This window comes from Oryzias latipes, chromosome 14, assembly GCF_002234675.1.
Source record: "Oryzias latipes chromosome 14, ASM223467v1".
Taxonomy (NCBI): Eukaryota; Metazoa; Chordata; class Actinopteri; order Beloniformes; family Adrianichthyidae; genus Oryzias; species Oryzias latipes.
The window spans coordinates 16,440,818-16,554,343 of NC_019872.2; the positions used below are offsets into that span (position 1 = coordinate 16,440,818).

The 113,526-nt window shown below is 39.1% G+C and overlaps 10 protein-coding genes across 17 annotated transcripts; 5 read left to right on the forward strand and 5 right to left on the reverse strand.

Moving 5' to 3' along the window:
* Positions 1-729: 729 nt before the first annotated feature.
* Positions 730-31,725, forward strand: LOC101170697 (nectin-3-like protein). 2 transcript variants are annotated; one of them, XM_011483629.3, is made up of 8 exons: positions 733-940; positions 10,395-10,742; positions 10,944-11,243; positions 11,821-11,938; positions 12,501-12,652; positions 26,316-26,460; positions 29,173-29,275; positions 29,980-31,725. In XM_011483629.3, exons 1-8 carry the CDS (start codon positions 754-756, stop codon positions 30,151-30,153), a joined length of 1,527 nt encoding a protein of 508 aa, XP_011481931.2. In that variant the 5' UTR covers positions 733-753; the 3' UTR covers positions 30,154-31,725. The 2 variants fall into 2 exon arrangements, with proteins under 2 accessions (XP_020564629.1, XP_011481931.2); XM_020708970.2 differs by lacking the exons at positions 26,316-26,460; positions 29,173-29,275; positions 29,980-31,725 and adding an exon at positions 16,957-20,886 and having other exon boundaries at positions 730-940.
* Positions 31,726-32,138: 413 nt separating this feature from the next.
* On the reverse strand, positions 32,139-37,025 carry LOC101161432 (reticulon-2). Its single transcript, XM_004076499.4, has 7 exons — positions 36,920-37,025; positions 35,871-36,078; positions 35,624-35,762; positions 33,941-34,010; positions 33,756-33,802; positions 33,606-33,664; positions 32,139-33,504 (listed from the first exon to the last, which is right to left on the reverse strand). The coding sequence occupies exons 1-7, from the start codon at positions 36,930-36,932 to the stop codon at positions 33,390-33,392; spliced, it is 651 nt and encodes a 216-aa protein (XP_004076547.1). The 5' UTR covers positions 36,933-37,025; the 3' UTR covers positions 32,139-33,389.
* A 1,331-nt stretch (positions 37,026-38,356) lies between these two features.
* Positions 38,357-42,974, forward strand: LOC101170947 (protein phosphatase 1B). The gene is made up of 6 exons (XM_004076539.4): positions 38,357-39,128; positions 39,198-39,769; positions 40,971-41,088; positions 41,180-41,294; positions 41,379-41,442; positions 41,511-42,974. The coding sequence occupies exons 1-6, from the start codon at positions 38,723-38,725 to the stop codon at positions 41,526-41,528; spliced, it is 1,293 nt and encodes a 430-aa protein (XP_004076587.1). The 5' UTR covers positions 38,357-38,722; the 3' UTR covers positions 41,529-42,974.
* A 17-nt stretch (positions 42,975-42,991) lies between these two features.
* Positions 42,992-45,905, reverse strand: LOC101171186 (potassium channel subfamily K member 13-like). Its single transcript, XM_020708971.1, has 2 exons — positions 45,483-45,905; positions 42,992-45,045 (listed from the first exon to the last, which is right to left on the reverse strand). Exons 1-2 carry the CDS (start codon positions 45,865-45,867, stop codon positions 44,066-44,068), a joined length of 1,365 nt encoding a protein of 454 aa, XP_020564630.1. The 5' UTR covers positions 45,868-45,905; the 3' UTR covers positions 42,992-44,065.
* Positions 45,906-49,391: 3,486 nt separating this feature from the next.
* ccdc61 (coiled-coil domain containing 61) lies at positions 49,392-54,949 on the forward strand. 3 transcript variants are annotated; one of them, XM_011483631.3, is made up of 13 exons: positions 49,392-49,630; positions 50,694-50,851; positions 50,936-51,018; positions 51,775-51,935; positions 52,019-52,171; positions 52,256-52,463; positions 52,543-52,643; positions 52,756-52,967; positions 53,043-53,121; positions 53,200-53,397; positions 53,471-53,507; positions 53,939-54,005; positions 54,083-54,949. In XM_011483631.3, exons 2-13 carry the CDS (start codon positions 50,704-50,706, stop codon positions 54,175-54,177), a joined length of 1,542 nt encoding a protein of 513 aa, XP_011481933.1. In that variant the 5' UTR covers positions 49,392-49,630; positions 50,694-50,703; the 3' UTR covers positions 54,178-54,949. The 3 variants fall into 3 exon arrangements, with proteins under 3 accessions (XP_011481933.1, XP_011481935.1, XP_011481936.1); XM_011483633.3 differs by having other exon boundaries at positions 52,543-52,625; XM_011483634.3 differs by having other exon boundaries at positions 52,543-52,625; positions 52,759-52,967.
* Positions 54,950-55,570: 621 nt separating this feature from the next.
* On the reverse strand, positions 55,571-77,281 carry LOC101171430 (transcriptional regulator ATRX). The gene is made up of 35 exons (XM_011483630.3): positions 77,087-77,281; positions 75,787-75,887; positions 75,653-75,705; positions 75,313-75,341; positions 74,395-74,516; positions 73,982-74,098; positions 73,558-73,664; positions 73,227-73,294; positions 71,431-73,124; positions 70,695-70,767; positions 64,669-64,814; positions 64,358-64,522; positions 64,163-64,262; positions 63,553-63,643; positions 63,241-63,426; positions 62,925-63,069; positions 62,192-62,301; positions 61,901-62,044; positions 61,636-61,813; positions 61,407-61,544; positions 60,993-61,168; positions 60,784-60,901; positions 60,435-60,565; positions 60,066-60,139; positions 59,478-59,563; positions 59,256-59,397; positions 59,067-59,155; positions 58,866-58,971; positions 58,607-58,784; positions 57,471-57,662; positions 57,243-57,392; positions 57,051-57,116; positions 56,876-56,971; positions 56,541-56,669; positions 55,571-56,467 (listed from the first exon to the last, which is right to left on the reverse strand). The coding sequence occupies exons 1-35, from the start codon at positions 77,098-77,100 to the stop codon at positions 56,366-56,368; spliced, it is 5,616 nt and encodes a 1,871-aa protein (XP_011481932.1). The 5' UTR covers positions 77,101-77,281; the 3' UTR covers positions 55,571-56,365.
* Positions 77,282-78,098: 817 nt separating this feature from the next.
* LOC101161915 (plastin-3) lies at positions 78,099-90,575 on the forward strand. Of its 2 annotated transcripts, none has more exons than XM_004076501.4 (16): positions 78,099-78,203; positions 82,372-82,476; positions 82,606-82,757; positions 85,028-85,157; positions 85,392-85,524; positions 86,025-86,106; positions 86,184-86,349; positions 86,437-86,579; positions 87,953-88,048; positions 88,144-88,339; positions 88,446-88,524; positions 88,611-88,728; positions 88,813-88,943; positions 89,093-89,216; positions 89,303-89,427; positions 89,509-90,575. In XM_004076501.4, exons 2-16 carry the CDS (start codon positions 82,416-82,418, stop codon positions 89,639-89,641), a joined length of 1,869 nt encoding a protein of 622 aa, XP_004076549.1. In that variant the 5' UTR covers positions 78,099-78,203; positions 82,372-82,415; the 3' UTR covers positions 89,642-90,575. The 2 variants fall into 2 exon arrangements, with proteins under 2 accessions (XP_004076549.1, XP_011481938.1); XM_011483636.3 differs by lacking the exon at positions 78,099-78,203 and adding an exon at positions 78,236-78,323.
* Positions 90,576-95,163: 4,588 nt separating this feature from the next.
* cnga2 (cyclic nucleotide gated channel alpha 2) lies at positions 95,164-100,720 on the forward strand. Its single transcript, XM_004076541.3, has 6 exons — positions 95,164-95,423; positions 95,514-95,618; positions 95,786-95,962; positions 96,287-96,394; positions 96,484-96,590; positions 98,482-100,720. Exons 1-6 carry the CDS (start codon positions 95,323-95,325, stop codon positions 99,870-99,872), a joined length of 1,989 nt encoding a protein of 662 aa, XP_004076589.1. The 5' UTR covers positions 95,164-95,322; the 3' UTR covers positions 99,873-100,720.
* Positions 100,721-102,313: 1,593 nt separating this feature from the next.
* Positions 102,314-106,638, reverse strand: LOC101162152 (ras-related GTP-binding protein A). 4 transcript variants are annotated; one of them, XM_023962396.1, is made up of 10 exons: positions 106,491-106,638; positions 106,097-106,193; positions 105,840-105,939; positions 104,801-104,867; positions 104,486-104,708; positions 103,359-103,454; positions 103,157-103,279; positions 102,978-103,069; positions 102,778-102,893; positions 102,314-102,701 (listed from the first exon to the last, which is right to left on the reverse strand). In XM_023962396.1, exons 2-10 carry the CDS (start codon positions 106,121-106,123, stop codon positions 102,598-102,600), a joined length of 948 nt encoding a protein of 315 aa, XP_023818164.1. In that variant the 5' UTR covers positions 106,124-106,193; positions 106,491-106,638; the 3' UTR covers positions 102,314-102,597. The 4 variants fall into 4 exon arrangements, with proteins under 4 accessions (XP_023818164.1, XP_023818163.1, XP_023818166.1 ...); XM_023962395.1 differs by having other exon boundaries at positions 106,097-106,197; XM_023962398.1 differs by having other exon boundaries at positions 106,097-106,207.
* A 1,163-nt stretch (positions 106,639-107,801) lies between these two features.
* Positions 107,802-111,191, reverse strand: chmp1b (charged multivesicular body protein 1B). The gene is made up of 8 exons (XM_004076503.4): positions 111,002-111,191; positions 110,005-110,102; positions 109,786-109,932; positions 109,621-109,689; positions 109,416-109,523; positions 109,293-109,336; positions 109,080-109,152; positions 107,802-108,925 (listed from the first exon to the last, which is right to left on the reverse strand). The coding sequence occupies exons 1-8, from the start codon at positions 111,018-111,020 to the stop codon at positions 108,881-108,883; spliced, it is 603 nt and encodes a 200-aa protein (XP_004076551.1). The 5' UTR covers positions 111,021-111,191; the 3' UTR covers positions 107,802-108,880.
* Between the last annotated feature and the right edge of the window lie 2,335 nt (positions 111,192-113,526).

The following is a 113,526-nucleotide window of genomic DNA, read 5'->3' on the forward strand; positions in this document are numbered from 1 at the left end:
AATACTCTGCACATTAAAGTGAGGCCAACTGCTTGATATCTCACTAATAAAAGCAATATGTAATTTATTGGAAGTAGAGCTATAAAGAAGTGTAAAATAACTAAATACAAAAAATCTATTTTTTTTTTCACTGTTTAAAGTTACACTAATGTAGATCACATATCAACTGCAATGAAAAATTTAAAAAAATACCAATTACATAATGCAAACTATTTTATTTCATCTTTAATTTAGTAATTTTGCAAATTTGGTTAATTGTAAAAGTTTATGTATCCTGCATGTCACATCAACCTAAAAAAAAATAGATAATTACATTTTCTAGTCATTTTAAGCAGCACAAAATGACTGTGCCAAGCAGTAAAGGGTAATAAATCTTTATATACGTTGGTTTCGTCTACCTAAAACTTTACTAAATTAATGAATGATTGATTCCATTTTCAACAAATTGCATTAAATTGTACTTTCCTTAATATCAAAAAATGCTGGTAGAAATAAAAAAAGATAAAATAGTCAAACATTTTTCAGTTGTTAAATGTGGAATTTCACGGAGAAAACGGTGATGCCACACAATAAAAAAGAGGAGTGATTTGATAAATCAATACATGTCGAGTTATCAACAAAGATGACGTAATGTGCATTCAAATGGATCCTTCCTATCTGTGGGGGGGGGTTTACGTGGAACCGTGACTGGAGTCCCTTGCTTCCGTTGTCAGGTGTGCTCCCCTGCTCCCCGCTCTGGGATGGGGTGATGGTATGGTCCACTTGCAGTTCGGAGTTGTTGCTGAGGAGGTTCCACTGTTCGGCGGCACTGTTCAGAGTCGCGTGCGGTTGGGAGAGCATGAAACTGTACCAATTTTGAAAATGGTACCGACTTCATTTCAGAGTTACCTTGGGCAGCGCTGGAGGGTTGCGATTTGTCTCATTTTCTACGTTGCTTCAGGTGAGTATAAATGGATGAACGTTTCTTTTTATTTCTTAAATTATAATTTGTTTTCCATAATGAACGTTTCACAGAAGTTTGTGAGGAAAGCCGACGTTTTTTTTTCGCCCCTTAGAAAGCTCTGCTCTCACGATAAGCTGGCTTTGAGATACGTCAAGTGTTTTTTTTTCTTCTTCTTTAGGTTATAGTTTTGTAAATATTTCAAACTTTGAAACAAGTTCGATTCTGCAGCCTTGAAGAAGCGGTCGGCCCGTGCCACCTCCACGGCTGTTGATATGACCCCAGGCAGTGGATAAAACCCCAATCTCAGTCAATGATCCCTCATCACCCGAGCTAACTCTGTCTCGTGCTGCCGTTCGTGTGGCAGACGGAAAAGCTTCAGATATATTTATCAGAGAAACGTGACTGCTCGTGAAGGAATGCGCTGCTGTTGTGTGTCACGCCACCTGCTTTTGGGGGGAAAAGTGTTGAGGAACCCCCAGAATCGTGTCACCATAGATGATCATTGTAAGGCAGCTTCCTCCTCATTGATTGAGAGAAGGGTCTCACATGTCTGGTGTGCAGCCTGAGCTCATAATGGTTGAATTAGAGTTGACCAACACTTGCCAAAAATTTGCCAACTTTCCCCCAGTGGAGTGGTGCCCCTATGAAGACCTCCAAAATAAAAGCTTCTCTGATTGTCCAAACTTTGCCATCAGCTGTACAATTCTCCTTCCTGGTGTCCTACGGAATTTCTGTGCAATCTGATTGACAAACAAACAAGATCTTTTAAAATTGTATGCCACTGTGGGTTCTTATCAAAGGTAAAATAAAATCTCACCAGGAGCATACATTTTGAAGTACAGATGTCTGCAGCCTTCAACATTTTAAGAGCCATGTGGCTCAGCTTCTCACTGACCACAACCCAATAGGAGCGACAAATTCTCAGGGTGTATTCAGACTGGACACATTTGGTTCGCTTTAAATGAACCAGAGTTTGTTTTTCCCGATATTTTGTAACAAATTTTTCCGTCTGAAGACACCCAAGTAGACCCTGGTTTGGGACCAGGAACCGCTCTTGGACTTATGTTTGGAGGTGGTCTTGGTTCGTTTCCAATTGGACTGAGCTTTGGTTCTTTCTTAGATTCCTCCGTCCGCAACATGGAACCACTGAACCAAACGGTCTTACATGCTTTTTTTGTGTTTTGTTATGCGGTGTGTGCTGCGATGACGTAATCCTAAAAGCAGCCTATACTTTCATACCCGATGTCTCCTAATCACTGCAGTTGCTAGCATCCTCTGAGTTAAAGAACAGATGGCAGATCTATCTCCTTGCCAGTAACCGCTTGCAGCATGCCTCCGCCGTACCAAAGTAACATGTAAAAAGTTTGTTCCCGACTTTCAAAGCTGGTAATTGAAATATAAAGTTTTAATAAGTTAACGGCCCGATAAGGATTGTAAAGCCCCGCACGTCTGTCCTTCTCTTATTGTTTTGACCCATCCTTGTAGTTCGTGCCCAACGACTGAAGAGATCTTTAGTCACGTGGTTTTGTTTACTAGCTTTGGTTGGTAACAGAATGGGCCGCTTGATGGCAGTCTAAATACAGACCAATCGCAAGGACTCGATTCTGAACAAATAAGCAAACTCTATCCAGAACAAAGGATTTGTCCATTCTCAATAGACCCGTACTTTATAAAATTACGACACTGCTTTGTTGGTATTGTTACTAATTTTATAAATATAAAAAAACTACAGTTTTTTGGTAATGATTATGAACATAAATAGAAAATAGCATATTTTTTGAAATATTAAATTGGTCATATTTTTTTAACAGAGCTTTGCGTGACTTTATTTTGAAATGGAAGACACTGTAGGAGGAGGTAATGTATTGTCGGCATCCATTCATTTGTAAATCTAACTAAACACAATTAAACCAGAGTCAATTTTTGTCAGAACTGGACAGAAGCGATCCGTACTGTGCTCCAACTGTGAATTATTATTATTATTATTATTATTATTATTATTATTATTATTATTATTATTATTATTATTATTATTATTATTATTTAGAAAGCCAATATAGAGAGCCACATGCAGCTCCAGAGCCTCAGGTTGCAGACCTTAGTTTAAGTAGAACATCTAAATCGCATCAAATTAAAACTTCCTATTGGCTATTTGGCTCTTTATATCCAAAAGTCTTTATACTGTTTGCTCTTTTATTACAAGATTGACTTAAGTGTGAAGCAGTTTGTTGCCATAATAGTTGTGTCATTATGTATTAGTGCAAGTACGAGTGGTAAGTGTCTTCTACATCCCTGCATGTGTGTAGACTTTTTATCCCAACTGTGATGCTGCAATAAACATTTTTGCCTTCACACAGGATGCCATTCTAAAATGCTTTTGTTGTCTGCTACATTTTAACCCAAATTATTGCAGATTTCGTAACTATTGGGTAAAACTTTATCATCATGAGGTAGGTTGAAATGTTCTTTTTCTCTAAAAAAAAATGAACACATTTTTTTTTCTGTTTTTTGAAAGGGTCTGACAGGTGAATTTTATGAGTTAATACTTATTTGTGGTGTTCAACTCTTTAAGAAACCCACCTTTAAGAAAGAAAAAAGTTCTGCAAACTCATTTGAATATTTTTGTTTTTGTATACTTATAATAGAACGTTTTATTTCATTTTAAATCACTGCATTCAAAATGGATTCTTACAATATGAATAGAACACATCAATTACACCTTACTAAGTTCCTAAATTGTGCAGATATTTGAGGAAAATAAGCAAGACTATTGTACTTGAAGAGCAAATGGAACACTGGGTGATTTCAGCATATTCTAACCAAAAGTAACTTGCGGCATTGATTGTTACCCTGTAATTGCTCAAGGCAAAGCTGCATTAATCCTCCTCCTATTCCACAATCATGTTCTTTAGACTTTGGTTCATGGTGTTCCCAGGGTAAATGATGGCTGTTCTGGAACTCAAATCTTTAATTTTAGCTTATTTTGAGAAAGAAGACTGTGATCTGCAAAGATGCATGCCTTAAAATGAAGAAGAGCTGCAGAATGAATGTGAGTGTTGGAAATCCAAGTTGATGAGTTTTACAGAGTCAACAGTCGGGAAAAGACGGCCCACATTCATGGTTTGGCTCTAAAGCGTTGTGTTGCTCGTTAGTTTGCTGCATTTAGACATCATTCAGTCAGCTGTTAATAAGGGTTGGTGGACTACTTTGTAAACAAGGACTACATTGACAAGTGGGTTTTTGCTTGCATCCACAAAAGGCCTGCACAACATTTGGAAAACATGGGAGATTGAAGTCATTAAACTACTGAAAGGTTAGAGTGAAAGCCAGTAATTTGTTTCTAATTTTCTCCACTTTAAGTATGCTGCTTGCTCCAAATTACAGACTAAGCTTAACCTATATCAAGACCAAATATTTTAGTAGGTAATATGCAAAAGTGATGCAAAAGTGTATTTTCACTTTGGTTATCACTTCTTTATGGCTTCTGTTTAAACTTTGTGGAAAGAGAATCAGAAGAATAACCTTGATATCCAGTTAGCATTCTCTTTTATTCAGAAGTTTGAAGTCTCAACAAGAATGACCACAATATTATTCCATTTTTTTCATGACAAAGCACACCATTGTGGTGAAAGACTGAACGTTTGGATTTCTACTTCAGCTACGCACAGACTAAACAACACAGATCTTTTACCATCATAGATGAACAAATTCTAATAGCCTGCAGCATTTTCAGGGATTTATTAGAATGTTTTTCTCGGCGGACAGTTTTTATCTAGTTTCATTTTATTATTTTTTTGTTCTTTCTGAAGATCCACTCCGATTAAAATCATGATTTTGGTGTTTTTAACATTTTCTTGCGGCATATTTCTCATGTTGGAGTACATGTATAAAGAAGATTCAAATTGCATTTCTGAGTATTTCTTAATTCAAATCGCTGTGAATCGGGAGCAGATGAAAAAATGTCATTGCAAAAGCTTGTAGCTGCAACATAAGCTGCCATGGCAAGCCACAAGCTCCCTACTCCGCTCCATTCTGATGCATCTACTTGTAGACGATTAGATGCATGTACGTCTTGATTTTTCTCATTTAAGCTGGTATCTGACTCAAAAATGTACAGCTGGATAGCTCCAATATTGCTCACCATTTTTGTTGCAGCAGTAATGTTAGGTTGAGGGTGTTATGGGCTGTAAACTAGAGGGAGAGCGTGTAAACCGAGGGATGATGGGAAATGAGGAAGGCTCAACAGTCGGTTACCTTGGAGGCAAATTTTTAATGAACTACTTTTTGGTAAGGATGACTAGGTGGGCATCCAAACTATATTCTTGGGTAAAATGTAGCTGAAAGCTTTTTTATTTATATATGAATACAAACAAATTTTTATAGATGTGTATAAATTTAGCGAATGTTTAATATAAATTATATTTGGCCTACCCTTGAAGTTTGAACTTGATAGTAAAAAAATTAAAAAAGACTTGTAACTAGCCTTGACCTTTTGACATAGCTTTTTAATAGTAATATTGTAAAAAGGTTTATGTTGTCCAACTTTTTTGCTAAATTACATCTAATATGGTCTTTTTACCTTCTTTCTTTAACCAGTTAACATCTGAATCCTGCTAGTTCGCATCCTCACTCGTGATAGACTGCTTTTTGTAATGTATTTCTAACTTTTCCCACAAACATTCTTCTGGAAATCAGCTGCCATTTGTTTTTTAGGGGCTCTGTAAACCTATTCATGTTGTTTTGTTCATTTCTAACATGGAAAACATCCACTTATAATGCTTCGTCTTAACAGCAGTGTCACTCAAACTGTAAGGTTTTATTGTTGGGGAATTCTCTTTCTACACCTTTTCAGACTGATGGACTTTGAGCAACTTAAATATGTAAACAAAAAACATATACAATCCTAATTGGATAAACACTGTTTACTAAACAGTTGGCGCTGTGTTAAACTATTCAATCTCGGATTAATTTTCTCTTTGAAACTTCAGTCCCATTGCAAATTTCCAAGCAGAACAGATGCAGCTCCTGGTCCAGGAACTGCTGCTGCCCTGACTGCCCCATCCCACGATGGAACATGTTCTGACCATGTTCTTTTTTAATGGGATCTGCAACATCACTCACCTTCCTTTCAGTTTCAGTTGACTGCACAGACTTGTGTGACAGCTGCTTTTCGTCTCCCTCATTCCAACACCATAACTGTTCATAACTTGGATTTCCACCTTTAGCAGACGCAAACAATCCCCCTGCAAAACTCATGTACTGACACACTTCCTGCCTCATAAATGGTGCAGGTTATGGTAATATTGAGAAAGTGCTTTGTGTTCTATGTGTCCTTGATGCGAGAATACATATAATCTGCTTTCCAATGTGTCTGTGAAACAAAAAACTAAGATGACAATTGCTATTGAAGTTTTTTGTCTAACATTATTCAAAAATACTGTATTGATTTTGGACTTTCTGGGATAAAAAAAAAAAAGAATTACTTCTACATCAAGAGAAGCAGCATCTAACATCTGATGCAGTAGATGTTGCCCTTCTTCTCATCAGTCTTTTTTACTTCCAGCTGGAGAAAATTAGGCCAAAGTTATGTAAGGCTGCTGTCATGTCACCAATAAAAAATTCAGTTGCTTTACCTCTTCCATTGCACAGTCAGTGCAGGAGTTGCTACTGTCCTCTTGCCCTTATGCGGCTCCAATCCCATCCATTCAAAAAAAGCTGTTAGGAAAAAAAAGACTTTTTTTTTTCATATGTGGGTCACATATGACCGTTTCGGCAAAGTATGATCAATTCACGCAAATGTGACGCCAAAACACACACTTTTACTGATTAATGTGTTCAGCACAATATATTTATGCAATATACATTTAAATCCATGTCAACATCCCTGCTCTGGCAAAATTGACTTGATGGAGGCTCTTCAACATGATAACGTCATAACTTGTTCCGTTTAGGCCCCTTATTGTATTACTGCTTGCTTCGAGTCTTTTGTGTGGAGAAACCTTGCTCCGTGTGTGTGTGTTTTGTGTTTTTTCTTTTTGGTTCACACTATTGGCCCCTAAAATAACCTTTTTCTGCTTCTCATGACAAAATCTTAAACATATTTGCACTGCAGATGGACAAAAATGATTGCTCTTTTCATTTAAATTTTAGTATTTTGTGACACCAGAGGATCAGGTTGTGGCACAATTGTGGCTTGTTTGATGTTTTTTTGCCAAGTAGCACGTTTTCCCAAGTAAGACTATTATAATCTGCTTTCTCTTTTACATTCTGCCCATATTTGACCATTTAGAACCTTTTTGCTTTTTTTTAAACCTCTATTCCAATTAGTTAGAATATCAATTATTGTTGTGTTATTAACAGACTGTTTATAAGAACTGGACTGAGTATGATGGAATCCACAGAAAGTGACTTGCTTCCAGCTCCAATGAAATGAAGTCAATTCAATCGCCATTATATGGACCCCGCCATGTCGGAGCAAGTTTGTTTAGTTTCTTGGCATACTAACCAAGATCAATCATTAGTTGCCTCAAAAAGAGGTTGAAGATGGCTTTCTTTGCAAGTTAGTGATTGACTAATGTTCAGCTTTAGGCTTGGAAACTAAAATCCAAACTGGTGGAGGACTCCTCTGACTCCTCATAACAGAACATGAACTTGTTTATGAAGTTTTACCACGTCTTCAACTCCGTCACTTTATTTAAAAAGCTGTCTTTTCCTTTGCAGAGCGTTTATTGTCAAGAGTGTGCATGAATAATGTATGCAACATTAAAACTGATTGAATACAAAGGCATTAGGCGGACGGTACCATATTGTTGGATAATTCTAAGCCACTTTGACATGTTCTTCATCCAGCAGAATAGTCATTTATTATCTTTACCATGTCCCTGTCTATCTCAGGCCCTGGTTTTTAATTTAGTTGATCTTTCAAATTTTGATTTGAATAAATAAATAAAGTTCCTTTGACTATACCACATTATCTTAATTTGAAATAATTTATGGTTTGTGATGAACCACGCATCTTTGCTGCTGACTTTTTACGTGTTAGAAAATGATATTTAATGATATTTAACTCTGGATATTTATGTATTTTGAAGCCTTTTCTATGATGGCTGAAATGATCAAGTAAACGTTTTAAGTTTTAGTTTATTTGTATTTTTACATTCTGAAATGTGCATTTACTCCCAAATTTGGTAAAAGCCAAGTTTTATTGTTTTAATTCTGCTTAGTAGCAGCCTCCTGCATAGTGGACTGCTTTTTATTTAACATGGATAATGTTCAGAAAAAGTATATTTTGCACCAATTTAGACCATTCAGCGGGTTATGGTTATGATCAGCTGCCATTTGCTCTTGTTTGTCTGTCTGTAGGCCCAGCTTTGGTGTTTACTCAGTCTTAACATGGAGAAAATAGTCATAAATTCCAATCATAATGCAAAATAACGGTCTTATGATCTGATCATTTGCTTCATGAGAATTAAATTGAGTGAAACCAAACAAACTCGAGCATTTTCACCAAAGCTGTCTATATTTCAGCCAAAATGGCAAAAAAAAAAAAGGATGATATTAGTGTCTCATAATTTTTGGGACAGAGAAATTTCCACTCTCTGAGCCAATTCTTTAAGGACATGGCCTTTTTAAAGGGAGACAAAGCTGTTTTTGGCAAAACAACAATAGAATATTTGGAATTGTTTGGCAAGCAGTGCTGCAAATTTTGTCGTGTTCTTCTGTCCTCCTGGCAGCTTGTTCTAATTAGTGATTTAGTCAAAAGCTTTGACTATTTTTTTTTCTACTTACACCACATATTTTGTGCTTTCTCTGCACTGCAATCCAGCATTTTCTCTTGCTGTCTTTTTTTTCCAGACTCTTCCCTCTCCTCATCCTCAGCCTTCTTTTCTTCTCCCAGCAATGATGTCATCTTCTTCCCATTAGCATATCACTTTCTTTTTTTCTTCCTCTTCTTCTGATTCCAGCCTGTTCCCTTCATATCACTTCAACTTTTTTCGGCAAATCACTGAGCGCTCGCTTTTTAGACATGCCACATTTCTGACAGTGCAAGTTACAGAGAGCATCAGTCAGTTATATTTGGACAGAAGTCTGCTCATAATTTCTAAATTCAGATCAGTGGGATTCAACTTTATTCCTTCATGGAGAACACCAAGTCCCTCAGTAAAGCATTTATTCCATGGCCTCATTTAGCAGGATAGGAGTTTGATTTCAGACATCAGATGAAGCTGAACTTTATAGTAATGAAACAGATTTTCAGCTAACATTAGATGGCCCATTTTTCACCAAAAAATTGGATCATATGCTTTAGATTTTAGGAGCCATAGTAGATTTTGGAATAAGTTGACAAACAGTTTTTAGTGTTTTGCCTTCATAGCACATTAAGATGTATTAAAACATGTATTTCATCTTAATGATAAATGCAGGAAAGATCCAGGTCCTGAGGGACAGCCTGTTCACGCTCCAGCAGGATCACATTTCTACAGAGGAACTGCTCAGAACAACCACAGTGGAACAACAGAACACTGGTGGACGTCTGCTCCACTCTGCTTTAATCCTGCCAGTAAAAGGACTTGAACCAGCATCCATGTCACTCCTCATTAAGAGTATTTTTTTGTGGCTGATTTTTCTCTAATGAATTATGATGCTCTATTATTTTAAATGAAGTTATTTTCAAGTTGCTTGCTGAGTTTTACAAAAGTAGGGATTATGTGAGAACCTTTTAATGCATCTTTGTTAATTAAACCTGCTATTTTCATCTAGTGAACAACCTAAAAAAGTTGAATTTATACAGTAGTCTTGCGTTTATCGTGAAAATTGCGTTCTAAAAAAACTCACAATAGGTGAAATCTGCAAAGTAGATTCACAAATGTTTTAAGGCTGGAAAACTCCTCACTGCACACATTACACACTTTTCTCTGACAGAGATGAACGTTTTCATCCTTTTCTCTCTTTTAAACTCCTAAAGTTCAAACCTTGGTAGAAAAATAAATCTAGTAATATAGAATGAAAACAAAGATTTAAACGATAAAAGATTTATCTAAATTTGGTGAGCATTCTGTACAGGAGACGAAGCACAGAGGACATTGATTGATGAGGTCAAGAGCCAATTAGGATGCAGAACACAATGCGCTGTAAAAAAAAAAAGTATGCAAAATTGCACTGAGAAAAAAAACAGATTTAGCGAGACCATGAAAAGTTAACTGCGATGTTGTGAGGGACTATAGTACATTGTCAAATTATTACTTTATTATCACTTTCACTGATAAAAAGTCTGGTGTTGCTTCCTTCATGAACCTGGACTACACATTATTGTATTAATTTTGCAAACTGCTAATTACTGTTTTCAGCCTAATCAGCAGGTTGTCAGAGTGGTTGTTAAACTTTTTAAACTTGATTGCACTATCATTGTCGGCGAAGGCAAACATATTTTTCTATGTGTGTGTCTTAACAGGTGCTTGGTGCAGTCAGGTGGTGGTTCCTCCGCGGGTGAGCGCTGTTCTGGGAAAGAACGTCACGTTAGAGTGCCGGGTGGAGGTTGGCAAAAACCTGACTCTTACTCAGAGTTCCTGGGAGCGCCGTCTGCCTTCAGGCTCCGCCACAGTGGCTGTGTACAACCCAGAGTTTGGCACCTCCATCCCCCCAGAATATATTAACCGCCTGTATTTTCGCTCACCTACCTCTCACGATGCCACCATTGTCCTGAAAAACGTAGGCTTTTCTGATGTCGGAATCTATACCTGTAAGGTCGCTACATTTCCTCTGGGGAACACTCAAGCTTCTACTACGGTCAATGTACTTGGTAAGTATGTGCCTACCTAAATAAACTTTTAACTATTGAAATCATCTCAGGAAATTCCAGCTACAAACAAATGAGGTGTTTTTTTTTTTTTTAAACTAATCAACTATGAGAAAAAAGTTACACTTTTTGACTTCATTAAATTACTTCAGAAGATGAAAAGTGTTTTAGCAATGATTCTTTTTCCTGATCTGTCAATAACAGTGGAGCCAAAGGTCTATGTGTCTGCTGGTTCATCCGCCCTGATTGATGGCGGCAATGAGACGGTGGTGGCCACCTGCATCGCAGAGCGAGCTCGACCCCCCGCCGAGGTGTCTTGGGAGTCTAACCTGTTCGGCCAATCAGAAGTACAGTTGTTTGATGACGTCAATGGCACAACCAGCACACAAGTACGCTACATCTGGCAGCCCACACGCCACGTCCGGGGCAACACACTGACTTGTGTGGTCCGTCACCCAGCCTTGCAGAATGACTTCAGGATACCTTACCAGCTCAATGTTCAGTGTAGGTGCCTCCTTACTGCACAGACTTTTGATTCAAAATTGGGTTTCTTTTATTATTATTTCACAGTTTCAGCTAGAACTTCTCATAGAAGCATTTTGAATTAATAAAACAATAAGTGTTTTATATTCAAAGGTTGTTTCAGGTTTTCTTTGATTGAAATCCACAGTGTCTCACAAACAGCAACATTTTTTTTGAAGATTTATAAGCTATTGCTGATTTTAAATGCAAAAAATGAGTTTCTCCTAGTGTGCACTCTCTAATAACCTCACCTTAAGGTTTTGCCTAATTTCATTTGCTTTTCCACATACTTTAAAACCCAAATGTTCTCAGTTGAGAAACTGTTCATATTTGGAGTTTACAGATTTATACAAACATTAATCTCAACTGTAATCCCATTTTATGGGTAGTTTAGATGCATTTAGTTCAAAGATTTGTTATAAACTGAACTAAGACATTGAGTATTAAAAAAATCTACAAACATATTCCATCAACTAAACACTCTTAGTATTGTTCAAAATATCCTCCATCACCTAAATAATTAGATTTTCTCACTTGGTGGTTGTTGTCTGTGTTGCAGTTGCTCCTGATATATCAGTTGTGGGGTACGATGGAGACTGGTACGTGGGCCGTGAAAAGGTACAGATGGCTTGCAAAGCCAACGCAAACCCGCCGGTGCATCACTTCAGATGGATCAGGTTTGTGTCTGTTTAATGCAGCTTTCATTTATCTGTGAAAATGTCTCAAATTAAAGAACATTGGTTGAATGTCTGATGGCATCCAGAATCAATAAGAGAAATTTTTACAAAAAAAGTGTTCAAACTTGGCATGGAAGTTCTCATTAAGTTTTTGCTCCTAAATATGACATTATTTTAAAGGAAAACAAAGAGAAAAAGCAGATTTAAAGCTAAACTAAGTTTGACAATTTATGTTACGGCCCAACTAAAGGTCACAGTCTTGTATTTTCTTTGATGGTTCTATTTTTGTCTGCCACCTATTCTAGATGAATTGTTTAATTTATGCTTTGGGATTTTTTACCGTCTAATAATGCAGAACTAACAAGAAACAAAGAAGCTTTTAATTGCAGAAATCACATAATAAATGCACAATTTCTAGAGCAAAAACAGAAGAAAATTAACGCATTTGTTGTATAAATTAGTTGATTATTATCAGAAGTCGTGGATGTTTTTTTTAAAAATGGCAAAACATGTGTTGCCTGCATGCCTCTGGTTATTAAACGCTGTCTTTTGTGTGCCCCAGACTGGACGGTGAAATGCCACAGGGTGTGGAAATAATGAACAGCACTCTGCTCTTCCTGCGGCCCCTCCAGCGAAATGACTCCGGAGTCTACAGATGTGAGGTTGCCAATGACATCAGCCTCCGCAGTCGAGATGTTCGCATTCTCATTCAAGGTGAGCGGGGTGTATTCATGTCGGCACACCGCTGATCCCGGTTCCTCCCTTAGGATGCACTCTGTCTGCATGCGCGTCACAAAGGGCACCAGCCTGTGGCATTGTTCGTCATGCTGAAATGTGACACTGTATCACTCTCATCCACTGTGGACACGCTGACCCATGGTACAATGTTGTGGTGCTGATGTTGGAGTTGGTCTCAACCGCATGCTTTTGTTAGCTTTGATGAACACGAGGCATCCAGATGTTTTAACAAGGAGTTCCTGGTCTGAACAGCGGCCAAAACTGAAGGAATCTCGACAGCACAATGCACTGCCTCTGCTCTCCTGCCAGCTTGGTGTCTTTATGTGTCTGCTGTCTTTGATCTAAACTATGAGCATGCTCCTCTGGTTACACACAATCTTTTTTATTTTATTTTTTAGCCTGTGGAAACTTGTTCTCCAGTGAAGTTTGGATGATTATGGGATACATTTTTCTTGCCTTCTTTTTGCTTTTCTTTTATTCTTGCACGTGTCATGCAGTAAGAGGCAAAAGCCTGCAGCCTCACTCTGAGATGATGTCTCAGATTCATAAAACATTAACTAGTCCTTTTCAACTCCTATTTATTATTTATCATCCCCATTTCATTTTCCTTTGAGAGGAGCTGTATGTGTGTGCATGAGCTTACATACATTTGCGTGCTCTTCATTGTATTGTGTTGTGGATACGTCCGTTTCCTGCCTTTCCCTGCCTTAGTGTTGTGCAGTTAAGACTTGTGGGCTACAAAGCTCTGTGTTTGTTTCTGATCTCTAAGTGGTGAATCTTTGCCCTCTATGTGGCCCAGCTCTCAAGTCAAAGTAGCGGTGTACTTTTGCTGCTCCATTAACGGGTTTTTGATGCAGAAATTTTCCACAACAATAATGATGATCATTGTCCCCGGCCTGTCTGCATGTGGGAATAAACCACTAAACTCTTTCCCATTTCACAGTTCGTGTTTTCTTTGTGATGCTGCAGGAAGCAAACGGTGATGGCTCCTGAAAAGACATACCGGTACTTGCATTTGTTAGAGTGGAAATCAGTGCGTTAGGAAGAATATGAAAGGATTACAGCAGAGCCATTTAAAGTCTTAAAGATTTTATCAAAACCTGCTTGTCAGGTCCCAGTGGTTATTGTTGTTTCTAAGTTGAGTTTCAGAAATCCTGTTCATAAATCTTTGATTTTCCCTGAAGCCTTTGGTTGGTTCTCATTCTGCCCTAAATTCTGACAGGCATTTGTGTTTAAAGTCTGCTGATGACAGCAATAAAACCAAAAATTCTTAAGTCAGTCTGTAAACAATGATGTTTATAAGCTTGGAACCAGTCCAGAATAATGGATTTTTTTACCACTTATTTCATTAAAAATATATATACCGGTATATATTAATAACAGAAAATAAACCAATTCCTAAGTATTTTATACAAAAAAAAAATAGATAAATTGAATAAAACTGTCAACTGTTTCTCGTCCTAGTCGGTCAGAATTACATGGAAAAGTAAAGTCCATTTTAAATAATATAGAAGGGAAACTTAACAGCATTGGTTTGTTTTTAATTTTTCTATTTGTTTTTCTCCAAAAATGCAAAATAATAACTTAGGACTGACGGGGGGACAGGGAAGCAAGATTTAAATAATTGAACAAAGACAAAACAAATAAAATAAACAAAATATTGCTAAAAACTGATAAAACTGCACACGAAACTATTAATACAATTATTTCCCTATATAGTCAAATACCAATGCTCACCATTTAATCAAAATCTCATTGAGTTAATACAGAAGGGTTCTATTTTTTTTACATTTAGGGCCCTCCATCTAAAATAAAACAATAATTTAACAACTGACTAGCTAAACTGCTTAACTTAAACACACCTACCCCCACTAGTTGATTGATTGACTGATTGATTGATTGAAAAATTAAGATAGATCTTTATATCTGACGGCTAGGAAATAATTTGACATGAATTCCTCTTCTACACTGCACAAATGCTTTCCAAATGTTTTCAGAAGTGCTACTTTCAGTTTCTTCTTAATTATTCTGATCATGGGAAAAATACACTGCATTTCCAAATGAATTATACGTCTGCAAAACCCAATTTTAACTGAGTAAATGTATCAAAACAAAACTTTGTCTGGAAACAGGTTGAGTACCTGAGTCAATAACCAGGCTGTTCTGACAGCAAGATTTAATTTGCATATTCACTAATACAGTAATCCTTATAATTCCAGGATTTCTTGCACTCAAAAACATGGACTGTATGAAACAAAGGGCCAATTTTTATCCCTCTAAGAATATTTAGGATTTGTTGAAAAAGAAATTCCCTAAGCTGCACTGCTTGACTTTAGACAAAAAAGTACAACATTATGTGCGCAAAGTAAGTCAGAGGTGTTCGTTTAACTAAGTCAACGCAAGGATTTTTTGTCAATGAACATAGAATGTAATGGTATACATTTATAACAAATGTCAATGTTTTTTATCTTAATTTATGCTGTTTTGTCTGCTCTACATACCTGACTAAAACCACAACCACTCTCTGCAGCGCCTAATAAACACTTCATGAACAGGAGCAGAAATGGATTTAAAATGTCCAGCATAGATCTTCAAGGAAATGAAATGGTATTAACTAACGTAAAGTTCACAGCTATCCCTCCTCTGTGCTTTATTTATTTATTTTCTTAACATATAAGATCACAAAAAATGCCGAATTCAGAAATATTCTAGGATTGTTTAGGCATAAATTGCATCTGTTGGCATGTGGTTAAACAGGCTTGTCGTCATATTTTAATAACATTAGAGATTCAAATGACATATATAAACATAGCTCAAGCATGGACATATTGTTGCACACAGCTCAGGGAAGGGTTTCTTAAAAAGCAAGTCCATATGTATTAGTTAAGTGTTGATGCAGCTTAACAAAAAAATAAATAAAATAAAACGATGGCATGAGAAAACTTGGCTTTGGATCATAGATCTAATTTTTTATGCCTACTTCAGTTTTAATTCAACAAAGACTCCAAAGGACATGTTTTTTTATACTTAGTTTTTACTTGAACTCGTTAAACAAACTTGCGTATTCTGATCACACCAGAGTATAGATGAATCAGCTTCTGCATTAGTAGCATTAAAGTCCTTTTTAGATGTGTGCAGGTGTTTCCCTGTACACCTGTGGTTATGGCCTTTATCTGCTCTGCATGCCTTTGCTTGCAACTGGGCAGGGTGCAAGAGTTACCATTGTGAGATGACATCCTCCACATATCCCAAAATTTGAGAGCTTGGAGGATTTTACATCTCTCCATGTAAAATCCTAGTCCTAGTAAGTCATCCCAAATTAACCAGAATCCTCAGAAACCCTGGGGCTAATGTGGTTCTGCAGTTAACTCGTTGTGTGTTTCATGTCTCACCCAGCTGGTTCTTCACCCTCTTTAGAGCAGTTTGGTCTGGAACTCTCAGTTGTTGTTTTTTTTAAAACTTTATCAAATTTAAATTTCCTAATAACTCAACAATTTTTCAGATATTTCTGAAAAGCTCAGTGTTAAGCTCTCAATGCTCTAAACAAAAACATAAACACCAGCCTTGTTTCGGCTGCCATCTTTTTATGATTCCAACTTGAAGATCTTACAACCACTGTCTTCATGTGACAATTCTGTGTGATGGGTTTGATTACCTCAAAAGAATATGCTCTTTAACATATTTAGGCAAATGTCTGAACAATATTTAAGAGAAATTGGCTCTTTTATTCCATCTTCATTTACGTGTTCCCGTTTATTTAGAAGGTACAGCAAATGCAGCATAGCATGGAGGTGAGTGACAGTTAAATGTTCTGATCAGGTTCTGTGACTTCACAGTACCCAGAAAGTCTGAATATCTCACAACAAATGACAAACACAAAAAAATCCTCTTCAAATGTTTTAAGCCCAATAATTGTTCATCACAATCCAGTCGGAAAGTTTCACAGATAATAAATTAAACTCTGTCAATTGGAGCCATGCTATGCTGAGGAAACTGGGTCAGCCTTACTGAGGCTTGGCTCAGAAATAAATGATGGCTCATATTTATGGATTGTGGAGAATTTCAAAAACATCTGTGTTTAACCACTAAGTTGTAAACTTCCTTTTTTAATCTGAATGTATGGCCTGCTGCTTTGAGCGTTTGCACCATGGTTTAGAGGTTTTGTTGGCTGCTCCCTTCTTAGTAAAATGCTGATGTAGCTGCATTGACATTCTTTGCTTCTGTCTATTCATCTCTCCCTTCCACTCTCCATCCCCTCCCACCCTCCTTCCCTTCATTAGATCCTCCCACCATGCCTTCCACCATTACCGCTCCTGTCCTCACTGGCTATTCCTCCTCCACCTTTGTGGTTGATAAAGGCCATGTTCTTCTGAGCTCCCCCACACTTGAAGCCCTGCCCGAAAGTAACCTTGGTTCCATAGTGGGTGGGGCCGTGGGAGGGGCCTTGTTCCTGCTACTGCTGTTGTGTCTGGTTGGCGTTTGTTACCTGCGGAAACACCAGAGTTTTCACGGCAACTACTACACCAAGCAGCATGCGGGCAACAGTGATCTTCAGAAAGCTCCTGCACAGCACGAACTCCGCCCCACCAGCTCCTGCAAACAGGACCAAGACCGGGAGGAGTGGGGGGACCGCAAGCTCAAACATGACCGGGACCGCCGCCTCCACTCCAGCTACAACGGAGAAGAGTACCCTGTCAACGGCTACACCAGGGCTATGAGGGAGAGCAGTCACCAGAGTCCACAGCAGAATTACCATCACGAACACGCCCAGTATCCAAGTCCACAGCACGCCAGGAGTGCCAGATACCCTCAGTCACCTAAACCACTAGGAAACGGCTCCGCCTACCTGTCAGACCACTGCCGGGACAGAGTCGCTGAGGGTGATTACGTGTCGCACACGGATGGCTCGGTCATCTCACGTAGGGAGTGGTACGTTTGACAGTCCACCTGGTTCTGCAGGAGCAGAGACGCAAAGTAAAAGGAAAAAATTAGTAAAACACTCTAATTGTCATCTGTGTGCACACAGGTCTACTTGAATATTCAGTTGTTGGCTTGTTTTGTTCAAGCATCCAGATTTACACTTGAGACAAGATGTTTGTGTTTCTGAGGACTGCTCAAAGCACTTTGACGGTCTGCATCATGGAGCTTGATAGTACTTTGTGTTTAGAGAGAAGTGTCAAATACTCTGCTGTAGCTGCCTTACTGTGGACTGCCATTTCTAATCTGTCTTCTGTTCATTTCTACATAATCCACTAACATTTGATTTTTATTTGACTCCATACAAGCTCACAAAAAACCTCCCTTAAAGAAACTAATTTACTTTGATTAAAAGCGGAATGCAGTCTTTCAAAAACCTACAACTGGTTAAAGTATATTTCTTTAATTTTTTTGCAATTTACAACAACTATTACTTCAAAAAAATCTTTTGTTTTTTATCATTTGCTGTTAACATTTGGTTATTCTGAAGATTACTGCTAATTGTGCAGAATGGATGTAAAATGCTTTCCTTCCCTTTTAAATTACTTTTACTTTTATTATAATTCATATAATTTTTTATAAATGTGATTTTTATAATCATTACTTTTTCTTTATTTATAAAGCACTAAAACACTTATTTTGAAAACATAAATAGATTATCTTCAATTATAAGAAGCAAACATCTGAAGCTTTCTATTGAGTTTTGGTGGAATGTCTGAGTTTTTTATGTAGGTTATCCGCTTTTTTTTTTGTTTTTTCTTAAGTAAGCCTTTATAGCCTTTTATATGATCAGGTATAACATCAATCCCAATATCAAATCTGAAAAACCGATGTCCTGCAGCTCATAAAATGCATTGCACTGCCTCCTTTAGAACTTTATCCCACAAATAGTCCTGTTCATTCCTCTCTGCTGCAGTCTTTGCTTCTTAACGTTAGACATTTCTACTAAAATAGCTCAACTGCTAAACGTCCTGCTTGTGAACTCAAAGATTGAGCCTTAATATGCACAGACGCTTCAGAATGGTCCCAGTTAATTTGTTTTACTACAAACCTTTGCACATGTTTTCTGGGACAAGTTTCAGGGAAACTTTGGTTTTTGAGATGCACACCCGTCATCCGGCTGTAGGTCAACCAAACGTTGGTCTGTTTGGGAATTTAAACACTTACCAGTGTACAATCAGCAGGGAATTGTTTGAAAAAGGCTCTCCTGTACAGCAGCAACTGTACACCGGCCTGCAGGTCATAAAGTCAGAAAAAGAAAAAAAATGTGCCATCACTTTACCATGGTGTCCTCCTTCCACACTTAAACCTTTTAACTTCTGCAGCCTGACAAACCTGCAGAAACTAAACCTGAGACTATTTCTTTTGGGCGGTGTTGCATGCATGACATTCTTTATTTAAACCTTTGGATATTGTTAAGACAGACCCATATTTATATGTATATTTAGGTAATTTTCCATAATTATCAACACTTTTGAGTCGGTTTCATCAACAGCACAGGAAGTGTTTACTTAAAGTCTTAAGGTAAAAGGAGAAAGAAACAATTATTAGCTGAATTCATAATTAGATATGTATTTTTTTATTGTCAGGTTCACAGTCAAACATTGTAGCATGTTAAAAAAAAAAAACGTTCATTTTATTGTCTCATTGGGCTCTCTTGCCTTCGTAGATCAGGTGTTTAACATTGACAAAGCTAATCTCCATGTAAATAATAATTTCAGTGTTTGTATACAAATCAGAACTATAGTGTTTTGGCACTTGTTCCTGCCTACCGACCTGTTGGGAGGACACACGTTTTCTTCAATGTACACTTTGTGAAAATAGACTAGTCACTTATAAAATATGTCCTTCCAGTTGCTGAATATTTGAGTTGTATTTAGAAATAGGACGACAGTGTTTAACTTAAGTATTACTAACTGATTAAAAAAAAAAAACAACATTAGGCTATTTAAATGACTGATGTGTCAATGATTTGTACAGGGTAGCTCAAAAGAGAAACATGCTTGAATTTACAGCTTAAAACAAATTGTATCGTAACTCTTTTGTCAAATTGTTCGTTTTTTTGTTTTGTTCAGTGAACATAGGCTGCAGTTCAAACCACAGGATTTGATGCTTTATTGCAACCTGTAGCGGAGAATCGGACTCCTGTCTGCAAAAATGTATGTTCAAAATGCTGTGCAGAATGGTGAAAGAAATCCGGCTTCATGGAGAGGACCGTCACATTTTAGAACTTTCTTGATGAATGACAAGTTCCTGTTCATCCCCTTTACTTTAGTATTGAGCATCAGTTCATGCTGCCGTCTTTGTACCTCAGAGGTGTTGGACTTGTCATTTGTGGTGCTGAAATCGTCAAAAAAAAAACATCTTTCTGCTTTAATAAATTGTAGCTGACATTTAAAAAAAAAACAAAAAACTGCTTTATTGGTTTTTCTAAAGATTGTTCTTGGTTTGTGAGCTCCACAAAGGATATCACATCCACCTCTGCTTAGGTGGGAGGGAACAGTGAAGGCAAACCTGATATATTTTCTTTTTGCACTTTCCAGGGAAGTGAAATGCACAGCCTTACAACCTAATTTAGGCCGTTTTAATGAAAACGATCGTTTTGGAGGGTTTAGCCTGTTGCTCATTATTGCACAAAACAGGAAGCACGGCAGCCCGAACCCTTGTTTTGCTTTTATGCACTGTGACAGAAAATTCCTCCAATCAATATGCTATATTTATGTGGCTCGTCACTCTGGAGCCTTGCACTTAGATTTACGAAGTTCTTTTGTATGAATATTTTGTATAGAAAGCAGTCATATCTTTGAGAAAATGCACCTAGTGCCTTAGATGCTTAGTTTTTTTTTCTTTTTGTGATTATGGCATGTTTCGTTGCTCTGAGATTTATCCGTGGCGTGAGGACGTTTTCTTGGTGCCATATTAACTTTGTTTTTGGACAGCTGACATCAGTATATTTGCAGACCTAAAGGCATTACACAAAGGTGAAGCTTGAATGAGTGCGGAAATGAGTAACTAATATCTGTCAGGGTTTTTTTTTTCTGCCTTTTGTCTCACGTTGTCGATGAACAGCACCTTTGGATCTTGTTAGGGTTTGTTTTTTGTGTATAAACATATATATATTGAATAAAATGTAAATTTGTAGTTGAAAACAAATGTGAGTCACAACAGTGGAGCATTATTTTGCCAATCCCTTTGAGATACTTTTGTTCAATAAAGCACCTTAGCACCTGTGAGTTCATTTTTCTCTGGAGCTTCTTTCAACTTTGCGCTGCTCAGACTCAGCCTCTTTGTTCCTCTAGAAATGACATCATCCCTAGCTCCCCATACTGCTGCATAACACCCCCCCACCAAGACGCACACACATATCCAGCGTGCATATTGGAGACGCCACCCATGATGTAATCCCAAATCATTTTCTACTCACTTCATCCCTTGTTGCTCTCCTGGAACAAAGACTGCTAAAGTGTTGCTGGTGTCATTTGGATGGATCTTATAGTTGTGAACTGTTCCTCCCCACTCTTTGGTCAGAGATGTGGGGGCTCGCTGTGCCCTCCTCATCAGGCCCAGTTGCTTTGTTTCGGACAGAGAGGCCCCCCTGTCCCCTACGGTGCCTCCTCTTTGTGAATCCACTGCACCCCCACCCCCACGTCGTCCTCCCGGTGTCTACCAGCTGGTAAAATTAAACGCCGAGTGTTTCCAACCGGCCCAAAGTCCCCACTCTCCAGCCCATTGACTGTCCCCATGGCAACAAGCTCATCTGGAGCTGCTGATGGAAGCTGTCTTCCTACAAATTCTACCTGGTCGCGGAAAGCGGAGGGAGACAGATGCATCGGCGGGCAGGGGGGTGGCAGGAAGCTGAGAGGTTAACTGCACTGCTGTGAGGAAACCACAAATACAAAAAAAAAACTGTCCACTAAAGGTGAAAACGGCCCATTTCATCCTGCAGGTTTCCAGCCCCTCCGGTCATGAAGACATAATCCAGCCATTTGACCTTGACACTGGTCAGCCCGTTCCACAGGTCTTTAAGACACAAAGTCCCCACTTTCAGGCTGACCGCTTTTCAGCAGCAGATCTGGACTGTGGGGGAAATAAAGGTTGGAGCAGCTCAGTTGCTGCAAGGATGTCGCCCAGCGAGTGCTTGGGTTTGTTTGAGACACTAGTTAGTGTACAGGATTATCAGACTTGCTTTTTGCTTTTGTTTCCAAGGATACTTTTCACTGTGCACAAAGGAGTAAGCAAACGGCTCGGAGGGATGCAACACTGACGAGTGTTTGATGGAGAGACTTTGATATAAACTCCAAAGAAGAGGAGGAAGCAAACTGACATCTTAAATTTGACAGTACTGAAACACTCTTACAGGCTTCCACTTTTCACTTTACTTTTTGCATCTTTGGCCAAATTATTTAGTGTTTATTTCACTGATGTTTTGCCAAACTCTGCAGACACATTATGCATTTTTTTTTTTGAAGTGCTTAAGTGGGAACGACTTTCAAGGGACAGAAGGGGGCCAAATCTGGAGCGAAATCCTTGTGTGGGGAGTAGCTGATCCATCCTCTAACACCACTAATCTTAGCCTCTTCAGAGTAGATGCCATATGAAACAAAAAAAAGTAAATATCAAAACACGACATTTGTTCAAATCAGCAATATAACGGATATTTCAGTGCATAAAAAAATGTTAACTTTTCCTCACAATGGCTTTTTTTAAATTAACATTTACAGTTAAAACCAGGCATGGCTCAGCTTTTATGCATTGTGCGTTGCAGCACCTTTCAAATTCCTTTTTTTGATAAAAAAAAAAAAATCTTGTTCCACCAATTTTTGTCATGCTGTGAGATTAGAAAATGGTGATTTGTAAAGTTCAAGGGCTGACAAAGGTGACGGTAATCAAGTATTAGTCTACAAAAGGGGGAGGGCGGCACAGACGGACGGCAGTGGTGGCTAAGATACCTTGCACCGGTCGCCTGCATCATAATTCCACCTTTATTTAGAATTCTCATCTCAGTCAATCATTGATTTTTCTTCTTTTTACCCCCTATCCACCTCAGCAGTTTAAATTGAGTCAAATTGACCATTCCACAGTATTCCTTCCCCCTTTTGTCCTCCACCTCCCTCAGTGTCCCACATTCAAAGTTTTAAACGTTGCTGCTTATTGACCAAAGCCTGCCGTTCTGTTCCAGTGTAATACATCTTAACTAAGATTAATCCTAATCCCCTCAGCATGCAGCATATACAGGCATATGGTCCTAACGAAGCTAATTCAAGACATGCTGTAAAAAACACAACAAAGCAGACTCCTTGGCTGGTGGAGATGGATATGACCTAGAAGGGAGCAATTTAGAAAAAGGTAAATGTGCAGAGCCTGCAGTAGTTCTGCCATACCACACAGCTGCATAAGGCCATGTCACACAACCACTACATACATTTTGTGCATACACGTATTCCATTTCAGTCTTATACGGGATATATGCGGGATATTCGTGATTCCTAAGCGTTTCTTGCACTCGTCATTTGTGGATGTGCATAGATGTCCGTCAAGGGGTTTGGTCGAATGGTCTTTTTGTGAATTCGGTTTTAAGCTGTTCAAAATTTCAGATCTGTTGCGAATTACGCAGTTTACGCATATTTGATGTAGTTTATACGCAAATATTACGTAAATCTTATGCAATGGGATTTTGGGGAGATGCATACTCAAATTTGTGGCTTTCTATGACCGTTCATATACGTCGGACGGACCTTTCACACACGTTCCACCGATATATAACTTTCATACCATGAACACAGCACACATATCTCGTTAAAATTATGTAACTGACTCATGAGTCACAAATGAATTGCATATAAACAGCACAAAATCACGCACGGTTCATTTTCTCCGTTGATTTACGTGTTCTTTGCGTGGTTTGTTCGTACTTCTTGCATGTTTTTTTTCTTCTTAACTTGTCCTGTCCAACAGCTGGGCAAACAGATGAGAGTTGAAAGCCTCTTGTGTTGGACATATTTTATTTTAACAACAGGGGTTATGAATCTTCTGACAAACCAGAAGTATGACTGAATAAACCTCTTTTGTGATCGAGTCCAAACTTTATTCATTTTAATCAATCTTTTGTGTTGGACCGGACGGAAAAGGAAAGGAGGGAAGAAGAGAGGGGGGGGGATAAGAGGGCGATATAGAATATAGAAGGGGGGGGTTAAAACCATGAAGCTGCATAAAGCAAAAAGTTGCTGGATGGTTATAATCATTACAGTGAGGTTCAGGTGTAATACAGGTCTATAAGGGCGGGGCCTGTCCACACACACTCAAATGTTACAAACATACAGTACAGACCAAGAACTTGGAGCCCCCCCCCCCCCCCCCCCCCCCCCCAAAAAATGAATGGGAAGGTGTGTCCAAACTTCCAGACTGCACTGCACCTGTTGGCTCCAAAAATGTTCACGTGTCAACATGTACTCAATACAAATAATGGTCACACACCCATGGATTCAGTAGTGTGAAATATTTCATTCAATTATGAAAAGTATTCATGCAAAGGGGAGAGAACACTTGTGCTCGAGTGAGTGTTTATGTTCTTCTAAAATGGATGATGGAATGTAAAAAGAAGGAGGGAAAGTGCCCAGTCATCCCCTCACCAAGACCCCCGCCTCAGCGGCAGCTAGAACCCCCCCCAAAACCCACACTTTAGCAGATAGAGAACAACCACCCTCCGCTGCCAGGGCCAGTAGGACCACCACAGGAGCCCCCAAAGCCAGAGAACAGGGAGGCATGGGGGGACAAAGAGTGCAGCTCCAGCCCAACCAGGAGAGCAGCCCCCTCCGCACCAGAAGGACCCAACGCGGGGCCCGCCCGCCCCAGAAAAGCGGCCACAGCCCCAGACGAGCACCTCACCAGCACCCAGGAGTTCTGGGCATCCTCCCACCCCAACCTCAGGTATGAGCCAGGACCCCCCGAGGGAGACCCGCCCCATGCTCCAGGCAGCCACCCATCCGGCTATCCCCACCCAGGAGGAGGACACCCAGGGGAGGAGGGGGTCACAAGAAGTGTTGTAAACATAGCCCGACCAGGCTCGCCCACAGTGTAAAATTTGGCAAAGCCCAACGCTCAGGGGCAAGGACCAGAACCCACACCACAGGGACACGGACACCCCAGGCTCAGATGTGATGTGATCCCCGGCTTTCTGTCTTGCCAGAGAACTCAGGGATCCCTCTCCCTGGGTAGAGAGAGGTGCTGCCGGGCCCAGGAAGCCAGCAACCAAGGGACACGGGCGCCGTCGCCGAGGGGCCTGTTACCCCCTTCCAGGGATGGGGTAGAGGACATTTCCTTGTGAAATGCATGTGTATGTGTTTGTGAGGGTGTGTGTGTGCATGTATGTTGGTGTTGGAGTGTATATTTTGAGGGGTAAAGGGTGTGTGTACTAAGGGGATGCAATTAAAATTGGCGGGTAGGGTACTGAGAGGACATCTCCTGAATACTTACAGGGATGTCCCCTCACCCACCCTACCAAGGGGCCCTAAATGTCTACGGTGCAGTTAAAATTGGCGGCTAGGGAGCTGAAAGGACATCTGCTGCTTACTGGCAGTGATGTCCAAGCACCCCCCCACCACCACCACCAAGGGTCCTACAAGTCTAAAACCGAGAGGGGGGGGGGGGGGGGCTATTCCATACGGCAACCATGGGAGGGGACCACTGCCAAGTAGCTCCTGATTAGACAAAGTTCTGACCTTCTGTGGTTTTAACGTGGTTCATTCGTGATACAACTGTGAAAATTTCACGTAAAGACAACTTTTCTCACTTTTTCCACGCATATTCACGTCTGACCAATTTTCATCCGTGCAAAATGCACAAAATGTACGTAGTGGCTGTGTGACACGGTCTATACACACAACAGTGTGGATAAAAAGCAAGAGCAGTAATAAGCAGCCGTGTGTCTCTAGACGGGATAGAAGTGAACTCCTTTGAGAGCTCTCAGGATTTATTTGCTTTACTGCCAAAAATTTGATGAAAAGATATTATCGCTTTTCCTCCTTTTCTTGTTTTTGTTTTTTAAAGCTCCAACAAGCTAGAATTCCTCCAGCAAGTTGGCTGGAATAATTAGCTGCACATAAAAGACAAAGTCTACTAAACAGTACTTCTAATGTCAAAAAGCGGAGCCGTGTATGTGTGTGTGCTGGGTCAGACTTTATTTCAGGATAAAATTTCATTCATCTCAATTAATTTGAATGCTTCTGAATGTTAAATGTTTTGGGTTTTAAGCACAAATGAAAAAAGATAGAATATTCTATCAGCCATGAATTTCAGCCCTCTCCCCCCTAAAACTAAAGGGAAAAGAATTAAAATCTTATCATTCACTTACCAATCACTTCAATAGAAATAACTGAAAAGCATTTAGCACAACTACCTATGCATTATTTATGTAAATGTAGCAAATCAGTGTAAAAAGTGTTTTATGAATCTACTTTCTTTGCTATGTTGTGAATACTGAATAATTCAAATGTGCAAGCGCCTGTTTTTGTACTTTTAAGACAAAATTGCTTTTGTTCACTCCCATAGGGGATTAAAACTTAAGTGCAAACCACAAATATGAGAGTTTTCTGTCTCTGTGTGGTCCGTTGTGCTTTATTTTTTTGTACTGGATTTTTTTTTTCTTCTCTTTCCTCAACTTCAGACCAGTCCCTGGCGGAGAGGTCCAATTCCATAACTGTGGCTGGAGCTGTGATGGGCGCCGTGCTTGCTCTCTTCCTCATTTCCGTCTTCACTTTTGTGATCGTCACCGCCCGCAAAACCTCGCCATCACCCTTCACCGACAAAGTGTAAGTCTGACAAATAATTCATGCTGTTGAGCATGCTCGGCTGGTTTGATAATGCTGTGATACCTCCAGAGGTGGCAGAAGCCCACTGCTACAATTGGGGGGTTGCTCCTCGCTCCTGTGGAGAGAGCTGAAGGTGGGGAGTCCTCTGCAGGACAAGGAGAGAGGCTGGAAGATGGTTTCTGCCATTTCAGGCGGCTTCTACTGTGCACACTCACATTCATACATGAGAAAAAGAAAAAGAACTTTGTGGTTAAATTATTCACATGCTCTGCCAGAGTTCTGTGGCTGACATAAAACGCCTTGAGTGAGTGTCACCATGTTTTGTCTGCCTCTGCTGTGTCTGTCCTAAATTCATGACAAATGCAAAACAGAGCTGAACAGAAATGCTTGTGTTTGTGTGCTCAAAGGTGGAACCCTCCAGGCAATACCGCCTCCACGAGGCATTAAAGTTCACAGAAACAGAGGAGCTGTACCATTAGGGGAAGAGTGTTCTTTAAATAACAACCTTTGTGATAAAGCGGCATATCCTGGCAGAAAGTGTGGAATCAGCACATTTTGAGGATGTTCATTCAGTTTTTTATCTTGTTAAGAAAGAAGGAAAGAACTGACACCAAACTGCTTTTATAACTTTTTGACTTGAATAATATTCCAAATAAGGAGTGCGAGATTTAAATGAGCAACAACATGTAAGGGATAATAGCGTTGGACGGTTCAGGCTTCCGCATTGACTGTTAATTTCTGATAACACACACTTCGAAGGCCATTATCCCGCTTATACCATGGTCACTTACAAAATAAATAAACATTCTGTCAATTTTTAGTACTTTATTCTTGTTATATATTTTCGGTTTAAATAGCTTTTTCAAAAAAAATGCCACGTTGTCATGGTAATGCTGGCTGAGCCATCTCCGACCTCGACTGCAGTGGCAAAGCATCGTCACAAAAGATTAAATAAAGCATCAGTTCAGAGAGAAAGTTCACCTCTTACCGCTTGTTTTATTTGTCCAGATGATCAAGCAAAAGTTTATTGTAAAGCAGCCAGTGCAGTGATATACAACGTTTGGGCTATGTGACCGGAACTTCTTTTTTTAGGTCGTCCATTATCACCTTTTAATCCACATCCACCAGCCAATCAGAATCGAGTGTTCACCTGGACCATAGTATAAAGAAAAGTGTTTTCTTATGGGTTTTTTGATTTCTCACTTTAACCAATACAGTTGGATCAGTTGGCGTAATGCTTTTTATAAAGAAATATTATATAGAATTACTACAGTCAAAGCTCAAAAGAAAGCTACTAATTGATGTATTAAATTAAAGGTATAGAAACCTGCTAAATGTGTAAACATTTCTAAAAAAAAAAAGAATTATTTAAAACAGAAAGGAAAGCTGTAAAAAACTCACATTCTTTACATACATGAAAGTTGTTATTTTTCTTATCTGTTTAATTCATTGAACGGAAGTCTTAATCTGAGCTTTTGGGCTAATGTGATTCAGCAGACAGAAGTGAACCAGCTTTATGAGGATAGAAAAACCTTTGCATTTACCCATCAGGCCTCAGCACCTGCAACCATTCCACAGAGACCAAACAAAGACAGAAATAATTCAAAATCAAATGTCATTGATGTTTGACAATGTGTTGATATCTGTTAGAAATCACTTCACAACAACAGGAAGTCTACCAGAATGCCCTGTTCGTTTAACGGAACCTCACAAATGTACATCTACTGTGGATTGTCAGTGACAGCTCAGTCTTGGGGGGTGATGACAGACTATACTGCAAATGGTTGAGGCTGACAGGCTGAACGCCGGCAGTGAGGGTTAACTTGAATTACAGCTCAACATCCGTGCTGGGGTGTGGGCACTGCATCACTGTGCTGACACTACAGGACGCTCTGTCCAGCCATGTGCCGGGGTGGTCAATGCCACGAACAAACTTCGCATCTTAAGTGTGACCGTGGCTGGGAGTCCCGGAGGAACGGCGCTGTGGGGGTGGAGGTTCGGAGGCAGGGCTCGTCCCTCCGCTCCATCAGGCGCAGCCGTGAGCATAGGACATGGGGTCACTGAGAGCACCAACTGTAATCTACGTAGAAAGATAAGCACGCCGTTCAGTGACACCCAGAGGTGGAAAATCAATGCCTGTCATGACATCTTTTTATGAACTGCCAAGGTCAGTGTCTAGGTTTTCATTTAGTGCTGGATGGGGACTCCAGTAAATGACAGAATGCTCTGACTTTGGCGATTTGTGCACATTTAGCAGAACAAGCATCTCAAATCGTTCAGTTTGTTGTGTTAAGGTTCCTGTTGTCCTGGATCAGAAACTCATTTTTGGCCAGAGCTGAGCAGTATATTGGAGCAACACAGTGGTTAAAAATGCAAAAATGCTGACTCCTCTATTTCTAACGGAGCATCTTTTTTCATCACCCCCTGCCTGAAAGTGCTCATGTCTCACACTTCTCGCCATGTGCAGCTTTTTATTAATTTATAACCCTCAAAAGCCAAAAAGAGATGGCCTGAATAACATTGTGTTGACACAACGTGTTCCTTTCGAGCAGCCGTCCTTCACATACGACCCAGTAATTGATTTCTCAGCGACCACATCACTGTGCTGACTGTTGGATTCATCTCTCCTCTTATCACTGTACCACTGCTGTCATGAGAAATAGAAATATCTCCTCACTGCCATGTGTGTTTTTTGTCTTCTCCCCGCTGAAGGATTGACCTTCCCCCGACTCACAAGCCGCCCCCTCCTTACTCGGAGAGAGCACCCGCTGTTCCTCTGGGAGTCCACGCATCACAAGTGGCCTGGCTGTGTCAGGTGAACCCCACTCTCTTGTTGCATCACTTTAGAAGCATCTGTGGGGATCGGAGGATCTCTGCAATGCTAACTCTCATATGCATTTAAACACGTAAAGCCCATAATGTCTAAGAATTTTCGGGAAATTCAATGTTTTTTTATTTAGATGTTTTTTAAACCCTTTAGTGAAATCCATAAAAAAACTGCAATATTTTGTAATGAGATATAGATATTATTGATTATGATCCATTGGGTAAATTTTTACTCACAGCAATGTAAGTATAAGTTGTTAAAATATACACATGAGTCCTCAGGGAAAAATCACCTTATTTACCAACTGTCTTGAATATACATGGTGTAAGAATTAATTATCAACAAATATTGCTTTATTTAAATACAACAAGTAGTCATTCAAACTATATAATAACAAAGATGAGTTATTCTCACGTTAAAGTTTTAAAAATTAGCAAAAGTTCTATTTTTTTTTAGATTTCATTGAAGCAGCCGTGTTGAAATAACCAGAAAAAGCCCTTATACTGTCCCTAGTTAAATAATTATGCACTGCAGGGCATGGAAACATGGACCAAGCTATATATAATGGGGTTTTAAGGAAAAAATCAGAAATGTGCTAATCAAATATGATACTGATGATGGTAATATAGGTTAAAGACATATAAGCACAACTTAGGTTGGGAGAACGCGATAAAAGTGCTTCTTATCTGCAGACTCGTAGAGCTGGTCCCGGGTTTGAACAGCCACCTGCATCCAGGGCAGCACCACCGGCAACGCAACGGTCCACCCAACAGCGGTCCAACCAGCAACACTCCCGTCTTGAATGGGTGTGTCATCAGAGCGGGTCAGACAGAGTCTACATCAACCACCACGAGCACTACGTGTGACCTGTTTCCCAAACGCTCTCCACCAATCACCTGGCAGCTCTCGGTGCAAGAGGCAAAAAAGAGGAGGGACGTGCCTGTCTGCAGGCCAGTCTTTGCATTTCCATCACATGGGACACTTTGAGAAACAACCTCCTGTCAGAGTGAGCTTATAGTAACCATGTATAGAAGAAAAACTATGAAGCCCTGGACATTACATAAAAAAAAAAAGAAAACAAAAAAACCTAATTGTTTCTGCAAATTCCAAATTTGTGCCCATAAATTGCACAAATTAGAATTTTGTCACAACAAGTAAGCATTTTGTTAGCCTTTAGTGGCTACAAATTAGTAGTAGATGTTGAAGATGCGTAAATATTAATATGTGCTCACAAAAGACTAGTTTGTGCTCACACAATGTTAATCTGTGACCACAAAATTCTAATTTGGGCACATAAAATGCTAATTTGTGCATACAAAATGCTAAAATGTGCCCTAAAAATACTAATCTGTGACCACAACATGCTCATTTGTGCCCAAAAAAATCCTAATTTGACAGAATAATAATTTTTTCATGTCATGCCCAGGGCTCCGTAAAAAACAACTGGGGAAAATGGGGAATTCCTCAAAAGTCGAGCTATTACATTGTATTTAAATTTCATAAATTCAAACAGTGTTTTTACACATCAACAACTGAGCCAAAGCTCAGAACATAAAGGAATTATAAAAGTATCTATGTCGCAGTTCTGTTGTAAAACAATGTATTAGCAAACAGAACCTGTAGATTTTGAAATGTAACTTTAGAATCAGTTTTACTGCTGTGTTCTTCATCTTATCAGGGAAACAAATACATATGACTGCAGCTTTTTAGAAAAAAGGAAACTGAAGTTTATATATACTACTGTGGACTTTTATCGTTTTGTTCCTGAAACTAACCCTTTCTAAGTGCCATTTTGGGAGTATTCTCCTGCGAGTGTGTAGCATGCTGTAGAATTCTCAGTCCTCCAGTAACAAGATGGTTGCTTTTTTGTTTGACGTATTACTTTTATTAAACACACATTATAGCCAATCGTGTTTCTTGAGTGACATTAAAGAAAAATACACGTGGGAAAAGCCTACACGGCTGTTTCTAAACTGCTGGGGAAAGTCACGCATCTGTAAGTGTGGGCGTTCAATGACCTTTTTTAAGGTAAGCACACAGTGGCAAAAGCTGTGAGTCATAGTTGTGAAGCAAAAAAAGTCCTTGAAGATTGAAGAGAGTTTAAACTGATGGTTGAAGTTTTTCTTTTCAGGATTAACAGCTTAGATCTAGTTGTCTCTTCTGCTGATGCCACACTGAAGAGCAGAGAGCTGTTTCATTTTCACTGTATGTATCTACAGGACATGCTAGTGTTTTTGCACAAATTCGGATTTGGTTGGGATCACACACTTTGTAAGAGTGACACCAAGTGGTGAAGTGCCCTCTTTGCTGCATTCCTTCTGAGGTTCTGTAAAGCGGCTCATGCTGGGGCAGCAAAGACTTTGTCGGATCTGGATAAGTCGCAGAGCAAAAAGACTTTTTGTTTGGGAGCAACATGGAACGATAAAAGTAAAAATACAGCAAGAAAAAAGGTATAAGAAATGGTGTAAACCCAAAGGTAAAGATGATCGGGATCATTTCTCTGTGAAGTTGCACCTTTTAAGCGGTTTTGCCATGCATGTAAAAAACAAAAAAATATTTACCATACAAACTAAAGTGGTTTCAGTCTGAACAATTTCATTTGAGAAGGGTTAGAGCATTCTTAATGTTATAAATATAATATTTTCTAATAGTTTACCTGCCACGAGTATTGCATGTGAACATCTCATCAAACAAAGAGCCAATGTCAAAGGTCACTTGTTCATGTGATTCAGAAAACACATGTGCATGCAGTTAAATGTCCCTTAGGCACATTAAGACATTAGTATGTGTTCAGCTTTATTGTGTTGGTCTAAACAAACACTGATCTGACTCAAAAACCTTCAGAAACTGCTCTAAAGTCACTGTTTACTGTTTCAGATTTGGCGACTAGTTAACACAAACAGGAAAAGCTTGCTCGTCATTTACTTCAGCATCATGTTTCTGAAAGGACACTCATTTTATGTACTGTATGTGCTAATATGTTGTAGCACCAAGAGCATCTGCTCATTGGAAATACTAAATGCATTTAAAGAACAAAAAAATACTCAAACAAAATTAATTGAGATTAAATTGATTTGACCAAATATTTGTACGTTTGACATAAAGTGAAGGTAGAATCCTAAATAATTATTTACCTGTTTTTATTTCATGTGTTTTTACCTCTGTTACATCACCAAAGGTTTTTAGTCCCCAACAGCTGTAAATTATGACGTTAATTTGCTTCTTTTTTTTTCTTGTAATCCAAACATTTCTTTGTAAATTTCTATAGTAGACCAATGAGTGTCTTTTTACTCTGATATTTGCCGATAACATGTATTCATTTGCGAAAAGCAACAGTTAGACAGAGCATGGTAAAATCTGCTGAAAAGTCCCCTGAGATTGCCTGAGAGTGTTTTACAGGACGAGTGGGGGTCACTCTGAAATCCTGCTGACTGGGGGGGGGGGGGGTGCTCCGAATTAATTTACTACATTTCTACAGAACCATCAGTTTCATTGAAGACGTTACTTTACATTTTTTGTGCAAATCTTATTCAAAGAAATGTGCATTTTGTTGTTGCATTCCAGATAAAGTAGCTTCCAATTGCATGAAACCAAGAGGAAAACAAAGTAACTGTTAGGGCCTGAATAAATAGCAGTACAGCTGGCTGCAGCAAAACAATGCTGGCATTATTATTTCAGATTTGCTGCTTAAAAGTGCACCAGGTCAACGCTTTTAATGCTGATTGTTGGCAATTTATGGCCCATTCCATAATTTGCCAACAATCAGAAAGAGGGAGCAATGTCAGTTATCTATCTTGAATGTATGCAGTCCAGAATGAAAAATGGACAAGTATACTCAATGATTGTTCTCCCAGTTAAAACAGGACAACTGTGTGAATGTTAAAGGCAGCCCGCGGAGAGCATGTCAGTGAATGAAACTCCCCTCCTCCTCCTTGCGTGAATGGCAGCTTTGTTTCTGCTGTCAGACTCAGTTAAGTGTTGCTCCCTTTAAACAATCATGGTGGAGTTATGGAAATGAGCTGCCCCCATCAGCAGCCCCACAGACGATGAACCATTCCAACATTTTCCAAATATTCCTGAATCTTCTCACTGTGCAGTCAAGTTACTTTGACTTGGCTTTCTGTTTGGGGGCAGCGGCAGCAGCAGGCGGCAGGGCAGGTTTTGATGGAGGGGCAGAGGGAGCGGAGGATGTCACTGACCCATACAGACTGTCCAACCTGCAAAAAAACAAATCAAAATGCGAATGAAAAAAAAAGATGTTTCTTATCTGTTAAAATGTTTGTAAAAGTACTGACAAAACAAAGAACTAGCAGCTTACTGGTTTCTGACTTTCTTCACCAAACTTCTGAAGGTTCTCGCCATCCTTCTTATCCGCACCTGCCGCAAAAATGATCGAAATTTGAATATTTTTACTGTTAACATAGATCACCTTTAAACCTGCAAAGATCAATGAATAGATAAATCTCACCTGCTGCTTTTTGTACAACAGAGGAAGGGAGAAAACACCTATCACAGCTGTGAAACAAGGACATATATGTTTTTCTATATGATTTAATGCAAAAACACTAAATTTACATAAAATAATGACAGATTTCTGCGCTCAAATTGAACAAAATTAAGACTAAAAGATTGTTGCTTCACTCTTGAGCTCACCTGCAATCATAAGGGTCAGTCCGTTGGTCACTGTGCCAACATAGGTTAGCAGGTAAAGGAGCAAAACGAACTAGAAAAAAGAACAAATGGTAAACAAATTAAGTGATCGGCTTGTCCCTTTCTGCACCTTTTTTAGATCGATTGCAACACAACAATCCTACTAATGAAATGCAACTGGTGGCAGCTGACATGCAACATTTTAGACTGAATGTAAAAGAAATCCCCTATAAAGTGGAGTTTTAGGAGGAAACAGTTATTATGCAAATAATCTGAAAATGTTTTTTTTTTAAAACGGAGTCTTTAATTAAAGCCAATCAATCACTGTACCCACTAGATGGCGCCAAACATTTACAAAACCTGTCGTGAAGCTTTTTATTTAAATGCAATTTCTAAGCTTTCTTATGAGAAAGTAAAATAATTCTTTAATCAGTTTATCACCATTTTATAACCAGTAATATTGCAATAAGAAAAATACAAGGTGTATGATTCTGAAATCTATCCTTGTGTTCTGTGACACACCAAACCACACTAGATGAACTATATGTCCTAATTACAGAGATGCTAAACAAATTAAATATAAATTCCACTTGGACTACCTACAGCTGTCTCTGAACATTTCCAACGTCTAAACAGAATCGCCCCTCCAGGAGTGACCTCTAACAGCTGGAGCGGCTGAAAGAGACTCTTTTCTGCAACAGTTACAGAATATGACGTGACATTGGGAGCAATCATTAGAGGCAATTGCAAGATTCCAGTGGAAACGTGGGAGCAAAAACCCCAGAGAGAGTAGAAAAGAGATGCCCGCTAAAAAAAAGTTGAATAGGCCTGTGTACACGTGAAATGTCAAGTGCAATATGCTTAAAATCCACAGCCGAGTCACCTGACTTATGGTCTGTGAGGTGCAGAAAGAAGGAAGCATAAAGTGTAAAAAGGACCAGTCCTGCAGTAAAACACGCTCTGGGGCTCCTTTGTTTACTCACTGGAAACCTGCCGTCTGAGGAGTGAGTTTCATTCAACCAAAGTACAAGGCTATCTCAGAGGAAACTAGTCCCACCATCTGTGAGGAAACTGAGCTCGATTGGAGCCTTTTACGTGACAAAACACACTCCAAAGTGCAAGAGACGCCTGAGAAGATTCTTGAGTTGTCACTACAGTTTATTTTCTGTACTTCATAAAAAAAAATACTTGCTGGTATTTAGAGAAGATGGCTGCTGCCAAAGATCTGGTAATACTTTCAAATGAGGGCAGAGCTGAGCACAACCAAAGCTGGTGTGGCCACAAGCAGCTCAAAGCAGCGTGGGATTTCTCTGATAAGCCTTATGGGGAGGGATTTGAGGACTTTGAGATCTCTTTGTAAAAAAAAAAAAAAAAAAAAAAAAACTGCACTATTTGCTATATATTAAATGTACCATGTACAATATTTGCTAAACTAAACAATTTAAGTTGTTTGGGGTTTGGTTTGTTTTCAAAGACACTTTTTAAAGACCCACTCCAATGAAAATTGTGTTTTTATCACGTTCTTGTGGCGTTTTTCTCATGATGGAGAACATATATACATAAAGAAAATTAAGCTTAATATTGTGTTTATGAGTATTTGTTTTTGGGTTTTTTTAAAGTTTAGGAAAATATATAAATGAAAAAAACCTTAGGATGATTAGATCATAAAATTAGTTTGATCATCACCTTGATGGAATCGATCAGGTTATCGATAAAAAGAAGCCGCTTGATTTCTGTGACAGCAAAGGCGACCAGCAGCACCACCTCCTCCACCAGCATCACTGTGTCCTTATCTGTCAGGGAGACATCGTAGTCCAGATATGACCTGCTCATGAAGAAACACACAGGACATGAGAAACAAGCAGAGCACACACACCACGCTGAGTCCTATGATCAGAACCACACAGGTGGAGAGCCAAACGGATGGACTCACTGAAAAGGGTGGATGCCAGGGTTCCAGCGCAGCAGCTCCAGCAGCTTATAATAAAGACGGAGAGGGAAGGTGATGCACAAGATACCCAGGCAGACATGAGAAAGCACTGTGATGGCGCTCAGCTGGAAGATGCTGGCCAGACCAATCACCAGCCCCGTGAATACCACACCTGTCCGCCTCATGCTCCTCCAGTACACCAGGTCCACCACTGTAAAACACGGTTCAACACAAGAAGGAGGTCATGCTGGGTTTTAGATAAAACACGAGCGTGGAGGATCTGACACTCTTCTCTGACACTCAAGCTGTTGCTGTGTTTTTTACTGAAGCTAAAGGGGACTTGAGACAATTTCTTGAGCAGCAACACATTTCAGTCTGTCGGCTCCTCAGCTTCTCCATCTGTGCCTCTAAGTCAACTTTAAAATAAAAGAAATGCATCCTAAACAGTCCGAAGAAGAACAGGAAGACAGATCCACACTTTATTAGAGGTAAGCATCAAAGCAGACATACTTATTGAGTCTAAATGAGAACATCTCACATCCATTTTGTTGGACGTTTTGGTGGAATTTTGGTTCAACTTGACATCAAAGTTGGTTATCTGAGCTAAACATTATGCTGTAAACACTTAAAAAATGTTTGCTAAACCTGCAGAAAAATCAATCTGTACTACAATACTAAATTCATTATGTTTTTCAAAGAAGATTTATGTTTTCTCATTAAAGTTAACCCAAAAAAACACTAAAAAAGCAAGACATGGTCAAAGCTAAACTCACAATCCTCATGCACCATGTGAATACATTATTCCCTACTGAATAACGGTAAATTCCCTCCCTTGAGACAGTTTGGGAACAAGATAAACGACAGCATTCACTCAACAATTCAAATGAGTCCCGTTCTGTCCACACTGGACTCAGCGCTTGATTTTTTCATTGGGTCTGTGTTCCCAGCTGTACTACAAGAGGGGGCCATTGAAAATCGGGGCCCATCCATCTGACAGCTGTCCAGCTGCTCTGTTTCTTTTTCGCTCAAACTCACACTCCTGGTTTCCTTACGTTTGGTGGCCATTTCGACAGCGATCCTGCTCGCTCCTCTTCCCTCCTTCTGCTGCCTTGCACTCCAGGCTTTTTTTGGCGACCCCAGCTCCGTCAGCAGTATAAGGCCTGCTGGCCTAATTTTATCCCGTATTGGATCCACCCTTGGTGGATTCACACACACACACTCTCACACTTAAACTGGGAACCTGAGACTTCAGCATGTGGATGTCCCCAGCCTTCACACAGTTTTCCTCATCCAGTGGGTCAACAACCAGACATAAGGAGGCCTCTGCATGCATCTGTGAAGGCAAGTACTTCATGTAAAACATGTCACTTCATTTGAGGTTAATAAAAGTTGTACTTTCTGATTAAAACTTGCAGTGGTTCTAAAATTTAAAAAAACAAATTTCCAATAAAACCTGACCTGGACTGAAAGCAGCTCATGCACTTTACTAGTTGCATCAATACCACAGAGCATCAAGGCAGTTATTAGGGCAAAGATGGACATATCATTTAGAAAATGCTTTATTTGATTTATCTAATGTGACCATAATGTCTTTCTTTATGTTTTTGCAAAAACTGAGAAGCAAACGGTTGAAATCCCGTTTTTTCCAGTTTATATGAACTGGAAACCCAATGTTTGTAAAAAATAAACAATTAAATACTTAAAATCAACTAAACAATAGGCCCTGAATATATATTCTCTGACATTTTTTTTCTTAATGTAATTACCTAAATAAACAAACTTCTACCATGATATTTGGAATATGTCCAAATATTTTTTGTAGTCACAGAATACAAAACAGTGTATAATTTTATATTTAATATGCTCTTTATTCTAGATCATACATATGTTCATTCATTCATTCATTCATTCATTCATTCATTCATTCATTCATTCATTTTTGTTCCTTTAAAGAAAAATGTCTAATGCCAAATATGTTTGCATGCTTTTTGTACAATTGAACATTTTTTGGCTTTTTCTTGTAAAGCACAATCAAAAAAAAACCACCAAAATCCAATAAATATACGAGTTTCACTATTTCTGTCTCTAAGATTTAAGGTTTTTTTTTATTGCATTCCTATAAAATCCTCTATTTTTTGATAGAATTAGCAGATAAACACAGGTTTATAGTTTCCTCCTACAACTACAACTGTCCAACAAAAGAGAGATTTGTTGTAAAAGTAGATTACATTTACTCATAGCATGTTTATCATAAATAAAAGATCACATAAAGAATTCATTACAAAGCAGCATCCAACCATCACTCTGTTACTAAACGGCTAACAGCCCTTTAATCCTCAAACCCATAATCCCACAGATCGAAGGTTGAGATTACCATTGGAGTGGGAGGGGCCGAGCAGCAGATAGGAGGATGGTGACGGAGTTTGAGCTCAGACATGACAGTCACAGTGCAACCCGGGCAAGGATTGGCGCACACAAATAACCAGCCAATCACAGCAGAGGCAGGGAGAATAACAAGGCTGAGGGAGAGCTGCTGAAAGAGGAAAGAGCTATGAAAAAGCGAGGGAGAAGGGGAAATCATAGCAGCACAGAGAGGAGAGCAGACAAAGAGGAGAAGGAGGATGCATAGAGGGAAGAGCGGCGATCAGTAAGGTCTCCAGAGGAGGAGAGGAGATGAGAAGAGGAGAGCGTAGAGGCAACACAGAAAACATCCATCAGCGGAGTTCGCCATGCTCTGAGCTCTGGAGCTGCAGGGCTACTCAGACACCGCTGAGAGTCAGGCCCACAGTGCGGCCCTCCATCCCTGCTGCAAACACCGCAGAAGATTCCCATCCCATCAGACAGGCAGAACAATCATGAGAACATCTAGGAAAGGCAGCGTGGAGATGCCTGCATTTGTGCGGCAGCTGGTGAAAGAAACAGAGAAGAGGGTCAGCTCCTTCTTCAAAGGAGGCCGTGGAGGAGCTGCTGAGGGGGAACAGGCAGGGGAGGGGGAGAAAGAGGAGGTCATCCCCAGCCCCTACCTGGACCGGCCAGTTCTGGACAAGTTGACAGAGGAGGGCTGCGTCCGCTGGGGCCTCACGTACGCACTGGGCAGCATGCAGGGCTGGAGGGCCAACATGGAGGACTTCCATAACTGTGTGCCTCAGCTTGGCGGGGAGTTGGCTGACTGGAGCTTTTTTGCCGTATTCGATGGTCATGCTGGCAGCACAGTGGCTCAGTATTGTTCCCAGCACCTTCTGGGTCACATCCTGGCTGCAGGTAAAAGGTTGATGATCTGCTATGAAGAGTGGCTTTTTGTGATGCATTTGTTTCATTTTGTGCCCTCAGATGGAATTGCAGCTGATGACAACCCTGAAAAGGTGAGAGGCGCCATCATCGACGGCTTCATGCAAACAGACAAACATCTGCACTCTGTAGCCCGTCGAGAAGGCTGGGAGAGGGGTGGCACCACGGTGGTGGCGGCTCTCATTTCCCCCTATTACATCTACTTTGCCAACTGTGGTGACTCCAGAGCAATGCTGTGCCGGTCCGGACAGGTCTGCTTCTCCACTGAGGACCACAAACCCTTCAGCCCCCTGGAGAAAGAGCGGATCGAAAGTGCAGGGGGCACTGTGTCCCTCCAACGAATCAACGGCTCTTTGGCTGTTTCCCGTGCCCTGGGGGACTTCAGCTACAAGGGGGCGGAGAACCGGACCCCCTGCCAACAGATGGTGTCCCCAGAACCGGAGGTGTGTGTTGTGGAGCGCTCGCCTGCAGATGAGTTCCTGGTGCTGGCCTGCGATGGGGTCTGGGACACTATCAGCAATGAGGAGCTGTGCGCCTTCATCCACAATAGACTGCGTGTCTGCAATGAACTGAGGGACGTCTGCGCTCAAGTCATTGACCTCTGTCTCTATAAGGTCAGAGCATCAACATGTTCACTACATGTTAGAAGAGCTGAAAGTAGCATGTCACCATTCTTGATATCTGGAGAGGTTAATTTTTCTTCATCCTAAAATCCTGGCTATATGATAAGAAAAGCATGTGGGTTCTGGTTCTGATCCCAAAAGGGACAAGCTACATACTTTGAACATTAAAGAACAGCTTGGTGGGTGGAGATGTTATCCTATAAGTTAAAAGTTTCATCTATATCTGCAAGGCAGACTATAAATGGAACTCACTGTTCTCACTGATCTGAAGGTGTGAACGCTGCTCAAGAGCTGTGCACAAAAATGTAGAAAAAACAAAAACCTTGTGCATTTTATAAATAGCTTTAGTCTATAAACTCTAGAGGTTGCTGTAAAACTAAAGGCTGGATTTGAACAATAGTTTCCTATTTTTCCTTTATTTATTTCTTCCTTTTTGTTTTGTGGGCAGACTTAGCTGCCCACTAACCATTATTGTTCTGCTGAAACATATTATTAAAAAAAAAAAAAAAAACATTTGGGGATTCTCAATCAATCAATCAAATCTTTATTTATATAGCACTTTCACATCTTCCAGACATCCAAAGTGTCGCACACGTATAACTACACTAAAACCATAGGTAACATTCAAAGAAGCACAGTAAAACGATAATAAAATCATCAATAAAAGAAAACACTAAAAAACCTGTCTAATTATCATTCTCTCTGGTGTTAAAAGCCAATGACAGTGAAAAGCAGAGGCGGCATCTTCCTCAGCTTCTGTGCTTCAAGTGGCTGCTGCTTCTCGTACAATAGTCTGCGCAGAGCCTTAAAATAGACTGCAGGGGGTGTCAGAACAGGTTGCATAGATTTATCCTGGGAGGATTTATTTCAGACAATCCCACTGTTAGACAATCTAAATCACCCAAGAATATGAGTGAATGGATTTATCCTCGCTTATTTTCTCACAAAACGAAGAGAACCTGCTAGCACTGATGGCGTGGACATCATGTCACTGTTACGTAACTGAGCTTCAGTTTGGGTGCACACGGTGGCCTCAAAACGCCTCAGCCAATCTACGTTTTTGCTTCTGCGCCGCATCCCTGTGACACTGATGTGCTGACGTGAAAATAGTCAGCAGTGCCCCGTGTGCTGACATTTGTAAGGTCAGCCATCATTAGTCGCATGTGCTGACGCTGCTTGGCTTTTTTTACAGGGCAGTTTGGACAACATCAGCATCATTTTGATTTGCTTCCCTGGAGCCCCCCAGCTGTCAGCGGATGCACTGCACCAGGAGGCCGAGCTGGAGGATCTGCTGGAGGCCAAAGTTGCAGGTCTTGTCTGACTTCAGAGCAAAAAATGTGAATATTTGGGGTACATGAATCCTGATGTCTGTATTTTGTTTTCTGTTTTTTTTTTAAACAGAGATTTATGAAGAGTTGTGCTCAGCTGGCGAAGAGCCTGACCTCCTGTCTGTCCTCACAGTCCTAGCATCCACTGTCATCCCCGGATTACCTCCAGGTGGAGGCATTCAGAGCAAGTAAGATCCTGGAAATGAGCATTTCATGCTCTGCAGTGTGACTGCAGCACACATAAACCCACTGCTCTGCATCGTGTGTTGCAGGAGGAACTGCATCATCTCTGCTTACTACCAACAGAGAGACACACACAAGCCTGCAGTACCAAATGTGAGTACCAGCGTTTATATATGGATATTTTTCAAGAAAGACATTTGACCTATTTTTTTCTCCTGCAGGGTCTCGGAAGCTCATGAGAAGTGGATTTTTTTCCCCCTTTACAATCCAAAGAGGAAATGTTATCAATGTAAATATTCCACCTGTTTTTCCTCATGTGAGAAATCCAACAACAAAAAGGGAAATTATGAGCAAAGCGTGGTGTCGGTTAACATCACACATGCAGGTAAAAAACAGACCTAATAAAGCTCTATAGTTTATATTTCTATGAGAAGGATATTTTGTAAGATTTGCTCCTAAATTGTCTTCAAAAAGACAGTACATATGATCAATTCACAAGACTGAAAAATTAAAAAATAAACTTTGTAGCAGATTCTCTGAGTGCAAACAAACTCATTTACTCTGGTCGGGCTCCTATTTAGAAGATCATATTTTAATAAATACAAACAATAAAAACTGTTTGATTTTGTAATGCACAAAGGGAATTCCTAAAAAAACAAAACAATTTTACATCCATTTCTGATCAAAATTTTAAAGTTGTGCTTTCTGGAATTTTTCTGTCTGCTCAGAGTGACAAAGAAAATCACAGATCAAATATTTTATTGAAAGAAAATTATATTTCACAATCTATTATATAAAATGCTTTCTAAAGAGGTGATTATCTTTTTTACATGTCAGTTTATAGTTGAAAGTTTACGTGCAACAACAAAACAAGCATATCCTATAAAATTCCCTAAATCTGACATAACTAATTGATCATGTGTTACACAAACAGACTGTACATCAAAAAATAACAATCAAACACATTTTGCTGGTCTTATTCTAAACTTATCATATGTCAAAACATATTCTTTAAGTGTCTGTGAAATGTATTTTTTCTGTGAACTGGTTGATATGTGCTGTTCTGCCTTATTAATCTTTTTTAGAGTTGATAAAACAGCAACAGAAAAAGTGCATTTCTGCATGGATTCAATTTCTCCTGCATTCGTCTTCTATTATTTCTGTCATTTTATGTGAATAGAACAGACAGGATAAGACTTCCGTCTCAATAAAGGATATCAAAACCCAAATCAATTGTTTTATTCTTGTTTTAAGCCAAAATATTTAGGCTAACCATTTGGACTTAATGCTACATGACATTAAATGTTTATTAGGGGTGTATCGATTTGTTTCACTGATTCAATTCATGTCAAAATTTGTGCTTGTTAATACAATTCATGGTCAAGATTGGTTCACTTTGAAAGATCCGATTGGCTAACCTAAAATCAATCCAGGAAATCGTGAGCCAAAAATTCAGCTAGTGTGACTCAGAGATAAATCCCTTGGTACTAAACAGTGCAGGTGAAGCTTTCCAGATTCCTTATATTTCTTGCAAGATAATCAAGTGTAAATTATATATGTGTTCAAACAAAAAAAGCAAACAAGAATTCATGGCAAATCCATTCACATGTCACATCTGGTCACGTGTCTTCCACACATTGGACTGTGATAAGGCTGTAATAAATTGTAATCCTTTTTTGCTGTCATCACATGTGATTTGTTTTTCAATTCAATTCAAACAACCTTATTTAACCCCACAGGGCAATTGCTTTCAAGGTCCAGACAGTAGCTGACATCGCAAAGACCCTTACAAAATATTAAAAATAAAAACATTCCATAATTTCTAGATTCATAGAGGAATTACGTCTTGTCCGCTGTGATGCATTTGGTTGCTTTTCTCTTACAGTAAAATAAACGTACTGTGCCTCAGTCCAAATGGTATTTTCTATTGTATAATTGATTTATTTCCTTTTGAAACAATTTTAAAATGGTGACGGTTGATTCGATTAACTACTTGCCTTAGACAGATCAATCTTGTAGGTTCGCAGGACTATAAATCAATTCATTGATTACGTTGATTAATCGTTGCACCCCTAATGTTTATTCTTTTTTTTTTTGTATTGTTTTGCATAGAAAAGGATATAGATGGAAAGGTTTGTCTATGCGACGCTGCACCCGCATGCTTTACCAGGCACTCACAGGCATAAGGGTGTCCTCTGCAGGCCACGTTTGATTAGATGTTCTCCACTGAAAGGCCTGCATCTCTTTCAAGATAACTATGAATTTCAATGAAATGCAGCTATAAAGCAAGATGGGTACCTTTTGAGCCATCTGCCGGTTAAAGTGCATCTTTCCTTCTGCATTAGAGAAGATATGTTAAAGTACAAATCACATTTTAGCCATTTTACACTTACTGCTAAATAATGCACAGGGGACAGAAATCATTGTGTTTGATCTTCTGCAGTAATGACCATCACCTCACATATGTGCTAAGGAGGCTCAGGCACATATACAGCGCTCTTAAATCAGCAGTCCTCTCTGAGTGGTCCTTCATCGCCTCTTTCATCTGATTACTTTGGTGTGAGTCAATCACTTGAGGACATCAGACTCCTCTTCATAGTGAATCTTTGTCAGCTGTATTTCTCTTTTTATTCCAGAGTTGGTGGTTCTATGTTCAGATTTCTACTGAAATTGCTGACCAAAAGAGTCACTGTTGAAGAAAAACAGAGTTTTTGATGATTTGTGTCTAATATGGGGAGTCAAGAGCGATATATACAGGCACGGCAATGTTTTGATGCTATCTATCCACACTGGTTTCCTGTAGGCGGTTGTTCATGATAGCCAAGGCCCCCACCCCTCCAGAAAATCCATTCTGATGGCCATAGCTCTGCCGTGGGCCTTGGTGAGCGGTTTCACTCAGCTGCTTCTGCAGCAGTGCCAGGGACACCTTATTTGACACAGTGAACTCATTGACAGAGATCAACTCTTCAGACAGACGGCGTCCCACTTCAGCCGCAGCACCGGCTTCAGTCTCGCTGTCGGAGCCGCCTGTGTAGCGGTGTCTGCCTGTGGGGTGCTGGGACGGGACGGGCTGCACTGCGTTACGCTTCACACGTCTTTGTTTGAAGTGTGCAGGCCTCAGGTTGTGCTTGTTGCTCTGGAGGCAGGAGCAGCAGAGGCACCACACGCCACGCATGGGACAAGAGCGGAGCGGGTGGCGTCCTGAGCAGACCAGCTTTCCCAGAATCCAATTCAGAGTTTGCTTGATGACAATTGAAATGACATTAAAGAGTGAGTAGATACAGCATACTCCCATCAAGATGAAAAGGCAGTTTCCCAGTCGGTAGGCCCCCTGAGATTCATAGTTCTCTCTCTGACTGCTCACCAGGTCCCCAAAGCCAATGGTGCTGAAGGCCACGAAGCAGAAGTAAAGAGAGTCCAGGTAGCTCCAGTCCTCCATGGAGCTGTAGAGAGTGGAGGCGCTGCAGGCTATCACAACAGACGCCACGCCCAGTATCAACATCACATAATAGACAGATGGTTTCCAGCCTTCCAGGCTGTCCTCCTCACCAGAGGATTCCTCCCTGCTCGACATTGCCCCCAATGCACCACACTTCAGCCGACGCTCGTGACACCAGCGCATGATGTAGGCCAGCATCGTGATGATCCTCTCCAGGAACAGGTTGAAGAACAGGATGGTTGCAGCACAGCCGATGAGGCCGTAAAAGATGAGGAAGATTTTTCCTGCTATGGTTGCTGGTGTGGTCATGCCAAAACCTGGAGGAAGCAAAGTGGAAAGACTCAGGTCAGATCTGCCATCAACATTGCAAAGCTGGTGTGAGAGCATCTGATCAATTATCCATCCATCCATTTTCCATTTTCTTAACCCACTGTATCCCTTTCAAGGTCACCGGTTTGCCAAAGTCTAATCCGGCTCTCAACCCTGGGCAGGTCGCCAGCCGGGCCACACAATCACACACCCAAACTAACTCACAGTTACACCTGGCAACACTTTAGAATAATCAATCAACCTGTAAGCATGTCTTTGGACTGTGGGAGGAAGTTGGAGTGCCCGGGGAAACCCACACACGCATGGGAAGAATATGCAAACTCCACACAACCAAGGGCTTGTCACTGAGCGGTAAAATCACTAACCTGCTCCAGCGTGCAACTCCCTCACTAATTGGATATATTTAAACTTCATGAACACTAACCTATAGTGGAGACCACTGTGCCAACGAAGTAAAAAGCTCCAGAAAAGTCCCAGCGTGGCCTCAGTGTATCCACTCGGATCCCAGCTCCGTTTGCCTCCTCATACTGCCGAAGCAGGGTGTGCAGGGCGCCCAGGTTGACCCGGTACAGCCGGGTGAAGTTCTCCAGCTGTTCCTTCCAGAGCAGGCGGGCACGGAGCTCAAAGGGGTGTTCCAGTGCGGAGAAAATGGCAGCGCCACACAACATGTAGAGAAAGATGAGAGCGGCCAGCAGGCAGAAACGAGCGTTGTCCTCATTCATGGGTGCTCTGGGGCAGCAGCAGCCACCTGCAGCCCTCCTCCGAGCCATGAATGCAGCAGCCACACACAGACACAGCCGCAGAACCATACACTTCCCCTGCCAGAGCTGCCGGGTCACACACACCACCTGCAACACAAAATGCACGCTTTCCTATCCATAAATGTAGGGGGGGGGGGGGAGAAGTAAACAATCATGGCAGAGAGAAAGCAGACTGTAAAAAGTAAATAAAATTCATTTGTGTTTTAATTTTTATGCTTCATTTTCTACATTGACAAAAAGAAAATCAGACTTCAAACCTGTTATAAGTTGCCTAAATCACTGTTTCTCAGTAGTTACAGGTCAAGCAACCAAACATGTTACATATATCTAAATAAGTTGACTTTTAAACATATGCAAGACACGCTTTTGTGTAATCAAAGGCAAATATTACCTGGTAATCCACTGCTTGAGCGCTGCTGATCTGCGTGCGCTCCCTCCATGCATCTGTTGAACAACGACCAGAGCAAGCCTCTTGAGTTTTTTTTTTCTTTTTTGTGCAAACTGAGAGCTTGTCTGATGTTTCATCTGTCACACCCTGACATCATCCTCTCCAGCAAACTCTCCTCCTCCTCTTCCTCCTCCTCCTCCTCCATGAGCATTCCCAGATTGGTGCATCATCAGTTGGCTTTAAAAAGCTATTATCCTTGCTTTCAAGCCTTCATCACATCTTCATTAACCTCACAGGGCCGACTAAATGCTGGTTAAATAAATGTAAATCAAATTTATTTTATTGCATCCACCACTAAAGTGCTCCTTGAGGCTTTAAATCATCCAGTTAATTTCAACTAACGTGTACCAAAGACAAAAACTGTGCTGGAAAACCAGGTGGGGAAAGATTCTTCGATGGGGATGAAGCTTGCAGAGCAGCTCAGAGGCTTTTTTGTTGTTGCTCCAGACTGTGTGGGAGGATTTCATGGAGTATGACTATCACTTTCTCTGTCTGTTCATCCCTTTAATCTTGTCTGGTGGTGCAGTTAAGGGCATGGGGTTCGCTCCACCTGTCGACTGATGGCCCAATGAGAGTGACAGACAGGTGTAAAAGAGAGCTGCACATCTGCTGTGATGTAAGGAAAACCCAACTGTGACCCTGATTTGTCTTTTTTTGCAATAAAAAATAAACATTTTATAGCATTTGAACAACATTTACATTTCTGAAGCTTATGTCAAAAGATGCTTCAAATGAGATGAGCAAAGAGAGATTTTGCTCAATCTTGTAAATAAAATCAGTTCTTGTGTTGATTTATAAGCCTTTTATTAAAAAAATGATGCAGTGATCAAAAGCATGATACAAAATCAACATGTTTTGATTCCGTCATAAAGGGTTGTCCAGGAAACACATAATTTCCCCCCATTCTCTGCATTTGACCTCAGTCTATATCTGTGATGGAGAAAACTTCCTGCAGCACTCCGACTTCCAACCCGTAGTTTATTTTTAAACCACACAAACCCTTTTATATGGGTATTAGATTACAATTAGATTCGATCTCTGAATAAATGTAGGATATCAAAAAAGAAAGAGAGAAGTGTTTTACATGAACCACATGATATTAGATTTGGTTTTAAAGTGTTACCAAAACAAATGAAGCAAAAAAAAAAAGTATTAGTTCTCCTAATCAATGGTCTTTTTCTGTTCAAATTAATCCCTCCAGTTTCTAGAACACAGCCAATCAATAACTATCAGCGGTGAAGAAGGAGCTGAGAGTAAATGTCATTAGGAGCTGAGAGCAATTTCTCTACACAATAAATGTCCATCCATCTTCTAGTCCAACTTTGCCCTGTAGAGGGTCACAGGGGTTGCTGAAGTCTGTCCTTCAGGGCAAAGGCAGAAAACACTTGAGGCAGTTTACCCATCCTTTGCAGGGTCACACATTTAACTCCCAAAGGACAATTTAGTCGCTAAACACTCTATTAAGTTTTTGGACTGCAGAAGGAGTAGGGCATAACCTAACATGAACAAGGAGAAGGTGCAAACTTCACACAGAAAGCACCCAGCCGGGAATTGAACCTGTAAAGTGACCACCAAACCACTACGAAACCCCAAGGTGTCGTATAAAATATGAAAGCTTACCAACAGAATACATGTGCAAAAAAAAGACTCTAGAATTTCAAGCATTAATATGACAAAGGAAGTAACAAAAATATATAATAGGCTCTTTGAAGGATGGTAAAATACGTCAAAATATTAGTTACCCAATATGTTGTTGTGCTGTTTGCAACACTGACCGTTTTTTTCTCCTTGAACTTCATTCTTGTACTCATAATTCATGTGTGCTCACTAAACACAACAGCAGACAACATCCTCCACTGAAATGATCAAATCTGAGAGTGGACTAAATCAAAAGTCCGGTTTGTCAAACATTTGCAGTTTTATCTTTAGATAACCGATTCTAGATGATGAAAATAGAGAAATATTCAATGTTTTTCTATTGTTTTCTGTAAATCGTGAAAAAAAAAATAATAATAATTAATAATAATCAAGGTGGTATCTCTCAAGCAGAAGAAGGTTTTAGAGCTGATAATGAGTGTTAGTGTTCAGTAAGTTACTTCCACTCTCACATAATGGATTACTGTACTTATTATTGTTATGCAAAATAAATCCTTCATCCTAACCATATTTCTGTCTCAGAATGTGTTACACAACTTCTGTACTTTCTTTAATAAACCTACAGAACATAGTATTCTATGACAAATGTCTTCCTAGTTAACATTTAGATGGTTTAATAATGACTTCTTTTAATTCACTTCTGCTCAAATGAACCCTCAGGAAGAACAAGTGAGGACTGACTCACAGCTTTGATCAGTTTAGTCCATAAAAAGAAAAAAAGCAGGTTCAAATTACAATTACCGTACACCTTCTCCACAACAAAAAGAAAGACATATATTGACTTTGTGGGAAAAAAAAACTGGACCAAATGAACATTTTAAAAACACCAGAGTTAAATTAAAGTGGTGAAAAAGGCTTACAGGGAAAAACCACCAGCAGAAAATGTATGGTGTTGGTGGCATTTTTAAAATTCAGTTTATCTGTTGATTTTCAACATAAATTTTGGCTGTAATTTTTGTGTAAAACAAGAGTAATTGATATTGTACAGTGTAAAATATTACTAAATATCATTATTAATGCCACATAACACTTCATTACAACAAAAAGTACTGCCCTATGTTACAGGTGGGTGAATCCCTGCATCATCTTATTTTGATGAAGTTAAAAAGCAAACATCCTGATTAGATAATTAACTATTTTCTAAGCAAATAGTGTTTTTGTAAAAAAAAAAATAACTTTTTATTACGTTTGTATAAAATAAGAAAAAACAGAGCAGAAATGTTTTAATCAAGAAAAAAAATATTTTGACAAGTACTTAAAAGAGTGCATAAAGGTATTTTGACCTAACAAAAAGTAATGCAATAGCTGATTTACCTTAACGGAGAACATCAATGAACCTTGAGATAGCACTGAGAGTCACCGCTTCCATCCACGAATGCTCGAGCCGATTGCTCGGTCACTGCAATGACTCCGCTCCACCGCTAGATGGCAATAAATAGTCTGATGTGAGCATAGTCGCCATAGAAGAGATTGTAGAGAAAGAGCAGCAAATTCCGAAGGCTAAGAAGAAGAAGAATTTAACGGTTCCCGGTTAATGAATCGCTCCCCTGGTGTCGCTTGCGGCTCACAAACTGCTTGGAAACCCTATGCATTGGATGTCAATCGGCTGATTTTAACCGCACTCGCCTACAACCTCATAATTAATTTCCAAAAGGAGGAAATGTACTGATGATAAACTCGCCGCACTTGAGGGTCTTTTTTGTAAAGGTAACGGCATTATTATTTTGTTGTTGTTTTGATGATGTCGCTGAAAATAGCGACATCTAATTCTTATTAGCTTGTTTCTTTTTAGCTGACCGCACATATGACAAAATATTTATTGGTGTTTTGCTTGCTAACCTTGACTGTCGAGTGCAGTAGACACCGTAAACGTTATTGAAGGACCTAGCTAAACAAACATCGATGTACTAGCCAAGGTTGAAGTCATCATCATCTTGATTAGTATTACTTAACTAGACTAGGTAGATATGGTACATTTTTGTCAACATGTAACAATTTACGTTACAGTTTATTCTCCTCTGACATTCATTCTTTCACTCCGATGTTTTATACCGTTTTTACCTCCCATTTTTTGTTATTCGGTCTATCATTTAGAACTTTTTTCTACTGTAAATAATGTATTTTATATATCAGCTTGCTGCTGCCTCCTGTGGCGTGTTGTTGTAATTGCAGGTCGAGTCAAGCTAGCGAAAGAGGCAACGCAATATATGATTTAAATGTATCTCAAATAACTGTATCTGTGCATGTCGTTTCTCAAAAACAATCCCTTTAGTAGACTCTTCCTTTTTCTCTTTTTGCTTGATTCCTTGTTTATTTTTAGATACAGAAGAAAATTTCAGATAAAGGAAAAAAATGAATGAAATTTGCTGTCATGAACAGATTGGTGTGATCAGAGCTACACTGAAGCTTTTGTTCATAAATATTATTTGTTTATCTAAACAATATGCAATGAAGATCAAGAAAATATATTTTTTAAACATTTTTTTCTTTATCCAAGAAAACATGTATTATTTCTCCAAAGATACATGAGAGATGCAAGGATGCACTAACTACTATTGGAGTCTGCTTGTTTCTTTGCAATTAAATATTTTATTTTGCTTCCAGTTTTATTTGCTTTTTTTAAATGTCCACACAGTGACAAACACTTAATATGTCAACATTATAAATATACCTGAGAGGGAAAACAATAGAGATTTCCAATAAAAAAAACAGAATTTTGGTATTTGTCAGGGGGAATCTAATTCCTAAGATTATATACTTTTTTACGCAGAGGCTGAGTGATGGAAGACGGCTCTGAGGTGATGGAGGATATTGTGTTTCGGGGAACAGAGTTCTCTGTGAAGATCGAGTTGGATAAGGGTGTGCTGATTGTTGAAATCTCTGATTCGGTGACCGCGGATCAGTGGAGAGGAGAATTCGATCCGGCGTGTGAGTAGAATGGACGCCATATTCATCTCAGTCAAAACTGATTGCCATTTTGTTTTGACTCTGTGCTTCTGTATTGCCTTCTAGATATTGAAGACCTCACTCGTAAAACGGGAAACTTCAAGCAGTTCCCCATTTTCTGTAGCATGTTGGAGTCAGCTGTAAGAAAGGTGTGTTCATGCAGATATTTCTCAAATGGGCCCACTTTGCTTGAGGCTGTGGGAGCTGCAGGAGAGAGCTGTTGGTTCCAGTTCAATGTTTCCACTTCAGTGACGAATGGACGGTTAGACAGAGCTCCCTTAACACTTTGGGTTGCTGTAACTACTGTATATAGAGAGACCAGAGCCTAAAAGGCAACAGCATAGATGCTGTGATCACATTGAGACATTTTTGTGTCATGTCGTGCTAAAATCTGTAAGATAGGTAATTGGTGAATTTATAAATACATGGTAATCAAATAAAATACTCAATTGTCTAGCAATGAATTCCTATGCTGCAAAACAGAAAGTAACTGTTAGGTATTTTTCCAAATCTTACAAAAAATGTTAAAGGAATAGAAAAAATGATTCTGGTATAAAGTTTTATTGTACGAATTTTACTTTTTAGACTTTAAATTTGATTTGAATAGTTATTGTTTCAACATTTGCATTCTGACTAGACTAACATATCTAACTTGCATTCTAGTTAAATATTAAACCTGATAAGCTCAAGGAAAGGATCCAATTTCTATTTCATTAACTTGTTTTCCAAGTACCGTAAACAAAGAAAACATTCAGATCCTGGTAAAATCATCAAACACTTCTGCAAAGCAGTTTGTATGAATCGTTTCATTTTTTGCTATAAGCATATTTCAAAGCTGGACATATTTCTTTAAATTTGAGTTAAATGCAATCTGTTGTGGTTAACCAAAACTATTTTTTCTGCAGACAAGTGACTCCGTTACTCTTGACCTCCTGACCTATGCTGACCTGGAGCTGCTACGCAACAGAAAAGCGGGTGTGGTCAGCCGTCCCCGTGCACATCAGCAGTCGTCTGCTCTCACTGCCAAAAGATATTTAATCCTCATTTATACTGTGGAGTTTGATAGGTTTGGGTCTTTTAAATGGTTCGTTCTTTTGGATACATATTTTTTGTTTGTTTTATGATTCATCCTCTGTTTTCCATGTGCAGAATCCATTACCCGTTGCCGTTGCCATACATGGGAAAGCCTGACCCGGCTACTCTACAGAAAGAGATCAGAGCCCTCAGGGCGGAGCTCAGCGCTCTCACCGCTCACGGAGTTAACAAACATGCAGATTTGGAAGTACAGCGTCTCCGAGCAGAGTAGGATGCGTGCTGTCTTTACGACACCAATCAAAATACAAAGGTTGCTGGACTTTTTTTTTTATGTCAGTATTTTGTCTTAAGGTTGGCTGTGATAAAAGAAGAGAAGGATGCCATGTCCAAAGCTCTGGCTCGACTGCAAAGGAGTGACCATTGTTCAGCACCGGGCAGAGAAGACTGGAGGATGAATGATGTAGTGAGGGCGCTGGAAGAGCAGCTCATCAAAGAGAGAGCTAAAAGTCAAAGGTCAACAAGCAAGAGATGCCAGGAGCAGCAGCTCCTGGTGGAGCAGGTTAAAAGTCTTCTTTGGTTGGTTTGCTGTTTCCTTTACTCTACATCAGGGTGAACTTTCCTCCTTTTTTTCTCTTTAGTTGGACGAGTTGAGAGCATCAGAGTGTGCCCTCCGTGTTCGTGTCAAAAGTCTCACCAATGAGCTGGCGTTACTACGGAGAGGGTTAGACAATCTAAGCGTGTACTTTATCTTTACTTTCTACCTTTTTCACTCATTTCTTGCTGACAAAGCTTTTGATATTTTAAGGGGTTTTTTTTCCGTCTGAGCTCACGTTCAGTCCGTGTTTCTGCAGCAGACTGACACCTGTGTCCGCTCACATCAACTCACGGGTGGATGACGACGTATATCGCTCGGTTTCCTGTGAAAAGAGGTCCGGCTACAGGCCAGTCCGGGCTCGGTCGGGGTCCAGAGAACGAATAGAGCACAGATCTCTGGAGCGGGGAAGAAGAGCAGACTCTTCAGGACCTCGGGCTCACATACCAAGGTCCTCACCTTCGCCCACAAGTACGAACGCCGCGCAACATTATATTCTTTTTTGCAAAAGCGTTCCAGAAATAGCAACGCTCTACTCTCCCAAAGGGTCCCGAGCGGCACGCTTTGACCCCACTGCTTACATCCAGGACAGGCAGCGCAGACTGAAAGAGGCAGAACTCAAAAAGTCAGTTCCCGTTGTTTTCTCCGTTTCCCCAATGTCAATATTCTCTGAATGAACAACCTTTACCCCAATATCTGCCAGACAGAGGAGGGTGAGGAGAGACATGTTGACATCCCCCATCATACCAGAGAGAGGCCGCTCTCGTTCCAGAGAGGCCTATCCTCAGTTGGCCCGCTCAGGCAGCAGAGGCAGGAGTTTGTCCATGGAGCGGCGAGGCAGCAGGAACTCCTCAGAGAGTTCATTAGTAGATATGGAGGAAATGACCAAACCGCTGTTCAGGTTAGGAGATTTTACCCACGAGGTTTAGGGAGGTCTTCTATGTGTTTTAATGTGGCTGTTTTTGTTTGTGCAGAGAAAACAAACAGAGCTATTATAATGGACCTAATGTGGTGAGTCATTAAAGACACTTCTACTGTAGTTTTTTCCTTTACTTTCTGTGGCTCCTTAAATACCCACTCCAATGAAAATCTGTTTTTTAACACGTTCTTGTGGCATTTTTCTGAAGATGGAGGACAAATGTAAAGAAAATGACGCTTAATATTGCATTTCTGAGTATTTATTCATTCAAATGTTGTTTAAAAAAGGGCTTTAATGATCTCAAAACTACATTTTTGTGGGATTCATTTTCATGTGTTGATAATTATCATCTCATAAATGTGAATATGTAGGTCAGTAGCATTGTTTTTTTTTATTTATTTAGTGAAACTAAACTTTGACTCACACTTTTATTTAAAAAAAATCTTTCAGTGAGATTGTTCATTCACGTTTTTTTTTTTTTTTTTTTGCTGCTCTTTTCTTGATTGTGCTGTGTGTTTTCTAGTCGAGATCGGGCCATTTGAACAGGAACCCTTCTTGCAGCACTCCTACTCGCAGAGTTAAAGACAGAGGTGATGTTGACATATTTTTTACTGTAACTATGGAGATTTCTTAGTGGAGCTTTTAATCGTCATGCTTCCATCTACAGAGAGCTCTTTGGACCGAGGCTCCAAGATGTCAGAAATCGATGCCCGGCTGCAGGCGCTGCAGGAATACATGAGGGACTTGGACACTGGACATTAAGCTGCAGCTCAGGAGGCAGCTGGACATGTTCTCAGACAACAGCATCTTGAAACAAATCTACAAGTCTCACCAGAGTTTAAGACTTCAACTCAGTGTGGAAGCTCCCGTCTGCAGGAAACTCATCACTGTGAAGGACAAAGGACTACGCTTTGTGAACTGAAATTCTTTTTTTTTTTTAATACATTTTTATTCATCAAACTATTTTAAATGATTACCTCTGTATATTAATTAAGCCAAAAAAGCAGCACTAAAGCAGCTAAACTCCATATCATCTTGTGCAGAAATATGCTCACTCTTTTCTTATCAAACTCCTGGTGAATTTTCAGACACTTGAATATTTCTTGGTTTACATTTTTTTTTTCCAAAAGTAAATTTTCCTCTAAACCTGTAGTGTTGTTTCTCCCCTTCCATCCCCCACTAAAAAGCTGTAATTAAGTGGTTTAATTAGTTAGCATGCGTGTCACCATACGTCTGTTTCACTCATTAATGCTAAGCTTCATGTTTCATCTCCTTCAGTGGTTAAATCTGAACACTTCCTTAACCCAAATGTCATGTTTCCACGTCTGCATTCTCTGTGCCCTTTTGTGATCACTTAATGTGCAAAAACTGTACTGTCCAGCACTGTTTTTGTCTGTCTACTATGTTAATGAAGGCTATTTTTATTTTCATACGTTATTTTTTAATGATTCTATTGTCTGCACTCGACTGTTACTGTAAATTCTCCTGTTTGCCTTTTCTACTTTCCTAAATAGAGTTTGTTTTAAAAACACAACCTTTGAGTAAAATGAAGCTCTCTCCTCAAATGAACGTTTGCTCGCAGAAGACCCCAGGGCGTCCCCAGAGTTTTCTCCGGCTGCAGCTGCTCGTTTCATTAATGAACTCATTTTAGTCGAGTGTCCCTTTGTGTGGAAAACCGCACGCCGTCTCAACAGCTGCTGGGATTTGATGAAATCCAAGCAGAGATGAGCAAAACATTCAGCTAAAAAGAATTTAACTTCTAAATGCCGGAGTTTATTTCCAGCAATGATCACTTATGTTTTTGCATTCGAGTAGATGCACAATGAAGCTCATTTTGGAGCCTTGATGCATATTTGCATCAGTAGGTGTCAAAGGGTTAAGAAACATTTCAATCCTTGTTACTGTAAATAGTATTGTTTGATAAAAGGATCATAAAAAATTCTCAATTTATATATAAAAAATACAATATAGAGGATGTCATGATTTGACATCATCATACATTGAGCATCAAAAATCTTCCCTTTAACTTTTTATAGTTGTATTGTTTTTAAGAGTACATTTTCCCCCCACAAATTGCTTACCAAAAAAACAAAAATGAAGATTTTGAAAAAGTTCTTATTTTATTCAAAATTAAGGAAAAAAATGACAAACATGATTGAATCTAAAACATTTTTATTTCACGGTTTTTGTCCTAAAGTCTAGTCATTGCCTTCAATCTTTTATGAAATAGAAAAAAAACATTTTTCTAAGAATAAATGACTGAAAATCATATTTCAAATGAAGAAAATCTCAAAGAACTTTTCAGTGATTATTTTAGCCTGTCCAAAAATAGCAAAGAAGGTAATTCAGAAAGACAAGCTTCCCATTCCTGACTCAGAACCATAAGAAGGTGGAGCCATTTGTGTAAAGGATTCCTGGTGCCTTGTTGTTGTCAATGTCCCACATTTAAAACATTGTAGGTGACAGACCACGATGTCTTGGATGTGGGAGACATCGTGAGTGACAGACCAGACAAGAACCCTTCCCTGGATAAGAAGCTCCAGGGCCTCACCCCAAAGACAGGCCCGGGTAAAGTCAGGCTGGCTCCTCGTGGAGTATAGGGTAATGCTCACAGTTATATAAAAACATATAGCTATATTAACACTTTTTATTTTCAATTAATTTTATTATTCAACGATATCTGAACTCAGTAGAAAAACATTCAAATGGGTTAAAGCTTCTTCATGTCATGTGGCTAACGAAGGAAAAACAAAACAAATAGAATGACTCCAAAGTGAAACCTCTTATATCAGTTAAAGTGCAGAAAATCATCAAACCACAAACATTTTTGTGATTGCCAAATGTGCTGTGAACTGATCTGAAGCTTCTGGTCATAACATACATTCATATGTCTGCTGTAGTAAAGAGTGCATAAAGCCACTGTAGTGAAAGAAGGAGCGTACATTCAGGTTCATGTTGGTCCACCCGGGATCACAGTGCTCATCGGCTCCACATTTGTGTGGGTTCCTTGATTCCTTCGAAAGTTCAGAATGAACTGAATTTGACTTAAGGCCTACAGAGACAGACAGACGAAATGAGAGACAGGCTGTCTGCAGGACAATGTACAGACGTGTTTGAGGACAAACCAGTTTTTGCTTTGTGATTGAATCCCAACATGAAGCCCTTTGGATTTTGCTCCTCTTCTCATCGCACTGTTTCCAGATCTCAGCTTTAGTCCTCAACTCCGTCTCTGGCATGAGAGGATACTGCTGCCGCTGTGGGCAAAAAGATGGATAAAACAAAAACAAAGAAGATGTCATTACATTTCGGAATCAACTTTTTCTCCTAATACCAAATAGAGGAAATGTCAACTAACAAAGGGGGTTTGCAGATGGGCTCCCATCCAAACACATTGACGACTATATCCTCTGTTTTTAAAAATAAAATCACATTTTTTGTTGCTTTGATTCAGATGACTCACCAGACGCGACATGTAGTCCTCTACAGTGTAAAATCGAATCTTGTGCAGAATTGCAAACAAGCTACCAACATTTGTATTGCATTTATTGAACAGCTCCTGCAAAGAAAGAGTTGTTTATTAAATCAAAGCTAAAGAAAATCAGAAACAAAGTGAAGATGGAGGAAACTCTTTATACCTCTAGCTGCTCATTCGTCTTTGTTTGCAGCATATTCTGCCCCTCGGTGAGCAGTACATCCATTGGCTGTAAAAAATACCCACATATTTAAATAACATGTACACAATAAAGACGGTTTTGTTTTTTTTACGTTACAGGGACAAAAACCTTTTCCTAAAGGATTCTAATCTCAATGATCAAGGATTTGAGTACCTCTTTCTCGGCTTCATACTCAGCCCAGGCGTCTTTGCGCTCTGCCTCGGTTAGCTCCTCCTCCTGCTTATGGTCCAGCAGGGATTCGTGCTCGTGATACGACACAATCTGATCTCTGCACGTTTCTAACAGCCGACACAGCACCAGGTCCTGAAAAAGCAACAAGCTGTTATTTATTACTGATGTTTTTTCTAAAGCTCTAAAGCAGAGATGTGCATGTCAGATCACCGTGGGAAACAGAGAGACGGGTCTCTTGCTTTTCTTGGAGTTCACGTCGTCAAGCAGGTCGGGCTCAAATGTGTAGAGTTCAGACAGTTCATTAAGAGTGAAGTGCCTCTCGATCTGCTGCTGGTCAACAACTCTGTAGGCCAGAGACTGCTTAGTCACCTGGCGATCATAAATCTTCTCCTCCATGGTGCCCTGGAGATGAAAGTGCCGTTACTGTTCTTTCTGCACAATTTAATACCTGGGAATCTCGTTTGTTTGCAATCTAATTTGGAGGGGGGGGGGATTGAAATGGCCTTTTTGTTCTTAAACAGGAAATTTCACTTCCTATGTTCCCAACATTCAAATTTCACATCATGTTACAGTGACAAAGGTCAGTCGAGCAGACGAAGGAATAAAGAAGCTCAGCACAAGTAAACCCCATCCATGCCTTGTGGTTTTCTGCTTTGCAAGAACATTTCTGGCATTCTCACCGACTTTGCAAGAAAAATTAGTGATTATTGGAAGATTTTTAACACTGACAAGAAAGTCCCACTTCAATTATCTTTTGATCTATTGTAAAAAGCGTTTGGTGGTCTTTTAACTGTGATTATGCCGTTTTGATCAAAAATAAAAATAAACTGTTTGGTTTTCTGGGACATAGTTTCTGCAGAGCGCCAGGAGTTCATTCGAAATGTGTCTGAATTGTGGGCGGAACTGTTGTCGCAGAGAAACCATGCCCCCACTTTTAATCACCCATAGCTGAGCTACTTGTTTACAATTGCATTTAAAAAAAAAATATTGTCATGATATACCCAGAATGATCTTTTCTCTTTATGGGATCGTGAAGCAGAAAAGTGGTCCAAAACAAAGCAACAAATCTACAAAATAAGATTTAAAGAATCTACATGAGAGCAGTGCACGAGCAAGAGACCAAAACTGAAACCATAACAAAAAAAGGACACAATTCTCTGTGAAATGGGAGACTGGATCTACAAGCTGAATCAGTGGTTTAATAGCAGTTTTAAGAACGTCCTTCTTTTCATCTGAGGTTTAGCTCAAATTGTACAAAGGCTTGCTCTAAAGACGGGATCCACATGATGATAAAAAACCAGAAAACTCTTTAAATGTGATTTCTGTTTAGTAAATGAAGGATTTACCTGAGCCAAGAGGCGGTATACAAACACAGGTTTGAGCTGACCGAGGCGGTACACTCTGTATATGCTCTGGATGTCGTAGGAAGGATTCCACGAAGCATCAAAGACGACAACTCTGTTAGCCGCCACGAGGTTGATGCCCAGCGATCCCGCTTTTGTTGAAATGAGAAAGAGGCGTCCACTGAAACGACCAACATTCAAGTAGAAGTCAGTTTGAGAAGCATCAGCGGAAGACTTTCAGTGAAGGTGTCATACTCCATACCGGACATTGGCGACCTCGTTAAACTCATCGGCCCATTTCTTCCTCAAGGAGGAATTCATGCCCCCATCAAGGCGGTAGTAATCAACGTTTTTAATCCAGCTGCCCGCTGTCGGAGGAAGAAAGTGCAAAATTCAGACCCTGCCTTGGAAGACGTCGTCTAAAAGGCTTAAGGACGTTTTCAAAAGATGAACAGAATAATACCTTTTGATGAGGGGTCTCTGGCACGATGAGAAGCTGCAAGGAACTCTTCAATTAGGTTTAGTGAGATTAAAGACTGGCTGAACACAAGCCTGAGAACGAAAGGAAGGAACATCTGACTTTAGATGAAGTCTTGTAGAAAAATCACCACCTTAACTATGTTTATTATCTCTTCATACGGAGGACACGTACACTTTATCATCCAAGCTTTCAGCGATTCTGAGGATCTCAAACAGGACCACCATCTTCCCAGAGTGCTCCATGACTTTGGCGTCCTCTTCAGACAGCAGGTTCTTGTACCAGCCCTCCTTCAGGCTGTCGGCTGCTTCCCTGGCTACACAGGAACACAGAATTGGAAAATCTCAGGTAGGACATTGTTTACAACTTGGTACTACGCTAGTATAGCTGTAACACCTTCCAGGGCTCCTTTGGAGGCACTTGAAGACTCTGGGCTCTCTTCATTGAACATTCTTTCTTTTCCTTTGTCCTCAATCGTTACACTGCAGCAGCAACAAACACAAATGACATGTTTATGCTAAAATACCAGCTTTGTATCAAAAGAACACTTAATTATTTGCGCAGGTTTTACTGTAACTGCCTCTAAGCTTTCTTTTTGTTTTTTGGGACTAATTTATAAGCAAGTGATGACTACGTCAATTTTTATTTAAGAAAATAAATATTAATTAATCAACTGATTAATTGATTTTCCTTTAAAACTATTACTTGTATCGTTTTTTAGGCAGAAAAAAGGATCTTTTGACCTTTTAATGAAAGATTTCATCGTTTCTAGGGTAAAATTGTCAATCAAAATAAAATAAAATCAGAAGTTTTGGCAGTGTTGTGCAGCTGTCATAATTGAAAAATAAACCCATAATTTTAACAGCACTAGTTTAGCATTCATTTTAGAAAGAAATGTATATAAAATTGCAAAAGCTAGTGGTTGCCATGGTGAAGTAAAGGCCAACAGAGGGCCTTTAAGCAGAGCAGAAATGTGGCATTCACCTGTCTGCAGCAATGCTGTGCACATCACTTAGCTGTGCTTCTGTTACAACTTGATTCTTCTTTCTAGAGTTTCTCTGGGGTACAGCAGAAAAGAAAAAAGAGATTACTCAAGATATTAGTTAACCCTTGTGCTATCTTAGATGACCCCACCCTTACATTGACGTGTTATTCCTACCATGACAAAGGTGGATAAAGGTGGAAAGATTTCATGTAATCCATGGACACCAGTGAAGATCACAGATCATTGAAGAAAAAAGGTTCAGAGCACTGTCTAGTGGGTCTAGATGACCCAACTCCCAATGGTAAAATGCCGAGGATAGCACAAGGGATAAAAGGTTTCAAAACAGTGTGTCGTTTGCTTTTACAAACCTTGTTTTCTTTATTCATCTGGCTAAGATGAACGCACCATGGATGAGTCCAAATTCGGCCAAGAACCTGGAAGTCTTTAAACAGGTTTGCTCCAGTTTTTTTCTTTGCAATAACAGGCCTAGAGTCCTCACCTAAAATAAGAAGAATTATAGAATTTTAATCATTAAGGCATTAATCTGCATGGTTGAAGCAGACCCGAGTGACAAAGTGCATTATTTCTAATACATACATATTTATTTGTTCAATATATTTAACATAACTGTGAAATCTTCCCAAGACTTCCTAAGTCTTTTTCTGATGGAACTGTTTGAAAACTTTATTGATACAGTATAAAAAAACACATACTTACGTTTATCAAGGCCGAGGTAGTATCGATACATCTTACACTGAAGAGGAGAAACCCTCACCGCCAGCACATACTCAAATTTGGGAGCCAGAAACTGAGTCAGCTCCGAGTAATCTTTTCTCTGTGGGAAAATACATAAACCGGTTGTGAAGAAAACACAATACAAACAACAACACGCAAACATTTTATTTTTTTGTGGCGTTGTCCTCTACCTGCACACATCCGGCTAACACAGAGTGGAGCACGTGGGCGCGCTTCTTCATGATTCTGACGTCGTTTGGGGTGGAGTCAGCGCACTGCCCGTTTTCTATGGGGTTGATGAATCTGTTCCTGAATTCATTCAGAGAACCAAGAAGGTTCTTCTTGATGAAACTAACCATGCAGTGGTCTGGAGAAAGGAAAAAAATGAGTCACTTTTTGATATAAAAGTAGCAATTCAATGCCAAGTAAGGCATTTATCACATTTCTTTTGTTATGGACTGTATTTTAAAAACTGTCCAATCAGAGAAATTCAATTTTTACGACATTTAAAAAAAAACATTGAGAAAATTAGGTTTTTTTTTCAGAATGGAAGTAGTGTAACTGTCTGCCGAATCCGCTATGGTGATGTAATGATGAGGACTAACATTCAACAAGGTTGTTTTGAAGCGGAGTGCCAGTTAGCACCACCCTTCTTTGGGTTTTGATCGCACTCATAGCTTTGGAGGTTATGGAGGATTCATTGCGAAGGATGTGGCCCTCGTCACAAATCACAAAGTCTGGACCTGTAAAAAAAAAAAAAAAAAAAAAAAGTCAATGGAAAAATGACTAACAGAAAATAAATGTGCTTGAATACATTGTTTTAAATATCTGAACCTGGATCCACTAATACAGATTTCAGAACCTTCTTCTGTTCTTCACTGTTGGTTTTGGGGCAGAGAGACATGATGGTGTACATCTTATATCCCATGATTGCAACACCTCCATCTCTGTGCCACCGCTGCAGAGCTCTGATGCGCTCAGCGGGTTGGTTTATTGTAGACAACACAGTCACCTGAAACATTTATTTCCCTCATTACCACAAAAACTGAAGCCTAAATTCAACACAAAAGTGGGTTAAACATCTCATTCCTCTACATACTTTGACTTTATCCTTTCCTAAGTTCTCCTGCCATTTCTTGAACTCCGCAGCCCAGTTAAGGACAGTATTGAGCGGACACACCACCAAGGCTGTTCTGAATTTCAGGTTTGGAGAGAGCAGCACCGTGTGAAGGAAGGTTACCACCTAAAACAGAGAAACTGTCAGTTTTAAGACCAAAAGCACCACTTTTCAGATCAGAATACAGCAAGGTTATAAATGACAAAACAGACTATTTTACAGGATTTTTCCACAAAAAAAGAAAAAACCCAGCAGATTGATGCACATCTTCACCTGCAAAGTCTTTCCCAGACCCATGCAGTGAGCCAGAATGCAGCCCGATCCAGGAGTGGAGTTGGCCTTCTTTACTGACTCACAACAACTGTCCCAAATAAACTGAACTCCTGTAACAGAACAGCCCGTTTTATTCCACTATAGCCAATTATAAACATGTATGCACTCATATACATTCTACAAATTCTATACATAGAAATAAAAAGAACAATAAAAGTTTTGAGAGCCAAAACTGCAGTTGTTGTTGTTACACAGGCATATATTTGAAAAACCCACTCCTATGAAAAAGGTGTTTTTAACATGTTCTTTTGATATTTTTGATGATGAAGGACATATATATAATTAAAATTAAGCTTAAATTTGTATTTCTTCATTCAAACAGCTGGGAATCAGAAGCAAATTAAAAAAACACGTTTGAAAAATCACTTATTTGTGACGTAGAAAATACGCTGAGCGAGCCACAAGCCCCCTGCTCTGAGCAACGGAGAGGGTAAAGGGGGGTGGGGTTGCTTTGCGCCAACAGTCCCGCCAACAACTCAGAGGTGAATTTCTAATGAACTACTGCCACTCTGCAGAACTGTCCTGGTAAACAACAAAGGTTTTTTTAATTTAGCCTAAAACAACATAATCACAATCAAAAGACCAGTGGCAACACTTTCACGATAGATGAAAAGATGATCGGAGTTTGACTTTAAAGAGAAAGTAGAAGAATTTTTTGTGTGTATAGACTAACCGTCCACTTGATGGAGCTTCAGTCTTGTAACCAGATTGCTGTGAACTTGAACAAGAGGCTGCTTGGTCTCCTCATCCTGATCCAGAACCAGTTTGGTTGCAACAGGGCAAACCACTTGAGACAGCTCGTCTTCTATCACAGTTATCTAAAAATCAAGACAAACGGCATGCGGTCAGATATGCTCACCTTACTAGTTATGACCAACAAAACAGTTTGAGAGAAACATGAGGCATATGAGTTGTTGGGTGTGTAATACCACTACGAGCGGTACACAGATCAATTCTAAGAGTAAATATTATTGGCATTTTCCTTCTACCTCTCTCATGTCTTCCATTTGTTGTTCTCGGTCTGCTAAACGCTTGCGTCTCTCCTCCTCCTCCCGGAGAGCTTCCTGCGTCTCTGATCGGAGCTCCTCATCCTCAATGATTTTCCGAATCTCCTTACGGCCTTTGGGAGTGCCTTTAGGTTTGGGGTCTTCGTTAATTTCATCTTCTTGATCACTCTACACAAATCAACAAAACATAGCCAGAGAAAATGAGAAAGAAAAAAAAAGACACAGGAGCATCTGTCTGCTTCACTGAGACACAACATTTATAAAAAGTTAAACAGATTAAGCATCAACTGCTACCTTTTCTGTACTGGAGTCAGACAACCAAATGCAGGTCCCTTGCGCGTTGTCTTCAAAACTACAAGCTTTTTCGATTTCCTTCACTTCAATTCTGGTAAAATAAAAATGGTAAAAATACATTTACAATTTGTGTTTTAATTTTAGTCTTAAGCATCTGTAAAACAAAAATATATTGGCATATTTATTCCTAACTAAACATTATATAGTAAAACCATTTCCACGTAGTGGACAAATATGTGATTTTAGTTTAGAATTCTTCTCTGTCCTAGATCCTTATGGGGTATTTGTGCTATCCTAGGTACTTTAACATTGGGAGTTGGGACCCACTAGACAGTGCACCGAATCTTTTTTCTTCAATGGTTTGTGATCTTCACTGGTGTCCATGGATTACATGAAATACTCTTCACCTTTATCCACCGTTGTCATGGTAGGAATAACACGTAATTGTAAGGGTGGGATCATTGGATAGCACAAGGGTTAATGGAGCAGCAGGAAAAAGCAACACATTTATTCAATGAACTCAAATCAGATTAACATCTATATTTATCCAGATAAAATATTCACAAAACTTGAGTTCAAACCATAAAAAGTAGTCAGAATGATTATGTACCTATGGGGTTCATCTTCATCATCCTCTGACTGGCTAAGCTCCTCACTCATGCTCTCATCGTCATGGCAACCATTATCGTTAGTAACACTTTCACCATCATCTTAACAGGAGAGAGAAAAAACAAAAACAAAGCATGCATTAGAGCAGAGCTGGTCGTCTCTCATCAGCAACATCATCAATTTAAAATGTGCTTACAGGTTAGACTCTTCTCTGCTGCTCTCTTGTTCTGTTGTTCTACTGCAGCCTCCACATTGTTTCCTGATGTTCCCTCGTCTAAAGTGAGTTTGAGTTGAAGGAGATGGTGTCTGGACCTGGACTTATCAGACATGGTGTCAGATGTCTCTGATGCCAAATCCTTTCCTGCAGCAGACACATCACTGGTCAAGTTCTTTCTATACAGACCGACAGAATTAAGCCCCTTCTGTTTGGAAATGCACTCAAGCATTCATCATCTGAAGCTTTGTGGAAACTGGAAGACAGGAGGACGAGTGAGAAGCTTCACTTACCACTTTCCTGAGTACCACCATCCTCAATGTCTTCTCTCAACTCCTGGTCACACTTTGACTTAGACTCTTCCTCCTCGTCTGAAGAAATATCATCACCCGAAGAGTAGTTGGCTTTAATTCTGGCCAACAGCATTTTCTTAGCGATTCTTTTAAAAGTAAACAAAAAGAGCACCTGGAGTTTATTGTTTTGGTTAATCACATCTTCATGTAGATATTGATCATAAAACAATAGAGAATTTTATTTTAAAATGTGGAATCCAAAGGCTTGTACTCAGTGCGACTTATATTGAGGTCAAATAATTGAGAGTCACATTACATGTTTGTTAAGCCACAATTGTTAAGCATTGTATTAACACATTAACAACAAAAGATGAAAGAGAAAAAGGAGACAGACACATTTTCCAAAAAAGTAAACATTTATTTTAAAAAAACAAGTATTATTGACAGAAAAAACAGAAGCAGCATGGCTCTTTCATTGGAAAACAGGGAGTTTGTCCTAAATGCTTTTTGCCTCCAAGTAAATAAAAGAACTACATGGACTTTCACTTTGCCCTAATTATTCCCTTAACTACACTTAAAGAACCACAATACACAGTTTTGCATATCAGCTAAAATGATATACTGTTTATCAGTTCAACTAATAAAAGTTAAAAAATCAGTTAATCCTCAGACCTTAATATTTTTTACAATATCACTGCTTCACAAAGACAAAAAGCTATGATCTCATTACTATATAAGGTTTTGATCAAAGTCTGTACACATTAGTAACCACCAAAAAAACTATCTACATTTTTTTCAAAGAAGTCAATGAAAAATAAATAACAGTAAAAAGATTCAATAAAAGTTCGGCTCCAGGATATTTGTCCGATTCTGAGCTTCATGGTGAATTACAGAGGATGTGACCATCATTTCCACAGATGCTAGCTGTAAAAGTTCAGTTCTAATTTATTGTAGAAGATGTATTACAGTACAACAGCAAGGGGGAAACTTGACCTTCCAACTGGAATACAGCTATCAGAAAGGATTTTTGTCTCTGAAAATCATCCTTTGTGACTCCGAAAGTCTAGACAGGTCTTTAGTTCAGCGCCGCACACAACACATACTGCTGACCATTTATCTGACCACAATAAAACTTAAACACAGCCTACGGGGAGGGGGGGTTGCTAATAGGTGAAGACGGGAAGCTAACATATCCAACATTAAGCAATTGTTGCCTAACAGCACGGCTTTCTCTGTCGTGCTGTCAGAAAATCCGACCTGGAAAAAACATATAAGAGACAAACATGCATGTCGTTAAAGGCATCATGTAGATCTAGGTAGCATTTTAGCATTCTGTTTGTCAGCCCGCTATTCAGATCATCAATGCTGCAGTTTGCTATATAGTTTTTCTTGTTAATTATCTGAACGATATTTTTAAATCTAAGCAATATTGACCATTTAATATTGCAGTATGAAAATGTAAATTTCAACTTTTTTTTTATTAGGTCATTATTTAAATGGTCAGCAGTATTAAATACTCTGTATATACCATAGGCAATACAATACAAAAGTAATTAAGAAACAAGAAAGATATACTCAGTTAACGTATTTGTTATATTGATCAACTTGTAATAAGTTAAAGAATAATTCTGTCAAATTCAAATGGCAAAGGCTGAGACTTCTAGATGTCTAAACTAAAATGTAGAGATGAGCTTTGAGTAGCACAAACAGAAATGTATTCATGCTAAAGGCACTGGGATGTTAAAAGTTTCCATGCGTAAAAGAAAAGCTGCTTTAAACTGAGCAGCAGCATGCATGGCGTGATGTTTCAAGAAATGCAGGCTTCAAACGATATGAGAAAAACCAGAGAGGAGGACAACGAAAAGAGAGACAGACTGACAGCACAAAGAACAAACTACACACCAAAGCATAAACTACCAAACATTCCTGGATTCAAAAGACTTATTTAGAAACGGTTTGCCTGGATTTTCAATAAAATACTTTTTAGGATTTGGTTAAAACAATTATTGGAATTTTTATTCATTTAATAAATGCTTTCTTTCATACAATTTTCAAAAATATTTCATGGATGTTACTGTAATCCTATTTATGTGATAGTTAACACACAGATTTTAACCTAGTGAGTTATATAAAAGTAAAATAAATCTATTAACTGGAAAACATTCTAAATCAACCTTGTATGAATTTTTTTTTGTAATTAAAGAAAGGTAACAAATGATACAAAAATTGTATACATGTAGCATCCTAGACTGTAAAATTTAGCAAGGTGACCTATCAACTGATTATTTAAAAAAATAAAAATAAAACAAACCCAGCAGAGGACGCTGCAAGCGTAAACTGCCTGATTTGTTTGTATTTTTAAAACTTAGTGCGATATATAGCGCTTTAGCCAATATGTAGGGATGTCGGAATCTACAATTCCAAAACCCAGTTCCATAAAAATTTACCTGAAGTCTCTGCCAAAAACTAATGTGGCTCGATGCTCCCTACACTAGCAAAGATAGACCACAATGCATTGCGCTTGGTTGATTTGTCATTTAAAAAAATTATATTTATCATGATCTTTCATAAATTATCCACGTTTTTATCGTAGAACACAGGGGATTCATAAATATTCTTTGCAAATTTTACTTTTACTACGGCAAATGGGTGAAGTCATATTCCCCGTTTTAAAAAAAGCTAATGAGCATGGTGTGGAAACTGCATTTAAATCCAGGGCTCTGGATTTTAGAGATTAGAAAGTAGTGAGGAAATTGGGACACAACCATGGCCATATCCAACGTTCCAGATTACACTGGGAGTTTTTCAAACCTTTGATCAACCACAGCTGAACCCTATGGAGCTTTTACAACTTTGTTACCTTACAACTTATTGAACTTCTATAGTAAAAATAGTGCATTTAGTGATCCAACTAAGAAAAATGATGTTTTACTTACATAAAATAGTGTAAAAATAGTGTTTTGGAGTGTTCTGTCCAAAAAAAAAAAAAACCCAAAAGGCTGCTTATATCCGATTAAAAAAAAGTGGATTCCAGACATTTAAAAGAGCCCGGTTTTGGAGATTTCCAGGTCTGAAGGACTAACAACTTAATTAGGATCTGTTTAAGTGGTCAATTAATTGTTTAGTAATTGTGGCACAAAAATCTCTAGATCTTTTTAAACTATTTTTTTAACTGTTTGGAATCCAATTCGCCACAATGAGAAGAAATTATTAGCAAGTGAAAAATCCTTTTTAAAACACCTGCTAAATTATCCAGACAACATCTGAAGGTATTTACCCCAGTCAGGAGGTCATTTGAAAAATAGAAACAAAGCAAAATTACAACTAAGACTTAGAAAGCTTCACCAAGCAAGAAAAGTGTTTAAATAAAGATCAAGTAGCAAAGCCACAGGTAAGAATTAGAGATCTTTCATTTGGTTAGTAATTTGCTAAATGAAAATCCTGTAAAAATGTGCTCTCCAGTCTTCTGTATTTGTCAGCTCTACTAACCTTTATCCACACATTTGTCAATCTCAAAATGAATGCCCGACTATTGGCCATCATTGCTTCGTGAAGGCATCTGCCACTGAAAATGCAATACCAAGTTCCTCATAAATATGTTAACAGTTATATTTCACTTTTAAGCGCTGACTGTCTGAAAAGTGGACCGGGTAAGCAGGACAACACCCATAGAGAATGCCTTACTTCCGGATCCAACCAAATGAGGTTCATTCCGTCGCCATTTTGAAGCGATATGGGCACCGCCTTGTTGGAGCCAAATGACATCAGTGAGCAGCGTTTGGTACAAGTCGGTCTGAGTCAGTGTTTTTAATGGCAACCACTCTGGCCAATCAGGAGTGAGATTGTTGGAAGAACACACCCCCACCACTTGAAAGCAGACTACCTGAAATCTGTCAAACATTTCAGATGTTCAATGTGAGATCACATAGTTTTACTGAAGCATCTGATTGGTCAGTTTATAACTTGAATAACTTGCAATAATGGAAAAATGTGGAAAAAAATTGTATCAGCTAGAACCTGATAAATAAAGGTAGCGGAGCAAGAATTAATATTCTGACCAATATTTCAACTGAGTAATAAGTTTTTATTTCTTAATAGAAGTCAGTAGCCAGCAAGTACTTCCTGTTTGGAATGCAAAAAAAAAAGGGGGGGGGGGTCGTCAGACAGTCCAGTCCTCGTGTACAGTCAGGTTTTGATTCTAAATACTTGTTTGTTCAGAGTAAAATCTTTTATCAGTTGATGGAGTGTATGCAACCATAGCAAATCCCCAACTGATGAGCCCATTAATGTCCTGCTCTGCCAACGCCTTTTACGTTTATTTTTCCAGCAACATGACCTGAAAAATCTGCTGATGCAAAGCATCAATAAGGAACATAGAAACAAAAATGAAGCTGGTAGCATCATATAAAAAATGTATTCAACATATAAGTAAATAGGATTTGTTTGGGGTTTTCTTTTGTATCATTTACAATTTTTTGCTACTAAATATTGCCAAAACATGAGTTGTTGGTAGAAGGCCAAGACAAAACATGATTAAATATTTGTTTTTACTCAAAAAAGAGAGGAGGGACGGTACTAATAAGTAATGACAAAGCTAGCAGTGTAAAATGAGTCTAGACTATATAAAAGGATATACATAACAGAATATGCAGTTAAAGGCAAATTTCTTTAATGCTTTGATTGAGTTTTCATGTTTAAGTTCAGATGGCGTAGTTTGGTTCATTTATGCTTTTATTAACACTTACTAATTTTAGAAGGCAAGAACATGTCTCCAAATTAGCACAGTACATTTCACATGTAATAAACAAAACTCATTCATGAAGCTGAATGGGACTAACAAAACAATCACTACCACTGACACAGCAGACAGAGTCAACATTGGAATCCACCGAGGAATAACTCAATACATTTGGACACAGTCACAACGTTACACACTGGAAGAACAGACAGATGTACACCAGTGCTCCCAACAAAGGTGTTCAAGAGAACTGTCTTCTGTCTTGTCTACAGATTGTTTTCCAAATGTTTGATTTTGTCTTTTGGTACTGTGAGCAAACACAGAGAAATCTTCAAATTTACAGTTACAGGATTTCTCTTTCAGAGCAGAATTAAGTGATAAAAAAAAAGACCACTGACAGAGTAAAATACTGAAGCAAATATATAAACAACTGTTTTATAAAGGCAAATATTTTTCTATCTTGTCAACCAGAGGCCTGACAGGCATTAAAGTTCTTAAAGTTAACATAACTACATTATTGTCAGCTTTTCCTTCATTTGACAAAAATCTCCTTCAATAATTAAAAAACAAATGTGTGAAATGAAGGCTAGATGGTTTGAAGTGCAAACAAAACAACACACCAATGAGCCACAACAGTAAGACAACTGGTAATGTACTCGCTACAATGCAATGTTGATCTGAAATAACATATAGATTTATTCCAAACCATTGAGGATTTTACTGAGCTTTGACACCCCATCCATCATCTACGGCTTGACTCAATAATAGTCAGTAATATTCCTGTGGTCATAATGTTATGGCTCATCAGAGTATGCTCATCACATGTTGTAAAAGAAAGCATCCCTTCAAACAAACTTGTGTTTTTATTAAAAAAAACAGGCAAAGTAGTTTTTTGTTCTCAAAGTTAACTCTTCTAAAGAGTTCCATTCTGCATTAGCCACCAATATGGAATATAAAATTATAAATAAAAAATACTTCTTATAATGATAGAACGCATGTCTAAAACCATATTGATGAATTAATGGGGTAGACACACAGATGAGTCTAGAATTCTGCTTATAGATCCGCTTCCTGCAGTCAGCAACACTGTGGACTGAAAGTCTAGAATGTGTATTTGATGGTTGGGGCCCGACAGCTACGTTTAGGTCTCGTCTGAATTGACTGCAGCTGAGTTCTAGTCACATGGGGGTTAACGGGTGTGGCAGACAGTTCAGGATTAGATTTTGCATCCTTCCTTTTACACTTAAGGTGTTTTAAGCACTGTACATCCGGGCTTTTGGAACCGTACCTATTTTCTAGATCATCATCATCGTCGTCGTCGTCTCCTGCTGCCCACGAGGGCCCTGACTGTTCATAGTCTCCTACAAAAAAAGAAAAGAAAAGGTTGCTGTTTGTGGTGCTTCACAAAAGGATATTGCCTTGACTGCTCTGTCAAATTCTAAAATTCTAAGTGGGAGACAGACTCTAGGTTTATTTTTGAAGGGGGGGGGACTAAGAGAATTATCTAAGGGCAAGCAGAAAAAAACAGATGTTCTGTAAAAATAATTTGCCAAAAAATATGTGGCATCGGATTTTCATTTTTTTTTCCTCAGATAATCTTTGAAATTGGCTTTTATTTATTGTCATGTCTGTATCCTTCCAGACCCACTCCCACTCCAATCAGGTTGCGGTCTGGTCTGCCCAGCGTGTTTTCTGCGTCACAATAAGCTCTTTCTCACATGGCTTGTTTTGTCTGCTCCTGATTTACAGCAATTTGAAAAAAAGAAATACTCAGAAATACATTTTTAAGCATAATTTTCTAAAAACACATCATTAAAACAAAATACCACAAGAACATGTTAAAAACAAACAAAAAAAATAAGATTTTCATCGAAATGGGTCTTTGAATCATTTCCTTTATGACCAGTTTGAAATGACATAATACTAGAGAGGATTTTTGTTGTCATTTAAAAAAATCTAACTTGTTTCAGTATCTGAAAACCCGGATGACTGGTGAAATGCTGCTACATCAAGGGGCATCATACCTTCTGTGATGGGCTTCATCTTCTGATCACTGACATCACTGCCCGAGTCATTGTCCTGTTCATCTTCACTTGACGAGGAGGAAGAGGATGAAGAATCAGCTTCTTGTTGAGCTTTTATTTTATTTTCCTCTGCCTGCAGTTGTCTCTGCCTTCTTGTCATCTCTTTCTTCTGTCTTTTGCCAAGCTGAGAGGTTCCTATCGACCTCACTGAACTTAAGTGCTGTATTTGCTTTTGAGAGTCGTCATCATCACTAGAGGAGTCTGTCTGGCTATCTTGCTGGGCTTTGACAATTCCAGTGCTCGATTCAGACTCAGATGACTGGTCGGGCATTTTGCGCTTTCGCCGCATCTTCTCTGGTGACATTGGGCTGTTCTTTGTGAGCCAAAATAAGCATTTCTTTGCCACCTTGTTAGGAGATGCCTGATTTTCATCTTCATCACTCTGGGGCTCGTCCGAGCTTTGGGTCATGGCTACTCGCTCGAGTAGAGCAGCAGGAACTTCATCTGAGTCCGAGTCGTCTCCTGCTCTGCTCAAACTTTGCTCCTTGTCAATTGTGGCAGGTGTGGCGTCTGGGATCTCCCCAGGGTCTGAATCAGTGTCGCTGTCTCCTGCTGAAAAAGATGTTTTGGTTTTGACATCACTTGGTCGGCGTAGAGGAGTAGTCTTGACGCGAGGAGAACGCCTGTTGCCTTTATCTTCTTCTAATAAGAGGGGTTCACTAGAGTTCAATTCAACTTTCCCATCTTCAGAGGTTTGCTCATCTTCTGTTACATTCTTTTCCTTCTGAAATTCCTCTTCCTTTCTCTTTGGCTCCTCGGGTGATGGCGGCTGCTCCATTGCAACAGGCGTAAGTTTTACGACCAGCTTTTTAGTTATGTCAACATGACTTTCCTGAGTGGGATTCAGGCCCATGATTCCTTCACTCACTCTTGCTTCATGCGTTTCTTTATCAAAGTGGCCATGGAGGCTTCTTCCATCCATGAACCCATTGCTTTTCGAATCATTATCTTCAAAATGTTCAGCTGCCAGTTTCTGCAGGTCGCTCAAGCACCTTTCATCAGAAATGTTCAGCTCTATGTCGGCTTCAGCCTCTAAAGGATCAAAATCGTTGCTGAAGATCTTTTCCCAGCTGATGGTCAGATCCAAGTCGCTGAATTCTTCCTTAAGACTACCCTCCAGTGCTGCCAGGGACTTTTTTAGGCCTTTAACGACAGCTAAAAAAGAGTTAAAATACATTACGCGAACACTGGGAGTCTGCTGTTTTTTTGTCACACTGTGAATAAAATTGACAAATATTTGATTTACTGCATTCGTTGACTCCACTAAATGCTTGGCCTTCTTGGTAACTTCTTTAGACACTTGCAAAGCATTATAGTTAAAGACAACGCTCCCATCCATGCCACTGTGGTCCCATTTATCTAAGCAAATGTTCTGTGGCAACAGCCCAGATTTCTCTGGCTCCACTCGACTCCTTTTTCGCTGCTGACTCCACACGCTCTCCATGTTCTCCAGGACATGGTTGCAGGCTGTCACCAGGTCAAAAAGCGGTTCTGGGCTACAGACGTAGCAGTACCATTTGCTCTCCAGTATGCCGGACAGTTCCTTCCGTCCCAGATTTCGTAGAATACATTTCTTGCAAAAAGCATTACTGCAAAAGTCACAGCAGATTAAGTTGCCTCCTTCTGCACACCACCTGCAAAAGGAAAAAGGGGAAAGTTAAAGCACTTAATGCACAGGATTTTACAGGAAATCTTGCTTTTGAAATACTGTATATATTAAAAAAAATAAATCATACCTGCACTGCTCATCCATTCCATCTCCATCCTTGCTGATTTCATCACTTGAGTAATATTTGTAGCAAGCCTGACAAAATATACCAATTGTTAGCTTGGGCAAACACATGATGATTGAATAGAGAAATACTCAGAAATGCAATGTTTAGCTTCATTGTCTTTATACATGTCCTCCATCATCAGAAAAATAACAAAAGAACATTTAAAAAAAAACAAGACAATTTTCATTGGGCTGGGTCTTTACCCAAATCAAAAAGTATATTTATGTCATTAGTAAATAAACACAAAAACTTCTCTATTACTTTTTTTATTGTTTTTTTAACTTAGACTCACCTTGCAAATAAGTACTTTCAAAACCGGATGTTGATATAAGGAGTCTCTCTGGAAGTGGTTAACTTGACGACCACAAGCAGTACAAGTTACAATTCCCACATGTTCACCTGAGAAACGACAGCTCCGTCAGAGACAACAGCAAATGCAAGGATTTTGAATGATTTCTAATAAGATGTAGACGAACAAGACTTCTTGTTTAAGTAAGAACCCTTAAAGTCCTGGTGCCATGTAGTTGAATCATTAATTTTATACATAAATACAACACAAATCCCTACTTACTGTATACAGTACACTGGGCGCTTGTTATTGCTTTGGTTTCAGTTAGAAACAACTGAAAAATATCTTTTTTTTCTGCTAGATGAATGCAATGCTAATAAAGAATCGAGTGATTATGAAGGTAAATTTATTTAAGACAGCGACTGACCTCCACGTTTCCTTGAAAATTCCTTCCGCAGCACATTTGGTTTTCGGCTTCGAAACTCGGGACCCCTGAACTCGTCTCGTCCGTTGTCCACAGCTTCAGGTCTGACAAAAGCTGTACCTGTGAAGGCACAATTTATAGAATCCAAAAACCGTGATTGAAATTTTCTGCAGGGTGGTTGTGTAATTTTAACCTCAGTCTAGAAACAAAATTAAATAAGCTGTGCATTTTACAAACAGAAAAAAAATATATAAAACATAAGATGTAAATGAGCCAATCAGAACATCATTCTAGTGAAAAGTAAGTTAAAAAAAAAGTAAGATTAAAGCGAAATCTGAAATGTTTCTACAAATATTACTAAATCGTAAGACACTATCACGAAATATCATTTGTATCAAAAACTGTTCCAATCTTACCTTTAGGCAACTGAGTCACATCAAGGCGACCATTTGTGTTCTCAAGTACATTAAAGTCATCACTTCCATTTGACTCTCCAGATTCATCCAGTCCAGAGTGTTTTATTACAACTGAAGGTTTTCTGAAATATTCCAGCAATGAAACATGAGGTATATGACAACAAACCACATATATCACAACAAACGTTTTGCAAATTAACTACATATGACATTTCTTCATAGACCTAAACCTTTAAAGGGCCTTTAACATGTTTTTTTAAGCCTTTCAGAGTAAAGTATATCAATGTTTATGATGATATTTTACCATTGGCACACAAAAAACTATTTTTTCTATGAAATATGAGTTCTTTTCGAAGCCCTTTTTCCTACTCAGATGTAAGACGACTCGATCTCTGAAGCACCGGCTTTCCCTCCTTGTGGGTGTCGCCCATTTCATGATGTCAACTTAGAAACGGGCTCGGCAGTGTGTCTGCGATTCACCCACAAAAACAAACAACATCCAAACTTTTGTAAAAATGGATGTACATGTTGTGCATATGAAAGAAAAAACGTTTTCCCAATTACCGCTAGCTCCGCGAAAGAAGTGTGTGTGTGTTTGTGTGTTAGGCTGGGGGCGGTGCTGGCAACGCAGACTCTTCCTGGCAGGGGCTGTTCCCTACTTTGTGGCATAAAAATGTGAGAACTCACTTGTTTTCATGGATTGGGATATTTGGAGGGGCTTGTGGTCAGAGAGCAGGATTTTTTAAAGAATACTCAGAAATGCATGAATAGAGCAAAATACCACTCTGGGGTTATTTATAGTAAGGACTGGACATTATAATACACTTTAAAGCTCCAAAAGGTTGGTTTTGTCTGATATAGGCCCTTTAATATACATTTACTGTCGATAAAATGTTAGAAAAAAAACATTGAGCTCACCTTCTTGAGAATCTGTTGTCTAGGCCTATCTGCAAAGTATAATAGTATACTGTTTAATTTCTTAAAGCTTCATCCATGAATTGCATATCAACAATGACGAGTACTCTTAACTCACAAGAACCCTGACCCATTTTGTCTAAAAGATTGAATTGTGTGTATTTTACCACAAACCAAGTAGAACACAAAACCCATTTTGGATATTTTTCTGTAACAGTGATGTCACCATGGGTCCTTAAGGGTTAAGTAATATGCATCACATCAAACTTCAAATAGCAATACATTTAAAAGCATGGTGTGTGAAATTAAATTAACAAGACAGACTCTTGTGTGTTTTACTTACCTCTGCACCTTGGCCTGTTGAGTTTCCTGCTGAAAACCCTGTGTGTGTCTGACCTGTGAACAGGAGATGTGTGAAAAATTTGTGGAAAAAACGTTTGTTTTCAAAATCCACCAGAATTCATGAAGATAATTTACCAGATACATCACGTGATTGCATGCCAGTGCTTTCTTCAATACTGGAATGTGCCAAGTATTCATGAAGCTTGTTGACCAATAAATTCAGTTTGCTGGACGAACTACATTCAAGAGAAACAAAATTCAGATTTTTTTTTCTAAAAAAACAAACAAAACTGAATAATTAAGTTAATTATTTGAGTACATTACAGTACTCAGCGTTTACAGACCAAAAGTACAACTTTAAAACAGTTTCAGTTTAGCATTTGAATGAGAATAGAATTAGTACATATTGTGGTTAAGGAAAATTGACAAGATTGGCCTATTCCATTTCAGAGATGTTATCAGGTAAAAGCCGTCAACTTTTTCCCGCTTGTTGGTGCAATTTCTACTTTCAAGCTAAGGCGAAAACATAGACACAGGGTGACAAGTTCTTCTTGCCTTCAAATTTACATGCATAGGTTTTGTTTTTATTTTTCTCAGACGCCCATCATATAAAACTGATAACACAATATGCCGAGCACAAAACCGTCAGAAGAAGACTATATGTCAGCACTCAAACAGGTTAAGGTAAACAAGATCTTCATCCTACCATTTGTCTAACAAAAAGAAAAAGAGCCAACACATGTATGTGAATTTGCTCAAATGTCAAAGAACTTTACCATTTGACAGGTCAAGGAATTACTTAAACCATCCAGAAAAACGTTGTAAGTGTCTGGAAAAAGAACTTTTTAAGACCTTGGTTTGTTAAGCAATGGTAGGGAATCCCAACTCAAAAACAAAGGTAAAGAAGTTATCGCATTGAGTTTTCAATTTGTATATTCAAAAATAAGCAGAACTACACATTTGGAACCAAAAAATTCATTTAAACAATAAACAAATGATAGAGATTTGATATGATCCACTTGTTAACGTTTGATATTTAAAGATAAAAAAATTGTTTACAACATTTACAACAGTTACAGTGTACATCTATTTGTAGGAAAGCTTAGAAAAAATCTACTGCTACTGCTTTTCTTTTTTGTACCTATATTTATCTTAAATTTAATTTTGGTAGTGGTACATTATAATACCACTACTAACAAAATTAAATTTAAGATAAGTGTTCTAGATGAAGATAAAGACACAGTTCAGTTCAATGTAAAAAATAAAATAAAATTCATTCTTATAAGTGTTTTTAGTGTCTCGTACTCATGATACTTATAATTTATTATTTACTGTATCAACGCAACTTCAAAACGTTAGCATATATCGCTAGCTAAGCTTAAAGCTAGCTAGCTAGCACACCGTTATATACCCCGTATCAAACTGCAGTTTTTACCTGAACGCCGACATGTCAAAACGCAGGCGAACCACTGAAACCGTGAAGCTTTTTACGCTGTCATGGTACGTGAAAAGGGCAAACTGGTCAGGTTAGAGATCTTGTAGCAGGGAAAACATTTTCAACAATCGAATGGCTGCTTTGCTCGACTATTTTGTGTTTTTCACGCGCTTGAAAAAGGCAATTAAACAGAGAGAACTACCGCCACCTGTTGTTTGGGAGTGCACCCTAGACTTATTTCCCAAATAAAACCCCTGCAAATTCTTTAAAAGAAAAAAATCGAGTAGGTCTCAATTGTATAGCTTTTAAAATAGTTTTCATATAATAACTATGAATTTATTGTGGTTCAATGTATGTTACAATTTATTTTTGTTTTTTGTTTTTCCTTTATCTTATACATAAGTAAATGTAAGCCTACACGACTGCTACTTCAATATAAGTACAGAGTAATGTATTTCTGTTGATATACTTCACTTTTAACAAGATCTCATGTTCCAAAAACATGTACAAATTCTTTCGGAAGAAATAATATAAGACTTTTTTCATTATTATATTATATTATATTATATTATATTATATTATATTATATTATATTATATTATATTATATTATATTATATTATATTCGCTATGAACCAGTTTCTATAATGACTCAACATGTAATCAAGCAATCACAGAAAACACATGGATGAAATTAAGTTTTACAATCATTTTCGCAAAACAAAAAATAAGCTACCACTGAGAAAATATTAAAATAAATTCTGATGAACTTTATAAAACAGTTTAATTTAAATTCACCACAGCTTAGATAAAGTTTATTATTGTTTTATAACATCTTGACCTTTTACATTTCATATGTTTGCTTTTTCTAATATAATTGTTATTTTTATTTTGTTTTATTATTATTATTATTATTATTATTATTATTATTATTATTATTATTATTATTATTATTATTATTATTATTATTATATTTGTGACCTCATTGGCACTCCATACACCACGCCTGTCTGTGACGTCATTCGAGGGGCGGGGACACATTCCTGCCGTCCACTTTTGTCTCTACGTGGAGGAGGCAGGACTGCTGGACGCTGTCTGGAATTTCAGGCGCATCGAAAGTGAGTACATATTCCCTGGCAACTTCTTCTCCAACTGTCCCTCTCATCTACAGGCATAAACATTTACCTATTTATTCCTCTCTGACACTGCGTCCATCCCTTGTTTACTGTGTTTTAACTGTAAGTGTCAAACATTTTCCTTCTTATAAAACTTGCATGTCTCGCGCTAACGAGCTAGCTTTAGCCTAGACATCCATTGAACCGTTTGCATCTTCCCTGCCTTTAAATAGTCATAAAAATGTCTGGTGCTTGTTACTCATGTTTATTTTCTGTGATTCGAATCAAAAACTTTAAACTGCTGTGGGATAAACAACCCGTGAGGGTTGATAACATACTAGAATAGACCTAAAGAGAATCAATTTAGAAGTTGCTTTTTTTTTCTTTTTGAATGTTTTTGTCTTTGAAATATATGAAATGTGTGTTTATTTTTAAGGAAAAGTACAACAACAAAAACAGACGCCTTATTCCTACAGAGGAAATGGGAAAGGTGGAGTCTGCACTATTTTTTTGTTTCTCCTCCACACAGACTGGTGCCAAATGTAATGTTCTGTGTGTGTGTGTGTTTGGGAGGTGGATTAGTCCTTTTTCTGATGACCAAGTGTGTTTTTGTTGATACTGCTTATTGTCAGTGTGGGGCTTCTGCAAGCAGAATCGATGCCATCCTTAATGTCCATGCAAAGACTTTGTTGAGGATATAACCCCCCCAGCAACAATTGGACTGTGTAAACTTGTCTAGTCATGAAGCGATTGACCAGATTTTCTCCTCTGCAGTCCATCTGGGGCTTCATCTTCCACTTACATCTGGTCTTCCAGTTGTGGACCACTCCTGAGACGACCTTAAACACGGAAAAACCCGCATCATACTTGGGAAAACATTATGACTTAGAACAGAGTTTGTTGTGAACATAATCGCTCCGCAAAGTATATTTCTATCTGGTTTATCTCGTTCGGTGGGTGTGACAGATGTTCCTTTAGATTGGAGTGCAATATCCTTTTTGTTTCTCATCAGCATTTTGGAGATTATTGAGATCCCCCTTTTTTCTACAGAGAGGGTGTGTAGAAGTCATTTCAATTGTCGTTTATCGATTTTTTTTTTTCTCAATTAGCCAATGAATGAGTACAGCTGGTATGTGTGCTACGCGGTGTAATAGCTGGAGTAGGACTTACGTCCTCCTGCATGCATGCAGTGAATGTTTTAACTACAGACATGATGAGCAAATGTTATCAGTAAAGACAGAACTGGACAATCAGGAAAAAAAAGGCAGCTATAGTTGTGGTTTGAGTAGACCTTTGTTCACACTTGCACAAACAAACAGGTTAATCCACTCTCTGTATTGTCAGAAAAATGACCAAATGGATTTTTTTAAACATAACTTGAAAATGAAAATAATAAGTCTATTATGAAAGTGTTTTAATCAGCAAACCTTTATTGTCCTATTCTGTGAAAAGAACAACAAAACAGTCACAGTTGAGTCATCCATTCAGGTTGAGTTGTTTGCTTTTGGGGGGGAAGTCTCCATAAACAAACATGCAGAGCTTTGCTTAAATACATGTACGCCAAATTCATGCTTGAATTCCCTGGAATCCCTTTTTTGCGTGCTGTAGTATGGTTCCGTGTGACAGCATGGTATTTAACTGTATGTTTTACAACACTTTGGTGTAGTAAAGACTAAACATTAGAAGGCGTGGCTTGTTGCCTGTGGCAGAAACAAGCCAGATCAACAGTTCAAGCAAGACCTCAACCTGTCCGATGACATTTTTAAGTGGTTGTTTGCTTCATTCCCATTAACACCCTGGCTAGCACCACCCCTGTTGACTACAGTTAAGAGTTTTAATTGACAGATAACCTGTCAAGGGAAGGGTTTATTTGAATATTGCCATGGTTTTTTTTTATCCCCTCTAAAGCAGCACTTGAGCTTGCTCTTGAAATAGGGACGCACTGTGTGAACCAAAATTACCCCACTTTACCTGTCGCTACACCTTAACTGCACCTCCAAGACTAATTGCAAAGACAAGGTTGCCCATAGCTTTGGGTGACTAAGTCAGCGTCATGTGTGCAGCTGGTTGCATCAGTGAAAATGTCTTGTGTTTTTGTTGGGTGTGTTCTTATGAAGTTGACCACACTCGGGAAGCTTGCCGCCTCTATTTGTGAGACCTCGCATTTCCCATGTAACTGGGATACAAAAACTGACGGAGCAGGGCGTGTCGGGCCTTCGCAGTGAACCCAGCCGCTCGGCAGCAGCCCTCGCCTCTTAATTGGCCCCATCAAAGGCGATTGTAAAATGCATCTGTGCTGCCTTTGGCTTTGGCAATCAGCGGTGCTGTTTAGTGTGAAACTTGTGTGTGACACTGACACATTGAGGGCTTCACTAATGAAACAATAGAGCGTTGAAAGTATTGTTTTACTGCAAAGGTTTGCACCGGGGTTATTGACACAGTTTAAAGCAAACACAGGCCTCTTCTTCATTTAGGGGCCTTGATGTTTGGTCAAAGTGGAGTTGTCTCCTCTCTCCACGCGCACTGACCAGCTGTCAAAGACGACAACTGTCTACCGCGCCTGCCATGCCAAACTCAATCGAGGGGCAGGATTTATTGCAGTGGTTTGTGACGGTGATTACAAACCCTCTATTCTTCTGCGCACGCAGCGATGCGGTTCGCATTTGTCTGCCGCCATCTGTGCCCTCACTCCATGTGCTTCACCCCGTCTTCTGTTTCCACTCTGCTGAGGGTGGGACTAAGGGCTGGTAAATGAGGTAATGTTTGTCTCTTATTGTAGCTGGAGCCGACATTAGCAGCCACACTTCACATCCTTTCTGGACAAAAGTTAAAAATAGCGAGTCTGGCTTAATCATTTTCCTAATGGTTTTGTCAGGAATGGGTTTGTCCTGATTTGTTCTGATTCTGAGGAGCCCTTGTTTTGTTTTTGTTTTGGTAGAAACTCCTAAACCTGATTTCTGTTTACGTCTGCTTTCCTTTTTGGTTTTTCTTTAAGGAAGTTCATTTAAGAGTATTCATGCCCATGTGTTTTTGATTCATGCTTCTGTTTTGGCTGCGAGGGTAGCTTTAGAGGAAGTGAGTCACACCTCAGATACCACTCTGCAACTTTTGAGTCTTCTTTTACCTTCTATAAATAGTTCCATTCATTGCGGCGGATGCACAGTTGCAGGAGTTTGTTAATTATCCATAAAAACATTGTAACTCCTAACAACACTGCTGGTTATAATTCATTTACTACTCGCATGTTGTGTTAAGCAACCAGTGACGGTTGTCGTCTCCATTTTTTCGCTCCGATCTCCTTCTGACATCCTGGTAAGCTAATCCTTGTTCGTTCTGACAGTTTTTCTGTCCTACTTGTTCTACTTTCTGAACTCTTTGGGCCAGAGGAATGCCATTATACCAGTTCAGCCTGAGAAAGAAAGAAAGACAGCACGCCCTGCTCACCTCCCTGAAAGAGGAGCTGCCCAGGACTTGTTGACTCCTCCACTACTTCAGGTGGACGGAAAGGAGGTCCTGAAGGAAATTCCTTATATTCAGATGGCGACTTCAGCTTAGAAAAAGTTAGGAACAAAGAGTTCTTTCTCCAAAAATGGAGTTGCTGTTGTTTTTAAGTTGGTTTTATGCACATTGGGGATTTTTTTCTTTTAATTAAAGTTTTCTAAAATTCATAGAAGCAGATTTTTCAGAACCTGTTCTTGGTCAGTTTTTATTGAAGTTACAATACAATGTTTAACTTTAACGTTTATATAAATTGATAAAAATATTTGAAGTTGTCACATGTTTGCGATTTAGGTTGTTGGTTTTGGGAATTCTTTACACAGCGGCCTTGTTGTTGTTTTTACATTGGAGCTAACAGGAAATGACTTTGATTAGGAAAAAGAGCCAAACTGAACGGTTGATGTTATCAGCCTAATGGGAAAACGAAGCATGTTTTACAAACCTGACCGAGGAGGGGTAGTGAGTTTAGTTCCACCTGAAGAGAAAATGAGAGTTTGCTTTTGAACAGAAAGCACATTCTTAACTGTGGCGGAGGTGGTGGGGATTTTGGAGGAGGCTGCTGCCTCGTAGAATTGCTTCTGTGATTAAAAGAGGCTGACAAAATAATGGACTTCAACTCAACTTATTGGTATTTTTTATTTTTTTTAAAAACATGTTGATTGTCTCTTCACAGTCGCACGTTTTTCTGACTGACCACATCAGGTCAATCACAGAAAAATGTCTGCCAGAATAACAAAAGAGGAAGAGGAGGAGATGAGGGAGATCTTTGGAAAAATTGGTAAGTGAAAGCCCCTCATGAGTCAGTATTTTCATGAGTGCATCAGTTCAGGTCTGGTATTTCACTTGAAGTTGTTTTTAGTTTGATAATGTGTCTGGGCTTTCTCCCCCTCTGCGTCTGTTTCCACAGATCTCGACAGCAACGGGTTTATCTCCGATTATGAACTCTCCGAGCTTCTCAAAGAGGCCGGCCACCCCCTGCCTGGGTACAGGGTCCGAGAGATCCTCCAGGAACTGGACCGCAACAAGGACAATCAGATCAGCTTTGATGAATTTTTGGCGGTGCGTTAAGCGACACTCCACTTCTTCTCCGGTCTTATCTGCTTTGCCTAAAAGCTTGTGCAGGACCTCTATGCAAAATGCTCTTAACTGTGCCATTATTTCTTTGTTGGAGGTGATGAAGGAGCAGGAATTTACTGGCCACTTGAACAGGCATACCTCATGAGTAAAAAATGTTAGATAAACAGGGCGAGCCAAAATGTTGTGCCTCGTGCGACATATTTGTGCGCCAAACACTTCCTGGTTGTGAATTCTTGTACAACAAACTAGGGTTCATGATTACATTACTGTCATTATTGTTGTGTTCTGATCAAACCCGTTTCCTAAAATATGTGGGACTGAGACGGGTTCAGTTTGGCTGAAACCCTTCTTCTGCCCAAACTGGCAGATCTGAATGGAAATCTTTATCATCAGCACAGTGTCATGATTGTCTGTCTGCAGTTACTTCTCACACAAAGAAATGCAAGTTAGCATCCCGTGCTTGTATGCGTTTGTGCTTATGCGTGTTAAAAAACTGCAGCTGCTCTTTAAGCAAATTGCCCATATCCAGGCTGAATAGTTCATTGTGGTCACACCAAAGCCTCCTGGGCTGAGGTCACCGATGAAATAGATAACCTCAGCCACAGGAAGTATCATACAAATTACCATACAATGCATATTATGAAGGCACAGCTTTACTGCTCTCTTTAAAGATAACACACACATTTCAGATCGGGCCTCGGTGTGTTGTTGAGACTGATTTAATCCGAGGATCTTTTAAAAGATATCCAAAGAAGCGGTTTTTCGGTTACTGTAAGTTTTAATGGTACTCTGACTGTAATTCTGAGATTATACATTCAGTGATTCTGCAGTTAAAAGGCTGTCACAACCTCATAACCCTTTGGCGAAACTAGAATACAATATAAGTGGATGTTGGCTTTACAAACCAACAAATGGTTGATCTGGTGGTCAGATGGTACGCTTCTCCTCAGTTTTATTGCCTCAAAAATGTTCATTTTTTGTAGCACTGCAGCAGTCCAGCCACCATTTGACATGTTTAGCCTTATAACCATTTGCTGTGCCTGAGGAAATTCAAATTGATTTCCAAAAGTCATGAATACGGAGACAGTTTAAAACAGTAAGATTGCCTACGTCAGCACCGTCTGCTATGCAATTTTCCCGCTGTGACACCAATTATCCATGAGTATATTGAGAGCGTATACCCACAATTTCCACCCACAGCTTTTGCACCTTTGCACCTTTTTTTTTTCTTCTTTTGCATGTCCAAGTCAGACATTCCTAAATTTGTAAACTTGACTTTTCAGTATTGTTTCAATTTAATATTGCCCCCTGTTGATGGAGCGTCTTTTTTTGTCCCTATTTAGTGTTTTATTTGTAGCCTTTGCCTCAACACTGCAGTAGAAGAAATGGATCCATTAGCCTCATTTTTTTAGTTGCATGTTCCTGAGAAATTCCAGTGGAAAACATCTACTGGAAATCTAGGAAAAAAGGAAGAAACACATTTACATTGTAAATGAAGTATGTTTTATGCATAATTTATCATTTTTAATATATTTGTATGTATTATAACCATCAGGAATATCTTGACTGTGGGACAATTAAAGGCATTATTTGATTAGTATTCGAAGCACGCAGTCTTTCTGAAAATTTGGATACACCCCTGCTAATTCTGAATAAATGCGTGTGTGCAACCTTTTTGCATGTAGCTACTGTAAAAACCTGCTTATTCATTTTTATGGCAGACGAAATTTTACATCCCATACCCACAGGAAAAAGCAGTGAATGAATCTATTTGTGTATATTAGCGTATTGTGTCATTTAATAGTACAAGAGCAGTTTTGTGGTGGAACACTAATATTATAACTATTGCTTCTGATTATATCCAGTTATATGTAACTGAGAATAACATTTTGTTTTGGGATACACAACTTTTGTATTGGTGTGAAGGAAATTGGTCAACACAAAGCAAAGCTCATGTTATTAGAGGTAAGAATTAAACCAAATAAAAGTTTTGATGCTGGAAATTTTCTGATGACAAATATTTTTTAACCATAGAAATGAAGATTATAGGTTGGTTGTCTTTAATCATCTGTTTTCAAAAAAAGATAATAACTCAAAAAAATTAACTGTATTAACCCAAATTAATAATTTAAAAAGCTTTCCTGGGCATTGTCATAAATGCAATGGCTGTCACTTACATAGACATTAGCCCTAAATATAACTGCTTTTTGAATTGTATTGACATATATTCTCTTTTTTATTTTTGATCCTAGATCGTCAAGGAGCTGAGGGGCAGTCAAGTGGCCAAAACCTTTCGAAAGGCCATCAACAGAAAAGAGGGCATCCTGGCGATTGGAGGAACGTCTGAGTTGTCAAGTGTTGGCACACAACATTCATTTTCAGGTGTGTGTTGCTGGCTCTGTTTGTGTTGCTGTCTTTTGTATACAAAACCAACATGGACTTTGTAACAGTAACGTTCCATTCAGTAATACTGTCCTGATCTCTGTGGGGGAAAATAAATTGTTGTCTGAGAAAAAAGCCACAGTCATTGTTCCCCACTTTATGTTTAGAGTTGTTTATGAGACTTCAAATAGTTTTCTCTTTAATTCTCGCTCTTGTGTGCGTAAATCCTTCCAGAGGAGGAACGATTCGCTTTTGTGAACTGGATCAACACTGCGCTGGAAAAAGACCCAGACTGTCAGCATGTCCTGCCCATGAACCCCAACACAGATTCTCTCTTCACGTCTGTGGGAGACGGCATAGTGCTTTGGTGAGAACAACTGTTGACTTTGCTTGTTCTTTATCTGAAATGACATAACACAACTCTCCTTGCATTTACATTAGCAGTAAAATTTTAGATGCAAATATGATCCTATGCAGAGGAAGCAGAACATTGAGATCTCCATATCTTGTTGCTAAAGTAAAATAGAAGTAGTTCTCCTAGAAAAACATTTCCGTAAATTAAAATTTTCCAAAAATGTTAATCCTAAAGTAGCAACAAGAAAAACTTGTGTTCTTTTATCCAAAGTATGAATGAACACATTGACAAAATCTCTTATTTCTAAATATGGCTGTTTCATATATGGATGTTTTATAACTATTTCTAGTTTTGTTTATTAATGTAAATGGAAAAATAAATAAAGTATACATAGCTTTACTATTACTTGCATTAGTGGTATTTTCACCACATTTCTTTGATGGCGTCATTATTGGAATCGAGACACGGCAAAAAGAATGAATCTATTTAAATAAATACTTTGTTTGATTCAGCAAAATGATCAACCTGTCAGCACCAGATACCATTGATGAGAGGACCATTAACAAGAAGAAGCTGACACCGTTCACAATACAGGTCAGTTCAAAGCATTTTTTTATTATTAAGCTATGTGTTTCTGCTCCATCACCCATCAGTTTTATTTCACGCTACAGGAGAATCTGAATCTGGCCCTAAACTCTGCGTCTGCCATCGGCTGCCATGTGGTGAACATTGGTGCTTTAGATCTGAAGGAAGGGAAGCCCCATCTGGTGCTGGGCCTGCTGTGGCAGATCATTAAGATCGGCCTGTTTGCTGACATTGAGCTCAGCAGAAATGAAGGTGCAGTGTGTGTGTTTTCAAACAAGTCAGTCAGGCTCACTGGTCCTCTTTAGAGTAGGTGAACTGATGGTTAATTCTCCTCTGCAGCCCTGGCGGCATTACTGAGAGACGGAGAAACTCTAGAGGACCTGATGAAACTGTCTCCAGAGGAGCTGCTGCTTCGCTGGGCAAACTACCATCTGGAAAACGCCGGCTACAAGAAGATCAACAACTTCAGCTCAGACATCAAGGTGGGTCTACTTCCTCCTGCTCACTTTGCATCTTCAAACACGGCAACATGATTGAAAAACCTTTGGGCTTTTTAGCCAGAATCAAGAAAAATCGTTCTTGAAGGGGGCATATTTTAATTCCTTGCATTTAAACAGCTGCTGAGTCCACGTACAGTGTCTGTGGGGTCAGGTAGTCCATGTTCATGTTTCACAACCTCACCCAAATCTGCTCTGAAAATAGAAACAAGTGGCAAACATTCATTGACCCACATTCAGATGTGTGTTTTTGGGTTCAACTGATGAGCGTTTATTTGGCAAAGTATCCTTTACTGAGGAAGTTGAGAGAAGTAAAAGCAGTCATCATGTCTAATGTGGTGCTAGTTTCACCTCATAAAAGCAGGCCATTTTACAACGCTGATCATTATTTCTGTCTTTCTCTCGTCTTCTCAAAGAAACCAAATGCTTTTGGGTTTTTTTTCTTTGCTTTATGCTTTTGTTAGGTTCTGCTTATAGGAATTCAATGAGTGAACTGATTCTGACTTCAAAGAACACAAAATCAAAGAATTCTGCAAAGACGATTGATGAACAGAGTGACTTCCACATGAGCTGATGTTTTTCACAAACTTGTCCTCTTTGTCATTAAGACGTTCACATCAACAGCAAATTTGTCTTTGTTTTTGATATCTGTCTTTTGGCCTGATTACAATAAAGTTTTTGGCCCATCATAATTGCCCTTTCTTTTTCTTTTCTTTTTTCTTTTTTGACTTGTGCTCAGCACATTAACCCCACCCAATCCAAAAGTTTAACCAATCTCGGCAGTTCTTGCTGATTATTAGTGAAAAGGGTCAAAATTAACTCACATTTTCTTTAGCTGCAGTGAAATACAGAAGCAAATTTGTAATTTTTGGGACAGTCTGAACCAGCTAATACCGGTACCAAACCTTTCAAAGTAAAAGAAAGGTGTAGGTGCCTTCTTAGACCCTAAATATGGAGAAAATGTTGTAGTTTGTCACGTATGAAGAATTTAGCTGGAATCTTAAAAGTAACATTGGTGTGCAGCCACTCTGAAGGTTATCAGCAGAACTGCTAAACTTTTGACCACTGATTTTCAGATGACTGATGATTTTTGACATTTTTCCCCATTGCATAAATTAGTTATAAAAGCAAATATGTTCTTTGATGTTTCTCTAAAAAATGAAAAGTTCTAGATACTCTATAGTGGATAGGTTTTGTTGCATTGTACAGTATTTGTATTTTGTTTCTTTACATAAAAGGAGATTTTAGTTCTGGCCATAACTGAACTGTACATCAGGTACACAGACCTCTTTCTACTTATCAGAGCTCAGCCCATTGGTGCAAACTTATGCATTTGCTTGTTTTTTTTTTTTCTCCAGGACTCCAAAGCCTATTTCCACCTTCTAAATCAAATCTCTCCAAAAGGCAAAGACGAGGGCCAGCCATGCATCGACATCAACATGGCAGGCTTCAACGTAAGCTCTGGCGTCTGGCGCCCTGAACATGTGGTAGCAGCTGTGTCGCTCCTCTTCACTCGAGCATGTGTGTTCTGTCTGTGTGTGCCGCTCAGGAGAAAGATGACTTGAAGAGGGCAGAAGCCATGCTGCAGCAGGCCGACAGGCTTGGCTGTCGACAGTTTGTCACCCCAACTGACGTCGTCAACGGAAACCCCAAACTCAACCTCGCTTTTGTGGCCAATTTGTTTAACAAATACCCAGCTCTGACCAAACCTGAGAACCAGGACATTGACTGGGGACTGTTGGAGGGTGGGTGTTCCAAACTATCTCTTACTGGGGTTTTGGTTCATTTTTACCTGTACTGTTCAAAATGAAGGTCTCTAAACTCTAAATCCCACAATCCTCTCCTGCGTAGGTGAGACAAGAGAAGAAAGGACATTTAGAAACTGGATGAACTCCTTGGGCGTGAACCCCCACGTCAACCATCTGTATGGGTATGTATTCCAAAACTTAATTCTCAAACACATTTCCCATGATTCATGTTAAAAAGCTTCACTCTAAATGTTCACTGTTCTTTCAGAGACCTGCAGGACGCCCTGGTCATCCTTCAACTTTATGAGAAGATTAAAATTCCTGTTGACTGGAACAACAAGGTCAACAAGCCGCCTTATCCCAAACTGGGAACAAACATGAAGAAGGTAGACTAGATTCTTGTTATCGTTCCTAACTAGAGCAAAACATGTTTGCCATTTTTATGATACATCTTATTTTGTTACTTAAAGTTGGAGAATTGCAACTATGCAGTGGAACTGGGCAGATCAGCGAAGTTCTCTCTCGTTGGCATTGGCGGGCAGGACCTGAACGATGGCAACCCTACTCTGACTCTGGCAGTAGTGTGGCAGCTGATGAGGAGGTAAAACATTGTTGTAACAGCATTCGTTAGCAGGCAAATTAAATGGCAACACGTTTAATGACAATGCCATTATAATAAGTATGTATGAACTAGTGTTGGCTTTCTATAGCCACATTCATGTTAAACGTGTTGTATGTTTACTCCTGTAGATACACATTGAATGTACTTGAGGACCTTGGTGATGGAGACAAAGTAAACGATGACATCATTGTAAAGTGGGTGAACAAAACTTTGGCTGACGCTGAAAAATCAACTAAGATTTCAAGTTTTAAGGTCAGTAGGCCACTCCACTTTTTTGGAGGGGGAGGGCTGTTGGAGAAACAAACTAACCTTTAAGCTTCTGCCTATTCACTGGTCAGGACAAGGAGATCAGCACCAGCTTGTCAGTTTTGGAACTGATAGACGCCATTCAGCCTGGAAGCGTCAACTACGAGCTGATAAAGACCAGCAGCCTTTCTGATGCCGACAAGTTAGAAAATGCCAAGTAAGAGTTCATTGAAATTTGTTGTGTGGCTGTCATTTAATAGCAGTTTTTTATTTTGAGATTTTTTATTGGTTTGTTTAGATACGCCATCTCCATGGCAAGAAAGATTGGAGCCCGCGTCTATGCACTTCCAGAGGACCTTGTGGAAGTCAAGCCAAAAATGGTGATGACGGTCTTCGCCTGCTTGATGGGTCGAGGAATGAAGCGCGTCTAGACAGCCCGCCTTCATTGATGTGGCACTTAAAAGTTTGGGAGCGCTCCCTCGAATGAAGGAATAAAAAAATCTGTTTTTCTTGTCTTGAATGAGTCAAACACGTACATGTGCCCCCACCTGATTTGGTTAACAAAGGAATTTTTCCAGAAGGATTATGTGCTCTCCTCTTAATGAAGTCAAAACTACAACATTACAATCTCTAAAGAGATGGCCCTCATCAACTTTTTACTCTCTATGCAGAACTCTTTATGTACTAGAATGCTGTTTTTTTAGAGCAAGTATGCATATCTCCAGCTGCAAGGTTGTTTACATATTTTTACTCAGACTGATAAATTAATTATCGCCTTGACTAAGCAAAGCACATTCCTGAATACCTGAATCTATGTCTGAGAATGCCAGAAACGGGGATGAAGAGGCTGAATGTTTAGGTGAAGCATATCTCAAATAAAAATATCTGAACATCTCTTAAGAACTTTTCTTAACTGGCACCATATATATCTACATATGGGTATAAGGAAGCCATAAGGTCAAATATTGCTGGTGACCAGTGCAATGTGCCGTCTGTATTCTCATACTTGTGTTTTGATTGTCTCTTGGGATTAACATCGAATGCTCTGTAAATGCCACCTTTGAGAATGTTAGTGTTGTGTTGGCCATCTTTTTTCATTTTCAGGGTCTTTTTTTTTTTTTTTTGTTGGATGAGAAGCGGGCGACCACGTTTTCCTAGCTTCTGCTGTGCCTTTTAGTCTCAAAGACCACTTGTACTTTGAGGTTGTTTTTCTCTTCCTTTCCATTTGTCACAGTACCAAGTATAAACCTTTCATTCCAAGTAGCTCAAGTTATATTTTTTGACAGTGATCAAATATTTGGTCTTTTGCTCATGTCTAGTCTTAAGTGCTTATCAAAATAAAATAAATATAACTTTGAAAACAGTTTACAAGTTTTTAGGTGTTCTGTTGGGAGTCATTTGTTGTTTCAAAGCTAAAAAACAAATAATTCAAATCAAATATCTATTCAAAGAATAAATGATCACAGTAGCAGATTTGTAACTAGCTATCAGGTACAGCCACTTAGATTTTTCTGTTTTTTTAACAAAAAAAGTGGCGACAGTGGCTCAGGTGGTTGAGCGGGTCGTCCAATGATCGAAGGGTTGGCGGTTCGATCCCCGCTCCCACCAGCCAAAATGTCATTGTGTCCTTGGGCAAGACACTTCACCCTCCTTGCCTCCAGTGTGGCTCCACTGGTGTGTGAATGTGGATGAATGATCCCGGTGATGGTCAGAGGGGCCGTAGGCGCGAAATGGCAGCCACGCCTCTGTCAGTCTGCCCCAGGGCAGCTGTGGCTACAACCGTAGCTTACCATCACCAAGTATGAATGAAGAGTGAATGAATAATGGACACAATGTAAGCGCTTTGGGTGTCTTGAAAAGCGCAGATAAATCCAATCCATTATTATTATTAAAAAATAAACAAACTGCATCCACTGCAGCGTTACATTTTCTTTTGAAATGAAAATACACTTTACTCCCTTATTGTCAAAAACAAACACGAAACATTTTGAAATGTGGTGCAATTTCTTTTCAGCAACACATGCATGACCAGGGAAAGGGGAATTTGACCAGGTGAATGTGAGGACAATGGACTCCACCATGCTGCCCTCCTGTGGATGACCTAACTGAATGCAGTGTAAGATTTGTTCAGGCTTTAGAATGTCATCACAGAAAAAATCTAAAAAAAAGTCTTTACAAAATGTAACTCACAAATACACTAAATAATTGTGGTATATGCACAATGTTATTCAAAAGTTCAAATATGCCACATATGGCCCCTTAAAATAAACTGCCATAACAACCCTTTCAGCTGTTAGAGTTCAAACGTCTGAAGCAAAACAACTGATGTTAGTAAAAAGACATTTGTTTTCACAAAGAGAACAGAAAATGTCAAAACTAAATCAGGTTTATCTTATAATCAGATGTGCTCAATGATGCATTTATTGGTTCTAGTTCTGCAAAGAACCTTCCCAAAATATGTCAGAAAAAGATCATCATTACAAGGTTTTATATTTTTCAAAGCCATCATTCAGATCGACCAATTCTATGTAAAACAATTTTAAAGTATTTAACCCTTGTGCTATCCTAGGCACTTTAACATTTGGAGTAGGGTCATCTAGACCCACTAGACAGTGCGCTGAACCTTTTTTCTTTGATGATTTGTGATGTTCACTGGTGTCCATGGATTACATGAAATCTTTCCACCTTTATCCACCTTTGTCATGGTAGGGAGAACACGTCAATGGTCATCTTGACCCCATAGGATAGCACAAGGGTTAAGCAGAAAATCTAGATCAAATATACAATGACACTAATAACAAAATAAGGGCCTCAATAAAGTTTATCAACAAAAGAATGTAGTTTTATGTTGTTACCATATCTTTTACTTCTTCTCCTGTCTCTTATCAGGTTCTGTTGCCACTCTTCCCTTTTTGTCATCATACATTCCTGCTCTAGTTTTACAGTGCACACTGTGTTTGATCATCTGTCAGGCGCAGGAGGGTCTAAGGGCAGGGATGCCCAGTTTAGTTTAGTCTGCTTAGTTAGTTAAGTTTAGTATTTTCCTATTAAATTCTATGTATTCATGATCCTTTTGATTTTATGTTTATTTTACAATTACCGGTACGAAGCCCATCGAGACGAGTGTAGTTCTGAATTTGGGCTGTACAAATAAAATTGAATTTAAAAATTGAATCTGTACCTTTTTGGTGGTACCAGAGCTATTTTTGAACAGTAGTGCAGCAGGGACATCAGTGACAGGTTGCAGTTTCCCGTTCACTGGTCGGAATCTCATTTGCATTTGAAGTCTTGCCAGTTTCAGTCTCACTACTCATCTAGTTTTTCATGTTCTGGCTCAACAGCAAATGTAAGTGCTTTTAAAGCTCCACTGATGTGTGAATTAAATGTTTTTATGTTTCAGCATGTTTACAACATAAGCTACAAAAAAGAAGTTTCAATCAATTGTGGTAGAAATAAAAGTATAAGATATTTCAAATACAAAAAAATAATTCATCAGCAGTCATAAAAGTCTAATAAGGAGCCATAATGCAATAATGACATATACTGTCCAAATGAAAGAGTATTTAGCATTTTTTTTTCCGTTTTTGAACTTGTTTTACTGTCTTCTGGTCTTGACCCTATCATGTCACAAACGTTATCTTAAAATTTTCACTCAAACTCATATTTATTAGATATAACAATCTTTAAAAAAGCTACATATCTAATGCTGCAAAGCAAGCCCAAATCATGACAATAACACCACCAGGCTTCATGCTATTACTGTTTTTACTTTATTTTTTTAATCAGAACAGACACACATACACAAAAAAAATACTTCCAAAAGATTTCTTGCTCACATGAGTGACCTTAAGGGAACTGGTAACCCAGGAATGGAAAGCATTTGCTTTTTTATCTTACAGCCTTAACGCGTATGCCTTTGATATTTAGTATTCGTCAGAGAGCTACGGGGCCCACACGTTATCTACCGTATCTATTAATATGGTTTACTTTAGTTTTATGGAGTTCAAATATTTTCTTAGCCTAAAATCAGACAACTAAGTCAACTCAGCCCCCATAACCCTTTAAACCCACACATTTTCTTCAACATGTCAATTGGTAAAAAAGATTGTCCTCTATCTTTTAAAGGAATTTAAAATCTAAACCTGAGCATCAACACATTAGCAAACAAGTCATGTGCAATATAACATGGTGCTGTTTCCCACTATTATGTCATGCTGTGCAGGAGTAAGGCACTGACTGTGGACTTTTCCCTGTAGACTTCTCCATCTAAAACTGTCATGTGGACTCTTCAACCTCTTAGGACTCCACCCCTTTAAACAAAAATACTACCTGCCTCCTACTCTCATCTCAGAAGCAGGTGGACCACGTGCTCACACAGAGAGGAGCACACTATATATCCATGATAATATGTTACAAGACAAGATGTCTGTATGTTTGCAATCGGTGGTCTTTAGGATGGAGCGGCGAGGAGAAACCTGCTCCAGGTGGTCCTTTGTGATGTTACTGTGAGGATTTTTTTCTTCACACTTGCTGAATTTAAAAGGTAAGACCAGAGATGTGTCAGACAGCTGAGAGGGTTTTCTGGATTGTAAGGTATTTCCTCTCGTGCAAAATTAAAAGATGTTGCAAAAAAAAAAAGCCCCATTACATAACAGCAGTTTGACTTAAAATAATAAATGTATTTTTATATATTTAAAAAGTTCCTTCATGTCATATTTAACATGCACCTGGGAGTATTTGTTTACTTATGACTGAATTAATAGATCACTGCATGAAGACTTTCTTTGTTCTTCAGCCCAGCATCCACTGTGATGTAATGACACACTTTGGCCTTACTCAGCGTGTTGGTTTCCTAAGCAATGGAGCTCCTGCGGGAGCACTGCTGATTGGCTCACTGAGCTGCAGAGCTCAAGCCTGACTGTGCATGTGTTTTTGTTAATGATCCACCAATTAGTCACACACAGGTAACAGTTGTCCAAACAGCTTGTCATCAGTACGCACCACAGGGGTGTGTGTGTGTGTGTGTGGGGGGGGGGGGGGGGGGGGGGGCTGATTCTGATGAATAGTTTAGGAAAGAAGGCTTCAAGGATTTCCGTAAAGATGAATCACATTCCCACCTTCCAAAGTTGTTTTTTACTTAAAACAGCAAGTAATAGTGGAAAATGTGACAAAAAAACCCAAAAAGAGAAATCACAGCATTTAAAAAACAACCCGAATGTGAACAGTTCAAGAAAAAAGCCCAACACACAGAGTAAATTGTGACATCATTGGCAAAAAGATCTAGAAAGGCTCATCTGTCTTCATTTTGAGAGGCTTGTTAAAGAAAAAGAATTGTTGTTATTTGTAGACAGATTTAGTCCAAACCTTGTGCTTGGAGAGAAAAAATCACAGAAACAATGGCTATGGGTGGTACCTTCATCTAAAATATCTTGAAAAGTTAGCTCCAGAAAAGGACTACATCTGTTGCTTCAACTACTGAAGAGATGTAAACGTACTTTTGAAAGTTTTTGTCAGTATACAGATTGAAATCAAATGCTTGAAGTTTATTGTAAAATGTACTACTTACGCTTTAAGTGTAAATAAGAAAAACATCAGTTTAGTTCAAACTCAAAAGGAGAATCTGTTTCCAAAGAAAAGTTTTAAGTCAAAATGAGCCATCATTGGAACAAGGCTCACATTTATTCGTGTTCAAAACTGGATTGGGTTAGAGCCTGTTTTTATTAATCAATTATTTATTAAACTGTTAGTTTTAATTTTGTGTTATGGTACAAAAACACTTTGGAAAAAAAATCCAAAATGATGATTAAGGTGTAAAATTCTTCTAAATCGATGAATTAACTGCTGAGAACAGTCCTGTAAATCACTCTGTGTTTTTTAGCTGCTTCTGTCACCACAGCAACCAGGCAACCACCTCTGGTGTGATGTACTGTCAGACACTCCCATTTGTCCCTTGTCCCCTGACTCTAACCTGACATATGCATCATAAACACTTTTCCTCCTCCTGCTTCGGTGCCGCAGGAAAACACGCTCATCGCTCCCTATCACAACATGGGTTGAATGGATAGAAGCCAAACTTTGGTTTCAGCTCTTGCTGTCTTTGTCAGACTTGAGGATGACTGGCCAGGCGGCGGACAGAGACCGGTCACCTCACAACCTGTCAGTGAAGACAACCTTGGAGGAGGAGATTGAGAGATCTGAGAGTATTCTAAGCAGGTAAGGGCTTTGTTTTGTCATTTCCTCGTGAGAGAAAAGAACAAAAAATGTCCTGGTTACAACTCCTGGTTTTTCCCTCATTCATCCCAGGGTACCATCCGTCTGGGATGACACGACCTCTGAGCTGCAAAGAGTAGCTGCTCTGGACCCAAATGATTCAAGAAATTCTTTTCAAAGAACTGGAGCCATCTCCAGGTAAAGCTGGGACCAATTAGTGCATGATATATAAAGTGTACCTTTATAAACAGTTTTTATATTCCTCTTTCTGATGTGATTGGGCCTTTCCCTGGCTGTACATGAAGAACAATTAGAGGGAAATTGTCTGTTTTCACCTAAAAAAACATGTTTTTGTTCTGCTGCAGATTGGTGAATCTGGTGGTGAGACTGAGGGAGTGGGCACACAGGAGTCTGCTGGAGGAGGAAGAACGACCCGACTCTTTCCTGGAGCGCTTTCGTGGCCCTGAGCTGAAAACCGCCCCCAGTCGCAACAGCAACACGCAACCAGATGTCAACGGCAACAATGCCAAAGGGATCTTTAGGTATTCCTGGCAGCAGCCCCTCAACTGTTAAAGCATAACTTTGACGCACACCAGAGCAAGATCTTATAAAGCTTTGGGATAAAGTGCTACCAAGGCGACAGGGAGGCTTTCCTGAACAAATAAAAGCACGTTTATCTTTGACTACATCTACATCTGTCTACATCTGTGTTAGTTTTCAAGCTGCCGTTTCTGTTCAACATCACCCTCGAATATCCTTAAAATCCTGCCATGCTCAGTTATTTTGAAGTATTTCAGTAATGGTAAAAAGTTTTTTCTCTGTTTTTGTGTACACCGATTTGACACATTTTCTTCTACTGCTTTCAGAAAAAGGTGGGCTTTCTTTGTGGTGTCCCCCTCTGATGACATTTACTACCGCTGGTTACTGGTCATCAGCATCACAGTGCTCTACAACTGGTTTGTTGTGGTTGCAAGGTGAGAGACGACGGTTTACCTGTGGTCAGCTGGGACCGTTTGTTTGCAGCCTCCTCTGCTCTAAGGTTTTTATGATTTCATTTTCTCAGGGCGTGCTTTGACGAACTCCAGGTGACATTTTTCATCTGGTGGCTGGTTCTGGACTACATTTCTGATACCGTGTACATACTGGACACTATTGTACGACTTCGCACAGGTAATCATTAAAAGCAGCTCCTTGACCCGTAAAAATGCTTTATTTTCTGAAGAAAAACGTGATATTTTTTTTAACAAACAGTAACAAATTACTGTAAGCAACAAAAGAGTAAATGGGAAGAAGTATGATCAAATGATAGATCTGGAATAAATATAGCAGCTGAATACTACTGATGAAATGGAATTATGGAAGCCAGGATGGTCCAGTTCTGCTGTTGTTTTATTTGATTCAATTATTTTAAGATAACATCCATTTTGTTTGTTTTGGGAATAGCCTTCTTTTATTTTGCTGAATTGCAACGAATACTTCTGTAAATCACAAAAAAAAACAGAAAACTGTAATATTTTCTCCCAGTTTGCATTGCTGTTTACAGTGTGGTACTTTACAAAAGGGAAACAGTAGAAAACTGGTCATGTTTCATTACAAATTTACATCTAAGGGCAAGCTTGTATCTGCAGAGTTCCAACTTAGTCAGAGAATGTCATTCTGTTTCACTTTGTTACATTTAACTGTTATTAGATGATACTAGGTTGCTTTTATAATTTTGGTTTTACACCTCAGTTAAACTTAGACAGATAATTGATCCTTGATCCATGTTCAGCAGGATCTTAGCTTGGCATGTCATTGCTTTATTGCATTATTGTGAGAAATTATTTGGATGGTCAGCATCAGAAGATCAACCACAAAAATAATAATAATGGATTGGATTTATCTGCGCTTTTCAAGACACCCAAAGCACTTACATTGTGTCCATTATTCATTCACACTTGGTGATGGTAAGCTACTGTTGTAGCCACAGCTGCCCTGGGGCAGACTGACAGAGGCGTGGCTCTGTCAGTGATGGCCTCTCTGACCATCACTGGGATCATTCATACACATCCACACACCAGTGGAGCCACACTGGAGGCAAGGAGGGTGAAGTGTCTTGCCCAAGGACACAACGACATTTTGGCTGGTGGGAGCGGGGATTGAACCGCCAACCCTTCGATCATTGGACGACCCGCTCAACCACCTGAGCCACTGTCGCCCAATAAAGCAAGCTCTGCTGTTATTTCATAGGAAGTGTGTTTATTCGGAGCATTGTTAAAAACAACACGTTTCTCTGATAAAAACAAAATTTGCTTGTAAATGTTTTTTATACAATTTCTTCATCATTTACTACTAGATGTACTGATTTCTATTCAGGATTGCAACTTTCAGATAAAAACTCATAAATACAATTTGTTAAAGATGGGTTTTAGATTCAATTTCTTGGTGAATTTGCTCATTTAAAGCAAGTTAAAAAGGATTTGAACCATTGACTGAGTGACCCCTCCAACCTCGCATTTCATATAGAAAGTACCCGCCGGCTCCAAAAAGCCAAAATCCCATAAACTTCTATTTTTGAGAAATAAACGGCTTTTAGTCTGTAGAATAACCTCTGCTACCTTTTTAACTCGCTCTTGTTAATTATATTTTATTTTATGATACTTTTTCTGCAGTGCAAGTTATTCAAGTTATAAACTGGCCAATCAGTTGCCTACGAGGTTTCACATTGAACTATCAAAATGTTTGATTGACAGATTTTCTAGCCTGCTTTCAAGTGGTAGGGGTGTGGCCTTCCAACATGCTCACTCCTGATAGGTGAGAGTGATTGCCATAGAAATGATGACTCAGATCAATTCAGACCAATCACTGCTTACTGATGATGGCAGGCTTAACCCTTGTGCTATCCTATGACCCCACCCTTATATTGAAAATAATCTTCATCTTATTGCCCCATTTAACCACCTGTTTGTTTGGTTTCCTTTTCTCAAAAGATTCTCCAATCCGACAGTAAGAGAATGAGCCTTTTTGTATTTCTTTTTATTGAGTGAATAAATGCTTTCTTTCTTTTTTTGCGCCATCTCAGGCTTCCTGGAACAAGGACTGCTGGTGAAGGACCACATCAAGCTGAGAGACAGCTATGTCCGAACGCTGCAGTTCAAGCTGGATGTGGCCTCCATCCTGCCCACGGACCTGGGCTACATTGCCACTGGCATTCACACCCCGCAGCTGCGCTTTAACCGCCTGCTCCACTTCCCACGCATGTTTGAATTCTTTGACCGCACAGAGACGCGCACCAACTACCCCAACATCTTCCGCATCTGCAATTTGGTGCTTTACATTCTAGTCATCATTCACTGGAACGCCTGCATCTACTACGCTATATCCAAGTCTTTGGGATTCGGCTCAGACACCTGGGTGTTCCCAAATGCCTCCAGAACTGGATTCACCACCTTATCCGAGTCGTACGTCTACTGTCTTTACTGGTCGACTTTGACTCTCACCACCATCGGGGAGATGCCGCCGCCTGTGCGAGACGAAGAATACCTTTTTGTGGTCTTTGATTTCCTTGTTGGAGTTTTGATCTTTGCAACTATTGTTGGAAATGTAGGCTCCATGATTTCCAACATGAATGCAACTCGTGCTGAGTTCCAAGCTCGCATTGATGCCATAAAACACTACATGCATTTCCGCAAAGTCAGCAGAGAACTGGAGACACGCGTTATTAAATGGTTCGACTATTTATGGACCAACAAAAAGGCCGTAGATGAACAGGAAGTGCTCAAGAATTTGCCAAATAAACTGCGGGCTGAGATTGCGATCAATGTGCACCTGGAGACCCTGAAGAAAGTGCGAATTTTTAAAGACTGTGAGGCTGGACTCCTGGTGGAGCTGGTTCTTAAACTGCGCCAGCAGGTTTTCAGTCCAGGAGACTACATCTGCAGGAAGGGAGACATTGGCAAGGAGATGTACATCATCAAAGAGGGTAAGCTAGCTGTTGTGGCTGACGATGGAGTCACACAGTATGCCCTCCTCACCTCTGGCAGCTGCTTTGGGGAAATCAGCATTTTGAATATAAAAGGGAGTAAAATGGGAAACCGTCGGACTGCAAACATCCGCAGCCTGGGATATTCAGACCTCTTCTGCCTTTCTAAAGATGACCTGATGGAGGCAGTGATAGAGTATCCGGATGCGAAGACGGTGCTGGAGGAGAGGGGCCGGGAGATCCTTAAGAAGGAGGGTCTCCTGGATGAGAACGCAGACAGCGGCGGGCTCCAGAAGGAGGACACGGAGGAGAAGGTGGAGAGGCTGGAGATGTCTCTGGACACCCTTCAGACTCGCTTTGCCCGTCTGCTGAACGATTACACACACACTCAACAGCGGCTTAAACAGCGCGTCACTCTGCTGGAGCAGCAGATAAATGATTATAGTGCAGAAACAAACACAGACGCTGACCCGGGTCCTGCATCAAATTGATGTGCAAGCACCAGACCTAAAACTGCTTACCGAGGACTAAAGAAACACCCATTCAAATCCACCATTTACAAATATGTGTCTTCAGAACAGGAATGAGGTTCTTGCTGGATGCCAAACAAAGTGCATTGGATGCGTGTTTAGAAAGAGCAAGCTGGATATTCCACTAATGAAAAGTAAAAACATGAAAAACTCCTTAAATCAGTACAGATGTCACTTTTGGTTAAATAAAAGATCCACTATATCACAGGTGCTCTGGAATCGATGGGTGACACAGTCATTTGGGTTATCTGTAAACATGTTGGCTTCCGTCAGCAGAGGGATTCAGATCCCTGAACACGTGGCATGTCCTGCTCTGGTTCTGTACACCATCTCCTGCTGCTACTCTTGGGACAATGAAATCTCAGGTGTGATGCAGGTGATTTGTCTCCAGAGTTTTCCTCCTCCTAGTTAAACCTGCGTAAACCAGGTGACAACAAAAACAAAGAAGTGTTCCTATTTTTTTGCTTTTCTGTTCAAGCCCTTCTGACAGTTTGGATGTTTTATGGCAGGAAAAATGTTTTTTTCCTCAAAAATTGATTCTTTTTGATTGGCATTTTATTCTTTACAAAGAATGACAGTTTTCAAAGCCCCCAAAAGGTGTGAGTCCCATTTTGAATTTGGTTTTAAATCGAGTCCTATACATCCCAATTGGGGGGTTTGTTTCATGTTTCTGCTCCTGAGTTTCTCCCATTTTTTCTGTGTGAACTCACTCTAAAATGGACTGGGGATTTTCCAGTCATTCCGCCTTTGCATTCCAGGATGCAACTCAAGCACATGAGCTGGTTTGATAAGAGCAGCTATAACAATGCCTCCCCAACAGCAGCTCTTGCATTAAGGTGTGTGTGTGTGTGTGGGGGGGGGGGGGGGCAGGAGAAAGGATGTAGATCTGTTACATCCCTTAAAAAGTGAAGGGTATGCCCTTTTTACAACACAAATAAATGCTGTCTCGTTTGTCTTTATGACAGAATAAAAAAAAAAGTTTAATCCAGATTAGTAATCTAAATTCAAATCAGCTTCATCCATAGAGTTAGGAGTGGAAGAGATAGGTTGATAAGGTTAAACTTGTTTGGGTGCTCAAACTTCCCCTTTTTTTTATTATTTTATTTCAAAAAGGAGATCCTGTGAAAAGTAAATCTGACATCAAATTCAACAACAAATTCTGTGTGATCTAACAAACAGCATTTTGTTCCCACTTAGAACACATTCATGTCTTTTTCTTGCATTGTAAGCCTAAAGTATTTTCCTGGCTGCACAGAAGTTCACATGGAGTCTTTGTATCAAGATTCTGATGAAGTTTTCTTTAAAGGTGAAATATGTTGGACTATAAAATTGTTTGCATTGTAAATCTTTATTTATTCAACACAAAGCTTGAGAATTAAGAATCCTAACTTAAATAGCAGCATCATCAATATAAAATGGTTGGGGAAAAAAGGTGCAGTTGTTTAAAAAATAAGATCTTTACTTTTGCTTCGTCCTTCACCTGCGTTATTTTGTAGAAAAAGAAAAAATATTTAAGCCAAATACTTAACATTAAAACTGTCATTCCAAGAGTGTTGCAGCATCTCCTCATTTTTTATGAGAAATTTTTCTGTAGATGATTTTATTTATAATGTATTTATTTAATCTTTATTTATCCATGAAAGACGGATAAAGAAAGAACTCATTTTCAGCTGCAGCCTGGTGTGATTGCAGTTCAAAGGGAGCTGATGCGTCTCAGAAAATCCCCATTAATTGCTGGTGATTGACAGTAGCCGTCTTAAACTGAATCCTCGCCCTCTGTTCATCAGCACATGCCCTAAAACAAATCTTAAGTACTTCTGGAAATTATCAACTTCAACTATTGACTCACATGAGCTGACAAATTGTCCCATTTTTAAGCATTACGTATTTTTTAAGATTTTGCTATTGCATACTATGGTTTAAAGTTCATTTTCTACCCTTCCTATAACAATATTAAAGCAGTTCATCTTTTTTCAGGCAATTTTTTCCCCAAAATAATAAAAGAAAAAAATATATCAGAATCAAATCTAAATATTTGAACTGAGAATTACACACAAAAATTAACATCTAAACTTGCAGAAGAGTAAAGTGTTGTTCTTTCAGATTTGTAAGATTTATTTAGAATTTAACAATTATGTTGAAAATAAAGCTGTCCAAAACTGACATTAACTGATTGTGCTCCAAGATACTACTTAATGTGCCAATGCAGTTCTGCAAAGGGTGGAGTGAGACCCGCATCCATAAACAAAAATGAGAGGTCCACTGCTAAAAAACTGGTTTCTGACCAAAGCGGTTATGTTTCCGACTCATTTTAGAAATCTAAAACTGCCCGTTACTGCATGGAGTGAACAATTCCATCATTTCTTTTAAAGAATTAAAAAAAAAAACCATGACAGCATAGATCGTCGCCTCTGTAGTAAACACATGTTTTTTCTTTAATATGTCAAGGCAGAACAAATTTCTTTCTCCACAGACTTCGATACTCTTCAAAACACTTCAGATAACTAAAACTTAAAGAAAAATATTGTATTTTTTTCCCGGGACGACCTGTGATTGGATGTGAGCCTAAAGAAGAAACGATGCCGGGCTGCTCATGTTTATGGGAGCTGCAGGACTGTGGCATGCGGTCTGCGCTCCGTCTGTCAACTGATTGGCCGAGGCTCTCGCCGTGCAGTGAAGCAAAAGGCTAGCGCATTCGCATGTGCAGGCTGTGCTTCGGTCCATCCACCCGCTCCAACTTCTCAAAGTGTTTCCTAGCATTACGGATATTGATGAGAGTGGCTGCAGACGCTGGAAGACAGACGGGGTTGCGTTGTTAAGAGTAGCACTCATCGGGTGTGCGAGTTTACTGAAGAGGGGTACTTACGGATGGAGGGGTCAGACATGATGACCATGACGTATGTGTTTGAGGTGAAGACGTCAATGAAAGCTGCAAAGTTAGAGTTCCTCACCTCCATACTCTGAAAGGAGGCTGCAAGTTTACTGGAATAAAAAGAGTAAATAAACAAATCAGTGAGTTTTTAGAAAGCCTGAATAATGGGGTAACTTATTTCTAACCCAACATACCTGCAACTGAGTTTGAACTGTTTGATAATATTGCTGATCTTCTCAAACCTGTGAGCATCACGCTGCTCTTTGCACTGATAATGGGAAATCACCTGCATATTTTCCACAAATAAAAAACAACAACAAATGATTTTCCAGATCCAGATTTATTGCAGCAGCAGAAAAACTTGTGTTCTCACCAGAAAAGTGGCTCTCTCAAACAGGAGGACTTCATCTGCTTCTATGATCTGAGCAAAGTTTCTCAGGTTTGTCTCCAGCTGCTGGACGTTTGGGATGAGCTGGTACACGATGCTGGACCAGGCCTGCAGGGAAACGATGAGACGTGCACGTTACAACATCATCAAGCATCATGCAAGCGCTCTGCCCGGTCTGATATCCAACCTTATATAAAGTTTCATCCCAGATTGACGTCCTAAAACATGTGCAAGCCAAAGGTCTGGAAAGCCTTTTCAGGTCTTCTTCTCGCTCTTTGAAAATCTGCAGATAAAAATGAAAAACTCACGGCTGAACATAGAATATAAGCTAAAAATGTTTTTTAAAAATCAGTTTAGTTCCATCTGTTAAATCACTTCTTTAAATAGTGGCCCTTAATTCTACATTTTACTGTTCTTTGAAAGGTAAAAAAAAACGTTTTTTTTTTTTAAATCATTAAAAACAATAAAAATGTAAATGTTAAATATTTGGGAATCTGCACAAACTGTACCTTAAAAGAAAAAGAAAAATCACTTTTTCATCAAAGGCAAAATATACCCAACACATAAAAAATGTTAGTCCAATTATTTTTTATCTACTCTACAAATTACATCATTAAAATTTGGAAGTCCATTTACATTCGTTAGGATAACCACAATCAACATAAAAACCAATGCAAAAGAGATTTTCCCACATACTCTATACTAAAGTAGAAAATATTAAAATATTCCATGTGTAGCAGATGTTAAATATAAAATTAGTTTTCTAGGCAGCTTCTATATCAAATAAAATAAGAATAATTTACAAAATTTCTATGTTTAAACAGCAAGTATTGAATTCTACAAATATGCTCAGTTTCTCAATGAGACTGTTTGGAAGATAATGACAGTTTATTGAGAAGATTTTATGCCAAAAAATGCTGTGATTAAGAGGGAAAAACAAGCTTTATTTTTTTAAACAGAATATTTTTTGTTATATTTTGATTGTTACCCCACCCCCTGTAAAAAACATTTTTTTTAACATTGGCTTGATCCTATGGTTGACCAAAACTTTAAAAGCAATTTATCGAACAGAATGCTGCCACAAGAGGGCGCAATCCAGCGCTTTCAGGTGCCAATCCCAAGTGGGTACGAAAAAGCGGGGGAATTGTGTCAAGAAGAAGAACAGACATAAAACAAACGCAAAATAAAATGCAGAAATCACAAGAGAGGAAGGTTATTTCCACTAAAGGGAGCAACTGGAAGACAAAAAGACGATAAACGCTTGAATAAAAGATTTTAGACTGAATCAAAGTGAATCTGTGGATAAACACTTACCAAATCTCTCTGATCTTCCTGAACCAGGTCCATTTTGTGCACAAGACAGAATACTTTGGCATCAGGGGAGTTCTGCAGAATGGCTTCCAGACACGACTGATAGTAGTGCATGTCTTTCTCCAGCTCACGGCTCTCAACGTCGAATACATAAATAAGAACCTCAACATTTCTGAAGATGTTGTCCCTCTGACTGGTGAAGTAGTTCTCCATAAATGTGTCCTGTCTACGATATTACAGAAGAGAACACAAACTAACCTCAATAGGAATTGTAAAAGCTAATCAAAATGCAGCAAAAGATGATAAAAGCATGCTTACCCTCCACAATCCCAAAGGTTTAGAACTAGATTACCAAGAAAGCGAACATGGGAGTGTTCCACGTCAACTATTGAGGAGATGAGAAGATTTATAAATGAAATTAACAAAATGCTCAACATAAACTATCATACAAGGCCAGAAAAAAGGGTTATAACTATGCCAAGACAAAGTTCATTTAGATGATTTCTTTTGCACAGATGACAAAAAGAATAATAATTATGAAACAACTGAGTATTAAAAAAGGAAGTTAAAACGTATAGTTCTGTAAGCACAGGATAGAAAATAAACAGTTATATTCTTATAAGAAAACTTTTTTCAAAAATCCTTTTTACAATTAATTTATACACGATACTTCTGAAAGCTTAAATGTCCCAGCCAACATATTGCTCAAAGAAGCGATGCTGAACGAGCTGTGAAATTAGGTCATGTGATAGGAAGCATGGCCCCAAAAATGACGTGCATCAGCTAAAATGGGAAATAAAAATAAGATGGCGGGACTAAACATTTTTGTAGTAACATTTCTGAGCACATACAAGCCAAATCAAATGTTAGTCAAGAAAAAAAAAAAGAGATTCTTTTTAAGCAAAGAATAATGAAGATAAAAATTGAGTTGTTTCAGTGACAATCAGTCATATTTACAGTTGGTCATGAAAACTGAAAGAAATGATCAATGACTAGGCAGTATTGAAAAAAAATATTAACCATAAAAAGATTTAAGCATACATTTATGCTTAAAACAAAAAAAACACATAAAAGTTTTAAAGTAAAATTTTCAACTGTGAAGAACAATAAGTATTTTTGCTGGATTAATTTCATTCATACTGAATTGAAATCGACTAGTTTACGCAAACATGTTAAGGTGGCAAATTAATAAAATCACATTTTCCTTTTGTTTTGTTCTCCACCAAAAGGGAGAAAGGCATCTTATCTTTTGAGAGCTCATTTTATTTGTTTGTTTGTTTGTTTACATATGGACTTCCAAAGTATGAATAATAAGATAAATTAGGGTTGCGTCTGCAGAACAGGAAAATGTACTTACTTGTAGCTCCAAGACGACGTGTGTCCCGAGCAATGTAATTGGCAAAGATGATTGATCTCATACTGGTCTTTCCAGACCCACTTTTCCCCATCAGAAGTACCTAAAAAAAGATTATAGAGGCCAAGCGAACGACATCCGACGGTGAATAAATATCTGAAAAAAGCCTTTAAAACTACAAATCAATGGATTGAATTTAAACTAATCGATCTACTGATGATCTTTAGGCATTGGTTTAGGGCACCGATGGTAATCCGTACCTTTTTCTTCATTGCTGTGTTTGACATCCCCCTCAGCAGACACGAGTTTTTTTCTGAGCTGAAGGTCAGATGACTTCAGTCTGATTGCAGCAGCTGTCTGCGGAACAAACACTTTCACCAGGACGATCACTAAGTTGCACCAAAGAAACAAAAGCGTCGAGCTAACAACAGTTTATGATAAACGCTTTTTAAAAGATTCAAAACAAACATATTTTAACAAGGTTGGAGATTTGAATCCAGAAACGTCTTTTTTAAGTTAGGAAAACTATCTTCTTTCCCTTAAGTAAACACGCAGGCTAACGGCTAGTAGGTAGGCTAAAAAAAAAAAAAAAAAGATAGCCTAGCATAGACCAGCGGCTAAGTTGCTTAAGTTCAAACGTGGTTTTCCACTTACCTCGAAGAAATACACCAGTTAATTATCTTCATGCAACTTTCGACTACTGCTTTTGCTCCTTTTTGTAAAAACGGCTGCACACGTTACTTGTTAAAAACAGACAGTGAGGTGACGATCAGCTGCTTCCTGTTTATGCCAAAAGTCACATGATGAAAAGCTGTTGTGATATCCCTGTGCTTTGTCTTCCAGGCACAAGTCAGACGATTGGGTCTCAATTAAACAGGTTTCAAATCATGTTTCAACCTCTACGAAAACGAGTTTTGTAGCAATGTGAACTATAAAGATTACAAACTACAAACTTAACAATTGTTAGATTTGAAATGCAGGAACACAATATAAGCACCTGGCAAGGCAACCCAGTAGGCTTAAGGCAAAGAGGGACTTATCTGGTTGCAGTTCAACCCGAAGTACAATCACAGCACATTTAAACAAAGGACTTTTGTTACGAAACATCTTAACATCCACTTACAATTGATCAACACAATGCTTTTTTTTTGTATAAAACTTTGAGGAAGCAAACTCTTCATGTTTGAGTCTTTGCCATGTTTGAAAAGTTTTGAAAACGGTTCATTAACTACAAAAACGGTTTCTGGGCAAAGGATATATCTCATCTGAAAGACAGCAAAACACTTGCCACAGATTTTCTATCAAAAGGCGCAGCTTCGCTTTTTTGAAAAGTTGAACGAGAAGTAAAATTGTATTGAGGAAAAACATAAATTTACAATCAAAACAAATTTTGCTGGGACATATTAGTGTCCTAATATTGTTGATAAATGTTTTAGTTTTTATGAACGTGGAACAGAACTTGGGTTGTGTTTTGTGACCACTAGAGGGCAGAGAAGGACCGGCGTTCCGGAAGTTTTCCGGCTGAAATCCTACTTTCAAAATAAAGGATATTTTGCTGATAAATATGGTGATGAACCCCAAACCTTTATCCCACTGTTAGATTTAGTGCAGCATCAGTAACACTTTTCTTATATAACATCAGAAATTTTGCATATCCTCCATCCCATGGCATGGAAAAACGTAGCTTACTCAGCAGGAAAAATGTATCAATAAATGGATTAATGTTCAAACATGGTAGCCGTGTTTATATACATGCAACACAGGTAGATTTAAGACAATTGCACTTAAATACCCATATGAAAATCCATTAAAATGTATTAAAATATCCTATACAGACTCTAAAAGTATTTGGATTTTTTTCATACACTTGCACTTTTTTGTGCTCTGGCAGACTTATTTAACTTTCTCATACAGGGAATAACTGAAATTTGGAAGTAAGACTTCAGTTACTGAAAATGAAAGGAATTGTAAGTATCATAAAACTTTATTGTTCCATCACAGCTCAATCCCCAAACTGTAGCCCTCTTCCAAAAAGACAAGCCATTACTGTGAAAATGACAACAGAAAAGAAACCAACCATCTCAGGACTTTCCGAAAACAATGGACACAAAAAAAATACAAGTTGGTGTGAAATCACCATATAAGGGAGAAGTTTTGAATAATCTAGGAATAGAAAAATAAGGAAACAGAAAACTGTCCAAAACTTTAAACTTTATCACCAGAAGTGCATGAAACAGAACAAAAAAGTGATAACTGGCTTTCATTTGAAATCACAATTTAATAAAGTTAAATAGGTATATTTTTTTAAATAAGACTGTTTTAATCAGTAAAACATGTAGAGCATTTTTCTGGAAATGAACTGTGTAAAATACTTAAAAGTAGCTTGTACCAGCAGAAGTCAGGAACCAGTGTGTTCAGTTTTTAGAATTCTGGAGAACTGAAGATTTGAGACATCATAAATTACATTTTTTTTGACCACCAGAGGGCCTACATTTTAACATATTCCATTAAAGCTCTGAATTTCCCCATTAAAACTGCTCTTTCTTGTGAATTTTAACATCCAATTGCTTTTATACTAAGTGATTAGAGGGACTGTAAATTACAGCCCTTTTAGTGAAGATGTGCTGCTGAATAAACTCTGTGGGTAGGTTTGGTAGAACTTCAGTTAACGATCAGAAATCAAGGTAACAGCCTTAAAATGGGGGGGGGGGGGGGGGCAGAATTTTTGAAATTGTAATCATTTTGAAAGTTGGATGTATGATAAAACTCTCAAATGGGGGTTCTTTTGTTGGTTCTTTTAAATCTGATGCTTCTCCAAACTGACCACACAGTGACCGCTACACAGAGGACACCAACTCCTCCGACACAATTTACACAACCCATAAATGAAAACCTGAACATGCTCTCGATTTGGAAGAAAAAAATAAATCTATACAGTTGCTCTTTGTCAGAGAGGCATGAGATGTCATGAGGAGAGAAAAAGTAAATAAAAGCGAGACATATTCAGGTAGTGTACAAGCGATGGAGAACCCTGCAGTCCATCTTTACATCTGATCTCGGAGCTTGGCGAGCCTTTGAGACAGTTCATCCTATGAAGACAAGAGACGTCAGTAAGCAAGAAGACGACAAGAGAAGAATAGGAGGTGAGCCGCATTGACATTTTGGGTTAATTTTAAACAGACTAAAGAAATGCAGAATTTTATAGTACTTATTATAGCAGTTTATTGCAGCAACAGAATGTACCTGTTCTGCAGAGGCCACGCTGGTACCAACTGAACCTGTCTGGCCTTGAGGAAGCTCCATGTTCAAGTCCAAACTAAACAGGAAAAACAACAAAGTTGTCAGAAATATCCAAATAATACCAGCTGCTATTTTTCTTCTCAGTCGGTGTCTACATCTGTCTACAAAAACGACTATTTTTAAATAAAAAGGACTCCAGGACAGTAACATTCTCACCCAGCTTCATCAGCCATTTCATGCAGCAAAGAGTCCACTTGATTCTGAAAAACAAAAAACATAGCACAGGTCAGTGCCAAAGCAACTTCAGCCTGGGACAACAAGAAATGCAGCAAAAGGCACCTGTGGTGTTGTGAGTGTTGTGGTGCTGCTCATGGTGTCCTCCATCTGGGCCGTCTGGACATCCAGGGTTTCAAACTGATGCTCAAACTTGTCCATGAGAGCAGAGATCTGAAAGCAGACAAATGCAGTGAAATGTTTATGGAACCCAGTACAACTGTAAGGGATTTCGCCACAAAAGGAATTCATTTTCCTTTCAGAAGGTTACCTTTTCAAGATTCATACTCTTCAGGGTGGCATCCATGCCCTTCACTACTCCGGCCATAGACTTCGTGACCTGTGAAAAGTAAAAATAAAAATCAGCAAAATGCAAAGAAACGTGCATGGGTGTGGTGTATCGCCCCCCATGCTTGGATTAGTGAACATGGAGTACCTGGTTCATTGTGACTGCTGTCTGGACTCTAGCAGCCACTGCATCTACTCGAGCACTCATCCTCAGGAAGTTCACCGACTGGTTCTTCTGTCTGATGGCGTTCTCTGCATGGATCCTCGCCACTTCCATGTTTCCCTTCTGGATGGCCTGCAAACAGGGGAAGCTGGTTCAGTAAACCCCAGTATGCTCTTTTGATTAGCATATCAAACAAGAACTCACCTTTTTGACTTTTGCCTTCTCTGCTTTTTCCTCTTTGTCACATTTTTTGGCATTTCTTTGCAGTTCTTTGGCAGCAAACTTTAAATTGAACAGATTTTCTGATATTTGGAGTTAAGGAAAGGGGAAGCACACAATAATTTTCAAAATTTTGGCTGAAAATTGTGTATATCTGGAAAAAAAAACCTTAACACTAAACTATGTTTTAGAGTAATAAAAGAGTTTCTCATCAAATGTACAGTCAGATGGTGTGTTGATAATAAATACTTTGGAATAAAAAACAAATTATTAACACACTAACTCCATTTGTTGAAATGTTGTTGGAAAGAGAAAAAAACCTTTAAAAAACAAATTTCATTGATGAAAGTTCAATTTCCATTGCAGTCAAATCTGTTTTTTCAAAATAAAATGTAAACTCCCTTCTGATATAGAAATGAATGCAATACCTTTTAAATTATTTCAGTATATTGGCAACCCATATCTAAATAATAAAATTTATTTGAAATTAGCAGTAAGGTTCATCTGTTATTTGTCTTTAAATTAACAAACGGCACGCGATTTAAAACTTATATTGGTGCTTTTATTGTGAAAACCTTGTTATTTTGTAAAATAACACAAAAATGTTTTACTATTAGTTTACTGAGGTGCTAAAGTATTAAACCAAATTACTACAATCCCTGCATATCCTGTAGTTTATTTACTTTGACAGTTAAAGTGGCTAAACTAAGTAACCTGGTGACCGTGTTTCCACCAGCTTTTAGTTTTAGGCTTTCGAGGCCCTCCGCGCGGCGTTGAACCCTGTACTATCGCCTAAAATACGTTTTAAATTGCTAAAGAATTTCAGTAAAAAACGATATAAAGTTCTTGTCAACTTAGAACACATTTAGAGCAGTTTCTGGTATCTTGTTTAGCCTAAGTCCAACTAGCCTAGTCGTAAACAACCGCTCGCTGCTCGTTAGCTCCAGCGTTGGTCACACCACAGCGGTCTTTTAAAGGATACTCTCCATGATACTCGGCATCTTAGAGTGGCTCTTCGGAAGCTCAACACTCACACCAACACGTCCTCTCAAGCAGTCCGCGACAAGTCGATGAAAAAAGGCTAATAAATGTCGCCGAAAGTTCAGCTCATCAAGGCTTCAAGCTTCGCCTTCTTCGGCACTTCCTGGTCTCATCAAAATATCCACTACGTCATTGCCACGTGGTGTCGGCATTCCCCCGTCAAAACGTCACAGACGAGTTTGCCCCGCCCCAAATGTGAATGAAAGGACGAAAAATATATAATAAAAACAAATATCAAAAGACTTTTAGTAGTTTTGGCATAGAGGGGGGTAGCAAAGACCCCCACGTACAGAACGAAGAGGTCTGGCTTTAACGGAGGGGTGGGCGGCTGATTGATGATCAGATTTACGGTGCGGTTCACGGCGGGGAGAGAGGATGACTCACTCCGTCTGATGTGATGCTCACCCCGCAACAGCTCGGCAGTGCGTTGGCACGCCGGTGGATCAGCCTCACAGGTCGCTGAGCTCCACCGAAAAGAGCAGAAGGGTGAAAAACTTGAGCAAACTTTAAAGTTGCGTTTGTTTTTGTGGTCTCCAACTTGTCACTCGGTCATCGCAGAGTTGACCGCGCGTCGTGATTTACAGTAAATTTCGTGATGTCAGATTGCCATGGAAACAGTGCTCCCTGAGCTGAGAGGAAACTGTCCGTGGTAACTTCAACATCAACACCCCAAAAGGGTCGGATAAACCTGTTGGATACCCCGTTGCATGTCATTTTCGTTTATATTTGCTCTGCCTCTAATTTCTGATCTAATTTGACAACAGAGCAGGTGAGTGTTTCTCATACTACAAACATTTTATTTTTATTTATTCACTTTCTATGTTTGCAATTTAGTTTTGGAAATATATTTGGTGTGTTTTGCAGCTGCCAAACAATTTTTAAATTTGGATCTTAGAAATCTTAAAAAGGGATAAACAAGTGACCTCTGCTAAATGGGATCAAACTATGGCGCGCACCAGTTTGCGTGGCTGTGGATCATGAATGTCACAAAAATGTCACAGATTCACTGATTAAACATTCTTGTTGTTCTAATCCTAATGCCCCAAACGCCACGTCAACGAGCGCTGTTCTTGCGCAAATGCAAAGAATCCAAGGGAGCAAGCGTGTAACGCCTTGTTCACTGGCTGTATGACTCATATAGTCTTATCTATAAAGAAGCCAAGTGGTGGAGGAGCAGTCCTGCTGCAGGACCAAACTGATGTAACCCCCCCCCCAGATGCCACTGTCTGCATTTGCATTGATGCCCACCCAACACTGACCCCCCCAAAGGCTGATGATGCAGAAAGTGCAGCTCGGATGTGAAATTTGCAAATCTCCATAGGGCCCCACACTGATTTTTTTTTGCATACAATTGAATAAAACAATTAATTAATTAATGTAAAAATTAAATAGATTTTTCTTATTCTTTAGTCACAAACTGTACATTATTTTGAAAAACTAAATAAACAAGGAGCTTCTGTCATGCAATCATTATAAACACAAACATTTAATCGAATATAAAAGATGCTGTTAGTTCAGCTTGAGTCTAACTTTATGGATCTGATAATCAAGTTGATGCTTATTTCTGGGTTTTAGGAGATTTTACATATCATTACTGTATGTTCGGAAATAACACAAGATCTCTACATTAGAAATATTTGAATTCATCTGTCAAAAAGCAGCGTAGTTGCTAAAAATCTCCCAATTTTTGTTCAGATGGCACACACCTATACGCTCTTCTGCATTGTTCTGCATAATGTTTTCTGTCAAGTGGATAGGAAGTGGACTTTGCCTGAATGAGTCACAAGGGATGACGTACATCGTTTTTATCTCTCCTATTTATTCTCTTTTCTCTCTGTAATTCAGAGAGTTTGGAACAAAAGAAATTTAAATAATTGCTTAAAGTCTTTCTTCAACTTGTCAATAATTAGGAGGCAGAGGAATATTTTAACTGCTTTTAGTTATAAGTTAATGCAACACAAGCAAAGTACCTGAAATATGAGTTAAAGCGTTCAATAATGAAAGATCTGTCCAATTTTTATGTAATACCTCTCACCTAGTGAATGACAAATGTGACTTGTAAACTAGCACAGGATCACATGACGATGGAAAAATTCAACCTAGTGATTAGTCACCATTTATCTGGCACGACCGTCAAAAAATAATGTAAGAAAAGACTAAAACAGCTCAGCTTCTGTGAGCTCGAACATATTGCAGAAAGGCCTAAAGGCAAAACTGAAAATTATTAACCTGTTAAGATGGCAGCTCTTAAAGACCCACTCCAATAAAAATTGTATTTTTGGTGTTTTTAGCTTGTTCTTAAGGCTTTTTTTTTCTCACGATGGAGGACGTGTATAAAGAAAATTAAGTGTAAAATTTAATTTCTAAGTATTTATTCATTCAAATCCTTGTGAATCAAGAGCAGACGAAAAATGCCATATGAAAAAGTTTCTAGGTGTGGCGTGGGAGCTATTATGGAAAACCACA

Excerpts from the sequence above, each read along its gene's own strand:
- chmp1b (XM_004076503.4), bottom strand. Across the intron at positions 109,524-109,620 it reads AGAGTATGAATCTTGAAAAG|ATCTCTGCTCTCATGGACAA; the intron begins GTAACCTTCTGA and ends GTCTGCTTTCAG. Across the intron at positions 109,337-109,415 it reads CAACACTCACAACACCACAG|AATCAAGTGGACTCTTTGCT; the intron begins GTGCCTTTTGCT and ends TTTGTTTTTCAG.
- ccdc61 (XM_011483631.3), top strand. The coding sequence starts at position 50,704 with ATGGAAGACGGCTCTGAGGTGATGGAGGATATTGTGTTTCGGGGAACA. Across the intron at positions 51,019-51,774 it reads TGGAGTCAGCTGTAAGAAAG|ACAAGTGACTCCGTTACTCT; the intron begins GTGTGTTCATGC and ends TTTTTTCTGCAG. Across the intron at positions 52,464-52,542 it reads AGCAGCTCCTGGTGGAGCAG|TTGGACGAGTTGAGAGCATC; the intron begins GTTAAAAGTCTT and ends TTTTCTCTTTAG.
- LOC101162152 (XM_023962396.1), bottom strand. The coding sequence starts at position 106,123 with ATGTCAAACACAGCAATGAAGAAAAAG. Across the intron at positions 103,280-103,358 it reads GGGATGAAACTTTATATAAG|GCCTGGTCCAGCATCGTGTA; the intron begins GTTGGATATCAG and ends GTTTCCCTGCAG. Across the intron at positions 102,702-102,777 it reads CATGTCTGACCCCTCCATCC|CGTCTGCAGCCACTCTCATC; the intron begins GTAAGTACCCCT and ends TCTGTCTTCCAG.
- LOC101170947 (XM_004076539.4), top strand. The coding sequence starts at position 38,723 with ATGAGAACATCTAGGAAAGGCAGCGTGGAGATGCCTGCATTTGTGCGG. Across the intron at positions 39,129-39,197 it reads GGGTCACATCCTGGCTGCAG|ATGGAATTGCAGCTGATGAC; the intron begins GTAAAAGGTTGA and ends TTGTGCCCTCAG. Across the intron at positions 41,295-41,378 it reads GGTGGAGGCATTCAGAGCAA|GAGGAACTGCATCATCTCTG; the intron begins GTAAGATCCTGG and ends CGTGTGTTGCAG.
- LOC101161915 (XM_004076501.4), top strand. The coding sequence starts at position 82,416 with ATGTCTGCCAGAATAACAAAAGAGGAAGAGGAGGAGATGAGGGAGATC. Across the intron at positions 85,525-86,024 it reads GGAGACGGCATAGTGCTTTG|CAAAATGATCAACCTGTCAG; the intron begins GTGAGAACAACT and ends TGTTTGATTCAG. Across the intron at positions 88,525-88,610 it reads CACGTCAACCATCTGTATGG|AGACCTGCAGGACGCCCTGG; the intron begins GTATGTATTCCA and ends CTGTTCTTTCAG.
- cnga2 (XM_004076541.3), top strand. The coding sequence starts at position 95,323 with ATGACTGGCCAGGCGGCGGACAGAGACCGGTCACCTCACAACCTGTCA. Across the intron at positions 95,424-95,513 it reads TCTGAGAGTATTCTAAGCAG|GGTACCATCCGTCTGGGATG; the intron begins GTAAGGGCTTTG and ends CATTCATCCCAG. Across the intron at positions 96,591-98,481 it reads TATTGTACGACTTCGCACAG|GCTTCCTGGAACAAGGACTG; the intron begins GTAATCATTAAA and ends GCGCCATCTCAG.
- LOC101171430 (XM_011483630.3), bottom strand. Across the intron at positions 60,140-60,434 it reads AGATGAATAAAGAAAACAAG|AGAAACTCTAGAAAGAAGAA; the intron begins GTTTGTAAAAGC and ends GCTGTACCCCAG. Across the intron at positions 57,117-57,242 it reads AGTATGAAGCCGAGAAAGAG|CCAATGGATGTACTGCTCAC; the intron begins GTACTCAAATCC and ends TATTTTTTACAG.
- LOC101170697 (XM_020708970.2), top strand. The coding sequence starts at position 754 with ATGGTCCACTTGCAGTTCGGAGTTGTTGCTGAGGAGGTTCCACTGTTC. Across the intron at positions 11,939-12,500 it reads CATCACTTCAGATGGATCAG|ACTGGACGGTGAAATGCCAC; the intron begins GTTTGTGTCTGT and ends TGTGTGCCCCAG. Across the intron at positions 12,653-16,956 it reads TGTTCGCATTCTCATTCAAG|ATCCTCCCACCATGCCTTCC; the intron begins GTGAGCGGGGTG and ends TCCCTTCATTAG.
- LOC101161432 (XM_004076499.4), bottom strand. Across the intron at positions 35,763-35,870 it reads CCTGGCATCCACCCTTTTCA|GTCATATCTGGACTACGATG; the intron begins GTGAGTCCATCC and ends CTTCATGAGCAG. Across the intron at positions 34,011-35,623 it reads ACCTGATCGATTCCATCAAG|TTCGTTTTGCTCCTTTACCT; the intron begins GTGATGATCAAA and ends TCTTTTTTCTAG.
- LOC101171186 (XM_020708971.1), bottom strand. The coding sequence starts at position 45,867 with ATGGTTCTGCGGCTGTGTCTGTGTGTGGCTGCTGCATTCATGGCTCGG. Across the intron at positions 45,046-45,482 it reads CACAGTGGTCTCCACTATAG|GTTTTGGCATGACCACACCA; the intron begins GTTAGTGTTCAT and ends TGCTTCCTCCAG.